The sequence below is a fragment of the Chiroxiphia lanceolata genome, chromosome 3 (assembly GCF_009829145.1).
Source record: "Chiroxiphia lanceolata isolate bChiLan1 chromosome 3, bChiLan1.pri, whole genome shotgun sequence".
NCBI classification, from domain to species: Eukaryota; Metazoa; Chordata; class Aves; order Passeriformes; family Pipridae; genus Chiroxiphia; species Chiroxiphia lanceolata.
The window spans coordinates 59754827-59899005 of record NC_045639.1 but is presented as its reverse complement, the minus strand read 5'-3'; the positions used below and the strand labels follow the sequence as shown (position 1 = coordinate 59899005).

General features: G+C 40.2%; 7 protein-coding genes, 1 long non-coding RNA gene and 3 other non-coding genes across 17 annotated transcripts in view; 4 read left to right on the top strand and 7 right to left on the bottom strand.

Annotated features, from left to right (window-relative positions):
* Positions 1-32836, bottom strand: part of STX7 (syntaxin 7) — a 36846-nt gene extending 4010 nt beyond the window's left edge. Inside the window, exons 1-11 of one of the 5 annotated variants that reach the window (XM_032683790.1) lie at positions 32732-32806; positions 28644-28796; positions 24669-24809; positions 12203-12272; positions 10838-10928; positions 9084-9221; positions 8378-8430; positions 7508-7598; positions 6641-6713; positions 5588-5670; positions 1510-2939 (exon numbers count right to left, since the gene is read on the bottom strand). In XM_032683790.1, the coding sequence (XP_032539681.1) occupies positions 2847-2939; positions 5588-5670; positions 6641-6713; positions 7508-7598; positions 8378-8430; positions 9084-9221; positions 10838-10928; positions 12203-12272; positions 24669-24750 (774 nt within the window). In that variant the 5' untranslated portion in view covers positions 24751-24809; positions 28644-28796; positions 32732-32806 and the 3' untranslated portion in view covers positions 1510-2846. Of the gene's footprint in view, positions 1-1509; positions 2940-5587; positions 5671-6640; positions 6714-7507; positions 7599-8377; positions 8431-9083; positions 9222-10837; positions 10929-12202; positions 12273-24668; positions 24810-28643; positions 28797-32238; positions 32466-32731 lie in introns of those variants that run through there. The other 4 variants (XM_032683791.1, XM_032683789.1, XM_032683792.1 and 1 more) reach the window with 4 other exon arrangements.
* On the bottom strand, positions 32439-50303 carry LOC116784046 (trace amine-associated receptor 2-like). The gene is given in 5 exon segments (XM_032682226.1): positions 32439-32977; positions 48234-48268; positions 48906-49319; positions 49736-49805; positions 49808-50303. Coding segments are annotated over 5 exon segments (1554 nt in total).
* Positions 50304-56496: 6193 nt separating this feature from the next.
* LOC116784828 (trace amine-associated receptor 1-like) lies at positions 56497-57513 on the bottom strand. Its single transcript, XM_032683811.1, has one exon. It carries the CDS (start codon positions 57496-57498, stop codon positions 56497-56499), a length of 1002 nt encoding a protein of 333 aa, XP_032539702.1. The 5' UTR covers positions 57499-57513.
* An 11529-nt stretch (positions 57514-69042) lies between these two features.
* On the bottom strand, positions 69043-75253 carry LOC116784887 (vascular non-inflammatory molecule 2-like). Its single transcript, XM_032683911.1, has 7 exons — positions 75034-75253; positions 74799-74929; positions 73524-73716; positions 72221-72512; positions 70970-71343; positions 70646-70816; positions 69043-69637 (listed from the first exon to the last, which is right to left on the bottom strand). Exons 1-7 carry the CDS (start codon positions 75244-75246, stop codon positions 69518-69520), a joined length of 1494 nt encoding a protein of 497 aa, XP_032539802.1. The 5' UTR covers positions 75247-75253; the 3' UTR covers positions 69043-69517.
* Positions 75254-77996: 2743 nt separating this feature from the next.
* LOC116784886 (pantetheinase-like) lies at positions 77997-89615 on the bottom strand. 2 transcript variants are annotated; one of them, XM_032683910.1, is made up of 8 exons: positions 89454-89615; positions 87538-87779; positions 87303-87433; positions 84886-85078; positions 83140-83431; positions 81586-81959; positions 79192-79362; positions 77997-78934 (listed from the first exon to the last, which is right to left on the bottom strand). In XM_032683910.1, exons 2-8 carry the CDS (start codon positions 87748-87750, stop codon positions 78806-78808), a joined length of 1503 nt encoding a protein of 500 aa, XP_032539801.1. In that variant the 5' UTR covers positions 87751-87779; positions 89454-89615; the 3' UTR covers positions 77997-78805. The 2 variants fall into 2 exon arrangements, with proteins under 2 accessions (XP_032539801.1, XP_032539800.1); XM_032683909.1 differs by lacking the exon at positions 89454-89615 and having other exon boundaries at positions 87538-87858.
* A 1165-nt stretch (positions 89616-90780) lies between these two features.
* LOC116784942 lies at positions 90781-93993 on the bottom strand. Its single transcript, XR_004356310.1, has 3 exons — positions 93195-93993; positions 92589-92782; positions 90781-92062 (listed from the first exon to the last, which is right to left on the bottom strand). It is a non-coding gene; the product is annotated as an uncharacterized LOC116784942 (long non-coding RNA).
* A 2493-nt stretch (positions 93994-96486) lies between these two features.
* Positions 96487-114278, bottom strand: SLC18B1 (solute carrier family 18 member B1). Its single transcript, XM_032682225.1, is given in 16 exon segments — positions 96487-96592; positions 97824-97866; positions 97962-98023; positions 98026-98054; positions 99500-99574; positions 101275-101370; positions 102327-102418; positions 103381-103482; positions 105172-105308; positions 106717-106814; positions 106816-106871; positions 109712-109859; positions 110628-110701; positions 112367-112461; positions 113507-113617; positions 114110-114278. Coding segments are annotated over 15 exon segments (1374 nt in total). The 3' UTR covers positions 96487-96592; positions 97824-97836.
* Positions 114279-119779: 5501 nt separating this feature from the next.
* RPS12 (ribosomal protein S12) lies at positions 119780-123647 on the top strand. Of its 2 annotated transcripts, XM_032684025.1 has the most exons (6): positions 119780-119861; positions 120001-120052; positions 120438-120554; positions 122228-122330; positions 122754-122855; positions 123561-123647. In XM_032684025.1, exons 2-6 carry the CDS (start codon positions 120039-120041, stop codon positions 123621-123623), a joined length of 399 nt encoding a protein of 132 aa, XP_032539916.1. In that variant the 5' UTR covers positions 119780-119861; positions 120001-120038; the 3' UTR covers positions 123624-123647. The 2 variants fall into 2 exon arrangements, with proteins under 2 accessions (XP_032539916.1, XP_032539917.1); XM_032684026.1 differs by lacking the exon at positions 120001-120052 and having other exon boundaries at positions 119783-119861.
* LOC116785317 lies at positions 121286-121360 on the top strand. The gene has a single exon (XR_004356477.1). It is a non-coding gene; the product is annotated as a small nucleolar RNA SNORD101 (small nucleolar RNA).
* Positions 122597-122683, top strand: LOC116785326. The gene has a single exon (XR_004356486.1). It is a non-coding gene; the product is annotated as a small nucleolar RNA SNORD100 (small nucleolar RNA).
* Positions 123120-123254, top strand: LOC116785325. Its single transcript, XR_004356485.1, has one exon. It is a non-coding gene; the product is annotated as a small nucleolar RNA SNORA33 (small nucleolar RNA).
* Positions 123648-144179: the final 20532 nt, after the last annotated feature.

Genomic DNA, 144179 nt, shown 5'->3' with positions numbered 1-144179 from the left:
GGAAGAATACTTTCATCTGAGAGCACATGGGAAAGGCACCCCCACACACCAGAAGCTGCTTTTTTTAGTAAATCATGAATGAAAGCAGCAAAGCACACATGCGAGCTCTCAGCAGTGCTCTTCTCCCTGACAGTGCCCCAGCCACTACCACCAGAGAGCAGCTGAACAGGTGCATACTGAAATTAAAGAGCCAATTCCATGTGGGAAATAAAGACATGCAGACATCAGACACAGAAGAACAAGAACAGAGGCAGCAGGTTGCAGTAGAGGTTAGGGTAAAGCAATGTGGCACAACTCGCAGAATTTCCAAGTCATTTGGTGTTGTTGCCCAAGCCTGATTCTCACCGGCTCCTAATGGATGAAGTTTTATATACTGGCTATTCTGCTTTGCAGCCACTATGGGACAAACTCAGTAAAGACTATATTCATCCCTTTATAAGGTAAACAGGCCATGAGTAAATACACCATTCTTCCCAAGATGAGCAATATTCTTCAAGTAGTGTTTTAGTAGAGAATCCTCCTAGTAGAAAACAAGCAGACAAATAACAATGCTTATGCAACATGACAAATATCAAGCATAGACAAAATTTCTGATCTGTCAGGAAGGAGTCAGCTGCTGCCAAAGCATTGCTTTTCTTTACTCAGCATGTCAGTGGAATCAGTCAGTCACTGACAGAGGTATTGCAGCAGCAAAAAGGATCTCCTGGGCAAGCAGAATCAGGCCATGTCTCTGTGACTGTTTGCAATAGTATAAAGAGTTTGTTAAATATTAAAGTCAGGAAATTTCAAAAGTCAGTTTTAGACAGTTCACTGGTGAGAAAGCTACTCAGCCACAATGCTGATTGCTGTTCTATTTTAGACTATTGTAGTCTGAAAACAAAAAACCCAAGGCATTAGCATCACTAGTGCCAGCCTTAACATAGCTGGTAGTGGCTCAAAGTGTACTTGATGGCTACTTAAAAATGGACTCCCATCCTCGTGCTCAGCACAAAGTCAGCCACAGGAACACAGGAGCTGGGATCTCAACACACAAAAGAGTCCATACTGCAATTAGAATTCCCTTTTCAGTCTCAGAGATGTTACATAAAACAAAATCATGCAGTTTCACAGGACTTATTTTTACTCCATTGCTTTTGAAATCCAAACACAGAAGCACAAGCCTCTTTCCCAAACCCTGGATGCCAATTCCTCAACAGTTATATGCTATGCTGAAGGTGAGCTAGTAAACATCTACCCTTAGCACCCATTGTCAGCAGCCACCCAGAGAAAGCAGCCTCTCCTCCCATGGCTGGGCTCACACAGGTGGGAATGCAAGATCCAGGAGCGTTTTCATTAACCCTGTGAAATGCAGCACAGGAACAGAAGTTCCCCCGGGCTGCCCCACCAGCAGAGCTGAAATCCTCTGGAATTGTTCAGAGAAGTTTCAATCATTTACATAAAGGCAAAGGCAACAGCTGTGCTCTTAAAGATGGATTAAAAAAAAAAACCAAACCAACTATTAGAAAAATGTACTCTTTAAAAGACCTTTATTTTGGTTGCACAGTTACAATTTTAATGTCCACTTATGCTTACAGTTAGATTGTTCCCAAATAATATTTCATAGGTCATCATGTAAACAGTGCATTATCTATCAGTCTGGTGTATAAGAACGTTATAAAATACAGATGAAATTACTTTTTCATCTATAGACTTTCAAATTAGTTCACCATGATCAATTAAAAAGGCAAATAGATTAATTGGCAAAAAAGTGTTGTTATATTTTTAATATATTAGTACAAAGTGGCACAAAAGGAAGAAGGTCATTTTAAAGGCCATAAGCATCAAACGCCTTAAAGAGTTTCAATCAGTTCAACCGATTTTAACTTAATTTCAAATTCCAGTATTGAACTTGGAATTGAAATTGTAATCGTAATCTTCTTCTCTTCAGCTGTATGAAAGACCTTACATACGAGGTTGGACCTGTTCATGGAAACTAAATCACAGCAGTTTCAGAACAGTGACATTCAAGTGCAGCTAGGAAGTTGGGAATTTCTGTTTTTCCCAGTAACTCTAAGAATTCACAGACTAGACCTTATTTTCCTTTAGCCAAACTCATTGATCCACACTTCAGATGCAAAGATACCAGATGTGTGCACATAAAACACAGTATTTCTTATTGCAAGAACTGAAACAAAAAATTGACGTAATTACATCATCCACCCTACCTACCTTTGCAGGAGGCTCCAGACATAACCATATCCAATGCCAGATACAGAGAAACAAGAGCATCTAAAATATTTCAATAAAACTTAGAAGGCTTAATTCACAGGCTTCAAGTATAAAAGAGAGATCACACCAACTTCAGCAACCTAAGTTTTATTTTTGAACCACCCATATCAAACGGGCAGGTGAGTTGGATGGAAGGGAAACAGACAAGAAATACATTTCTAACTTAAAAATAAATTCTGAGATGTGAATTTGTTGCCTCAAGCAACAATTCAGCAGTTTGTTTGGCAGCAACATTTAGCAATATCCCAAAAGATAATTACCCACTCTGTCGAAACAAATTATCATGACTTTGATTAGCTCCCTAAACCTTCAGAGGTTTTTATGTTTAAGTTAACAAAACAGTTTATGACCTTGACTGCTTTTTTCTTGTAAGACAGCACCCACACCCAAGAGGGCAGGCAGTTATACTGATGGTAGTACTGAGAACATTGTTTCTCAGGTCAAAACAAAAAGTCTTATAAAAAAAAAATGAGATGAAGTACAGAATTAATATTTTACTCAGCTTCACAATGAGCAAACCATGACTAGGAATTTCCTTTCCTAATTTAAATACCAATTACAAAGCTTTCTCCAGAGACTTATTTGTTAGATAACCATATGATGAGTCCAAGAAGCAATAATCCAACAACAAGTATAACAATGAGTATGCACATCTTCTTTCGGGATCTTTGCTGCCAAGAGAGAAAAAAACAAGTTGATTGAAAACTGTACCACCACAACAGAGGACTACTCAGATGCTTTTATGGTCCTACTGCTTGTGCAATCTAACCAAATTGTGTCCTTACTAATAAGTCATATAAAGATGTTCAAGGAAAAAAAAAAAGCAAAGTTAACCACATTATTATTCAATGGAAAGATTTTAGTGGTATTTTCTGGCATACCTAATAAACTAATGAAAGAGAATGCAGTAATGTAATGAATGAAGGTAATTACAACACTTGGAGAAGTAAATGTGAGAGTGCAAATGACAGCTTATAGAGGAAAATGGACGATCAGTCTGCACAGTAGAGGAGATAGAAACGGTCTGCTAGGATAAAAACATTCAAAGACTATTAATGGATATACAGAAGGGCAAAACAGACTACAATTTTAGACTTCTGTGCATCCATTCACAGAGTTATTTTAAAGCTGGTTCTGTCAACTTTCTTAGGTACAACTTGCTCTTAAAGAAAACAAAAAACAACAACAACAAAAAAACCCCCCAAATCAAACAAAAAAGACCTGACTAGAGACCCAGATATACAGACATTACTACAGTAAAGTGTAAATATAAGCATGTTCAGAACTTCTGCATTTCCCATACAGATCTGTAACTTGAGATACCAGAGCACTCAAGACTAGAAGCCATCTGTCATCCTTTATCTGAAAGATATGGAATCAGAAGGTTTCCTTCACAGGAGAAAAGAAAATTAGCAATGCATTTCTCAGGCTTTTGCTGATAGCCAAGGAATAATAACACTCAAATCTTGGAATTCTAGGCCACAGCCCCAGAAGTAAAGCCAGGCTGTGCTCTACTTGGCAGAAGTTCTTCTGCCTGGGTGGTTTTGTTGTGGTTTTTTCTTTCTTTTCCCCTCTGAAGAACAACATCTGTGTCAGTTCTTCATTGGAGCTGTCAGTTCTCTGCCGAGTACCACCCAGACTACCAAGTTTCCTAACAATTCTCCCCTCCTAGTTTTACTGTCTCATTGCCACTTCTCCCACTGTCGGCTAATATTTGATTTCACCATTTTACTTGCTAGAACTCAATCTGTTTGCTAGCATATCTTCCTTTTTTAGACCCTGCAGCCAGTTCTCTCTTTACACACAAGTCTCTTCCTTCTGCATCCTGCAGACCACCTCTCGACAGCAATGCATTCAAGTTAAACATTTCCACTGTAATACTACTTAAGCAAGTAGACTGAAGACTGAAGACACGGCAATCTAATTTTCTCATGCAATTCATCATCATTTATACAAGTGCTGAAGCAGCACTGGGAAAGGGGGAAAGAAAGGAGAGAAGCCTGGCTTTGCCCAAACTGCTCTGCTGTGTGAATGCACCCCATACAGCAAATGAGTGATGCAGACCTCATCCAACCACAAAGAAGATGCTGTGAGGGTACCAACAGCCCTGTCCCTACCAGCACAGCCAGGCCTCTAACACTTCCTTGAGCAGGTCAGACCATACAGATATAATAGTTGCTGAAATTAAAATAAGTTTGCTGAAACTGGAAATGATTTTTCAGTGCCTTAGAACAGGGACGAGTGCAAGCAAAGGAAAGTTTAAGTCCAAAGCAAACTACACAATGCTTTCAAACAAACACAGGACAACTCTGCACAGCGTTTGGTCTCTGCGGCAAGACCCACTGAACAGAAGCATGTCAAAAGTATTGATAACCTCCCTTTGAGATCAGAAGATATTCATCCCTTCCTCCTCAAAATAAAACATGGAAGTTTTTAATTTTAAATTTCAACTAGAAAACTAACACCTTCCACCGAAAATTTTGGCTGCTACTACTTTTTTTTTCCCTGAACTTTGTCATTATCAAAATAGGAGCCATCAACTATAGTTAATGTGCCAGTTAGTGCCACCCATAATACAATTCAAGGATGCACCCTCTCCCACTTTTGAAATCAGTAAGCAATGCTTCAGACATTCCATCATTCATTTACTGTCCTGGTTACTACTAACACACATAAGAGGATTAAAAAAAAAAATCTAAGGACTAACTCTAACTTAAAAGAGCAGATTAATCACTAATACGATTATTTCTAATAAGTTCCAAAAACGTTATAAAGAAGTGGCATTTAAAGGTACTTAAAAGGCTTTTCAAAAAAGTTTGACAGTTTCAAATATGAGCTTTGAGAATATTGTAGACAGAAAAAATTGGTGCTAACTGGTAATGTCTTCAGAAGACTTTCCTGCCTATCTTCCCTACTCCTTCAGTGATCTTTAGAGGCTTGCTCTCCATTTAAAGCAACCTTTTACTTCTTGAAATATAAAATAAGGGGTTGGTTTGTTTGCAATTTTTTGTTAGTTTGGAGGGTTTTGTTTGGTTGGTTTTAAATAAGGATGTAACCCCAGGTGCTCTCATAGAATTATAGAAGGCTCTGCAACAGCCTATCTGGAAACAGGTTCACAGGAAACCCAAAGCTTTCAGAGGTCACTGACTTTTGGTTTATAGTGACCTAGAAACACCATGGAAGTCTAACATAAACCTATAACTAAGTCTTCAAGCCTTGAGGAACTTGCTATGCAAAATCTGAACTGCCTAAAAAAGTGGAAGTCAGGACTACTGAGAAAAGACAGTTACACACAACTGGCAGTAGGCATTGGCATTACCTGGTAGTTTGCTGCTCTTGCCAGCTGCTGGTTTGCTTGCTGCACATGTACATCTGCATTTTCCACGTTGGCTTCTATGCTGTCTTTATTTTAAAAATAAAAGATTTCAAATTTTTATTAATTATAACTTGGAAAAAGGTTTGGCATGCTGAAATACTCTTGAGAGCATATGTAATAGCTGCCCCCAATTGCTGGTGTCTTCATCAATATCCAAAGTTTTATACCTTGTATTATGAAAGCTTGACTCACCCTATACTTATGCCAGAGCTCATTTTAGAAGTGCCCAGGCAATGAGTGGCTGAATTCATGTCAGGTAACAACTCCGCTGTTCTAGATGCAGGATTGAAACTTTGATACTAACTAGAGTAAAAACTTTCAATACTTCTACTTTTTTTTTTTTTTAATAACCTTTTACTTGCACTCCAACTTGCTACTGACTACTCTCTGCTCAGACTAAAAAATTCCTAAGGCTTGTGAAAACAGAGGAAACAGACACCAAAAAAAAATCCCAAAAGCTAGTTTGGTATTCTATCATATTGACAAAGATTTATTTTTTCCCCTGGAAAAATATTAACAGATTATGGGCTAAGGTGACAGAAAAAGCCCTGAAAATATATGCTGGACATAGACAACAGCATGACATGGCAACAGACTCAGAAAATGTATTCTCTAATCACATTTTATTAAAACATTAAACCTATTTGTAAGGAAGGCAAAGCATGAGCCTTTGCTGAATCTGCACACATATCATTAGCAAATACAGTAAAACTTCCCACATAAATTCCAATTTTATGTATAAACAGTTCAAAAAACTACTTTTAAAGACATTTTATACACATGAAAAACTACATAATGTTTTAAACTACATTTTTAAACACAGTTTCTGTATTCCCAGTCACCTCAACCAGTCTACTCATTATTAGGCTGCACCACATTTGCTTTAGCATTGTTATTCTCATTAGAGGAATTCTTCCAGCAAAAGGAAGTTCTACGTTGCAGCTCTCCAGCGAAACCGAATAAACATTTTTCAGATAGTATATGAATTGGACTTACCTATCACATCACCTTGTTCATGAATCATCATTCCTAGATCTTTGAAAATTTCATTGATGTCCATAATATCAGCCTGTAAAGAACCAGTCATAGCATCAATTGACATCACATATTGAAGAATCTCTGCACATTTAGATATAAATAGTGTTCCTTCTCCTCCCGAGTGCATATCCCTGACTCTTTATACTACAAGATAAAAAACCCCAACTTGATGTACTTATTTGGAAGGGGTTTTTTGGTACTATGAGACCAAGTTTATCATAATCAAGTTAACCATCAAATAAACTGAGGATAAGCATGTGCACAAAGTACACTTCCCAACCCATCACAAACAGGATCTCTCATTGCTGAGGGCTCATCTAGACACATGCTTGTATTATAAGTTTAACTGCAGAGAAAAATTCATGACAACATTGCTTAAAATGTATCTAAGCCAAATTAATAAAAGCCGGTGTAGGACATATTTTGCATTAGTTTTAGCACTAGGGAGGTTCAGATTAGATATCAGAAAATTTTTTTTCACTGTTAGGTGGTCAGGCATTGGAATAGATTGCCTGAGGAGGTGGTGGAGTTACCAGACCTGGAAGTGTTTAAGAGGCATCTGGATCTGGCCCTGGGTGATTTGGTTTAGGGGTTACAGTGGTAATGCTGGGTTGACAGTTGGACTTGCTGATTATAAAGGTCTCTTCCAACCTTGATGATTCTATTATTTCAAAAGCACATTTTACATCTAAAGGCAGTATTTTCAGTTTTAAAGGAAAAAAAACACACCAACAAACAAATCTCCTCAAGATTCACTTCTGCAATTAATGCTCATACCATGGAAACATCAAAAGCATATTCTGCTGTAAAACTACTTGTACTTACTTCAAGCTGCCTAATGGAAGATTCCCTCTCCTCGATAAGACGGAGATCATCCTCTGTAATTTCTTCATCTTGCACTTGTGCTTGTGGTTGACTATCAAACAAAAAAACCCTCAAAACTCACAGAGAATTGAACAGGCACAATGAGAAATAATAAAATGACAGTTAACTACATAGCACATTTTACATTACTGGTTAACAAAATGCATGTTTTTACCTTTGCCTGTTTAGCTAACAGGGACAGCATAACCGTCACACCTTAGGTGTAGGAAGCTGCTGCTGTAGCAAAGCTAGTAGCTAGCTAGAAGATAGCTGACTGGAAATTCCAAGTATGAATACAAGGGCAAAGTTCCTTCTGAATTATAAACTGCAGAGTTGATATCTATCTGAGGCAAAAGCAAGCTACCCAACAAAAAATAATCTGAGACGAAGAAGCAGTTCTTGGAGCATATGGAAGCAATGAGACACCCCAGTAAACACTGTGCCCTTATCACAACAGATTTACTCTATTCACAGGTTGGACTCTTCTTCCCTAAGTCTGGGTCTCAGAAAACCCAAAGGCAGATTATGGGAGCTTAAGGTGATGGCTACAGCTGAAGCATCAGGAGAACTCTTCCTTTTTTCTTCCCATCTATGCCATCAAAATCTCTTCTCTGTGCTAGCATTATAGAAGAAAGCCTAACTAAATAACCTATCCCAAATCCCTCCAGAAAAAGGCAATTGATCAGAAAAAAAGCAAAGCAAAACAAAAAAAAAACAAACAAGTGAAAACAAAAGAAAAAACCCAATCCAAAAAACCATGGGCAGCTGTCTTCCCTGCAGGTCATTTATTATTCTGAGCTTGGTTAAGGTTTGTGAACTAAGTCAACCTACCTGTCCCAAGACACGAGTGTTCCTTCTTTGTAGCTATCTTCTGGAGCACCACCCTACATGATCGGAGATTAAAAATACAAATATAACATTATGGCCCTGAAAGGAGCACTGTCAGCATTTCTATAACGAGTCAATATTAGAAGGTTTTTAGAGAGTCAATTTCAAACTGAAACATGATTTAACATGTTCTCATTCTGATTTTGCTTTATGCATGCACAAAGATGAAACACAAGCAAAAGCATTCAGCTCAGTAACTGCCTGCTAAAATTTGTAAGTACAGTAACAGGTATTTGGCAGAGTGAAAAGGCAAAATTGATATATTAACACAAAAAAGCTCAACATCTGAAGCTCCTTAGCACTTCTTCACTTTAATACTCTACAGAAATCTGGCAAGTCATTTTTCCCCATAGGAAAAAATCTGTTGATATCTTAAAGCTACAGCAAAAGCATTTCCAAATCTACTATAAGTTGTTTTTGCAAGACTACAGCAAGAACATGGAGGCAGTTTGTGACAAAAGTAAGGGAAAAGTAACTGTTCTCTTGGGAGATTACTACAGCTTAATGCAGCCTCTACTATAAAGTCATATAACACACGATCTGCAGTATTTAGGGTCAGATATGAGCTTTTTTAAGTAGCATTATGGAAGCCAGTTTGACATCAAACACCACTGTAAAGAGTATAATGGCACATTTTTCTGATACTTACAGACACCCTTGAGCTGGCTCTTACTCTGGCTACAAAGTCTTTTTCTTTCTCAGCAGCTTGCCTTTGGAGTCTTTGGAAATTTGTAAGTGCTGTGGTGAACTCCCCCACAAGACGGTCTTTCTGTATTTTTCTTTGACGCTATAGGAGAAAAAGTTTTACCAAGTCAAATGAGCTCAGGCTTTTCAAGGCTTTGCTATTTCCAGTCTGCTCAATGCTAAGGTATATATTCTTTTTCTTCAAAATAAGTATAAGGGAAGACTGTCTACAAAACCATCTGCAATTGCATGGACAAACCTTCTTTCCTTCTGGAATAATAAAACTGCACAAATTAATGCATTTAAAGAGGAAGCTGATGTATTTATTTTCATTTAACAGCTGGAAATGAGAAATGGGCAGGGACAAGAAAGCTTTTACCTTCCTTATCATCTACTGATTATAAAACCTACTGTTACAGTGTAAAATATTTTGATAGCAAGAATGCTAAAATATGCAAAGGTAACTGAATAGAGAGGAAAGGTGCAGAAAAGAAAGAACATGGCACTTCTTATGTATTTTACATAAATGTTGGAAATACATATTGAGCTGCATCCAGAAGTAGGTTCACATACTCACTTAAGTGCTCTAGAACTGGTACTAAAATACATATTCTACCCTTTAAGGCTTTTTTGTTTGTTTGTTTTCCTTAAGATGTAGTGAAAAGGAATATTGGACACTCAGGAAAGCCTCTACCAGACTTCCCTAAATATATACAATATATCAACCTTCCTTCCAAATGTCTAAAAGGCTGTAATTTGCCATTCATGAATCTGTTATTTATGCCTTTTGTTGAGATGTAGCTTTGATAAAAGGAGTAAAATTAAACAGTAAAATGTTTCATTGCCAACTTTTCAGCTCCAAGATAAGGAAACAGAGAAACCATAAAAAAGACAACAACCTAAATATACTTTGCCTGAACTAGAGTTATGTATTAAGACGAAGTTTTAACATTGCTATTAGAAGTTTACAGCTTGACAGGATGAGCACACATGGATCATGGCCTGCCATTTGAATTCAGCGTTTCAAGACCGTTCAGTTTCCCAAGGGCTCCTCAGTAACCTATACCGACCAGGCAAGTTGAGTGACAATAACCCAAATCCATGTTTTCTGGGATCCTGTTGTTTTTCTCTTATATAAGTGACAGATTTTGCTAGGACAAGAAACTATAGGATGGCAGGCAGGAGTGTGCTAATCACAACAGCCACTTCACATGTTATGTCCTGACAAGATTTTACACAGACCTGGGAAAGAAGCAGTTTAAAGACTGCACAAGTTGTTTTAGTAACAGCTCCTGTCTACTCCTCTTAAGAAAGAAAAGCCTGTGGACAAGATATAGCACATATGATGATCTGAGTGATGTGGGACAAACACACTGTACATGATACGTTGACCTTGGAAACAGTCAGAGCGCCAGTGGAGTCAGATTTAGTATCACTGCAATGGATTACAAAGTGTCCAGCTACCTGAAATCAGAGGCAGGCACAGCGCACTGCCTTGCTTCCCACCATTTCAGTTAAACTACCTCATTCCTGATACATAAAAGCAACTTTGGGACAAGTCTGGACTGCAACAAAATATTCTTATAAGTTTCCCCGCTGTGCAAATGTGTTGACTAACTAAACAGTGCTTTGAAAATAGGAAAGAAGAACTGAAGTGACTCAAATACTCTACATGAGCCAACATGATAGTCAAACAAGCCATGCTCTTTGGTTTTATACCTGTTCACTTGTTGCAGCCAAAGATCCAAACTCCTTAATGTATTTGTCAGTTTCTTTGGCAAGCTGGTTGGTGTATTGCTGCTTCTGTTGCCTAAAATCAAATGCAAATTTTCATTAGAGACCATTGGGTTACTTTGCTGAATTTTACTGATTCTCAGAAAAGCAGCAGCACGAAATGCTTCTTTAAAGCACACAAAGCCATCTTTACTCTGTTCTTTATTCTGCAAAGCTATTATCAAACCATCAGCATCAATATTTAAAATAATCAAATAACTCTTGAAAAGGCCAAATGTTCAGACAAGTGAAAAATGGACAGACGAAAGCTCAAGGAAACTTGATATATATATTGCATCCATAAAGGGACTGGAACATGTCCTTCACAACAGTTTCTATCCTGTTTAGTTGTGAATTTTTGCCTAGATATGTCAGGTTATTGCATAAACTATATCTTCACCTATTCCCAGTCACCAGCAGAATATCCACTGTGGATTGTACCTGGCTAATCTTATGGGCCCTGAACTCAGGGTATTATAAAGCAATCTGGCTGTTCACACAAAGTGAACACGATGACTTTGGTTCAATGCACACATCCTCCTACTACTCAACGGCCACAGCGCAGCATTAACCGCACCGGAAATGCCGACTTTCTCACCTACAGGGTGAGCACAACACGTCGCTTACGTGCATTTGTGATGCTGAGATTAATGCGGTAAAGGAGTTTAACGAAAAAAATCATACTGGTTCATTAGACCACACAGAGAAGTGGAAAGCAGCTGACTGTCTCTGCTAGAGGCACATTAATGAAAGACAACCTTTAGGTGACTGAACTACAGCAGAGCATCTGCCCTGGAGTCTGATTTCACTGCTGTTATATTACTATTTCTGGTACATATTTATCCTATAATGCCATCCCTTACTGCAGCTTTCATCACTAAAAACGACATTCCCCTTTCTCTCCCAGCACCCCATCTCACAAAAAACCCACCCCAATATATTCATTACCTAGTGAAACTTATACAGACAGATTAGAAGTGTTGACTGGAGTGGAGGGGTACAGGTGTATGTTTTTAAACAGTGCTATTGCTTTGTGGTTGTGCCACTTTCCCTTCCCTGACATAGAGCACAGGTTTTACAGAATGCTGATACTTCAGGCAACATGCATGGGCAAACCAGATGACCCTAGTTTACAGATTATCCAAAACTAATTTTAGAAAGCACATCTCAACATTTAAGTTTCAAATACTTCCCTATATTCACCTTTCTCAGTGAAATCAAGAACTCTATCTAACAAAAAACGACCTCATCACCTACCAGGAGATTGTTTACAATGCGACAAAACTAAACATTTTTGTGTGAAGTACTCACAGCTGTTGCCTCAACTCAGGCGTGTCTTGTGGTGTTCCAAGCTGATGTAGTATTCTTTGTATTTCAGCAGCTGTTTGAGAAGAAGAAGAGAAATGTTAATGGGGCAAAGACAATTTCTGCATAGTTTTATGCATTTTTGCTTGATAATTCTAAAGCAATATAAGCTGACAGAAACTGAAACTCAAGACTTTTTCAACCTCCTACAAAGACTCTACTTTTAAGTCCCAGAACAACTACTAAATGGTTTTTGCCAAGGACAAAGCTCAGGGTTTCTTACAAAGGATGAGAATGTATACAAGTCTTTAGGTAGAAACAGGCAATTAAAGATTAGTTAATAGTTTCATTATAATAAGTCTAAATCAGGACTTCTAATATTTTGATAGTCTTATGTTTTTAAATGTGGGATACAAACTGCCAGTGATTTTTAAATGTATTTCATAAAATACATTAGTTTTGAACAGCAAAAAGTCATATATCATCTGAGCCTTATTTTCAACCTGGTATATATTACTGTCACATGAGAAAGCAAGGAGAAAAACACACAGAAACTTCAAGGATATGTAGTTTTTCACACTGCAAGACTTATATCCTCAAGATGTTTTATCTCAGCTTAACATCCTCATGTTCTAAAACAAAATATATATCCAGGATAATTTATTTTGCTTGACCCTCAGCTGGGCATAGACTTGTCTTCCCTGTATTTCTGTGGCCTTCCCCAGGCAGACTGGTATACTGCATAGTCAGTAGAAAATACGTCGGTATCATACTTTGTGGGATCCTCACTTTACTAGCACACTATCTTTTTTTTTATCCCTAAACACAGTTAAAAATGCAGTAAGTGACAACTCTATGCAATGAAGAAAACCATACTAAAAAAAAAAAAAAGGAGTACTTTTCCATATGCCATAAAGAGACCTGTAAGAGACAGAATAATATTAATTCTAATCTTTGTTTCATAGCAAGTCTCCAGTGAATTAGTGATACTGGATTTTCTACACTGCTTTACATATCATCCAGTGCCAATAACTGCTATAGCCAATTCTTTCTGTGCACACTCATGTAATGAAAATATCAAAACAGGGGAAAGTTAGTACCTAGTTTTGCACAAGGTAAAAAAATAAAATACTTCAAGGCAGACGTTTGAGGAGCATAAACTACTTACAGGATTTCTGAGGGAGAATAGCACTGTAAGATGGGTTTCATCATGGGTTTCAGCTTGTATTTTAATTGAGCTGAAAAGCAGCAAAACCGAAGTGAAAATCTTTGAATTTTGCCTACAGTTTGACTACCAGCCACTGAGAGCCAGCCCTTTTCTGTCCAGTGGGCCTCCTGACTGCTGGGCTGGGCACTGTCCAGCTGCCCATGCTTCTCCTGGGCATCTGCAGCTGGTCACACGTACTGATAAACACAGGTTCAGGTCAATTAAGCTTCTTTTTTGTGGTCACGGTAATGCATTATATAAAACAAACAAACAAACTAAAGGATAACTGGCTGGTGTTATCTTCAATAGCATAGAGTTTTAATATCTATAAAACTGAACATTAGCTATCCTTTATTTGTTCCAAGGCACTCTCCCTTCTGATTCAAGAGCCAAGGAGCTCAGCGATTCCGTATGTACTTTTAAAAGGGAGAGTAAAAGGAAAACCAAAACAGAGGCAGAAAAAGTTCCGGTGTGTCCTACCGCCACCTAGAGGTGCGTTATTTAACCGCAAGTACAGAAAATGCAGGTTTGCGTTTTAAATAAAAATTCCCTGAAACAAGGCCTATACTTAAAATATTTGCATCCCAAGTTAATTACATATCTATCCTACTTCTAAAGCTGAACACTAGTAGATAATTGAGGGAAAATTAAAAGCCAGCCCTGCGTAACTGGTCAGCTGTACAATTCCAGATGCAGAGGGAAGTTCACCTCAGCGCAAGTCTTACAACTCAGGAATTCAGCATAAAATTAAAATACATTTTACCAGGAAGTCTGTAGCATGCATCAAAATAGCAAAGTGCTAACGGGCTTTCAAGTCATGAGGGAAAAAAATAAAATAAAGAAAAAAACCCCCAAGGACTGAACCAACACCATTTTTCTGTGCTTCCTGTAATTTAGCATTTTCCACCTTAACCTTTCATAATCAGAATACTATTCAGAAAAAAACCAGCATTTCTAGTATCAATTTTTTTTCATATGAGTATATTGCATAGAAAAGTGAAACATTGCTTATTCAAGTAAGCAAGCAGAAAAAAAGGCAGAGCATTAAAAGTAAATTTTGGGCAAAAGTCTTCAGCACTATTCCCAAAGCTACTTCATAAAAAAGCCAAAAGCAAGTTGATAGGACCAGTATAATATGGGTAGTAGAGAAGGTGACCTTCCTGAAATCTTGATTTACAGTGTATGCCTGCGGGTTGATGAGTTAAAGAAATCCATCCTTTGTACTCCTTCATGTTTATATAAACACACTGGAGTGTATAGAGACTAAAACATATATTTCTTTATAGTCTTATAATTCTTTTGGTTTGGATTGTTTACTGATTTCTTACTGTAGCTACTTCTCATTCAAATATTTGATATTATAATATACATATAACCACAAAAACACCTAAACTATAGACATTTGTTCAGACTCATGCACTCATACAGCTTTATGGATAAAAGCAAGATTTAAAACAGGTTTTAAGACATTACCATCTGAATCACACAGAGAAGGTGTCTTGTTCCCTCACAGGTACACACAGAGATCTCACAGAATTTGATTCAAAGCAAGAACTACCTTTGAAACTTCTTAGATCAAGTTAGTATCCCTTCCTTTCCTCAAGGGAAAAGCAGGGCAGCCTTAGCCTCTCTTCCTAAAGGTCAGCAACCTCTAGTTGCTCCTTCTACTGCCCCACTTGTGAAATAAGCAGGGAGAATGTCTTGGCACTGAAGAGCTCAACTGCTGGAAGCCTGGGATTACTCTTCATAAAACAGAGGTCCCTAAAGTCCTGGCCTCACAGGTGATGGTGGTATTTACAAGGGTACTGCGCCACTCATTTAACCAGCTTTTCGGCCCTGTGCAGGGAGTTCAGGCTGTCACATCAAGGCTCATGGCATCTGCTCTGGTACCTCTCAAATCACCAGTAACACTCAAATGTCCCGGAGAGCCAAAGGCTTACGCCCAGCTTACAAAGGCCTAGCTCTGCACTGTAAACGTACTGGTAACAGTCAGGGGCCAAAGATCAGAGCACGGTTTTGAAAGGTTCCCAGGTTACCTCACCCTTTATGGGTTTCCCTTCCCCAGTTCCCAATCCTTCAAACTTTCCAAGGAGTTCTGAAAGACAGGAGTAATCTGACTACATTACCAATCCTGTAACAGAGACTGACTGGATCTTCTACATTATTTTAATCCATTTCAGTGCAAAGTCTGACACTTTGGCTCACTTTAGCACTTAGGCTCCTTGGATGTATACAGCTGGCTGCTGGACTTTGCTCAGGAGCTGCACAAGGGCACACACCACGTGCACACAGGCGTTCTTCACCAAAGTCACCAGGACATGGGAACAGTTTGCATCAGAAGTGTGCGAACTCCTGAGACCACTTCACACTGAAGATCAGGGTACACGTTTGCATATAACGAAAATCAACAGCTCTTTTAGGGCTCAGACTACAATCCTGCAGGAGCAGCATCTTGCCAGCTGTGGCTGGCAATAAACCACTGCAGAAAGAAAGTCCCCTTTGGGAACTGGGCAGCACAGAAAGCAGGGTACACAATACCATGCAAGCAAAATGCATGTTTTTCCAAGCAACTGCTGTCTTGAATGCAAAAGAATCTTTTTTCATCCCAAAATTAGTCTTGTCTTAGAAAGAAGAAATACTATATTAGTAAGAAGACTTTTCACTTGCAATTACAGCATTCCTGATCTAGATCTCATAATGCACAACTATTAGCTGATGAAAGCTGCTTAGCTACTCTCAGGCTGGTCACATGCTCAGGAACAGGTCAGACATGGTTAATGATGAGCCAGAGAAACAATTAAGACCTAACCTGAATTCCTAAGGAGAAAATTATTCCAGAGTTAGCTTACGTTTTCTTTTACTAAGCCAAACAGTGCTTCCATTTCTAGTTAGTGGAAGCTCTCCCTCTATTTAAATATAAAAAAAAAAAAAAAAAAAAAAAAAAAAGGCACAGGAAAGAAAAAGTAACAGTGTCTCAGATAAAAGGTTTCCTTTTCTCCACAAGAGTTACAGAAGTAGTCATAGTTACAAGGGAAATATTTACATTTTTTAACAGGTAGGAGTATTTGAGAAGCATGTTCCTGACAGATCTGTAATACATATTTTTTTTCATAGACAAAACCATATTTGACATACTGGATCACACACTACCCTTGCTTAACAGCTGGCTAGGAAAGAAGAAAGTTTCATCTCCTTCCTCCTCATCTTGCCCTGTTTTTAAGCCAGCTCTGGAAAGCTATTTCATTACCACAAGTAAATCCCTGTTGATGTAACTGCTGGTTCTGGTCCTTGAACATGAGAATGTTTAAGATCACGCAGGAAGTTTTAAACTTAAAATAAAGACACAAATAATTTAATACAACGAAGATCAAAATATAAATAACTTCTTGCCTCTAAGATCATAAGTGCAAATAATGTTATCCCCATCTGAGAAAAAGTAATCATTGTACAGGGTGTAACACCACAGCACTGCTACAGAAGAAAAGGTGAAAAAACCCCACCAAAATCCTTCAGTAAAATCCTAATGTTTGAAAGGCAATGAACCAACTAAGAGGATGGAAACAAAGAGCAGATTGCAGGTCATCCACCTTCTCTGGCAGGGCTGAGAAGTGTCCAGCTGAACAAGTGAGTCAACAAATAGCACATCCAGTTATAGATTAAGTTGTATGGAATCTAATAAACTGCACAGTCTCTTCAGAGTAGGTTATTGGAACAAAATAATTACTTGTTAAAATTACAGCAGTTCAAGCTGCTTCTGCCTGGGGACAACAGACTTCCTCAATTTATTCAAATCCAATTCAATGTGTTTTCCTTCTGCACTTCAATTGAGGGTACTTGACTTAAGACGAACAGATGCTGCAGAAAACATTCCTGGATCAATCTTTTATAAAAGCTATTACACATAGCAACCTAATGGTTACACCTGCCTGGAGGATGGTGATGAGAGGTGTTTCAGGGCTCTGTCTTGGGACCGGTGCTCTTTAATATCTTTATCAATGACACAGTGAGACCAAGTGCACCCTCAGCAGTTTGCAGATACACAAAGCTGAGCAGTGCAGTTGACACAAGAGAAGAAAGAGATGCCATCCATCTGGACAAGCTTGAGAAGTGGGCCCATTAGAACTTCATAAAGTTCAAGAAGTCCAAGAGCAAGGTGCTGCACCAGGCTTGGGACAATCCCAGACATGAGCACAAACTGGGTGATTAACTCATTGAGAACAGCCCTGCCAAGATGGACTTTGGGGTTCTTGAGGATAAAAAGCTGGACATGAGCCTACAAAGTATGCTAGCAACCCAGAAGGCCAACCGCATCCTGGGTTGTATCAATGGAAGTGTGGCCAGCAGTTCGATGGAGGTGATTCTGCCCCTCTACTCTGCCTCTGTGAGACCCCACCTAGAGTCCTGCGTCTGATTCTGGGGTCCTCAGCACAGGAAAGACATGGACCTGTTAGAGCAAGTCCAGAGGAGATCCACAAAGATGATCAGAGAGCTGAAGCACCTCTCTTATGGATACAGAGAGTTGGGGTTGTTTAGCCTGGAGAAGAGAAGGCCCCAGGGAGATCTCATCGTGGCCTTCCAGTACTTAAAGGGGGCTTATAAAAAAAGAGAAAGGGTAACTTTTTATATGGGCAGAGTGTGATAGGACAAAGGGGAATAGTTTTAAACTAAAAGAGGGTAGGTTTAGATTAGATGTTAGGAAGAAATTCTTTACTGTGACAGTGGTAAGGCACTGGAACAGATTGCCCAGAGGAGCTGTGGATGTCCCATCTCCAGAAATGTTCACAACCGGGTTGGATAGGCCTTTGAACAACCTGATATAGTGGGTGCTACCCCTGTCCATGGCAAGGAGGTTGAAACTAGATGTAGTTGCAATAAATTCATCAGATGAAAGTCTTCTGTGTGAGTGTGTTTCTTTAATGCTATTAGTGTAGTTCACGCTCACTAAAATTTAACATAAACCACAATGCCCCAGTGCTGTCTGCACACCTCGCTAGCCCTACTTTAACCAAGAGTGACAGTTTATTAGAGGAATCAAGTACCAGACCGGCCAAATGATACCAGCTTACTAAAAAGCATTCCCATGTCCAAGAGCTCACCTAATTGGAATCAAATATCTAAAAACATCAGTAATTTGGTTTTAAGTAATTTGCTTTATTCTGTCTTAATGTATAACACTGATTATTCTAAAGCAGGATAATACATTAGCAGAGAAAAACAGTAATTGAAGTACTGTGGGAAGGAGAAAACAAAATGAGGATGGGGGGTGAAGATTGTCCTCAGAGCTCTAAAGACTAAAGACTCTTTAAGCATAGAAGAGCAGTAAAACATCCAGTCTTGTAACCTTTTCTCTAGATTTTATTACAGCTTCTAGCATTTCTAAATAGAATTATGCCCCAAAGTGACCAGGAACATCAGCAACAATGTCTGGACTTCAGGATCTGCCTTCATTTTTTTCAGTGCTTTTGTAATTATTTCATGCTAATGTACTCCCATCTAAAATGGTCTTTCAAGAACATTGTGAAGAGGAACTGAAGTAATGCCTGTTCTTCTAATGTGGGCATAGAATACACTAAATACACATTGGTTAAGTGCACAATAACTGATCATGTGATCAAGCATTACAGCTCAGCCAAGGCGAAGTCATTAAATCAAGCTACAATCACTTTATATTTATATCCTAAAGTGTCCCTGGTAACTCCCTGAAACCCCAAAGGTTGAATGTTTCTCTAAAGAATACCAGTCAGTTATTAAGTTATGAAAATGAGGCACAGTTCTGCAGTAAACTGCAGCTACACAAACACCATAAACCCAACCCACTTACATGAAGAAAGTTTGGTTTTTTTAAGAGGACAGGTCATTACTACAGGAAGCTAACTCAGAAGCTAACATGGAAGCAATGCACACAACACATCACTGACTAGTCAACACAAACAAGTCGCTGATACTCCGGGGGTTACTCACAATCAACCACTGACCTGGGTTTATTCTGAGCCCTAACTGGAGTGCAGCTTCCAGCACAGCAGTTTTATAGATTTGATAGAGGGCTCTCTGTATTATCAGACTGCTATGCAATCTCCTCCTCTCCTGTCCGCAAGGAGGAAAGATTCAACAGAACTGAGCAGGAACAGGTACTTTAAGTACCCTAGAGAGACTCTGAAATATAACTCTCTAGAGATAGGAAGGAGCATGAGGACCCTGGCCATATCCCTTCTCCCCTGCTGAAAAATGCAGGCTGTTTTGCAAAAGTCATCTTGTCAAGGTGAGTCCATTTATACTTGCTCCATCAGCAAAAGCAAGAGTTGCAGTAAAAATTGTGGATGTCTTCCCTGGACACCTTGTTATTTGTAAATTGTGGTTTTACAATTGTTATTTAAACTGCTTCCAAACTAAGATGGCTTAATTTACAAAGGTCTTTCTTCCCCACCCTGCCCAGACTAGTTACCTAAGGTAATGTAATACAGTGTAGGTCAAGGAAAAAAATCTACCTTTTCTGCACATAATAACACAAGCAGTGTGCTGGGGTGTACAAGGAAGATCCATTTTTCACTCTATTTTCCTGCTAGCATAAATAAATCCCTGTCCCTCTTGTTGAATATCATCCAAATCAGACACTGTTTCATATGTAATTTTCCATAGAACCAAAATATTTTAACAAACAGGACAAAACAGAAAAATATTAACAAACTCCAGATTCATAAACAAATCTGTGAGGCAAACTACCTTAAATATATATATGTGCTACTTTACATAGAAGAAAGCCTTTAGTAACTGCATGCAAATGGTTCAGGCTTGAAGTTTTCAGAAATTTTTTATTTCTAAAAGAACTATGGACTTCATAACTTCACCTCATTGCAGAAAGACAAGCATTTACAAAGACCCAAAATAGATGAATTTCTCCTCAATTCCTCTGCCTTGAAAAAGTCCACAAAATGGAGGACCATAATGGGAGCTTAAAATCCCTAAATAACCAGACTTTTCCAGGTTTTACAGAAACTTCATTTCAAATCCAAGAAACCTTTCTGACAAAAGCAACAATAATACAAAATTTGTTCCATAAAGTTAAATCTGATTAACTGCAGCGAGTTGGAAATTTCTAACAATATCATCATTAGAAGTCTCAACCAGCTCTACTTCAAGCCTATTTGCTTTAAAACCACACCTGTACAAAACCACACTTTATATAACAGGATTCTGTTTTCATACAGGCTCTGACTTTAACACCTCAGCGATTTCATTTATTTTCCATGTGCCCCTCTGTGTTCTTTAGCTAAGAGTAATCATGAGAACCTGTTGGTGACATAGTTTTTAATTAACGTTTCAGCTTGTTTTAGATGAACATTTCAGCTACTTACTGGGCTTAAACGACAGCAAAAAGGCATCTCTCAATATTCTTAATTTTTTTCCAGGGTTTAATCTATGTTTAGGATTTTCTACAGTTATATAAAGTTAATGGGAAAGTCATATGATTGATCTAATTCTCCTTCAATTTTAACAACACTCAGTGAAAACACTGGCTTATACAAAACTTGAGATGCAACAGAAATTGAACAAAATTGTTGTCACAGGACAAGTATCACATGACAGAGGGATGTCTGCTGGCTTAAGCTGGCCTTCTGGGAATGTGCTCTATATGAATTGGTGTTTGTGCTACCTCAACAAATAGCAAAGAAAGTCAGCAGAAAGCAAAAGTTCTTATAAGAAAGAATCTCTCAAAGTCAGACTCCCTCTGGCCATATGTGGATCGTGGTTATTGAATTTTATTTAATTTTTATTATCTTGCAGTATTCAGAATATGTTTCTCCAGCTGGACTTATTTTCAGTGTGCATGAACAAGCCAAATATTCTATCACTGACCTTGCCAATACTGAGCAAGGGTAGATTATGCCATTCTTACTTGCTTTGCAACTACCTCTGCACAAAATCCTGACACGACCTGGAAGAGCTGAGAAGTGAAGCGAAGGAATATGAATGCATCACTTCAGCTAGCATAGCTTCTCCAACTGTTTGATTACTGTTTGCAAACCAGAAATGTTTTAGAACTCAAAGACTGAGTGTATTTTACCAATGTTAGTCTTTGTTCTGTGTTCCCAAGCAAAAGGCAGCATTCTAAACTGCTTCTAAAGCAACAGCTCCCAAAGACCAGCTTAAGATGCCAGTGAAGACTTGACAGTTATATATCTAGGCTGCATCCTTCTTGCTTTTCTTTGGGGGTTGCTCTGAGTGACATATTTGGTAGGTACAAATAAAATATCAGAAGCTAAGCAAACCAAAGGCATACTAATCTGCTTCCTCAATGACCCACACATGGGAGAATGATTTAAGAATTATGTGGGGGGAGGAAAAAGCATGTCTGGCTACTTCTTGCACAGTTCCTGTCAGAGACATGAGTCAAATCTTTCCAGCTGAGCAGAAGAGGCACCTATTCCTCTAACTATATCCTTCCTACATTTATAACTGTGGAGTTCTTCTCCCTGTAGAGGAATGCAACTCCCATTTTGCTCCCTCTTGGGAACATCTTTTTAAATAAAATGCCTTCCCTCTTTTTGCCACACACAGAGAATCAATTTTTTAAAATGCAGAAAACAGTCAATTTCAAGGAAATGCTCCCCTTCATCTTCAGTTGTAAGAAGTCTGAAAGCAACATATTTTAAAGACTTTAAATTATACTTTTTGTTTGTTTTGCTTAATCCACTTTCACCTTTCCACTTGTTGAAAGAGATCACATTTATGCAATTGTATGCCCTTCAAGAGGAGGAGGTAAAAAAAAAAAAGAAAAAACCCCAGTCACATATGTATTCAATGCTCTCATTCTCCTAGGCATATCCCAGTACGCCTGGTAGAAATACAGATTTGTAAGCAGGCAGGACTTGTTTTGTCACAAAGAAATATATTTTACTAGCTCACCTTGTATCTGTGCATCACACTTATTCCTTGTCTATCCAGTTGCTGTAAATGAGTGAGCAACACGAAATATTTCAAGGAAATACTGAAAGAAGGCATTGAGATTTATCTCAAGAGCAGCTGCCATTAAACTGCCACATAAGTGAGACTGGAATCTATGAAACCCAGTTCTAGAACTACTGCTCCTTCAGTAAACACTGATTAAACCACCTTGATAATAGGTTCTCCATCTTCAAAGCCCAGACACATTGGAGCTTTACACCCCATAGGTATTCTTCCATATATTCTCTTCTCCATACTCCTGTTCTTCACATCCAGAAAGTTAGGGAAAAACCTCAACCACCTTTAAATGCACTGGACTTCTGAAATATGAAATGTAGGTCATCTAGATTTTATAATCAGATATAAGATAGGCCTGGAATGAGACTTACAGTTACTTTGGACTCAATTCCAGACAGACAGACCTTGAAACCTTAATTATCAGTTGTGTTCTCTAAGACAAATTTAGCAGCTGCCCAAGTCTAGCTCATTATATGCTTCTTTGGTTTTATTATTTAAATCTGAAATTTCCCTAGCTGTTTGTAGATCTGTTTCTCATCACTGTTAACACGAACCTGAAACCAAACCAGTGAGACATGGCTTGCAGGCATTGCTGACCTCTCCGAGGTTCAGCACACAATGCTGCAGCTCATTCAAGCACATGTGATTCAGGCTCCCCATGTGTTACAGCACTTCTCAGAGTCACAGGTCCCTAAGCCTGCAGGTTTCTTCCCATTTGACCTGGAACTTCCTGTAGCTCAAACTTTCCAACAGAAAGCTGGACAGGTATTGCACATGGGAACAAAAAAGCTAGAAAAGTGTACATAAGCCCTTAGAGAACTCAGTCCAGGAAACATGTTCTCAATGTTCATAGGATCCAGATCCTCATAAAATCTAACAGAGAATGGACTAAAAGAGTAACTGAGTGGTTACAGTTCAATCAGATCTGCAGAAAAGTAAGGGATGGAATCCAGCTGTGTAGCTACCAGAACCATAAAAGTGCTTGGCTATAGCTTTTGAAGGCAAATCTCCTGTTTCTGAAGCCAGGTAGCAGTGGGGCTAAGAGACATTTGGACTTGGGTCTTGGAATGGCAGATGCACCTGCCTATTGCTCAGACTTCAGGTGTCTAAATTTCAAAATGCAAAAGACAGCAGGATTGCATGTCTTTCTGGCATTTCTCCTTCTATCTAAGCCTGAGCAGCTTGCTTTTAGTATGCCTTGTTTGTCACAAAGGGGAGAAGACACACAGTAGAAGGAAGAGAAGAGATGGAAAAGAAAGGATGAGATTAAGGAATTGCTGCGTCCAGTATACAATGGTTAATTATGTTCAGCAACTGTCTTCACAATGCTCCAGTTTCAATCACTGATCTGACTTTATGTTTTCACCTGACAAACAAAAATTTTTTGCATCTTGGAGCCTCAGTGTCTGTCACAGGTCGGCAGTTGCCTCTGGAGGACCAACTTAGATGCCAAGAGACTGAAAGAATTCACTGAGCAGACTTTAAGAAATCAAGCATAAGGACTTTTAGAGAGCCAACTTCTTAATCTTGTATTGAGGAAATACAACCCTGATCTACAGAAACTTTTCAATAAAGCAAAATTGTAATTTTTGTTCCTGTCTATTGAGATCTTAAGAAATTCTACCTGGAAGTATACAAAAAATGTAGCTGAAAAAATGGGCAAAACCCTAATCTGTGCTAAACTAACTGTGCCACTAACTTGTGCTAAAAATACCAACTCCTTGAACTTGTCTTGCAAAACAAAGATCAATATTTTAATAGAAACTGACATGCCCAACTGATCATTATTCATTTGAAGTTTTAATAATAAAACACTTCTTTCTGAATGCACTCTGCATCCCAAACAACATAAAACACATGCGTGCCAAAACTAGGCACATACTGTTCATGGATACCTCCCTTCTGATGAACAGTATACTTTGCATAATTTGTGAATCAAGTTGTATTTGCCACACACACACACACACACACACAAGAGGAAGCTGCAAGGCCACAGCTTCTGTCCCTGCTAAACAATTAAAGCTTCAGCAAATACTTGATGCAGTCCTTGCTCAGCAAACATGTCAGCCAATCTTTAGGTGCCATATAACTGGCCAGGACAAAACTGGTGAATATAAAGTGACGCTATACTTCCCCATGGCAGATCACACATATACGAAGGACTGAACATGCTGCGCAGGGTGCCACAAATGTGCTAAATGAGTGGGTAGAGTCAGAGTGAACTCCCATGAATGAATCTGAGAAACTCACCTTGAATGGGGGCACTACTAAAGTTTTATAAAAAAATGCATAAATGCAACTTACAGCACTGCGTGATCTTCTGGATGTTAGAAGTTATGCGTTGGGCTAGTTGATTAGGATCCCCAAAACCCGGTCCGTACGACATGGCTGAGTAGAGTTGCTGTAAAGATCATCCACAATGGGAAACAGTCAGACAGTCTCTACCTATAAAAAACAACAGTTTTGATCATGGGCTTATAAAGGTCTTCACCATCTTAAAGAAGAATACATAGGAAAAGATTAAAGAAAACTCCATATACTAATGCTTACTGTCTCCAAAAACACAGTACTTCAAGGACACAATTTAAGGGAACACTTTCTTTAAAAAGTATCAAATAGGAATATGACGTCCTTTTTGAATTTCCTACAATAGCTCTTACTATTGAGATTCTTAGTAATACACACAGCTTAAGATCTGCAATTACTCTACAAGAGCCACATCATAGAAACTACATCCTTTGTCAGACTTCTTACGTATTTTCCCCACTGTAATCAAAGAAAGAGTATACATTTTCATTTGTTGCTATTCCAGAAGAAAATTGATGTTTAACCTGAGAATGCCAAATCCTCTAAAGAATTATGTCCCAAACTAATCATATTGTTATTTCCATACCCTGCGTCACCCATCCCGGCCACGCCAGGCAGGCTCCCGGTGGCCACCTCGGAGGAGGGGAGTAGAGAGGAGGAACTTTGGAGCACACAGAGGTTTGCCAGACCAATTTAGGGGAGGCGGAGGGGGTCTAGCAGGCCGTGGGGTCTCAGTGGGGTGGAAGCCTGTGTACCCCTATGAGGTTGTGAGCTATGCTGGTGATGGTACATGCCTTTGGTAGGGTCTCCCATGCCACACAGGTCAAAACCAAAGGGTCAGATATAATATGGCCATGGGCAGGATGAGCTCGTTAGCCTTCTGGCAACCCTCCTAGGAGAAGGACAACTCTAATTTCCAAACCCGGGCAGATGGAGTTCGCTTAGCCCTGTAAGGCCATCCATCTAAGAGGTCACTCTAATCAAACCTACATCCTGAGGACGTCGCTGCCACCGTCCAAGCTCACTCGGCCCTGGCAGATGAACCTTAGGATTAAAGGGTGGGTTCAGTTCCGCGCATACTGCGTCTCACCTAAAAAATCCATTGCGCAGGCTTGAAGGCTTTACCCACATTTGCAAAGCCCTGCAGCGATGGGTGAGGGTTGAAATGGCAGGTGAAAGGTGCACTGGAAGCCGCAGACCCAACCCTGCATGCAGGCGGTTCAGGACATTGGTCGCTAGAGACTGACCCCGGAGATGACAGTCTCTTGGGGCAGCACCCTGAATGACCAAGCAGCCTTTTCAAGGACAGCACTGATTGGTCCACTCGGAGAGGGGCCTAGAAAAGGTGGCCTAAAGAAAGCTCATCTCCCCCTTCACCCGGTTGGTTAACCGCGGCCAACGGGCATCTTCTACAAATGTGGTCGCACAAAGAACAAAAGACAAAGGCACACACCTGCCTCCAAAGGTGTACCCAAATTAACTCTAGCATGTTGGAATATCAGAACCATGCTTGATTCTGCGGATAGCGGACGTCCTGAGCATCGTTCTGCCCTAATTGTCCATGAACTGTCATGTCTCCACATTGATACTGCTGCTCTCAGTGAAGTTTGCCTTCACAAGGAAGGTAGCCTCAGAGAACAGGGTGCCGGTTACACCCTCTTTTGGTCAGGTAAGCCCAGAACCAAAAGGCATCTCTCAGGAGTTGGCTTCATGATCAAAAACTCTATTGTTCCTAAACTCGAAAATCTGCCGACAGGTCATTCTGACCGCATTATCTCCCTACGCCTTCCACTCCACATTGTAACAAACATGGGTAGTGCCCTTCCCAAATCTTCGTTCACGAAGCCTAGCCATGATGATGATGATCACCTATCCCACCAATACAATCCAGCCTATATAACCACTGGGAAAAAAATCCATCAGATATCACACAAGATATCAGAATGAAGAAGGCACTTTATTTCTTCTAAAGATCAATAATTTGTATCAACTTCAGCTTTAGTTGTAACCCAGTGTCACCTAAATCCTACAAATTACCACTTTATCCTGTTTCATCTGGTGTGTTTCTCAATACGAATTCATTTTTCAACAACTTGGGTATTCAAATGCATTTTAGAGGTGCTTTTTCCTCCATACAGACCAAAGTTCAGCACAAGCTCATATGCTCGTATCCTAAATCTTAATTAACAATACATGGATTACAATACCCATGCAAATCAAAACTGGCAGTTTATCTGTTCTGCAGTGAGAATGCAGACTAATCAAGCATAAATGCATCCAACACAATCCCACAATTTCATCCAGGCTGTGCTCTCCTGCACATCACCTTTGTGGGTTCAACATTTTAACTTCACCACTTTCCCACATTTCCAGTGTTCAACCCAAACCATGTGCCTTCCAAGCAATGTCCTGTTCTCCTGGCCTATCAGCTTCTGGTTAACAGACACTGCTAAAACTCAGTTTCAAGGAGAGAGAAAAAGAAAGTACATTAAATATGTAAAAAGAAGGAAATGAAAAGGCCAGCTGATTTGTCAAGTATGATAACAGTTGTGCTACAATTTGTGAACCCAAGTCCTTACAAACCTTTTTTTTAGTACAAACAATTAACACTCCCTGTTGCCAAATATTATTTCCTTTCACCTTCGGAAATGCATGTATTAATACAGGCAGCAACGCCCTGGTTGTTTTTGTGTCTCTATGATATGAAATGACCTTTAGTGGAGCCAAGACACTGTATGGGTCCTGTCATTGTATATGCCCAAAACTTCACCAGGGATGTAACTACAAAGGTCAGGCCCACCCCTGCTGCCCTGCAGGAGACACCACCTATGCCAGATGAACAAGTTGCTGCTACTCTGGAGACAAACCCTGCATGACTTTGAAATGAATGCTCCACTAGGGTCCCAAACCCTGCCTGGAGTCTTTAGGCCCTGAGGTATTCCCTAGAAATGAACAACCTGATTGCAGATGAGGTGACAGGGAGTGTATTTGCACTCTTCTACTTACTTGCTGCACAATTGCCCTCTAGTCATGCCAGCTCTCTGCAGTATCGTTTCCTGACTTTGTTTGTACGACATGCAGATTCAAGTTATTTTGACTGAAGTCAGTCAGCCAGACAGCCTAAATACCGCTTATCTGGACCAAGGCTGGCATAACAACCCTTGATCTTTTTGAAAACCCTAGGCAACACTGCATTGAATTTGGATTGTAAGGCCAAAGCCATGCAAACTTTAAAGTGAATAAAACAGCTCCATACCCTGCTGTATTGACTAAGTAAGCAAATCTACCAATTTAGTGGAAAATACAATCACAGGCATAACATCCAAAGAAACTTCCTAAACACTTAGTTTGAAAAAGATTTCTCAGAACTGCTGACAGATTGGTTTTTTTTAAAGTTATGACTATTCCTAGACACCTTAGTAGCATGCTAGCTACAAGGCTAGCACTGACTAAAAATACTTTTAAGTTAAATATTACAGTTAATGTCAAAAGTCAATGTTAAAAGTTAAACATATGTTTGAAGTTAAAATGCCGCAAAAGACCAAATTACCTTCTGTAGAACTAACATAGTCTTTCATGATTGTTTTTTCTTCTTTCATATTTGTATTCACGAACAGCTCCTGTAACACTGTTCTCAGGAGCATCATTACAATCAAGAGATATATACTGACTATTTCATCCAATTCTTGACAAAAGCAGTGACTGCTTTTCATTGTCTTGCAAACTTCTACGGCTATCCAAAAGTATCTTTAAATAAGTTACATTGCACTATACTGACAAATGTACAGATTGTACAATACATAAGACCTTGAATTTTTCAACTTTCTAGCTACATAGGCAGCCAAACACAACACATAATGAGAGGATGTTCAGATGATAGATTGCAAAGTCCACAGGACACAGTTCAGCTTTTCATCTGCAAATGTAGATCTCTCTGATTGTTGATACAATTCTTTGTATCAGCTCACATACCTGAATTGAGATTTATAGTAAATTTGTAAGATAGCAATGTAAATTCACAGCTGGTTTACTCCATGCAGATTCTTCCACTAGCAATGCTATTGATGAGTATTCTAATAACACAGGTTGGTGACACACAGGTTGGTGACAGAGTAAGCTACTGGCCTGGGGAACAGACAGAAAGAGATGTAAGGGGTCAGCCATTAGCTCTCATCATCTCTCAGTCTTCACCACACTTTAGCCTTGTAGTTTTCACAGCAACATGGGCATCTGAACTGAACAAACATCCTATTTCAACCCACACACCCTTCACCTGTTAGTGTTAAGTTACTCAAACTCCTCTGAAAATACAGGTAGATGGGCCCTTGGGAAGTCAACTGGTGTTTTTGCTAATGTCTTTGACCCAGACAAAGTCAGGGTTTCAACCACCAGGAAACAAACCAGGCATGCACCAAGCATTTCCTTCCATCCAAGGGGATAGAAGCATTCATCAAGATTCTGAATTTCCACAGAAATTACTCCTTTTCACTTCCACAGCATTTAACTACCCTGTTGTGATATATTTTGGCATTACTGGCTGCATAACTTATAAATTGGGGAAGTTAAAAATCTGCTGCAGTAGAGGAAATTACAGTTTGTGTTCAAACTGGAACAGAGCTCCAACTATGGTAGTCTTTAGTTCCCCTAAAAGTTTCAGTCAGGTGTGAGCTTCTGATTGTACCATTTATGTTCCGCTCAGTATCTCTGTCTTTGGGAGTATACCTAGTGGCAACTCAGCTTGCCAAGCTACTGAAGAAAGTCAAAGGAACTGAGTCCTCTATCACAAATGAAATGAAAAATCAGGACATTTCATCAACACTCCCTGAAGCAGGACCTCACTGTACATATTTGAGGTTTAAAGAATTCAAAGGACTTCTACATATTTTTCATAATTTCTGCATTAACTGGTTCCTCCACTGTCACTCTATACCAGAGCAAAAATGAACCATATTTTCTAGAAAGGCGTTTGTCAGGCATGGGAAAAGATCCATTTTTCCATAGGTTATGAATGTAGAGACAAGAAACTGGGAACTCCAAAACCAAGCAGCTCCCCAGTGTCATTCTTGAAAGCTTCATCAGGACAAAAGGATATGATGTGTCAGATCTCACAGCAGTTACCTAAATATCTTCAAGGTTCCAGTCAGCTACAGTTAAGTACCTATTTTGTATTTTCTCATTTAGATATTCTAAAAGTCTTCCTTCTCCCATAAATCTAGACCATACACATTAGTATAAGAACCCTTAAGCAATAGCTTTACTGTTTGAGGAATGTTTCAGCATCAGGACCTAGAAATGATTACATGGAACCTTAACTTTCAGAAAGCAAAAAAAAAAATACATGCTACATTCCATAGAACACTTGGAAATTTAAATCTGATCTGAATTTACATCTGATTTTATGCCCTTAATTATCCAGAGACAAGTCATGGGGCTTTCTTTATGTGATTTTTTTTTCCTAAATAAAGGTCACAGTAACAAAGCTTCTCACCAACAATAAGACTTCCCTTGTAAACTGCTTCCCCCACAAAAAAAAAAATCAGTGCAAAATCCTTCAAGCAGAGTGAAAACACAAGTAAAAGTGATGAACTGCTGAAAGACTTCAGCAAAAATTTCAGCCAGTCACAATGTTAGCTACAGAAAAGATAAGAATGTCCTGCTACAGCACCTCAGAGATTCTCATAACTGACTCATAGCAACTGACTTAGTGAGATGCAGGTGAGCATTAACTCTGTCACTATTTTCTCTAGTGGGGATGAGGGAGGTCGGAGTTTTTTTCTGGACTTATCTCTTTTTTCCTTTATACTTAAGCTAAAATATTTACGAGGCAGATATCATATTTTCCACTATGTGTTTTTACAGCTCTTAATGTACTGAAATCCTGGTCCACAAAGGCAGGCTGTAGGCCCCCATAATAAAAAAACCAACTGTGGAGCATAATAAACATGCAAACAAAATTAAATCCTTCTGATCTTCTTAAAAGAAAAGTTTTCAGATTTTTTTTTTTTTGTGATCTAGTTTCAGGTGAAGTCAAACTTAAATCCATATAGGGAAGGAAAAAGTTAATTTAAAACTTTATTTCTCCTGAAGCAACACTAACATAAAAGACGTCAAAAGATAATTTTCTATCCACTCTGCCCAATTCCCTCAGCCTTGCAACACTAGTGATGCTGGAACCTAACAAAACCAAGTTTACATTGTCTAACAGCTATAAGTACTTCTTTTTTTTCTTTTTTTTTCTTTCTTTTTTTTTTTCCTGGAAAGAATTATTAAATTGTGCCACTGGTCAGTGTTTTAGTCATTTTTCCTAGAAAAGATTTCATTGAACAAAGCTGCAATTTAAAGCAGTAGTGTTTAAACTGCCCAGAAGCCTAAAATACTACTAGGCCTAATGCATCACCAATGCTTAGCATATACAGATAAAAAAAATAAAATGTTTGTAATTGTCTGATTCATCCACACTGATATTTATAATGAAGTAGGTAAGAATCACATGCTTTCACAAGCCTAAAAGAACATTTTAGTTCTTGGTAAAATGCCTTAAGAGAATTATGTTTCCTAGGAGTGCACAAAGTGTTTAAAGGCCTGATGATGAAGCAGGAATAGGAAAATGAACACTACGGACTGGAACTATTGGGGAAGATAGGGAACAGGAGGTCTGAAAATGGACCTGAAATGACTGTTTCAAAGTGCATAGTTTCTTGTGCTACTGACAGACAAACATCATTTCATGGGAAAATGAAGATGGATTAGAAGCACAGCACACTTGGCATGCTAGATAGTCTAACCCAAATCTCCCTAATGGTAGTTTGTTCACATTGAACCAAGTGCTCAGATCAAGCGCACCAAGGGAGAAGTTACCTTTGCACAAAATCTCACTGCAATGGATGTCGAGTCTCTCTGAGGCCCACCAGGATGCTAATAACTACATATAGCTCATGGTCTCTTTCTTTCTCCTCCCCCAAGAGTTTCACTTCAGTGCAAGTCACCAAGAAGAGTGCCACTTAATATTCTGCCATAAGACTACAAAAGACATCTTCATGAAGGGAACACAAACACAGTTTATAACAACGCCACCACTTAGCATCACTTTCTTCTAATTTTAAGATATTTTAACTTTTTTTTTGTCCCCTTTCGTTTCTGTTAACAGTATTTGCACAAACTCCAAGCTCTGAGCAGAAGGGCTGCATTGCCGGCAAAGCACAAGACCGAATAATGACGCGTCAGGAGCGCTCCTCTCGCCCCGTGGCACAGCCCTCTTTTGCAAGGCTTGTTCGTCAGTGGAGGGGGTCACAACACATGAGCACATTGCTTCTGGCAAAGTATTCCTGCGATTGTATCACTGGGTTTCTTCAATTTAAGATGCAGTGCCTTGCACTGCACGAAAAGTGGAGCGAAACCTTCCATTTAATTGCAGAGTTTGCAGAAGTGCCCATCCCTGATGCAGTGGAGAGTGATTCACCAGGAAAGTAGCGATAACATCGGCCCAGGGGCCCGGCGTGCCAGGCCCGGGGTCGGTATTTACATCGGTGACTTTTATAATCTCCCTTCCTCCCGCTGACATGCTCACCTCGGACCTGGAACAGCACGGGGAGCGCTTCCACACGGCGGAGGCGCGCGTCCTACCCTACAGTTCCACAGAAGCTGCTGTAAAACACCCGCTGTAGGCCCCGACTCGCTTCTCAGAGCACCGCGGCCAGCGCCCAGTCCAAAGCCTCGGTACCGGGGGTGTCCCGGGAGGGGTGCAGGGGAAAGGGGCTGGTGCTGTCACTACCCACCGCGTTCCAACACCGCCCCCGCCGAGGCCCCGGCCCCGCCACCCCCGTCACCCCAGTCCCGCCCGCAGCCACCCCGCTCGCCCCAGGGCCGGGCACAGGGGGGCGGCCCGAACCCAGCGAGGGCCCTCGGGGCGCTGCGGCCCTTCCCGCCGCCCTCTGACGGGCTTCCCGTGCCTGGCAGCCCCTTCCCGGTTGGCTGGACACCGCCCTGGTCACCCCTTTCCCCGGCGGGCGGGGGGACAGCGAACACCCCCCGCACCCCTGAGGGGCTCCGGCTGCTCTTACCCGGCCCCGGCGAATCCGCTCGCAGGGGCGCGGCGGGGGCGGCGGCGGCTGCAGGGCGTGGAGGGGCGGGTAGGACCCGGCCCGGCCCGCCCCGCCGTGACGGCGGCGACGAAGGGAGGTACAGCCCTGCCCGGCCGGTACCAGAGCAGGGCGGGCCGGGGCAGGGGCGGGCGTGGCGCCGCTTGGGCCTCCGGGAGGACCCCGCTGCTGGAGGGCCCGGGGGCGTCCGGGGGGAGAGGGGCAACCCTGTGCGAGTGGAAAAAATGGGGATAGGGAGTGGGGAGACTGTAATTTAGGGAATAGATGCTGTTGCATCCGGAAGTAAGGGGTAAACATGAACAAGGAAACGATATTGCAGAGAAAAATACGAAGTTGCTACGTTAAGACCCTGCTTTGCAGCTCCGCCTTCAGCTTGGGTCATTTCTTCTCCGAATGGGAATGGACACTTCAAAGAAAGTGAGTGGGAAACTGTAGATCTATTTAAAGGTGCCTTTAAAGCAGAGGTACATGACATACAGCTGAGAGAGGGGGCAAGTGATGCCAGGAACAGGAGGAAAGACGGGTGCGTTCACATGGCTGCCAGGACTGGGCTCGGGAGGAGGAAGAGGAGGAGGAGGAGGAGGAGGACGCCGCGCGTGGCTGCGAGGGCAGTAGCCCCGGCACCAGGGCTCCTCCTGACCCAGCCACCTGAGCAGGAGAGACAGGTGAGCCCCGAGGCTCGCCTCAACCTGCACGGCAGCTGAGGCGCTTCCTCATGCTCCCACTTCTTCAAAGCGAAAATGTCAGGAGCAAATGCTCCCTAGAGCCCCGGGGCTGGGCTGCTTCATCTGGAGGATATCCCCGTGCACATTAAATACAGAGCAAACATCCCACAGCACCCGGTTGCTGGGAATGCTGCCGCCTCTGCAGAGCCTAGCCTCACCTAGGGAAGAGCTGCAGAATTTGAGAAGTGCAAGTTTGTTTCTGCTTCATCATAGATCTTGGTGATTGCTAAGATTTAGAAATAGCTGGAGCAGTGAAAACTTAATAAGCATCCTAATCAAATAATAATAGAAAAGTCCATTAAACTACCAACACAATGGAGCGAAGCTAAAGATCTGAAAAAACAAGACTACCCTTTACATGGTTCTCAATGGGTCTGCAAGCATGCTGAAAGGGGAGGCAACCTAACCTGCAAGACTTGGACGCCTACAAATAGTTCTTATGTTAACTGATGCTTGGAAATGTCATTTTCTCACTTTCATGAATTAAAGTTACTAGGGAAAAAAACATTCTGATATGCCCTTTTGTTAAAGGAATGCTGTATACATGGTCAATCTACTTTTAATAGGTTATTAGCAATGATTTTAGTATTACTATCTGGACAGGTGTTTTCCCCATGCTGTTGACATAACGAAGCTGATCCAAGATGATCCCACTAGATGGTGCACTAATGAGAGTATAATGCAAGTCCCTTCCAAATTAAGGCCTCATCTTGATTATTATCCTAAATGTTTGTCATATAGACTTCATTGATTGAGCCCAATCACTCTTGTTTTATAAAACTTTAGCTGAGATCACTGTCAACTTTTTTCCAGAGAATAGTACATCTTTTATATATGATTTCAAAAATGTATTTCCTATTCTAGAAGTGACCCCTCATCAGTGAGAATACTTTATCTACAGATCACCACTTGGGTACTTTTTTTTAGGCTGGAAAGTAATACACAATCATTACTGATCAATGTTCATTCTCATTCTATAGAAAGGAGGTATCCAAATGCTTTCCTAGGAATGCTGGGTGTTTTATGAAGAAAAAGCTGGTCCTCACCTGCAGTTAGGTCACTTATCATCAGCATCCACCTTTTATTATTAAATAAGTAAAAATCTTTGTGATATGATTATTTAAAGCAACAGTTACAGCAACGATGTTACAACCTGGGAGGGAAATATGGATTATAAAAAAAACTTTACATTGAAATGTTATTTGTACTGTAAAAATACTTAAATAGCTTTTTAATATAATCATAAAATAATTATGAAAGTTACTAGACCATTGATCTGATACTGCCAAGAGCATGGTATGCCCTCAGAAGATTTTTGTTAACTCCTATAGGAAAGCCATTGACTGGGAGAACATGCCCTGTTTCACACTTCTAAATAAAACAGGAAAATTCCTTCAATTTCCTCTGCTAGCAATAGTGTATTGACAGGCCTTGTGAAGAAGCCATCTCTAAGTGTTATCATCAGAGTTCCTGAAAGGGAGTGCTGCTACACCATTTTGCCTCTAAATGCATTTCATTGGCTTCTCTCTAGACTTCCCACACAAGCATTAACTCGGGATTGAGTTCAGAATCATGTATTCATTTATGTTTCCTGTTTCTTATGGAGCCTGATCAGATTTCAAACGATTAAATTAAATGGGGAAAGCTCTGGGGAAAAAAAGGGGGAAATGTTGAGACCCTGCTATGCATAGTCACAGTGTACCATGGAGGATGCTCTGGATATTTATTGACTGAAGGGCAGAGTATCTGCCAATTATATTCTAGTAATTGTGTGTAAAACTGAAAAGAAAGGGATGTCACTTCAACCACATGCTGTTTGAGAATCCATGCACAGTATGGTATATAATGTCTGAAAGAACTGGAAGTTAAGCCACACCAGCATGGTGTGATTTTGAAAGAGCACACCTTCCTCCTAGCCCAGTATCCAGATCTGCCCCACCTTCCTGACTGTATTCCTGCCTCCCACCTCCTTCTCCTGCCCTGGCCCCAAACCAGCAGACACACAGGCCCAGCAGCGTGGGTGGCACAAGCATTGGGGCCACCAGTGACGCAGAAATAAGGCACTCATTTCCGTGCAGCTCCCCATGCCTGCATGATGCATGATGAAATGAAGTGGAAGCAGCCCAACCCTGGCCTCTTATTCCTAATGAGTGTCCTCTTTTCAAGGTGTGACCAAGTGCGCAAGTCATTTGTAATTTACCTTATGGGCCAATTTCATTCTCTGCCATCACATTTCACTTGCACACTTTTAGCTTTAGATAGGAAAAGCAATGTTGCCAGTATTTGGTACTGATGTCAAACTGTCTGGCAGAGCTTCCCAGGTGGCTGTTACTGATGCGTTCCACCATCAGCAACAATTCCTCTTATTGTCATCATCTCTGTTTGGTAATTTAATAAAAGCATCCACTCCAGACTCTGAAATGAGATTAGGTTCCTAATACACCTAGTGCTGAATATAATTATGATGGATGATGGTTTTCTAGCCTGAACAATTTTTTGGGTTCATTATATTGCAGAATAGCCTGTAAAACCTACTTGTTAAAAAAAAAAAAAAAAAAAAAAAAAGGAATGACAATTTGCATGTTATTTAGACTGGTACTTGCTCTTCAGTAGCAGTAATTAACATAGTAGCATGTTTTAAATAAACAGAGTAACATTCTGTTCCTGATATCAATAATGTTTCCCCCCTCAAAAAAAAAAAGTTTACTAGCAACTTATTTTCAAATATTTCTTTGCTTTTCTGTTTCATTTTCAAAGACATATTATACTTTTATAGGCATTAGTGAAATGAGCTGACATTATTATTTCAAAGCCCAGTCTTTAAGTAGTATCTGCAAATGCATAATCCCTCTAACTTCAGCCAGATCATTTTGAAATAATAAACATTTATAAAGGGTATAAAATTAAAAGGCAATATTTTATGCAGATAAAGAAATACTAATCTGGACAAGAAAAAATATTGAAAATAAGAGAATATATGGACTTTAAGGTCAGCACCTAGCTCTGTTAGAATCCAATAGATCTTCATTTGGAAAGTGAGGTCATTGTTGAGCAATTAATATTTTTCACTTTACAGCTCCTCATAATCTTCCTCCTACCCCTAATTTTCAACTCATAATTACCTTCATTGCTTTTTGAAACAATGTGGAATAAAAAAAAAAAAAAACACACAAAGGGATCTTGACAGAATTTGGCTAGGTAAATGAAACAGACATCAAAGATAAGGGGACAAGGGGAGTTACAAAGATGAGGTAAATGTTGTTTAAGGATATTTGCAAAATGTAGTATCAGAAAATTAGGAAAGCAAACTTGGCTACTCCCAGAATTTTAGCAGCTTTTCCTGCTCACTTGTATGCTCTGCCATTGTGACTGTACACATCAGTACTCTGGGTTCTGCTTTTCCCTCTCTCCATTATTTACCCTGTTATTTAGCCAAAAAGGAGATCTAGAAACAGTCACAAGATGTTATGGCATAGTATTTATATAGCAGCATAGACAGTGGTCACCCATTGAGGGAACAAGGTTCATCCACCTCCATTGAAGACAAGAAAACAGTAAAGACAGATTATGCAGTGGGACTCAAAAAAAAAAGAGGACCAATTGAATGCGTTCATGGCATATACCCTCTGTGATCAGTTGAGGACTGGTAGAAAATATCTCAAAAAACAACTAGAACCTCAGTGGATGTTCCCTTTCTCTATGGATTTGGCTGCAGTGAGTTCAGAGCAGAAGGTGCCAACGGAAGATGTTAAGATGTCGCTAGGATAGACTCAGTTTGAGACTTGCAGATTTCTACATGGCTAAATGTCAAAAATTCTGTTAGGTACCCCACAGATAAGCATCTAGTACCGTTTAAGATGCCCAGATGGGTCCCACCTTGCTCTCAGCTACTGCTTCATTGGTGCTCTCTGTGTAGATATCTCAAGTTCCCTACGATACCTTAGGTGGTATTAGGCAAGTGATTCATATCCTCTGAATACCCATTGACTACAACCTGAGCTTAAACAGCCATTCCAGCTGTAGTTGTAATCAGGACTTAGACAATTACCATAATTATAAACACCTACCTGTACATATTAAATTTAAGAGTCTTAATCTCAAAACTCATCCTGCAGTCTAGGTATTCCAGCATGTACCACAGCTTTGGTGCCATATGTTTCTGTGGTAATTTGGCACCTGAACTTTTATAAGAATCCTATTCTGCTGTTCAGTCCTTAGCCTGATGCCTTGGGTTTGGTACCCTTATTACAGAAAATCTACAGCTGCATGCAGTAGGGTATCAGGTTTTTACCTTCATGCTACAGCATGAGTAGACAGAGGAACAGTAGAAGCAGCTTTGGCTTATGTTCAAAGAAACAATGAATATAGCAAACTGGGGGTACATCAGACAGTGGGAGAATGAAGTGAGATTGAATTACACTCCAACTCCAGGTATAAGACTTCATAAATGTCACAGTTTAAGGTGACCAATATTTTATGATCACTATGTATTCAGGACATCCCCAAAAATATCATTTAAGCTCTCCTTCTCTTCTCCTTCTTCCAGTTATATGTTCTAGCTTTAATTATTTTGAATGCCAATATTTTCTCTGCCCAGGGTCTTAACATTAAGGACAAAATTACAAAGGATTTGAAATAAGCACATATTTGAACAAGTTACAATGTCCCACAGATGTAGCTAATTTTGTACTAGCAAAAGAAACTGTTCTTGCTGTACGAAAACATAATAATAAGATAAAACAGAGGAAAAAGAGTTTTACCATTAGTTTATTGCATACGTTAAAATATATAGCTTCTACAACAATCACTGTATTGCACTGATTTCCTACAGAATATCTACTGTGCAATTGCTTTGTCTGCTTCTTACACATGTAGGGCCTGATCCAATTGCCTGCTGCATGTAGTGAAAAACTGACCACTCTTTTTAGTAAGCTGTAGGGCATCTGCTAGTCTCTTGCTCTTAGCTGCATGCTTCCTATAGCTGTTTGTTTTTCTAGTGTTTGTCATTCAGAAAATATACAGATGACTATGCAACGGAATTACTTTTTTTAAGAGGCATTAAAGATTTTAACAGCTTTCAAACTGTTGCCTAAAAAGAAAATTCAGGGAGAAAAAAACTCTGAGACAATTTAGTTTTTAAGGTAAAATAAGGAAAGGATTTAATTTGTGCCTAGGCATAAAGTTACAAGACGCACACCCCACGCTGTTACAGATGTTACAATTTATAATACTGCCTGTCCAATCTGAGATTTTTCCACCCTCTGGCTTTTGCCCTGGACCACCCTTGATCTGCCTCTAGAGAATTGGGGCTGGAGTCTTTTGAGACCACCTCTTCATCAATCTTCATCTTCTTCAGAGCACAAAGGGTACACGGTTACCCAGTTTTTGACTGTGTTCTGCGGTTTAGGCTAAAATACAAGCATTCTCCAAACAGAACAGGCCTATCTTAGAGTGAGACTAAACATGTCCTAATGGAATTCAGGGGTAGAATTGATATGGGGAGCATAGAATGGGATTAGAGGGTTGGTAATCTATGTAGCTTCTGTGTTAAGGGGAAAGGAATGAAATGCTGCTGCTTCTAAATCTACTTGTACTACATAACTACTTATAAAACTTATAAAAATTAGAAAAATCAAAAAACTAAAAGGACCTTAAGGCATCAAAACCTAATGATAGGTTTGCACAACATTAACAGAAAAAAAAGATCTAATTATTAGAATTTTATTTGTATGCTTGTTAATTTTGTATAGAGTTACTACAATTTATTTTTTTCCTAATAAAATGCTCGTAATAGTGAGGTAGAAAATAACTCCCTTATAAATAGTACAAAATTTTACCATGCAGCTTGCTGCTGAACAAAGATTTAAAGAAAGATCCAACAAGTTAAGACAAATTTCACAGCTTTCCTGAACCAGTGGTAGGAAAATACATAAATGCACAATATGCAGGATTGCAGACCAAACTGAAGTAAGCAAACCAAATTAGGACCAAACAGAGCTGGAGGGGTAATGAAATCCAGAAGTCTGTCTGCAATGGTGTCAATAGAAAAGGGCAACCAACACAAAAGATGGACTCTTACACCTACCCAAAGAGTCTTTGCTGCTTTCCTTTCATTCTTGGATGCCTCTATGTGTAGCTGAGATGCAATACTCCTACTCATGTTGTTTATCATCCTGACTTGCTGATGCCAGCCTGCCCAGATCCCACTGCCTCCCTTCCCCCAACCCCAGACTCCAGCTCTGCACACATTATTTGTTGGATTCACTTTGTATTTTTTTCCCCTCTCTTCTCATCTGGTCATGAAAAAAGAGATCAGTTCATGATTAAGAAAAGGCTCAATTAAGGACAATTTACATCCATATGCTTTGGAACAAAAAGAGCTTTTTAACAAGTATTAACTTATAAAGTTAAGAATGCAACCACAAAATTAAAAAATGCTCATCATACTCAAGATGTTCCTTGTCTTTACCTTCCCTTCTTCAGACAAAACTGGTGGATACAGTCTCAAACTGAAGTTTCATTGAATGTACTATGCAGCCCAGTAATCCACAGGAAAGCACACAGAAAAACAGGATAAGTGTGCTATCTGATATAGTTCAATCTGCAGTGAAGTCATGCATAGCCAATGTCTTTTTTTATTAAAACTCCTGCACATAACTTCTAAGATCTAAATATCTCTAAGTAACCTCTGAGTCTGAGTTCCTTAAAATAGAACAAGGCAGTTTCAAAGGATTATTGATTTTCTAAAAGGGCCATCATCAGTGCCCCTTTGCTGTGCCTTTTTTCCTCACAGCTTGCAAAAGAGTCAGACTGGGATCTTTAAATAGAATATAATAGTACAAGAAGGCTGTAGGTTTACTAAAATGACCTACACAGAGCTAGCGTGCCCAAATCCCAAATCTTCTGTCACATGTATTACAGCCATATAGCCCATAGGGCAGGCTTTTGCCCTCTCTTATAGTAGTGAGAAGTGATCATCTCTGAAGAAGTTACTGTGTTGTATATGGGTGTTTTATCATTACTGTAGAGTGGTGGGAATGTTTGGAGAGTAAATATTCACTCTGTTATGTTTAAAATTCTGCTAAGTGTAGCACACCCCACCTCTGAGACAGGGGGTCTCCATAGTGTGTGGTATGTATTTTTTCTTCATATTTCTTGCACAAAAAGCAATATTTGACCCTAAGCCTTGTAACTTATGGAAAATTCTAGTCCAAAGCACTCACAAGAAATTCTTCTACCTACTACATCCCACTTTTATTTAACTTCCACTTTTATGTTTCCCTGCTTTTAATTGCATTGGTCTGTGTTCTGTCCATTCAACTATTTATATGGGACACATCTATAAGATCAGTTTTAGAAGCAATACCTCTGTAAGTTAGCTGTGGCAACTTAAACCATGTTAAAAGTGGAAGTAAATATGGAGCAAAAAGGACTCACTGGCATCCCTATCTGTAGCATCTTTGTCCAAATTACTCAGCTGAAGGATTAGAGAAGAATTAAAAAAGGATAATTTAGTTCAGAAAATTGATAAAAAAAATAAATTCAGATATTTTTTCTGTTATCTTTGAAATTAACAATTCATATGTTTATTTCAATCTAGGATTGTCCTAATACAAAATGAAATGTTTTTCTTTCAGTTTATTGATCTTATTATCCTTTTATTGTCTCATTTTTTTCTATTATGACAAATTTGCAATTATTAATCTCATAATAAAGTGAAAAATCCCAATAGTTCCTCATCTTCAGAACATTCTCTCTCATCACTTTTTTCTGTGCAAAATTTTTTCTGATGAAGCACTTTGGCCCCAAAGTGCAGTTTGTAGTGAACTTAGTGTTTAGTGATGAAGCAGAGGAATTGCAAAAGATGTGACAGAAAACATCAAAATACACACAGAAAAAAAATTGAATATCGAATGTGACATCCTCTGGTTCAATAGTTCCCTGCAGAAGAATTAATTAATAACAGGTGTTAAAAGTAATCCCAAGACTGCGAAAGAGTTCTGCAATGACAACCAATACAGTCCTTCCCCAGAGCTCCCAATCCACTTTGCTGTTGTTTGCAGTGAGGAAAACAAAGTCAGCTGGGAATAATCTAACCAAAACAAGCAATGTGTTAATAGGACTGGTTAATTCCTATCTTAGAAGAAAATTAGAAACTTAAGTTATTTAAGCTGGTAGAAAAGAAGAGGGGGGGAGATGTAATGTGTTGTGCTTCACAGCCTGACAGACCAAAATGAATGAAGAAATAATACCCAAATACAAGCCACCGAGTAGTTCAACCTGTGGAAAGCATCAAATGGCCCATGCAAAGCTGCTTTTTTACACTGAGCGATTATTTAGCGGCACAAAGAGGGCAGAAGTGGCTGAACTACCCTAGGCAAGGGGCAAGGAGAGCGCATGGCAGGTTGAAGCAGATCTCCTCAACACTACATTTAAACATCTTCTGCTTGTTCCAGGCACCTGTGGCATCACTGACCTGCAGACAGATCCCAGGCCTGCGCAGATACTACTCAGTCCCTGCTATTTCCACCAAAGTAAGCAGAAATGGCCAATATAATTGCCCACAATTCCTTTCTTTCTTGTCCATTGTGGGGTCTGCAAGATTAGAGATGATGCTCTGGTCCACAGCTGCTCCATGGACATCAAACATCACTTTCAAACTCTGTAGAAAACACATTTTCTTCCTCCCTGACTGGACAGTGTTTCACTACTGGTACTGTTACTTGAATGAGATATTGATTTCTGCTAAATTGTCACAAAAAGAAATAAAAATCACTATCACTATTATTATGGGCTGATAAAAAAAATTATCAAAATATTAGAAAAGCCAGATGCACTGAAATGTCCTACATCACCAAATAGGATCATCTTCCGTCTGTACTCACACACTAGAGGAGCTGCCTGGCAGCACTCAACTATCACTTTGGTGTCCTACCAGCGGGAAAGTAACCACTTTCCTAACTGTGCAGTAACCACTGGGAAGACAGAATTGAAGTTTTGACCATGCAACCTCTGACAAACATGATAGGGCTTTTAATTTATATTTGATTTACTATCTTTTTAAATATCTAACTTTTAGTTCCTCTGAGGGAATGTACCCACCTCCCTAGATGATAACTAATTTTCATAAGTGCAGTGCAGCACATGGAGAAACAGGCAGTTGTTGAGAGACCACACCATCATACTCTAAACCAACCCACATTTAAAAAATTTTTCATCTACAGAATGAAAAATTACCTTTATAACAGCAGGCTGAGGTTAGTTTCCCCGTGCCATGTCTGGAGCCCCGTGAGTAGATAAAGATGATGGAATATTTTCAGCTGGAAAAATTTTTGGCTCCATTCTGATCTCCTGGTTCATTTGGAAAGTTTGGTTAATAGATTGGGGTGATGAGGATGCTAATTTTCAGATAATGATATCTAAATAATTACCTCATGCAACTTAAACATGAGCATTTCCACTGGCTGTTGGGCGCAATGGTTCTTCAGTGTCATGGCCATGTAGCTTGTGACTGTACACACAGCAGAGAATCTGGATAATGTATCCTGTATGTGTTGTCAGTTGTCATTTCCTAGAATATGGCACATTTCTTGGGATATTGTAGTATTTTGCTGTATGTAAGTACACTCATAGGTTATCTGTTAATGTATGTGACAGTATATGTAAATATTGAAAAGATAAAAGGACCTATATAAGTATTCACAAAGTTTTCTGAAAGTAATTCCAGGAGTTGCTAATTAATGTATAATGAATATGACTACGTAACCAAGTTTTTACAGGAAGGCAGTAGAGTACCCTGAAAATAGCAGTCTGAATATTGAACCTGCAATGACCATTTTCAAAGGTTTTCTTGAATCAAATGATAAAACAAAGCATAAATTATAGGTCTGCAGACAGAGCTGAAATAATCCATCCTGAAGGCAGCCTTGCACAAGTCCTTAGGTGCTGAGAAGCTGGTAAAAATATCAACTATTGGAGAAAAGCAGTCAAGAACAACAAAACCAACCTAAGAACCACCAACAACAACAAAAAAAGCAAACCAAAATTAAACAAACCAGTTAGTATTTAACACTGAGAAAACCATGTTAAATGCGAACAAGAATAAAATTCATGAGCCATCTAAGAAAATTAGTTCTTTCATAGGGATGTAATTTTGGTCAAAGATAGTATAATTACACTCAAGAGAGAAAACTCCTACAGGAAGGTGAGATACTACACAGAACTGCATGACAAGATGTGTGGGGTTTGAAGGAGAGCCCCAAGCTACCAGCATGATTTCATGGAGCTGGCTGTGACGTGGGCCATAGCATAACACTGAGGAAAAGTCAGTTTTGACTACGAAGTAGACCAGAAACTTGGTGAGAGAGTGGATATCTGGAGATGATGGATGAAACCACTCACAGACATATTTCCCCCCATTTTGGACAGAATGGTTCTACCCATGCACATAGCACAGGGGCAAAGCCCAAGCCTTGCATTTCTAGGCACTGAAATCTCAACAAAGTCAAGCCAATATTACACCGGCTGTGAGCTCCAGAGCTGCGTGAAGTCATGTTTTGGCAACTTGAGATATTCACGAAAGTATTGCAACACAGTCAGTCCTGGGGAAGAAAATCAGATAAAACAAAATTACTTAAACATAGAAGAACAAGAACTGTTGGGGAGAGTTTTCTTGGGAAAAAGATGTCTTTCAGTACACAATACTTCCTTTGAGTCAAACCTTGCCTCTTCTGATTTGTTTAAAGCATATCTTTATGTCTTCAGAAGTGCTTTTGAACCATCATGATTACAGTGTTACATCAGGTCTAGAGACAAATGTGACAGTCACAAGTGCTGTGACAGTCACTTCTGTCACTCAACATCTGATCTGAAGGATGAGGGAACAAAATCTGGCTCTTAGCTCTGCTGATGTCAGGTACCTGAAGTGTCAGTGCACTTCAGTCACAGAACAGGCTCTGAAATTAAAGTAGGGGACAATTCTGATGGGGACTGGTGACTGAGGCCAGCAGCCTCCCTCCCAACTGGCATTGTCTGCAACCTACTGCAGTGACAGCCTCCGTTTGCTGGCACGGAGCAAGAGAAGGTTGTGCCAAATCAGAGTGAAAAAAATAATATTCACCTGCTTTTATATCCCTTCTTTCCTCAGAAGGCTCCCTTCCTCTGCCTCTTCATCTTGGTCTAGTCTGCACCCCAAAGCACTACCAGATTGCTTTTTTTTCTGTGTGTTTAGGTATCCTTTCTTTATTAAAATCCAAAACTGCTTTGGGTGGTCTTTTTTCTCCATTCTGCATTTTGGTGGAAACGTGGAATTCAAAATTAAAGTGAAAACATTCCTCCTTTCTTACAAGAAGAACTAGAATGTTCTTGATTTATATATAGATAAAAAGATTCATGGCTGTCTTTTGAGACACTGCACGTCCTTTTCTATGTCAGTGTTCTCTGTAATGCTTCATTGATGCTTGTTGCTGCTGCAGCCATGAAGGCAGACATGCAGCTCATCCAGAGGGAAAATAATTTGATTACTTTAATATATTACTGTTACTACTTAGAGCCTGTACAGTATAGCCTTTTGTCAGGAGTTTCTTGTAACAATTACTTTCATTTACTTAATTTTAATTGAAGATGATTAAAATGTTGTCTCTTTTGTCAAAAAACATTATAATTGTAAAATGTATGATGGCTATTGAGCATTAATTTGCCTGAACTTATCTGAGTTCTTTGACATATTTTAATTTTGAATAGAAAAATTAATGCCTTTAAACCAAAAATTTTTAATTTAAATCTTGAAGGACTAATTTTGGAACTTCATGCTAAATATTTTTAAGTCCTCCACAGTATTAAGGTGTAAAATAAAAATCAACAGAGAACTTGCAAAATTAAAAAAATCTGTTTCTCAAAGTTTTCGGCTGTTGTTTCTGCAACCCAAACTTTTTTTTTTTTTTTACCCTGTCTTAATTTAAGATATTGTTGACTTTTTTGTTAAAGCTGCTTTTGCCTGTGGACTCCACAAGAGGGTAGGAAATCCTTTCTCAATGTTTAGGCTGTGGCAGAAAAGATTAAAAGAAAAAATAGTGAATTTAACTATTCTGACCACAAGCAGGCACTGCAGATATACCTGCAAGTTCCTGAGTTGCAAATCATTTAAAAGTAAAAATATAACACTTCTTAAAATAAAAATCACTGGCTTTGAAGACAGCTCTGAATGTAGGTATTCAAGGTGCTGCAAGAGAGAGGCTGAGTGTGGATTTCCCAGCTGGAATGCTCTAAAGCATATTTTGCTGTCCTACATGTTCAATCTGGGATGTTTCAGAAAGGAAAAGGGCCGTGGAGGTGCTCTCAGACTGAGGGGTTTGCCTGGATGTGGAAGCTTGAGCTCCCTCCTGAAGCCAGAATTGGAAATATATCCTCCAAGAGCAACATTAGCTCTTGCTAGAATAATTCACAGCAATAGAAGATACAAGAGATCCTAAGCCTTCTGGCTGCTTCCCTGAGGAATAAGAACACCATCTGGATTTGACATAGACCAGAATTCCTGTCAAAACATTTCACTGTGTAGGGTGGAAAAATAGATTAATGCATAGGCACGTGTTTCAGAAAAAAAACCCCAGCACAAACTTACCTTGATATAGAGGAGAGGAAGAAATTAAGAGATCTGTAGTACTTGCAACTGAACATAAGTGGTGTACCCCCTTGAACTGAATGTCAGGTACTCCTGACACCAGCATGTGTGGTCCACAAAAAAATTCCCTTTTATTCTGATTCCCTAGGTTTTGTGCCAAGCAGTGTTTTTTTTTAGAACCAGGTTTAGCACCAGCATCGAGTTTAACAGCAGGTAGAACAGCATGGCATGCCACTAAGTCGCTCAATAGCCAAATGACACCATCTGACACATCTGCAAGACCCTTTGGCTGGAAGAACTACTGAAGACCTACTAGTAAGCTGCAAGTTTGGTAGGAAGACTGACTAGATACTCATTTAACATCCAAGAGCACACACTGAACACACAGAAGGACATGACACACTGAGGCCTCACAGATAGCTCAAAATTGTTCCCTGAAGATGTGCTGTCTGAGAGAAATGTTGTTCTTATAGGAGAATGTAATGTATTGGGTTGACTTTGAATGATTTATGCTGCACGTTAATGAAGTAATTTAGTTATTACTTAAGATATCTCCAGTTGCATTGTGCGTCACCAGCTAGACATCTAATACTTAGAAGAGTTTTCAGAAATACCTGAATGTGTATTTAGAGACTCAGACACCTAACATTAACACAACATGTTCTTGTGTAACTAACAGAAGAGATTTAAACTCTGCAAAATAGTTGAGAACTGTGGCAAATATTGCTGGCAGCAAACTTTGTGAAGACACTTAAAAAGGATCTATACTTATCTCTAAGACTAGTGCTCTATATAATTTTTTGTGATCCATCATTTGACTCATGGTTTCACTGCTGGAAGGATGTCAGGGACATATATCATTTGTTAGCTTTCAAGAAAAACCCCTCATGGACCAGTTTTAACTAGATCTAGATTAAACTAGATCTAATTCTAATCAAGTTTCTTTGAAGAAGCCGCATTGAGCTTCATGCAGACATGATCTGGCACAGCTGGCAGGAACACCATCTCTGCTACATAAATGGGATCATGGAGCTCCCCTCTCCCTACCGTTGCTGACATACTGTAGGCTCTCTGTACTGTCCCCAAACACTCTGTATTTCATATGGCTCAGCTCCAAAAGGAGAACCAAGAGTTCCTGGTGACATCCCAGATGGTAGCCTGGCCACTAAGTTGTCACGTAAAATGTATGCAAAAAGTCGCTCTTCTGCTTCACCAGTGTCCAAAGAACTGGTCCTCAGGAAAGCACTGCAGATTAAGTCTAGAAAAACCTGAGGCAACTGTACAGGCTCTAAAAGTCAAGGCTAGGCTGTGTTACAGGTCCAACTGAGTCACTGGCTGCAAGCAACCTGCTGCTCAGTTTTCTTACTCTCCCTGAGCACTGCTCCTGCTGCCCTCCTGTTTAATCCAGGGGTCTCCCTTGGCATGCATTTAGCAATGGTATGGGACAGTATATTATCCAAATTCTAGGTACCTAAAGACTTTGTTGCATCCAGCCCTGATCTGTCTGTTCAGCTAATGATATTCGTGCACAGAGAAAGTACTTGTATCAACTTAAAGTCTTTGGGTTTATGTTTCTATTGTGAAAAGTGAGAGCCTTACACAACACCTCAGATAAGTCTGTGACTTTCCAGCTCCTTGCCATCTTAAGTGTTTCAGAGTTGGTGTGCAATTGGAATTCTCCAGATCCAAAATAGTATGTGTTACAGATCCACAAAAAAGTTCTCAGCAAAGAAAACAAGCTGCTATCACTGGCATGGCATCCTAGTATAGATGTGATAAGTCAAGAAGTGGATAAACACGGATATCTTTGTGGTAATCACTGTTTGATAAGGGTAGAGTATACACTGTATGCATACCACAAAAGGTAAGTCAGAGGTACAATTCACAATAAAAGATTGCAGTGGCTGCATTCAGTAATGACAACTCAGCCAAACTCATTTTAAGCAGGTAACTAACGTGAATGCTAACAATGCCTCTTTCTGACTTCAGAGGGAGCTCAGCATGGCAAGGACCTCAATCACATGTTCCATTTCAGTGTGACAGTGTGGTTGGATGTCAGCAAGTGTATTTTATAACATCTGGAGCCTGACATCTAAGCAAAGACAGGACAAGAACATACCTGAGTAAGAGCCATACTCTTGTTCCTGCGTACTCCTTCCCAAGTATGAAGCACACAAGAAATAAGGGCTGAAAACTTGATTCTATTATTTTCAGGAAAAGGTCAACTTCGAGCCAAAATTACACTCCCATTCTATTTGCTTGGGAATAACAGTAAACTCTATACTGTCACAAGGAGTGACAAAGACCAATATGAGCCTGGATGTATTCAATTTAGGATTACTAATGGTGAACCCTAAAAAGGTTAGCTGCACACATGCAAGATGAAATGAAATACTGACTTTATGGGCTGCATGTAAATAATTTCTGAAATTAAAAAAACCCAAATCAATGCATTAAGGGTTTCTAGAAAGACTCATACTTTCAAAACACTATCAAGGCATTAAGAGTGAAAACAAGTGATAAATAAATATCATATAAAATTAGTCTGATTTATTAGAGAAAATTCAACAGAAATGATAGGTTAGAGGTAATAAATGATTTATTAGAGAGAATTTTACAGAACTGACTCATAAAATTCATGTTATACATTTCAGGCTTTTACTGAACCATGAATATCCAGTAAGACACTGTTTCTTCATTTCTAGAGCTACTGTCACTAATAGAATCTGTTACTGTGACTGATCTTCAGATAAAAGTTTTATTGTACAAAAATGTTGGTTAAATATTTTACCTTTTGAGAAATGTTTCCCAAAACCATGGATAGAAAAATCCATATATTAATGGATTGCAGAAAGAATTTAAATACCCAAGCCAGTTTACAGAATTGAACAGAGGTACAGGAACAGAGAAATTTAAAAATGGATCAATTAAGATTATAAAAAAATGAGGAAATCAACATATTAGGAAGCCCAGCATAACAATACTCAAAGTCTTAGCAGCTTTCCTATCTTTATTCTTAGAAAGCTCATGTTTCTTATCAATTTTTGACTGCCTGTGTGCCTGGCTCAACTCCCATGTGTGCCTTTGGGAGACTGTAAAAATTTTAACATAAATTCCTATCATAATGCAAGCAGGAGCAAAGAAACCAACTGTAAATAAAAAAGCCCCCGACAGTTTGTTGAACACAATCATCATCATGACCAGTCTTTGCGAACGAAGATTTGGGAAAGGTCTTCACCCACATTTGTTACAAGCGCGTTGGTGATACAGGGCTTTGCAAATGCAGGTAAGGCCTTCGAGCCTGCGCAATGGATTTTTTAGGTGAGACACAGTGTGTGCTGAACTGAGCCCACTCTTTAATCCTAAGGTTCATCTGCCGGGGCCGAGCAAGCTTGGACGGTGGCAGCGAGGTCCTCAGGACGTAGGTTTGTTTAGAGTGACCTTCTCTTAGATGGATGGCCTTACAGGGCTGATGAGCTCCATCTGTCCTGGTTTAGAGTTGTCCTTCTCTTCTGTGAGTTCCGGGGCTCCCCTCTCAACTCCCACGATGGTACTGTCCGCACAGGCAAAGCTCCCATTCTCTCGCTCCTTTCCGTGCCCAGGGCCGCCGGGCCCCTGAACACAATAGGGCACAAGCATTTAACTGGCTTTTCATAGCCCTCAATTTCAGAAGCATAAAATTCCTAGAAACCACACCAAAAGCAAAAGCAGCAGGCACTGACCAGCAGACTGCTACAATTTGTTTTATGGTTGTGACAGTCATGGTGCTGGTGTTATGCAGAGGATGGCGGATTGCATAAAACCGATCCATGGCAATGGAACAAAGATGGAAAATGGAAGCCAAACAGAGCATCAAGTCAAAACTGTAATGAACTTTGCAGAGTATAATCCCAAAACACCAGCATTCCTCTATAGACCTCACCATGCTGTAGGGCATAATGGCAAAGCCCAGCAGGAAATCTGTACTGGCCATGGATAAGATGAGGAAACTGGTTGGAAAATGAAGCTGCTTAAAATATGAGATGGAAATGATTATGGCCAAATTCCCTAAGACGGTGAGAATGAAGACTGCAGTTATGAATAGATATAGTGCCTCTCATACTCCTGCTGACCTAAAGCTCTCCGGACAAGATCTGTTTCCAAACTCGAAGCAATCAGTCAAATCCCTCGAGATATTCGGAGAAAGCATAATCAATTCTTTATTAGACTTTTCTTTTAGAGATGCAGTTCCATCGGTAGATTTAATTCTCACGAGTTTCCAAAAGATTCCAAATCCTAACATGAGAATACAAGATAAAGTAAGTCAATACTATGAGCTCAATTACTATGTGAAATGCAGTAATTCAGAGGGGAATTTTCTCTCACCTTAAACATAGGGACAATTATTCTTCTGAAATGGTACCTGAAATCTAGTAACTGGAAGTCATTATAAAATTAATTGCAAGTAATATTTAAAACAAAGCAGTTGAAAGTAAACTTAATTACCTCTTAAATCAATAAATTATATGATAATACAAATCTTATTTTGTATTTGGAGCATTTTGTAAAATATCGTTCTTGTATTTTATATAAATTGTAATATTAGTAAATTTAAATTGATAGAAGAAAAACATGCATGGACAAAGAAACCTCTCAAGTCACTTCAATCTGAAAATATTATGTAACATTTTTGTGTCTCCTTAATCTTAGAATATTGATATTTTTTTCTATAGGAGAATGCTATGCAAACTGTCATACTTTAGCTTTCTTGAAGATTTCAGTTAATGAGCTACTAACCTAAATGATCGTCTTAAGAGACACAAATCAGTTGCTAAACCCTCACTTTCCAAGTTATTTATGATGATAAACTCACCTGCTGTGCGTTATAAAGTACTAGCAATGAACATATCTCATGGGAATCAGTTGTAAAACTGGTATGATAAGCAATATTCTTTTCTTTCCCTATATGTTTTCTATCATTATAATTCCACCAGCAAAAAGAGTGTGGAGGCAGGCTGAGGCTTATCTCCTGTACTGCACTGCAGTCCAGGTGCAGTAGTTATAAATGAATACACTAGTGAACAGTTTCAAGGGGCAAAAAATTCTCTTCCTTTATCTGGGAAGAACCAGACTAATTTCTTCCACCTCTTTTCCTGATAATTGGTTTTGGACTAACAGCAAATTTAGAAATAGGAGCAGAAAGAGATACTCTTCTCCACAGCAATTTAATCCACTTAAAAGGAATATGGGAAGCAGCTAAGTCTACTGATCTTTTTTCCAATAGGTATCACCCGACAATGAGGAAAATACAGAGATTGTGCATCGAAAGATTGAAAACAGATCTTGGCAGTCAGTCTTATAGGCTAATCCTTCATGCATCTCTTTTAATTGTACCATAAATAAATTCTCTAAGTAGATATTTTTCTGTTCTGTTATTGTCCTGTAAAATTGCAATCTTGATAACAAGCAGATCCCCTCTGTAACTTGGCTCTGATTCATGAAAGGTGGGAATTTATTTTTCTTTTATGATATTACATTTAATTCCCAGTAGATTTTGAGCTAAACATATGTATGCAATTTAGGGGTTTACATCAACTGAAAATAAACAAAGTCAAGTGCCTGTATTGACAACACCATTATTTTTATTTGTTCTATTAATTATCTACCCTCACATATAGGGGAGCTCTTTTGGTGACTTAGTCATGTGACAAGTCCTGTTGTACCTCATAATTTCCATGTTGGGCTTAAATATTAATTGAAGAGAACTATTTGGTTACTTATTACTAACTACTTTTATTACTCTGGGTTTCCTTCGATAAAACAACAATAGAGAACAAAAGACAAACTCAAGCTTTCTCAATGAATTGTTTGATCCCGTTGGTAACTGAGAAAGTCCAAAGGGTATAGGATGCACTCTGTTTTCAGTAATCCCTCTCTAACTGACAGATACCTTTTAGTCAATATGCTATGAGTACTCAGTGTTGGAGGAAAATTACTTTTCCTATACCTATGGGAAATAAGAAGTCAATACATTTAGGAGTGGGCTGTGGAGTTCTCATTGTCTAAGTTATGCTGTGGATCAAGTCTCTTAAGAAATTAATCTGTTTTACAAACGCTGTTGCATAATCATTTCATAGAAACATTTTCAATTACTCATGCAGCTGGTTGGATTTAAGGTGCAGCATGAAGAGGAAAAGAACTTAATGAAAATCCTACAAACTAGGAAATTAAATGTAGCTGGTTATGCAAGACCATATAAAATTATGCAAGACAGTAAATATTAAAGGAATAAAATATCATAGAATCACAGAATCATGGAATGGTTAAAGTTGAAAAGGTACATTCTGCCCCATCATCCGGATCATTAATGAAGGTGTTGAAGAGGATTGGACTGAGTATTGACCTTAGGGCACACCACTAGTTGATGGCCTCCAACCAGACTTTTTGCCAATGATCAGCAGCACCCTAGGGGCCTGGCCAGTTTTCAATCTGCTCCGTTCAGCCTGTTTTCAATCTACTTCATAGTCTTCTCATCCAGCCCCATAATTCATTACCTTCCTTGCGAAAATCTTACCAGAGACAGTGTTATAAAAGCCCTACTGAAGTCTAAGTAGACAATAACCACTGCTCTCCTCTTGTCTATCAGGCCAGTCATTTCATCATAGAAGTTTATAAACTTTATAATTTGTCTAATGGAAACAGATTAGTCAGAAAGTGCTTACAGATAGACATAGTCTTTTTCCAAATCAAGTCTTTCAGTGCAGTAGCATGGAAGTAGTAGATAATGAAGATGAGCAGAAAATCTCCAGAAGACTTTTGTAGAACATTGTGTCATGTTTTATTATGTCCAGTATTTTCCCTCTTGTTGAATGGGTATTAATGCATTGTAGAGGACAGAGAGTGCACAGTGTGCATGACATAGATGAGTTAATGATTTAAAGAAAGCCATACACTTTGCAATATTTATAGATTTTGAGAGCTCAATTTTTCCTTTGAACACTGCACTAATGTATTTTTTTTATCTTGCAGTTTAAAATACTCCCATTTTAGAGTGATGATTTCTCTGTGAGGTTTCTAGAAGGGACTTTCTTGGTGTTCCTCCTCTTTCCCTGTCTTCCTGCATCTGGTACCTGAGAGGCTATGAGATTTGGACACAGGTGGCACCACCATGCATGATGTAGTCCACCAAAACATGAGCTACAGGGACTAAGGCAGGATACAGGCAGCAGTTCAGGACTCTCAAATTTGTTGTCAGTTTTGTACAAAGCATGAGAGGAAGGTGACATTGCAAATGGTGCTCACTGGTGGCAAAATGAACAGACAGAAGTTTACTGGTGAATGAGAGACTTTCATCATGCTGGAGTAATTGCTTTGCACAAGTTTTCAGGGAAGTTAAGACATATGAAATCACCCATGGGGGAATAATTTGTTTTGCAAAAAGTAGCCAGCTGGGAATTGTTTAATAAGATCACTAATTAAATGTGTTGATAAGGAATTTAACAATACCATTTGCGCATCATTTGCATTATGATACTTTGAAATCCCAGTGCGGTGTATTCTGTTTCACCAGACCTAACTCATAATCTGATTGGACAGCAGCAAGAGGCATTTTTCTTGTGCTGTCCTTATTTATCCATGTCTTGGGTCCAAATAGAGTCCTTGTGGCCTCATTAACATATCTCATTTGTCCGTCCCCCTCATAGTGAGAAATAGCTTTGTGGTGTCTGCCATTAGAGCTAATGAGACAAAGTAACCTGGGACTTCATTACAGTCCCTCTGCTAGAGAAGGTTCTCTGTAAATAGAAAGCAAGGAAGCTCTTTGGGAAAGTGCCACCTTTAGGTAATAGGACACTAGAGGAAAAAGTTATTTCTGAAACTTTCTGAGCTGGGCTGTGCACAAAGCTGGCTAATGTTGTAGGTTATTAAGAACAAGGAGTCCTGTCTTCTAGCTATAGATGAAGGTCACCAGCAATCCGTGTGTGGAAACTCCTTCTCAATTCTGCAGAGAATAAATATTGGTTACATCTTGGCTAGACTAGCTTGCCAGAGAGTTGTTGATACACTAAAAATTTCTTCTACTATTTCCATTTACACTCAGTAGATTGTGGTGATCTTGTGCAGCCACAACGTTTGGATGCCTTCTTTACTGGTTTTGGCTGAGATATGGTTAATTTTATTTATAGTAGTTTGTTTGGTGTTATGTTTGGGATTTGTGATGAAAAACAGTGTTGATAAACACACATGCAACTCCCATTTTAGCTAAGACTGAGCACTGCTTACACAGTCCTAAGGTCTTCTCTGTGCGTAGCCTGGGGGTGCACAAGAGGTTGGGACCCCAGCTGACCAAAGAGAAACTCCACACCATATGATGTTATGCTCAGCAATAAAACCTTAGGAGAAGGAGGAACTGGGATGTTGAGAGTTAGAGTGTTTGTCTTCCCAAGTAACCAACCCTGCTTTCCTCGAAATGGCTGAAGTTGTGCTTGCAGATAGGAAGTAGTGATGAATTCCTTAATTTGCTTTGCCTATTAAATTGTCTTTATCTAACCCACAATTTTTATGACTTCAGGAGTGTGGTTCTGGTTTCTATGGTTTTCTAAGTAGCTTTGCACTAGGGTCTAGGCACAGACTGCAGAGACATGCTCTATTTGAACTACCATCTATCTCACAAGCAAGCTGGGATCGCATTCACTCGCAAACTTCTCCTACAACCACAAAAAAATGCCAGAGAGATGCCAGAATAAGTGATAGTGTGATGAGTTGTCAACTCTGGTAGAGCTGGAATTCTCTGGAAACACAGTAATGTTTCCAGATTTTCAGGGAGAAAGACAACGGATGAAGGGAAAGAAACGACTTCATTGACTTCCTGAAGGGACTATGCCAATATGTGCTGAACTTACTAAATATACATTAAAAAGTCTCAGATATGCAACATTTTTCATAGACAATCTATCTTTTCTTCAATCTATAATATCACCAGAAGAAAGGAAATATCAGATGGCAGCACTTCTGAAACTGTTATTTTTAAGTGAGATCAAGGTGTCCAAGTGATCACACATTTTATTTCAGAAGGTAACACTGAGCATGAGAAAATTACTGCATCAGGCCAGACTCACTGGAGATGAACGAAGAAGAGAATTACCCATTATTTATCAGAAAGATAGATTTTTTTTTAATTTCATCTTACTTTATTTTTGTTCCTTTTTATGTCATTTTGGAGAGTACAAACTTTACAAGACGGCAATGAAACAGTAAGAGAGATAATCTCAGATCCTGATATTTCACGCTGCAGAAACGTATCATCTTTCAACTTTTATACTTCACAGCATAGAGTGTTTCAGTGCTCTACAAATTGCAGAAAATAAAGACAACATACACATATGATGTGCACTTAGACAATGAACATAAACGAAGGGCATACAGCTGAATGTAGTTCTTACTTCAGTACAGTCACCAATTTCTCTCCATGGTCGCTTCTCAGATACTAATCCTTTCCTGTCCATTGCCACTACTGGTCCTTCATAATCCAATTGAGTTCAACCACAAGATTTCTTCACAATTCTCTATATACTTTCCTCAAAAGCTGTCACAGCATTGCCATCAGACAAAATAACAATATCTCCAAGCTAAAAAAAGTTCCCTGAGATGTGAATTGGCAAATATTTTACATCTAAACATTAATTAGATAAATATACTTTTCTGGCATTTTCAGGTTCAATGCAGCTTTTTTGCAATTGCTTTTCATTTTGTACATCATATTTTTCCTTGTCTTTGATCTTGTTAAACATGCTTTTGATCTCATTAAGCAGCAAAGCCTTTAAGTGACAAACTCATAAGTGACAAGCACTAGTTGAAATGAAAACAGATAGAACAGCACAATTTTTCTCTGTCTCATCTTCCCTCCATTGAATGTGCTGGTATGGCTGGTTATTGGTCTGTTCAGAACTCTGCACAAATATTGAAGAGGAAGGAAAAAACTTAACGAGCTTTGGGTAATTGCTCAAAGATGTAAAGAAATTCAAAGGAAAAGGTTTTTCTGTTCTTTCTAGAGGACAACAAATGAACACAAATATTGTAATAAAAATCACCTTGTTCAAGAAATTAATCTGTTGTATCAGAATAGCTTTTTAATGATTAAGATCAGGTATGTAAACTGTTATAAGTTTTTTTAAGCATAAATCTTGCTCTTCTGCACATTGAAAATAAATAGATCTAATCAAAACATCACATACAAATCCCAATCTGGAATGAAATAAGATGTAAAGCACAATTGCTTATCTGCTTGAACTGGATTTGGTAAATGGGTAAACAAATAGGTGTTTCCTTCCTTTTCAGAACTTACATCCAGGAATTCAGCCTCCAGGTAAAAGTTCTAAGCCATGAATGCAACCATTTAAAGCATGTTAATCTGAAAACAAATGAGACCTGGAAGAGTCCTGTTGAAAAATTTTTCCAAACAGAATAATTTTTAATGCCCTGCGAAACCACATGTAAAAAAATGCATAAACAATTGGGTTAAGTGTAGAATTTAAATAGCCAAACCAAACCAGAGCATCGATGAGAATAGGAGGTATCACATAATTCATAAATGGATTGGTAGCTGTAAAGAAGAAGAATGGAGTCCAGCAGATGAGAAACACTCCCATTATTATGCCTAATGTCTTAGCAGCTTTCCCTTCTTTGCAGAATGAAATGTGATTCTTCATTTCAAATTGCACCTTTTTTTTGCTAATTGCATCAATGGATTTTGCCTGCTTCTTGGCTACAGAGTATATTTTCCTATAGATGTACAGCATAACAAATCCAGGGATGTAAAAAGATACTACAGAGGCCACAACACCTGAAGTTTCACTAAAAATGAGAAGGCATTCTCCTGCACAATGGACATGATTATAAATCTTTTCTGCCCCTCTCAAGTTCAGGTCTAGAAAGATCATCCCAAAAGCAAAAGCAGCAGGGACTGTCCAACATATGAACACCATGACTACAATAACAAAAGTATTTATCTTGGATTTGTATCTTAAAGGATCACACACAGCATAGTAACGGTCAATGGATATGAAGGAAAGGTGGAAAATAGAAGCTGTGCTCAACATAATGTCCATGCTCATGTGGATCTTGCAGAAGAGCTCCCCAAAATACCAGCAGTTCTCAACAGAGCGCACCATACTGCAAGGCATGATGAAGAATCCCAGCAGGAAGTCTACTGTAGCCATTGAAAGTATCAGGAAATTAGTAGGCGTATGGAGCTGCTTGAAATGTGATATCGAGATGATAACTGTCAAATTTCCAACCACTGTGGCTAGAATAATGCAAACCATGAAGATATACATGGAAACACGGATACTGTTTGACCAGCTGCTCCTTATGCAAGAGCCATTTACAGATTCACAGTACGGTTGCATCCTTACTGGTGTCTCAAATCCACACAGGTATGCAGAACAAGTACTGTTTTTCCTAATGCTGAGGTAAATTTACAACGGTTTTTTCCTCTTCTATATGTGGGGAGAGCTGCAGGGATGGAAAAGAAATTGCAATTTTAAACACCTTCATTTAGTTGAATGTGTAGGAAATTCACATTTCATTATTTATGAAGGATGAACACTGTGCAGCCTGCTGAGACCAAAAAGTTTCCACAAGCCTTGTTTTCTAGGGAAATGGCACTGACTCACCAGATCAAGTTTTCCTGAAAAATTCTTGCAGGCTCTAGCTGTAAATAGAGATGTAAGTAAAAGATCTAAGAGGAGAAAAGAACTTTTCTGCCCTTTTGCTGCCAAAATATAATGGAAGAACCTGACTAATCTGAAGCATTATCTGCTGTATGAGCAAATATCTTTTCTGCTGGGCTGCATTGTTTTCAGTGCTAGTAGTTTAGCACTGTTATGAGTATTTATTACGTTTATACTGTTTTTAGCCGAAGCACAAACATGGAAAGAAACATTCTGAACACAGGTTTAGTTTGCATCTGAGGACACATATATTGCTGTCCTCTTGTGTATGTGGTAGCATGTCCCTTTTGCAACTCTCTTTATGAAATCTTTTAGTGAAAGTACTTAAGCACTTGGCAAGCAATATTCATTGTTGAAGGACCTGGTTTTCTTTTGATTAACAGAAAGATAGTGTTATTGTGAAAAATAAAGATCGATAGAATATGCTACTCAGTAGCACTACATTATAGTATAAAATGATTGTTTAAGTCAGAAAAATACTGACATAGCACTTCAGCCAGGACTAATTTAACCCATATGCTTTGGGACTTTGCTGCCTCTGGTTATTTTAGATAGAATGCAACAAAATACCAAAAAAATTTTCCCATATTGGAACAAATGTTATCACAAGCACACCATGCCACTGGAAGCTAAGTGAATATAGATGATAAATGGTAGCTTGCAAATCCCTGACAGCTACCCTGTGTTATAGAGAGGGATTTTTCAAGTAGGGCCAGGCAGTGACACCTGAGTGCCAGGGACAAGGTGCATCCAAACCTACAGGAAGTGTGAAATCTGAAAATATTTATTTATTTATAAATTAATTTATAAATAAAATTATAAATAAATTTATAAATAAATTATAAATAATGTATAAATAAACTTATAAATAATATAAATAAATAAAACATAAATAAATTTATAAATAAATTTATTTATTTATTTATTTACAGACTGGCATATTGCACTGCAAGGTTCTCCTTGCTATGGGAAGAGAGTGTTCCAATGAAAAAAAGTGCAGAAAAAATGATGGGGCTGAGTGAAAAACCACTTGAGAGAATCGAGAGAGTATGTCGAGAAGAGGAGCCAGGTCCAGTTTCTCAGATTTGATGGAATGTGAAAAAGACATTTTAGGTACCCAAATAAATTTATAAATAAATTTATTTATAAATAAATTTATTTATTTATTTATTTGTATTGGGGTGTTTGGCTTCCCCTTTTTTCTGCCTACTAATGTTTAACACAATCTCAGCTCTTTTTCACCTCACTGTAACTATCACTTCGTATACCTCTTCCTTCACTTTTTGTCAGTCTCTTCATGTTTCTTTTCCTACCTGTCATTCCTTATTTCATCATTTACACCAAGGCGAAGAAAACACAGCCAGATGGATACTTATTGACACAAATTTTCAATTTTCACAGTAGAAAGAATTAAACACCAGTTTAGCTGTATATACTGGGCATCATTAGAAAAGTTTTAAGCCCATTAAGGTTATAAATGTGTTACATAGATTTTGAACTTCATTTGTTCTATATGGTTAATTAATTACACTAATCTGGTAACAAAGTCTATGAAGTCAACTAAAAAGAATTAATGTGTTATCTCTAGTTTTCTTTAAGATTAAAAATTTTAATAGCTTCTCTGCTGTTCTCTGATAGAAGAACTATTTAGCCTAAAGAAATACAATCTCCCCTGAAAATTGTTTTTCTTTTAAAAAAGTAATATTCTCAGGGAAATTTTTATTTTTTTTTAAACAATAAGACAAAACTCCAACCAAAGAATTGAGGAAACTGAGATAGTGAGTGGCTTTGCATGAAATGGAAAACTGTGACAAACTGTTCAAATGAGTTGACCTCTGAAGAAGTTTTCAAAAAGAAAGCAGAATGCTTCCCTTCCGTATATAATTACAAAGGTTAAAATTTAATAAAGTGGAATTATGAAGAAACATACATTTAAAAGCCTGTTCTCCTACCTTTCTCCCTTTATGCTGGGTAGAATTCTGCTCTTGATGCTCATTTGTTTTCTTCTTGTTGAGTGGTATTCCTTCCTTCTAAAGACCATCTCAAAAAGCAGCTGAACCTCTTCACCATCGTAACAGTTCTGGGTAATACAAATTTTGAGAGGACAGGCTTTTAATCCGCAACTGGAGCAGCCTCCAGAAACCCCCCCCCCCATTGCTGGAGGGTGTTGGTGTGATGAATAATATTCTTGGCTGTTTGACTCAGGAGCAGCTGTTGATATGAATACTAACTCAGACTGTTTATTTTGTCACCCACTCAGAGAACAAAACCAAGGCTGTTACACTCATACTTGTTTAATGGGCCTTATTTATAGGTAAATTGAAATCATTTGAAGTAAGTTTACTTGTTTGATTAAACGTTATGGTCACATTGTGAGCAACCTAATATTATCTAAGTAAAGAACAAAAGACACCTTGTAGTCCCCCTTCGCTAAGTAATATACATAAGTATAGGTAGGTTACAGCAGTATGTAAGATTTTCCTGAAAAGGCATATTGTGAACAGAGTGACACGGAGTGTATTTACCAGCCTATTTCTGATTACTGAACAAATAGGCTGAATCTAATAGCCTCATCAATTAACAGCTATTTGCAAGATACAGCTACTGAAAAAGTGTTTTAAGTAAACACCTATTATTGGTTATACCAGACTCACAGACAAGAAGCATCGATTTTTTGCTCCACAAAGGATCATGCAGCCTTTTAAAACAGTGATACTGCTGAGTATCAAAGACTGGTGACCATCAACTAAAACCCAGTTATGCTGGATGACTCAGGGGCATATGGAATATGGTACCTTAGGATACTACTTCTTGCAAACTACTCTGATGACCTGGATTAACTGTGTTATGTTATGTACTCAAAAATCAAAATTAATACAAGCAACTCAGTTCTTTTTTTTTTTTTTTTTTATTTTTTTTTTTTTGAGCCTGCACTCATAGACAGACTGGCATATTGCACTGCAAGGTTCTCCTTGCTATGGGAAGAGAGTGTTCCAATGAAAAAAAGTGCAGAAAAAATGATGGGGCTGAGTGAAAAACCACTTGAGAGAATTGAGAGAGTATGTCGAGAAGAGGAGCCAGGTCCGGTTTCTCAGATTTGATGGAATGTGAAAAAGACATTTTAGGTACCCAAATACTGGACTCTGAAAGAGGCCTTCACCCTTCTGAAATGCACAGCTGTGTGCTTCCTTGCAGCCAGGTACTTCTCTTTGAGGAGTGAAGGTTTAGGGCTTGGTAATTACTGTCTTGACATATACATTTTATAGGAAGGTAAAATTGAGGGGAACAAATCCACGTTGCCTTACTCTGTGCAGAACTCGTCGCTATTAAGAAGTCTGGTGGCCAGCTCATTGTGGGAACTTAGTCAAAGGTCATCCATGCATGCACACACTGCTCTCCCTCCATGCCCTCTCCCTTGAGTGATGCAGTGGCCAAAACTCAAGGGGACAATCTGAAAAGGCAGCTCTGTTTCAAGTGATTGTTTCAGAGGCATCTCCCTGGCAGCAACCAGCAAAACTTTGGGGGTCTTCCTGGGTGGAGGGAGCCTTCTCCTGCCCTGAGCAGGTCTTCCCTGCTGCAGACAGGCAGGCAGCAGCCAGCTATGGAGTGTGGGTTTTGCTCTGCCTCCCCTCAGGGCCAGGCTGGAAGTCTGCTCAAGGAGCGTTTCCCTCCAGTTCCTGGCTTGCAATAAAATTCAATTACAACTTGTTGTTCTTCCTCTGACATGTGACATTTCTCCAGGACACAATCTGCTTCTTTTTAAACCTGCTGAGGACTTTGGAAGTGTTAGGAGTTCTCAGGGAGATGAAATAAAATGAAGAGGAAGAGTCAAAACCTCATGATGCAAAACAACATGTTGCAGGGTTTATCAGACATACTGTCCGTATGACAATTGTATCTTGTCTGCCAGCACTGTGTGCTTGACACTGAAATTTGCTGGTGGCGCTGAAGTTCAAATAAGAAATCTGAGGGCGGCCGGTTTGAGCACAGGTCCCTTGAACAGGCCGTGTTTGCTCTCTTGTTGACTACCAGCATTGCCTATATACTTTGAAATAACTGAATTTATTTTAAAAGTTAAAAATGCAGAGAAAGTGACCCAGTGACATTAAAGGACAATTTTGTCCCTGCTATCAATGCGACTGGGCTCTCATCTTGACTTCACCTCTGAAGAAGAAAAGCCTCATCTGTGGAGCTGGCCAGCCTTCCTGCTCCTACCAAAATCCTCTTGGGGCCAAGGGCTGCAAAACACCTACCATGTACTTTGCAAAACATAGCAGGGGGACTGCTCTGGGGCTAGTTGGTGAGCACAACTTCCCTCAGCAGGGTTGGGAGTGGCATGGGGTCCAGAAGGTGCTCCTCCAGGCAGGAGGCTGCCTGCAGTTGGAACTGCTGGAGATCACATCATGAAGTCTCTGTATAGGCTGTTTTGGGAAATGCCCTTCACTCTTCTACCAAACACAAGCCCACATAGTGTTTGATATTCAGTATCTCAGTACCAGCTTGTACTGCAAGACCCACACCCATTGGAAAGGACTGAACCACAGTTCTAAAGGAAGCTGTGAGCATGGAGAGGGTGGTATTTAAAGGTGTGTTTGTTGGAATAAAAGTAAAGCAGCAGCTTTTAAGATATCAAGATAATTAAGTAGTTAAACAGGTCAAAATGTCTGCTAATTTTTCAGTGGAAACCATCACTTTTCCTTGCCAAATAAAAATAACTGTTTATACAGAGTGATGTAATGTTTGTGCTCTTTCTCAGTGTAATGCTTAGGATGAGGCTATAAATCTAAACCCCAATATAAATACAAATCTCTGAAATGCACAGAGGAAAAGAGATTCCAAGAAAGTAATGTTTTAACAGCAAAGCAAATACATCCATATGAAGCTGAGAAACTGTCTCTGCACAGGGTGCAGATTTGGTAGCCCTGCTAAGTAATACCGTAATGTAGTTCATTGCCTTCACTCAGTAGCAAAACTGGTCTGCCAGAGAGCAGCACCAGGGCTCCAGAGGGCAGAAGCAGCCCCTTGCTTCTCGCCCTGGTAGAGCAGGCAAATCACCCCGGCTGCTCTGTGTGTCCAGAGCAGAGGCACATGCACAGCAGGGCAGGTCTCTTATGCCTCTCCAGTGTTTCTGTGCATCCAAAATCTAGCATGAATTAATTTAAGACTTTGACTGCTTTGTCTATATTTGTTGACCTCTGAACACCACCTCCAACAAGAAGGCAAACACAGAGGAAGGAGGAGGTGAGCAGTAAACAGGTATGATTCTATTCTGTCCTCATGGCCCCAAATAACTTCACAGAAAGTAAAGAGCCTTACTCTGAATTCATAGCTATGCCTGAAAAGTGTTTTGCCCCCTAGCTATGTTTCTCTTTCATCTATTGGGAATGTCTTTTAAAATCATTCTCTCAGCTATCACCAAAATCTCATTGTTGCTGGTGCTATTGCTGTTCATTACAGGAAGAACACAGTGATTTGTGCAGAGTAACAACCTTACCTTCAGTGCTAACTATAGTAGATTCATCTTTGAAACAAAATAATATCCTAGACTAGTATATTAGCAGCTGATTGTATTTCAGACTGCATGACATGGAGGCAGTACCTTCTCAGGAGTTATTTCCTCCTCACAACCCAGCAGAGCCTGTGGACACAGCGCGATAGTGACTCGTCCCACGTGAAACTCCCAGCTGAGTGGCTGCATGCTTGGTCTGACTGGTTTACAGTCTGATGGAAAATCTCATCAACAAGATGACGTAAATCTAAAATATTCAGAAAAGATAAGCATGTAATAAATCTATTCTGACACAAGCCACTAGCGTATGCAAAGATTAATCCTTTTGAAGTAAGTTAAAGCCAGGCTCAGGGAAAGAAGCATGCAAAATAAAGAGAAATGTTCATTGTGGTCAAGGTACAGATGGACTTAGTAGCACTGAACTATTTTTAAGATTCTCCAGTGTTTCACTCCCTCCTTTCAATTTTGTGTAATGTTAACAAACTTTAACAATTTCAGTTATCTTTGAAAATTTGATTTGTCTATCCCAGACTGGACATTTTCAAAAAACTCTAAGCATAACACTTTGACCATATCTGAGAACAAGACTGATTAAAAAGATATTATTTCCTTCAAATGAAAAATTCTGCTAGTCAGTTATTTGTGATGCTCTGATGCTTATATGCTTTGTAGCAGGGATTTAAGAGGTGTTGCTTTCCTATTTATATACCTTTTACCATACTAGAGAACTATACCTGCAGCTCATTGACGGCATCCATCATCTTCAAACAACAAGAGGTTTAGTATTGCTCTGGAACCCAAGAAGGAGCATTCTTCTCTCAAAAAAGTTATCCCAGAGAGGAAGATTGACCCACTTCGGGTCACTTTGTGTGCATCAGTTGGTGGGCTGTACTGGTAGAAAGCCAGGCCTTTCAGCTTCTGCTCCCCTGAGGTTTCTCTGAGCCCTTAGTGGGACTTGTGGGGCTCAGTTTGTAACTTCTCCCTGGGGGTGTGGGGTGGGCTTGGGAGTTAGTAAAGTATGGCACTAGCAAGGTGGCACAAGAGAACATCAGGCTGAACAAGAAGAACAACTCTTGGTGAAATCAAGGTCTTGAAATGTCACATTCTTGTCAGGAAGTGTGACTACTCCACTGGAAGCCACTGAAACCTTAAGTTGCTAAGAAAGGTTTATACGTCAATAAGCAACCTCCTGCAGCCTCCATTCTCATGGACTGTTCTCTGTTGTCTTTCTGATGCTGAATTTGACTCTAACAGACACATGCTGTTTTCCTAGAAATATTGAACAAATTTGACTGCATCTAATAGTCCATTTGCAAGCCCAATACGCTGCAGATTCCAGCGCTACTGTACTGTGGGCCATTTTTAAGGGGGCAACCTGGCAGTGCCATCTTTTGCTTCCACAGTTGTTTCCTGCAGCAGGAAGCAACAATGCTGTGCATGAACATCACTGGTATTGTGTCACTGCAGAAACAGCAACTCAGCTAGTGCAGAAATTTCCAGTGTCAGAGGCTGTACCTTTTCATGCCTACCTTCTGCTGCCCAGTCTCAGGGATTCATGCCTGGGCAGCCTATTTTTTTCACTAGAAAAATTTCATTTATCTTCTCAGTAGGTGCTGTATATCAATTAAATATCAGGTCACCAAAGAAGAGGTAAATCAATTTAAATTTATTACTTTCTATCAAGTTCTTGCTTGCTAGCTATCACCTGTTCAATACCCATGACACTGAGAAGGAACAGATGGCAGCAACAGGACTTTTAGCTGTTTAAATGTGCCTCTACCAGCTTGCATAACTTTTTGTTCATGCGGGTGAGGACTGGTGAAGAGAAAGTATCTCTCTCTTCTCCCCTCCCACCTCCTTTTTTCATCCCCTGTAGTCCATTTTGTTCTTATCTGCAATTGCTGCTGCTTCTCCCTTCCACATTGCAAGTGTTTGTAAGAAATCTAGATATTAGCTAATGATGAGCCTTAGAAAGTCAAGGAGGAATACAGGTCACATCCTTAGTGACAAAAGGGACAATGATCTGTAAGAATAGACTCAGGAGAAAACAAGTAGCATTGTAAGACTCCCTTGGCAAAACGCAAGAGTCATTACACTAAGTGTTGCACAACCCTTGTTTTTTCTTTAGTCTAATACTGAATTTGGAAGAGTTCCTGCAAACAGAGGTTAATGTTACCATGAATAAACAATCTAAAAGGCTTAGTGTAACATTAAAAATTGACTCAGAAACTCTTCAACAAAAAAAATGTTTAAGCCTGTTGTTAGATAATGATGACTGATCAAACTTAAGCTTTTATACAGTGCTTATACATACAGACATCAGATACTCTTGAGTTACAGCTAACTGACACCAGTTATGAAATGCACCACACATATTTTTTTATTCACACCTGCCAAAGGCTTTCTGTCATTCAGCTTAGCTACCAGGAAGTACATCATTATGTATTAATGGCCTGCTTTTCACAGTTTGCTCTTCCTTTTCATATCTCTGTGTCAGATATATTTGATTTCTTCTTAGGCAAGAAAAATTTTTCTTTTTAAAAGTAAGTTCCCAATGAACTACAGTGTATTTTCACTATTTGTGTATTTATAATTTGATTGTTGGTTAATTAGAAATTCTGCAATTCAAACTCAGCTCATGGCCATTCTATTTGTCACTCACTATACCTGCACTAATTCAGTGTACCTGGGAACAGTGTCCCACACTGCCAGTAATTCACCTATGATAACATGAGTTGCTCATTAACATCTAGTTTTGAGTTACTGCGTACAGATGTTTTGAATTACTGGGTATAATAGTTGCACAATCTCTGATTGTACCTCACTGTTCCACATTACTTAATGGATAGCTTGAGGTCATGATGACTTAAATATATGTACAAGGACATGGCTGAAGAGTCCTGCTCTCTTAAAAAAAACCCAGATTGTTTTTTCCTCAAGGCCTGCTTCCTTTAATTCAATATGTACAGTAAAGTACATTAGATTTTAGTCAAAGTTTCTCTAAAATCGTTACCAGTTTTACTTAAATCAGATGCAAGGTTTGGATCATATTTGGTTTAATGGAGTATTTTTCTACCTTCATCTGAAATCTTACATCAATAAAATCTATTATGGACTTGTTTTTCTTTCTGTGGGATCAGAAACACTGTGGACTGGTGAGTCTTGTTTGCTTTGGCCAGCATCAAGGTAGAAGGAAGAAATATTGACGTGTGAAGAGCAGGCTTTTCCAGCTCAGAAAAGGATGGGGTTCATTAAGATACCATCTGTAGTAGCTTTCGAGGTGGGGTCATTTACCTGAATTACTTATAAATTAATTTGATTTTCCTCCTCTGGCACATCTGTCCCAGAGTCAGTAAATATTCCAGTTCTTTCAGAAACTCAAATTCTGTCTCATAAGGAAAGCATAGGACAGGATTCTATTTTTTTTTTTTTTTTACTAAAGACGAGCTAACATTCTGTGTCTTCTAACTCCCACCTAGCAGGTAGGAAAGTAACTACATAGCTGGTTAACCTTCTGTGAATTTAACAGAAACTGTTCCAGATAAATGTGATTTGTTGCATCTGTCATTTATTACCTCTCTGCTTCTGTATCCTGAATATTTCTGTAGTTTGTGTCTGTACTCACTGAGGTGAAGATCTGGTTGGTTTTTGCAATCCCTCCAGGGAATCCTTACCCAAATGCAGGGGTTGTGGTTCTTGTGTGTTAAAATGATGGAGCTATTCTGAGACTGCTGCAACAGTCCATGCAACTTAATTCTCTGCTGATCTAAATTCTTGCTTTGTCATCAGAAATGGGAAAGGGATTAATAAATTCCTCAGAGGTCCATTGTATGTCACTCTTGGAACCCTCTCAGGGAGAGGAAAGCTGTGCAGCACATTGAACTGCAGGTCTGCCATTCTTCACAGTTTTAGTGTAGTTTTCAAAGAATCTTGGACTTCTGCACCCTCAATGGATGAAATCCAAGAGTCCTTTTCTGCTATCCTATAAGCTATTTAACTAGCAGTATTAATTGTATCCTATCTGTGTCCAGCTCTGACAACGTAAGACAGTCAGTAGGTACCTGGGAAGTACTCAAAACTTCAGAAATGCCAGCAAGCAATATGCGAGAGATTTTTATGTTCAATTATCACAGTCTGGGTAGGGATAAGTGAGCAGAACATGGCATAAAATCTGCCGTTAAATTAAAAAAAGAAATTTCTTTAAAAATTAATTTTCTTCCCACGGGCCCAGTTTCATTAACACTAATGAACTCTCACTGATTCCACTGCTACAGATACTTTCGGAATTTTGCATGTGATAGAAAAAAGATAAAACTAGTAATAATAAACTTAATGTCTAGAGTTCCCGAAATACTCAGTATTTAGAGTACTATCAACCTGCAAAGTATTTCACAGAATCACAGAATATTCTGAGTTAGAAGGGACCCACAAGGATCATCAAGTCCAACTCTTGAGTGAATGGCCCATACAGGGATAGAACCCATAACCTTGGTGTTTTTAACACCATGCTCTAACCAGTTGAGCTGGTAAAGCTGCTTTTTACCTACTGCTGACTTTAGTTTATTTGTTCCAAAAGTATCACTGATGATTCCATGAGGCATTTATTTCTAAAATGGTTTCAGATTCTTCTTTTTTTTTTTTGTCGATTGCCAAACAGTGAAAAAAGATTTTAATAAACTGCTTTGATTGTGAAAAAAAAAGACAAATTGCTTTCACATGCTATTCCAGTAGCAGTTCCCCTTTGTCAGTTTTGGTTTTGGTTTTTGTTTTCTTTTCCACTCGAACAATTCTAGGACAGGTAATAACACGTATTTCGCCAGAAGTGCAGCCAAAGGGGAGATGGAGGTGAGCAGCAGGCGCATGAGTAGGAGGAGCTGTGGCTCCAGTTCCGTGCCTGAGTGGGCAGGTCTGGCAGTGCCTGTGAGGTGAGAGGGATGTGGGACGCAGCAGATCCCCCAGATGGACTCCTTCTTTCTTCCAGACCCACCTGCTGGAGACAAGGCCTGAGCTGTCTCAAGGAATCACCAAGCCTAGAACAGAAAGGTACCAGAGGCAGAGAACAAAAAAGCAGGGTGCAGGGGTAGCTGACAGAGTTATGTTTTTGCATCAAAAACTGGTTTAGGAGGCATTTCAGTACCAGAGCTTACAAGTCAGGATAAGTCTTGCCTTTCTCAGGGAGGTTCCTTGAGCTTTTCAAGTGCAGAGGCCTGAGCGAGCAGCACTGAAGACAGGCAGGGAAGCATGACCAAGGGGAGCACCCTCAGGGAGAAGCTCCCAGCTGCTACATGGTGTGTGCCTGACTGTGCTGACCCCAGTGCAAACCTGTAAACAGGATGACACTGCAGACCTTCACAAGCAGCCTGGTCAATCTGGTTTGCCCTTCTCAAGCTGTTGTCCATTATGGACAACACAAGAGGCTCCTGGAGTGTACCAGACTGGCTTGGGAGCAGGGTCAATTCTCACTCTTAGCATGGCCATCTGTGTCTTGTAATTCTGGACCCCAAATGCACTACACACGGAACAGTCATGTGGGATTAGGGTTGTCACAGGTCAGTCATAACCACGTTTGACCAAAACCTCTTCTATTTGATAGAAGACTAGTCTGTGCTACCCCCACAACTCAGGTACCAGCAAGCACAACTTTGAATCCCTGCCTGTTTTGACTGACTGCTCCCAAGTGGTACAGTCCCTCCCCTAAGTACAAGCTCAGCTGTTTTATTTTCAGGATGAAACAATTCCTGGAAAGATCCTCCAAAATTGCATGCTAAGAAGCCACAGCACACGGAAAAACAGAAATCATGGGCTTCTTTGGAGAAAATTTGTTCTTCAGTAAAATGACAAACCACATTTCATATGTTTTGGTAACAGACTTCTTTTTACTCTTGTCCTAGCAATCTATATGATATCTTGGGGGAAATGAAATTTCTACTTAAAAGTTTCGTGTGACAGAGCACTCATACTAACAAATAATTCCTCTGACTCAAGCACTGTTAAAAAGTTACACACAACGGAGTGATCACTTCCCTTTCTCCTAGATAAACCAAACTGCCGCAGTTTGGTTTATTTGGTTTATTGCTGAGCAGAAGTGCAAGATTGCAGAACAGGAATCATACAGGATAACTGCTGCGCTTCATGAGGAAATTCCCCTCCTGTCTGTGGTGATTGTGTAACACCTAAGGAGTCATGTTATTGGGAGGTTCGCAGAGGATGTGGCAGGTCCTTCTCATAAAGTCTTCCAAAAAGTGTCGCTGTTATGAGTGGTTTTGATGTGCTATGTTTACTTTTCAAACGTCCGTCACGTAGAACCTAATTGAAAAGAGAAAGAATGACTCTAACAGTCCATTAACAAAGTAGCAATATTGCATAGTACAGAAAGAATAGACCTTAGATGTTGAATATTTTGATGCAACACTTTTAAACAATCATGATAATGAAAGAAACCAGAATTCCCTCTGGCTCTGCCATAGCCTTCCTTTTTTTATTTGTAGACCCCTCAACAATTTTCAGATGGAAGTAGAAAATTTCAAGCTACCGGTCATATGTAGCTTTTCTTAGTTACTTTTTACATATCAATTTGAAATCACTGTTGTTCAGAGACTATGAATACCAGCAACTTTTTAAGAGCCTCTGTGATAAAAAATAAGCATGCGTTTGTTAAGAAAATACAACATATAATTTTTAAGTTAGACTATGATCATAGGATACCAATAAATTCTTTGATGTGTATATTTTTACAGAAGTCCCATTCAAAAAAAAGTATGCAAGGTGAACAGTGCTTTTCAATTCCCTACCTTGTAAAAAAGTCACCCTTGTTTCCCCTAAAATTTTTCAGATCTTTTTCACTGTCTTCATTGTCTCTTCTAAGTTCCAAATAAAAAAATAAACACTACAAAGCCCTAAAAAATTGGTTTTAACATTTTTAACTGAGTAGGATCTCTGTTCTTACACATGATACTCCTAAGCAAATTTTCTCATTTGGACAACTTCTCAAGAGTATTCGATTTCTTTTTCTCCTAAAATGCCCATCAGCAGAAACCTGCAGAAAATAGCTCCTTGAAAGCTGTTGCTTATAGATTTGGGACCTGAAGTGGGAAGGTGTATTTGCTACAGAAAACACTAGAGAGATTCTCAACTTCAGCATTGAGGTTGATATGATGGATATAATTCAATCCACCTGTTTTAATGTGTCCCTTTGAATTACAGTTTGCAAAACCAATGAAAGTGGTTCTTGGGTGGGACTTTGCTGACATGCCAGTTTTCAGCACCACAGCCTGGAAAACTTTGCATCAAACAACTCCAGGGTGCCCCCTCTACCTCAAACTCCCCAGGGGCCAGCTGCACCCCACTGTACAACACTTCTGGAAAGACGTAGTTGGTGCCAAATGTGCCGCTGAGGGAGAACATCTCAAACTTGGTCTGAGCCGTCTCCACTGGCTGCCCACATGTGTCCAGGTCTGTGCTCTTGCACTTGAGTAGTGTGCATATCTGTGGGGAGGAGGATAAAGAAAGGCAAAACACCACTAAACTTTCAAAATCAAGAGCTGGATTTGATATCAAGAAAAGTTCTCAGTATGCAGTAGCGGACAAGTGGTTTGGGGTGGTTGGGGTAGCCACATTCACCCCTAAAAAACCAATTACCTGCCAATGGTATTTTATGAGAGAACCGTGAAGCCCATCAAATGCACCCAGGACATAAACTTCGTTTTTCCTCTTGTTTGACATCTGATAGACCAGATGACAGCAGAGGTCTCCTTGGCAAACGGTGTAATTTCCAGTTTTGCGCCTGAGTTCACTGAAAGTGAATATATCCCGCCGGACAGATCCCGAAAAGGTGTCATTTTCTCCTGGAAATTTCTTGATACTTGTGGCATACAAACTCCAGTTGATGGCAGGAGGGTAAGTGGGGGAAAGACAGGGGTATGCACTCAACTCTGCTAGCAGGAGACATCCCTCCTCAGTTCCAGTGTCATAATGGTAGGCGGCAGGTCCTTCTGGAGTGAACAGCCCACTGCCTGTCAAGGACAACCAGCAGCCCTCTGTTAGCCAGCACCCCAGAGCATGGCTTGGCAGGGGGACCAGTAGCCCCCCATGCCACACTGGTATTGTTTGCCAGTGACAGTATTTTCTGTCAATACCTTATGGAGAGTTTTGGAAGAATTTTAAAACACAGAACTGCTAAAATATCCATCATAGTGTTAAAACTTAGGTTCATGTTAATATAGATCAGGGCTCTAAGAGGGGCATATTTGACAAATAAGGAAACCATGAGGGTAGTTATGTTTAACTGGATGAAACACAGGGTTGTGGCTTAAACTCAATTCAGTTTATTTAGGGCAGGCAAAAATGTTCCTTTGTGGTTTTCACTCAGGCTTCAGAGAAGAGTTACAGATGCAGCTACAACAACATTTTCTCAGTTTACAGGAAAAAAAAGGCAGAAATACCTATTCAGAGGAAAACAAAACATATATATCTCTAATTCCTTAGCAGCCCCAAAATCTGAAAATATTTTATTCAATATACAATAGGAATCCTCCTTTTGGTTTTACATTATTGTTTCAATTGAAACATTTTTTCTCTACTTAACTGTTGATTGAATTTTAAACAAAAAATGCTGCTTCTAAACAAAAGAATGAAAATTTAAGTGAAACTTTGTGCTGTTTTTGAAATAAAATTCCACTTTCAACTTACCAAAATTTAATGTCATGGGCTTTCTAATTTTACCTGTTCCAGTACATTCAACATTTTAATGCCTGAAGGTGTTTATTACATTTAGGACGGTACCATGAAGATCTTTAGTCTGATTAAAACACTATTTTCCTGACACTTCACTATGTCTAAAACATTTCTGCCTGCTTCTGAATCTGAGGACAATTCCTGAATGCAACTCACCTGTCATTGCAAAGTTGATGTTGTGAGTATTTGCTGAAAGTAAATTGACACCCATGCCCATAGCCCAGGCAGAATGAAACTCAACTGCGGTCAGAAATGGCAGGACATTCATCCAAGCCGTCGGGAAGAGCACAGTGTCCACCTGCATCTTGCTCACCAGGACCACTGCAGGCTCACGGAAAAGGATGTCAAAGCAAGTGAAAATGCCGAACTTCCCAAAGGGAGTCTCAAAGGTGACAACTTCTGGCTCTTTTGGGTAATTAAACTGAGTTTCACCTCTAAACAGGTTGTACTGCAAGTGAAAAAAATGGCATATTAGAAACTTAAAAAAAACACCTCAAGATTAGGAACACCTATTTTGCATCTGAGATAGGCTTTAAAGCAAAGCTGGGAGTTGAGGTACCTGAGCCAGCCTGCACAGCTGGTTTAAAACCATCCAGCTGACCCTATCCACCTACAAAATGGGGTAGCTGTGCCCCATCTACCTCCTGGAAGCAAAGCCCAGCCAATATTAGATGCTAAACTCTGCCAAGACTTGGCAGACTAACTTGGCTAAGAATGTATCAAGGATGAGCTAACATTTATGGAGTATGGAAAACTCTGTCACTGTTTCTTTACCATTTACTATCATAAATGTAGCCTTTATGTATTTGGCAGCTGGTAAGCTCTCTGCATCTGTGATGCGCCTGGGAATAATGTCTGATTGGTCAAGCACTTGCTTATTCTTCCTTGCATCAAATCATCCTGAGCTGGTTGACAATTTATAATAATGTTAAATTATTGTAAGTGCAGGATCTCAAGGATGAAGGACCACTGCCTCCCTAAGATCCTGCTCTATGGTGAACTTGCCACTGGCTGCCGCATGAGAGGAGCCCCGAAGAAAAGATTCAAGGACTCCCTGAAACAACATCTCAGCCTTGGCCATATTGATCACCATAACTGGTCTACTCTGGCCTCCAATCGGGAGGCCTGGAGACACACCATCTATAATGCAGCTGTCTCCTTTGAGAACTCACGCAGGATCACTCTCGAGGAAAAAAGGCAACTCAGAAAGAACCGTGTCTTGCAAAATACACCATCTAAGGAGTCTTTCTGCTGCGCCTTTTGCAATCGGATATGTCTGTCACGTATTGGCCTCATAAGCCACCAGCGTGCCTGCAGCAAATGTGGATAGAGCCTTCCCAAATCTTCGTTCGCGAAGCCTAGCCATGAAATTATTGTAAAAACAAGCTGAAATTTGTGATAGAGAGATGAAAAAAATATTGATAATAAATTACAGGGTGATGCTGAAGCACCTCCTTACCTTGTGATAACGAGCCACCAGTTTCCCCTCTGGACCAAAGACAACATCCGTATTGTACTGGTAGCGACCGTCACTGGGGCAGCCGGGATCACTGGAGTTACATGTTTTCTTGTCCCCAATGTTTGCAACCACATAGATGGAGTTATTCCTGGCCATGCAGCTGAGTCGTTCCTGCACTGGTGCTGGACCAAATCTAATGTATTTTCAGTGAAAGAAGAAAAAACTTCTAGAAGTTTAAGTGCATCTGTAGAAGAAATGCATTCAAAATACTTTTATTGACTGCACATCCCCATATGCAAAAGAAATTGATCAAATCATAGTTTCTGTTCATCTTCTTCTCTGTTCATCTTCTTCTCTGTTCATAGCATCATTTTACATTGACAGTGTCTTTTATCTTTAAAAAAAATGGTGTCCCTGTGTTCTTCTTTCCTGTACCCTTAACAATGTTATTTTCTGTGTGGATAGAATTCCCAGCTAACATGCACAAGATATGAAGAGCTTCAAAAAACAAAGGGGAGAATAAATCATATACAGACATAAATTTAAAACAACTTAAAAATAAATTTTCAAGCATCTCTAAGCCTTGATTTCAAAAGACAATTTTAGCATTTTTTAATAATCTTCACTCTGTTTTAGGCAGCTGTCTGTAAGCCTTTAGCAAAAAGTGGACACAGCATTTACAGAGCTGAGGACTCCTGAAATCTAGCTTTGTAAAGTCTCAGAAAAGAATATAAAAGCTTAGCTCAGACACAAACTCGGTCCTCTTGGTGTCCCCTGCTGACACAGATTAAGAGGAGCTCTGTGTAACACAGCAAATTGTGAAAGTGGCTGGATTTCCGAAAGATATTTCTTTCAAATCTAGATAAATATCTTGTGCAATTTGCTTTATAAATAACTCAGCCACATGAGCTGAGGACTCCATCACTTAGTCTGATCTATGCATCTGATATGATAATAAACTAGCTTATACTTACAGGATTTTCACAAGTGATCTTAATTGATAAAATTTTACATGTTTTTAAAATAATTATTTTGCCTAAAATTTCCTCATTTCATCCTTTTGTAAGTTTTAAAGTAAACTGTCTCAATGCTTTTTACTTGGCATATTCCCATTACCATTTAATTAAGACTTCTTTTTGATGTATCTCATGTCTACAGTACTTGTGATTTTTAACAGATTAAAAAATTGGCAATTCCTATGCATTTAGTGGCAGCTGCTCATGACTCCATGAGATACTAGTTTGAAACCACATAAATCACTGCAGAAGGAATCACCTTGAGGGGTCAGTGCAGGGAATCCAGTTCACCACTGGAGCAGGAATATCCTCCAGGTACGGGTAGATGGATTCTCTCGTGAATTGCCAGCCATAGATGCCATCTTCAGGAGTCACAATGATGTGGGCACCCTGTCACAACAAGCTCTGTTAAAAGCTCACCCATCAACATATAACCAGGGGGGTCAGGCAGAGCAGAAAACACTAATTAACAACCCTCACGATACATCTAGTACCTGCTGGGCGGCTTCCTTTATGGCCCCTTCCAAGACATCCATGTTTTTGTTCATCAGGGCCAAAGCATCATCGGGAGAAACAGGCTTGTCAGTGGGATCTGGCAGGATGACCGCGTGCTCGTAGACGGCTGCAATGAAGGTGTCGGAGGCAAGGGCCTGAAGGACTGCAAGTGCGAATACCCCAGCATGCAGGAGAGGCTGGGAAGGGAGCATGGCTGGTGCCTCACAGCTCCTGGATCAGGCATGGGGAATATAAAGCAGATAGAAAGAGGAGGAGGAAAGACTAATAAATTTGCTTTGGAAATAATCTCCTGTTGAGTAATCTGAGAAGGTACGATATAGTTCTGCCAACAATCAGGACATTTATTTACAATAAAAAGTCAAAGGAACATTGCTAGGAATGGGATCTTGTTTCCAATAAGAAATGTTTAAAACAAAAGGAGAACAAAAGGCTAACAGAGCTTGCCAGAAGCAATGCTAATCTACAAGGGGCTCCATTAGAAGGAGCACCTGAACACTCCATTTGCACATCCCTATCCAGGCTTTTAACCCATCTTGGTGCGAGCCCCAGACTCCCTTGGTTAGGGCACACTACTACATATAACCTTACTGCACATGGTGCCATCAGTTAAAGCTTCAGCCAGTGCTGAATGCAGACCACCTGCATGAAGTACAGCTGTCATGTTTCAGAGTGCAGATGATCTATTGGCGCTTATGAGACGTGCGGTCCTGCCATACTTCTTGCTTTGGCCAGTGGCTTACTATAGTTGTAGTGGGTGCCTTGAGAGTGTCCTCCTTGCTGGGCTCACACTGCAAAACTATCCCTTGAACTATGTTGACCTCTCTGCCTAGAACTAAACATACTTGCTTGTTTTGTGAGAAAAGAATTAAACAACACAGATTTTTTTTCTTACTATTGTCCTTTCAAAAGGAAGTTTTTGCACCCAAAACGCAATTTGAATTACCCTATAGAAAGCAGGTTTGTTGTTTTTTTTTTTTTCTCATGGAGGCAATTTTTTAGCACAGTATTTTGTAAATAGAATATTACTACTACAGTTTCAGGTGAGGTCTAGAAAAATCTTAGCTAGAACTCGTGGTATATGTGTGAGGATGAAAAAACATAACCTGGTTTATAATTTACCACTTAGCAGGAAGCCAAAGAAAATATTCTTCATCCTGAAAAAAACTTCCTCTTCACTATGTCGTGTCACCCTAAAGACTGATTTTTCCTCCATCAGTACCAAGGCTTCCTCAGGAGAAACCAACACTTCAGTAATTCTGTGATTCTAAGACTATGTTGTGCTCATAGACAGCTTTGACATAGGTTTGCAGATGACAGGCTTCCCGAGCAGACAGCACCACAAACATGGCAGAGGCACAAGCTTTAGGAAGCCCCATGTCTGGAGCCTGGAAGTCACCCAAGAGGAGGCTGTGGGCAAACAAAGACTGGGCTTTAAAGGAGGAAGTCTTGCACGAAACCTGGTAATTCCCCAGGGTGGCAGAAAGCCAACAGACACTGGGAAATGCAATCACCCTGCCTGGAAAGTCTCACAATATCAAAGGCAAGAGAGCCACCAGCATTGAGCAATTCTGCCTTACACCCCCGGCAGGAAGTCACTGAGAAGTCACCACTGTGCTGCAGCTGAAGAAACATATCACTCGACAGATTTACAAAAAGTTCAGGGATAGCATTGCTGCAGTAACACAGCTCAAGGCAAACCCGAGTCACAATAAGAAAACAAGTTCAGGAAATCTTGGCAGAGACAAGCATGGACACATTCCTGCCCCAACCTGGCAGTGAGGGGTGCCGGCATGGTTGCAGGAGGCAAGTGGCCAGGCCCCAGCATGGGCACTACCTGTGCCACCCCAGCTCAGCACAGCAACAGCTCAGAGCTTCAGGGTCTTTGGGGGCTGCTGCACATCTCAGGGTGGTGCCAGGCAGGCTGATTATCTGAGCAAACCCATTAGCACACCCACCACTCAATATCCGAGCTCTGATGATCTCTGGTGCCCAAAGGTCTCTGTTCGAAGAGTATCATGAATAGGAACCACAATTTCTAAATTTTGCCTATTGCAACCTGCTTTCTTATGCCTACAGATCACTCCAGAAGAAATCTTTAAGCTAAAGTTGCATGTGCACAAAAATCACTTGTATTTGGTTACCCAAGTTTCTTACCTTCTTTGGTTCTGACTCAGCTGTCAGGTACCAAAATGGTTTTTGGCTGCACTGCCCTCGAAGAAGTGTTTATTGCCATCTGTGGCTACACACAGCCTTGTCTTTATACAGAGTAAGTTGGTATGTGGGTGATGGGTGGACTTGTATAAGATTACTTTCTGTATGCTTGACTCATTTTACACAATAACACATTTCACAATAAGCGTTATGCAATCTTTGTAGCAAAAAGAATTTAGTGCCATGATGGCTTATGCCAGTCTTGTACAGGAAAATACTCAACATACAAATATACCTTAACCAAAAAACAATGGCCTGGAACCAAATCCTGGATTCAAGATACTCACCAGATTCAGGGTTAAGCTATATACTACAAGCGCACGCATTCCATTATCCAGAGGACTGGCAAGAGCAGTGAGCAAATCCGAAGAAGCTGCCTCTCAGTTCTGAGAGTGGCCACACAACTCCTGCTAAGATGAGACTTTCCTGGGTGCTTTCCTTAAATCCGGATCCTTTCCCTGGGAGAAAGTTGTGGTATCACCCACTAGGTTCCCAGGGCACAAGTACAGTATCTGCACTGAATCTGTACCCACAGGAAGAGGACCACACTGGATAATCCCTTGCTGGACCACGGTCAGTCTGTGGTCAGATAGTAACTGACTCCAACAGTGAATTAGGTTTTAAGACAGCATGGCTCTAGCAGCAATGATGCTAAGCTTTCATGAGTCAGAGAACATTGTCTGGGGTTTTTGATAAACATGTCATTATGTTTATTAGACATGAGACTATGTTATGTCACATGTGACTATTTATTTACATTTGAAAACAAAAAAGGTCATATGGCACACAGCAGTGGTAATCAGTGCTGGAGTTTGGAAAGTATTTGCACTCCCAGTGTCTCACCAGCTCCATAACAGAAATACATGGGATTGAAGACCTTGAGAGCATCATGGTGAGGCAAGTAATGGTGCCAGTGTGGAGAAAAGGAAGGAGAAATAAGATTAATAGAGGTCTCTGACCCCTCTTACGGACACAGCCACAAATCACGCACATGTTTATAAACTCATGTGCTGAAAGAAGGTCACTAGGGTCCAGCAGCAGCAACAAAACACAGGTCACTGGGGGAGAAGAGGAACCAAAGATGTGAACAGTGTCTTCTCACCAGGAGTAGTTGGTCTGAAGTAGAATTCTAAATCCTCTAATCCCTAGAGCAAATTTATCTACAGGGTAGCACTACTCAGCATTAACAGGAAGGAGCAAAGGATAAGGTTTATTTCAAATATGTTGGTGTTATACACTAGAAAGACACAGAGAAGATGTGAGGGAGGAGCTGCTATGTGATAGCAGGTAACTCAGTGACTTGTTCACTGGATGCAAACAGTTCCATCACTGAATAGCATCCAGTGCAGACAGGAGGTGTTGTCAAGCTGTTTTTCAGAACTGATAAGCAGAATAACTTGAGGTTTCAATTCCAAATTTTGGTTCAACGGAGATTTCCAAGAAATGATTATTCATGTCATGTTCTGACCAAGAAGTGGTGGCAGGTTTTGTTGTAGTAGAGGATGCTGTATCTCATTTGGAAACAGTGTTCAGCTTCAATCACAGAAAGGCTGCTGGCTGTGGGTCTTGTTTCGGATGATCATTTTCATACCACCGTCCAAAAAGCGTCACAGTAATGACTGGTTTTGTCGGTTTTGTCTTATTTATCAAGCGCCCATCATTCAGTACCTGATTGAAAAAGGTAAGAGAAGAATGTGATTACAGAAGTGCCTATATGAACACACTAAGAGCTCAGAAAAATGTGACAAACAGGAAGAAGGAACGTCAGACCCTATCTCTTACTGAAACTAGTGATTTCATTAAAAGGTATTTAATAGATCAATTATTCACTATGAGCAAGTTCACTTTGGCTGCTTTGACACAGTTAATTCCATGACTATCCTGCAGAGGACCTGGCATGACACAGCTCCAGGATACTCCATTACCTTGAACTCCCCAGGGGCCAGTTGCACTCCGCTGTACAACACTTCTGGAAAGACATAGTTGGTGCCAAATGTGCCACTGAGGGAGAACATCTCAAACTCGGTCTGAGCCGTCTCCACTGGCTGCCCACACGTGTCCAGATCTGTGCTCTTGCACTTGAGCAGTGTGCATATCTACAGGGAGGAGAAGACAACAACGTATTTAGCAAGACAGAAACACTCTGATAGGAAAGCCTTGTGTCATCAAAGCTGGTATGTGTCAGAGCAGATGAGAGTCACAGGATCTTTGTCATAATCTTCAGGCAACTCCTTTTTAGTTGTACCTTATTTTTCACCCCTTGATCTGACTGGCACTATTCCAGACCTGCATTGCCTTAGTAGTTACAAATAGACTGTCTCTGATGTAAGTACTGCCAGAGCACCTTATTTCACCTTTGAAGCCCAATCTTGTCACTTCCACTAATTCTTCCTATTGCCAGTTCTCTTATTTGAAGGTTCCTTTCCCATGTGTAAGATAAGTTTGTGAATGGAAATCTTAGGCAAATGAAACAAAGTCCTTCTCATGGGTACATTGTGCAAGTATACACCCAGGTCTGCCTACTAGTATTTGTACATGTTGGTAATGACACCTCATTAGATGGCCTGGTAGTCCATGGGAAACCTGAATTTGATATTCCCTATCCAAATCCTGGTGATGAAGTTAGCATCTTCTGTTAGAATTTAGTGTTAGCAATTGTAGCACACAGAGGAAAGTAGGAATCAGTGTTTCCCTATTGTCCTTAATTATCCAGCTGATAAATATTTATGGTCTTCAAGAGGAAATATGAAATAGGGTGCTAGCACTCCTATTATTCAGCAGTGATTCGAACGATGTTGGCTGCTTTTGCTCATAATCATGGAGTTTTTCTATTTTGTCAGATATTGGGGAACAGAAGCATATTTGCAAAAAATCAGAAGTATTATTCTTCAATGAAAAATTTTTTGTTGAAATGCAAATAAGCAGAGAAATAAAGAATATGTTCTGAAGAAATGAAAAAATACTGAGGGAAAAAGGAAGAGTAGAAATTCCTGTCTTCTCTAGAACTTTCAGTACTCATAGAGACTACCTGGCAGCTTCTACAACCTCTGAAATAAATTTTACAACCAAGCTCACCAAGAACTGAATTTGTTCAAGCTACCTTCATAAATGCATTAGATGAGCTGTTTTCTGTTTAAGACCTTCCCTCATATCCTGGAGTCTGTACCAGCTGATTTGCAGAGGCTGTGTTCACAGACAGAAGTAACTAAAAAAAAAGTATAGTCTGGTGGCACAACAACTTAATTATGAAGGCAAAGAATATTTTCAGATATGGCTTTAAGCAAATTCAGCCAGGACGTAACTCACTGTCTTCCCAAACATTTGATTAAAAGAGAGGAAGACAGGATATTTCCAGTAAAAGTCATATGCCATTTCAGTAAACTTCATTGCTATGATGTGGGTAATGAAAAAAAATTAACATCTCTGTGACTTTAAACTGTCTCATAAAGATAGCTATGATCAACTGATTTTTAACAGCAACTCTTTGAGGAAGATACAGTGAGGTCCCATCTGGAGTGTCCAGTTCTGGGCTCCTCAGTACAAGAAAGACAAGAGGATACTGGAGAGGGTCCAGGGGAGGGTCAAAAAGATGATTAGGGGTCTGGAGCATCTCTTTTACGAGGAGAAACTGCAGGAGCTGGGTCTGTTTAGTCTAGAAAAGACTGAGAGGGGATTTTATCAATGCATATAAATATCTTGAAGTGCCAAGAGGATGGTCCCAGACTTTCTTCAGTGGTGCTCACTGACAGGATGAGGAGCAATGGCCATAAACTAAAACACAAGAAAGTTCACCTCGACATGAGGAAGAAATTCTTTACATTCAGGGTGGCAGAGCACTGGAACAGGCTGCCCAGGATATTCGTGGATTCTCCCTCTCTGGAGACATTCAAAACCCACCCAGATGCATTCCCGTGTAACCTGCTCTGGGTGATCCTGCCTTGGCAGGATGTTGGACTATATGATCTCCAGAGATCTCCATTCAGTCCTAACTATTCTGTGATTCCGTGATGCAGAGGAGATTCAGAATAATTACTGCAGATAGTCACAGAAGAGGACCTAAATTTAGCCAATATTGCACACCCAAAAAAATAGTGAGTGCACTCTGGGAATTTAAAAGAAGCTTAGACACCTCTCCACTGCCTTTGTTGGTTTTAAAGGTAAGTAGGCTTGGGTGTTTTAGCAACTCCTTTCCATTGCTAACAAAAACAACACCAGGACTCCAACATACAAGAGAATCATTGTCTTTTTCCACCACGGAGCTGAAAGTTTCTCCCTGTAAAAAAGCTTCCTAAAGCAAGTAACCCCCTCCAAAGAATTACCTGCAGATAGTACTGTCCTTCAACAACATGAAGCCCATCAAAAGCACCCAGCACGTAAACTTCATCATCTCGTTTCCCTGCCATCTTGTAGCTCAAGTGACAGCAGAGGTCTTTTTGGCAGACAGTGAGATTTCCCCCAGGCTTAGTGAGCTCAGTGAAAGTGAACTGGTCATGAAAGATGATTCCTGTGAAATCATGGTTATCTTGTGACAGTCTTTTGACACTCAAAGCATATGAGCTCCAGCTGATAGCAGGTGGGGAGGCAGGAGAAAGACAAGGGTGTGCATCTAGTTCGGCAATGAGGAGGTGACCATCTTCAGTTTTCATATTGTAGGTGTATGTCCTGGCTCCATCTGGTGCATAAATACCACTCCCTGAGGAGAGCACAACACTCAGTTCAAGAATTAAAAAAATCATATTGTCCTTTTAAGTGTCCCTACTGCTAGCTCATCAACTATTCCATAAAGATTACAGAAATTTTGGTCTCACTAAAGGTGACCATTAACAACTCAGTACATGGAGCTCATGCTTTGGCAAAGAATATCATTTATTCCCCTGGATGAGGTCTGCTCAGTGTAGCCAAAGGCAGAGGATGTTATTTCTGTTCTGTTCTGATTCTATTTATAGCCTCCTCAGTTCTCTTTTCTCCTGTATGCAATTAGTCACTTGGTAATTCCTTTATTCTCAGCTGATTGAAGTGAAAGGACCACCTATGACTGAGACAATCCAAAACACAACATCGTCAAGTATCACAGGCCAGTCCTGGTGAAAACATAAGGAGGGAGCAGTTGCCCAGCCCCCTTTAAACTGGTTGAGAAGTCCTCCCAGTGTGGGGAATTCACATCTGACCAGTACCAAGCAACCGAGGGAAATCAAAGTAGATCTGTCATACCCATTACTGCCGAAGAGCCACATAAAACGGACAACAAGCAGAAGCCTCTCAGGCATGTCAAATGAGAAGCCCAAAGACAATACTGTGGTTTCACAGCTCAGTGAAGATACTGGTCTAACTGAAATATACTATCCCATAAACTAAGCTCTAAAAAATCAGTCCTACATTGTAAAGTGAAAATGTAGACTTCTTAGCAATGTTACTGTAACAGTTCTGAAAGTTTGTTTTTAAAGCTTTTCCATAACCCTGTTAAATACGGCTACAAATAAGTCTTTAATTTGGCCAGAATAAATGTAGCCATGTACAGGGTTTACAAGTATATTTACAGTTTGGCATTCAATCACAGACTTAGAAGTGGAGAGGAAAAGAGCCTAAGTGGCAAAATTTCTATTCAGGTATAAGGAACAGTAAGTAGTAAGTAACTTACTAATTGTTTACAAACATTAGAGAAACAAAGAAAAATCCTAAGAAGCTAGGGCAAAAAAAACACTACAAGTTTTGCTGTGCCTTGTATGGCAACAGTAGGGATGGAGTCTGTCAGGTTTAAAATTTGGTTGACTAGACTTCCAGATAAACACATTATATTCCTCTGCAAAATCACCTTGTAGAACAAGACATATAGATTCACAGTTATAAAGATTTTTCGGACAGAGTGAAATTACCTGTCATTGCCAAACTGGTTTTGTGAGTATTGGCAGCTAACATGTTGACACGCATACCCATAGCCCAGGCAGAGTGAAACTCAACTGCAGTCAGAAATGGCAGAACATTCATCCAAGCTGTCGGGAAGAGCACAGTGTCCACCTGCATCTTGCTCACCAGGACCACTGCAGGCTCATGGAAAAGGATGTCAAAGCAAGTGAAAATGCCGAACTTCCCAAATGGAGTCTCAAAGGTGACAACTTCTGGCTCTTTTGGGTAATTAAACTGAGTTTCTGTTGTAAAAAGATTATACTGTAGGGGAAGGAAAAAAGAGAAATCAGTTAGAGGCACTTACTGTGAGATTCTGGAGTCATTCCCTAAAACTGTTCAGAATGACTTGTGAAAATTTTTGACCTGTGTTGGAATCACTCACATGAAGGAAGTCAGGCTAAAATTGTATGATCGTAGTACCCAAAAGGTGGATATGGGGAGACACATATTGCCCTGGCATCTAGCTAGGAAAGCAGCTGGCTGTCTTCAGGTCTGCTGATGTCATCATAAAAATAATCTCTCCACTCTCCCTACCTGGTTTATACTTCTGGTGACCAAAATGCCCACAGAAGAAGAATAATAATTTAAGAGGAGCAGGGAGGTTCTGGTGCCAAGAGACAGAACTGGTGACCTTGGTGTGGAGATGCCCAGAAGTACTGTAAGTACACAACACCAGCATGAAGCATGAGACAATACTGGAAGACTGTAGAACAGAGAAGAAAACAAAGGCTGGGCTGATGGGGGAAAGGCAGATGATCTCAGCCAACAGAAAAATCCAAGTTTGCAAACATTCTTGGTTTCCAACATTTTCCTTTTTCCTTCACATACATGTTTTTTAACAATTCTTTATTATCGTCCAAGTGACCTGGACAATAAACATGGACACCAAGCCAGAAAAGTGGTCCAAATTTACTGAATTTATAATTCAGCACCTGGGTCATGCTAGGTTGGAATGAGGGGGGGGACCAGACTCGCATTATCAGTGTTCCCTTCACCCAGTTTGCTCACAAATAAATATCTTGGCATCATCTCTGAACAACAAGGTGAAACACTGGGCCCAAAGTGCATTAAATAAACAACTGACTTCACTCTAGCCACATTGGCATGATAGCTGGCACACAATTCATAAACAACTTTGATGGAACTTGCAGGAAAGAACATAATACTGAAAGAACTTTCATTGGGTGCAAATGTTTCAAAGTCCTCATCTCTTTTAACACCCATTTTAGGTCCATGGTTTTGTCCAAATAATTCCCATTGTACAAAAACAGTGCTGAAACAGCATCAGAAAAAAAATTATAGGAAGGGGCCTGTCTTTCTCAAATCAGAGTACTCATCTATAATGAGATACAGATGAATGTTTTCAAATCCTGGAACATGAAGGGGTAGTCTGGTAAAAACCTGGCACTGAAAACTGAAGCTGCTTAAGCAGCAGGATTTCCAGTAGTAGGAATTTAATGATCTGAGGAAGTCAACCAAAATCATATGCCACTAAATTGCACCAGAGCAATCATTTTTCATACCAGTCTGTTTTGAGAAACATGACAGGAAATGCAAATTTGGCATCAATACTTCATAGCAAGAGAGATTCTTTTAAATTATAAACAGAAGCAGAACTCTGACATGGGACAATGACTGGCATCTAATTCTCTTTCCAAATGAGACATTTTGGAAGTAGTGGAAAATTAGTTCCTGCCTTTCCAAGACCACTTTACCTTGTGGTAACGAGCCACCAGTTTCCCCTCTGGATCAAAGACAACATCCGTATTGTACTGGTAGCGACCGTCACTGGGGCAGCCGGGATCACTGGAGTTACATGTTTTCTTGTCCCCAATGTTTGCAACCACATAGATGGAGTTATTCCTGGCCATGCAGCTGAGTCGTTCCTGCACTGGTGCTGGACCAAATCTAATGTAATTTAGGGAAGGAAAAAAAAAACCATTAACAAAACCTGTGCTATCAGTTATGCCTATCACTGGAGTGCTTGAGGGCACACCAGCTGCACCTTCAAACCTGTAGCCATGGCAGGGCAGGCAGATACACAGAGTTGCTGCAGTGCTGCCTCAGATTGCCTCCTGCATCTTGGGGTAGGTCCTGGACCCTTCCCACTGGCATATGCAGGGACATGCCTGTCAGTCACTTTCAGCACCTGGAACGTGCTCTGCAGTAAGCAGATAATTCTCGGGTTGGGAAAGGCTAGGAGAGGACTCTCTTCCAGAGGAAGACACTAACTTGATGTCACACCAGAAAATATTTTAGCATCTGGCATAGTGACACCTGAGGATCGTAGCTCTGGGCCCTTAGCACACTAAGAGTGTTGAGCTGTGGAATAGCGCAAAGGAAAGGGTCAAGGCAATTCATCTTCTCCCATGGGCAGGAGCACTTAGACCTCTAGCCATGGCATGAAGAGCAGTGGGCTATTAATTTAAAGATGTGACAGGCCATGTGCCAGACACTGGTACCACATCTGAAGCACTCACACTAGGCCATAAAGAGAGCAGCCATCCCCCTCTGCAATGTGGCAATGCATATGGCTTTGCAAGGAGTGCATGGGCCACACAAGGAGGACCATCATGCAAGATACACACATAGCAGCAAGGAATGAGGTATGCCAGATGGTGATGGCAGGTGTTATATTACCAAAAGCTGCAAATGAAACCCCTGATTTAGAACAGTGAGATCACCTCTGCAAAAACTGTGTGAAGAACTGGAATAAAGATTTGCTTAGACACACTGCCACCCCACACTCCACAAAGACATTAAGCTTTTGGAAAGCATCTAAAGGAGGACAACAACAATGGTAAAGGGCCTTGAGGGGAAGCTGTATGAGGAGTGGCTGAGCTCACTTGACTTGTTCAGCCCGGAGGAGACTGAGGGGAAACCTCATCGCAGTCTACAACGTCCTCGTGAGGGGAAGAGGAGGGGCAGACACAGATCTCTTCTCTCTGGTGACCAGTGAGAGAACACAAGGGAATGGTCTGCAGTTGTGTCAGAGGAGGTTTAGGTTGCATATCAGAAAAAGGTTCTTCACCGAGAGGGTGGCTGGGTGATGGAACAGCCTCTCCAGGGAAGTGATCACAGCACCAAGCCTGACAGAGTTCAAGAAGCATTTGGACAATACTCTTGGGCACACAGTCTGTCTCTTGGGGATGGTCCTGTGCAGGGCCAGGAATTGAAATTGATGATCTTTGTGGGTCCCTTCCAACTTGGCATATTCTGTGATTCTGTGATTCACTGAAAGGCTGTATATTTTAGTTACTTATATCTCAGTAAAAAGTTGCACATCCTGCACTGTTCCCCATTATGACCCTTCTCAGAACCATTGAAGAACTATATCCTCACAGATGTAACAACAAGCTCCTCCTCATCAAGGAGGTACAGAAACCTGTGGTGAAGAATGCAGACCATGGTTGTAGTTCCACAGCTGAGCACTTACAGTGTAAGCGGTAAGACTCTGAAGTCCAGCACTGAACTACAGGTTAGTTTGTCACTGCTGGAATATGCTGCTTGAATGACAGATCATGTTCTACATCACAGAGACTCTAGCAATTCAGACTTTATCTTACCTTAATTGTGGAAAACTACGATTAGAAGTTTCTGGGTTTGTATCACTCTGAGGTTTGAACTTTGACTACTGATCTCATCACCTCTATTATTAGCTGCTCAGAAACTAGTTCTTAGCTATCCAGAAAAATGGTGTGTGTGTGCATTTTTTGAACATGGCATTTGTAAAAGACAAACAAAAAACGAAGAAAACTCAGTGTTAATAACTTACAGTCAGTTCTATTCAAAATAATGTGAAAAAATTGAAAGTAGAATGAGAAGCAGCATATTCTGGCATCAAAGCTTTTCCAAAAAAAAGACATTTCCTCTACTTTTCATAACTCAAATTCTGTATGTTGTTTGAATTTCTCCTTGAAATGTCTAATTAAAAAAGAAAAGTTTTCAATGTTTCCCTCACCAATTAGTCATTGACACGCTATATATTTTATCATGTAACTTACCTTCAAACTCAAGTTTAATTGAAACTTATGTCAAAAGCATTAGCAGTTCCTATGCATTTAGTGGGAGCTGCTCATGACTCCATGAGATACTAGTTTGAAACCACATAAATCACTGCAGAAGGAATCACCTTGAGGGGTCAGTGCAGGGAATCCAGTTCACCACTGGAGCAGGAATATCCTCCAGGTACAGGTAGATGGATTCTCTCGTGAATTGCCAGCCATAGATGCCATCTTCAGGAGTCACAATGATGTGGGCACCCTGTCACAACAAGCTCTGTTAAAAGCTCACCCATCAACATATAACCAGGGGGGTCAGGCAGAGCAGAAAACACTAATTAACAACCCCCACGATACATCTAGTACCTGCTGGGCGGCTTCCTTTATGGCCCCTTCCAAGACATCCATGTTTTTGTTCATCAGGGCCAAAGCATCATCGGGAGAAACAGGCTTGTCAGTGGGATCTGGCAGGATGACCGCGTGCTCGTAGACGGCTGCAATGAAGGTGTCGGAGGCAAGGGCCTGAAGGACTGCGAGTGCGAATACCCCAGCATGCAGGAGAGGCTGGGAAGGGAGCATGGCTGGTGCCTTGCAGCTCCTGGAGTACTCTGAGTCACGGAGAACAGTGCAAAAGGAACATGCATAGAAAAGAAAAGGGGGACAAAGTTCAACTTTGAAAGAGGGAGGAACTGCTGGTCTGTTAAAACATTATCTTGGAACCAAGCGTGACATACAGGAAGGTATAACAGCACACACTAAGGATGTTGCAACTGAACATAACTAAAATACTGGACAATGCCAAGACTAATTGTGCCAATAAAAAAGTAAGTCATTAGAAACATGTCTAGAACTAACAGTCCAATTTTTTTTGTATACTTTTCTCTGTCACTGATTCAATAGCCTTTTGCTATCTCTGTTGGCTCACTCTTCACCCAGGTGAAAGGTGGATGTGTCACCCACGGAGCTAGTGTTCTGTGAAGTCTGAGTGGCAAAACTGAGGGTCTTAAAAACTGCTTTATGCTAGTATCTTCATATTCCTCAATTCCTATGTTAAGTGTTAGTATGTGCAGTGAGTTTCTTTAGACCAAAGTAATTGCATTAACATCTCACTGTACTTGATGTCATATACTTCAAATGCCAGCAACAGAACTGTCCCTTGAGTTCATCCAAGTTTCTCTCCCAGTCACTTTAGCTGTACATCACTTTCCAACAGCATTCCATCAGAAAATACGAATCTGGAGGGAATGTTTCCTGAAATCAGGCAGGTAAGTAATTCATTGCCTGGCTCTCACTAACCTGAAGCAGAAGAGCAGTAAGCATGCCTGCTCCTCTGCACACCTTTCTTGTCCCCAGGAACATGCTGTGTATTGAGAGGCCTTCACTTTTAATCTTCAACTCAGTTAAAATGCATTTGTTGCTATGACATTTTCAATTTTTTGTCTTTCTAGTAGTTGCAGTATTCTCACTTGAGAAAGGTTGTCTGAACAGTGGAAAGCAGAATAGGCTGTCTGCTTTCAGCTACAACAGACTGCCACTGTAGAGCTGGCTCAGAAATTACAGGTTTGTGGATGAATGTAGATACCACAAAGTTCTCTGCAAGAGTAGTGCTGACTGAGGATTTCAACCATTGGGAACATTGATTTCTATTTGGTAACATTCACCTGTAAGTACTTCTCTACACACATACTAGATACAGAACGCTCATTCAGGAGCCTTTAATACGAGCCTTTTAAAGGTTGCAATAGAGATTTCGGTGATACTTGAACTAATGTAGCTTGGAAGCCTTCCCCTCCTCTCCGCCCCATTTTTCTTACCAAATCAAATACGTGTTGAATCATATCAACCACAATTAGACACCAGCCTAAGGGAGGAAGTAGTAAACGCTCCCTTCTTTAGCAGTAGAGAGGACATCAGCCAGAAAAATGACTGACCTGGCAGGGCTAAACAGAAAAATTTACTGCCCTGCAAAGTTCAAGTCACACTGCCGGGACAAGGGGGTTTCCGTAGTACAGTGGGGCGGAGGCATCCCTGTTTGCCTCTATCTGCCTACTGCCTGCAGGGCTGGGACCTCACCCAGGAACAAGGAACTAACACAAGTTAACAAACAAACACACTGAATAAACTTAACAAAACTGCAGTAGTCCAGGCTATATGTTGCTGTGACAACGTAAGGGGAAACTTATCTAGAGGTCTGTCTGCTTTCCACACCTCTATCCTCCCAATCCACTCTTCCTGTACCGTACCCGCCCCCATCTCTGCTACTGCCTGATGATGACGGTTACCTGAGAACTTCTGTGAAACAGGAGGCAATTTGGTGCTAAATTGGCTTAGCTATAGAAGGAGTCTGCCTTCAGACTGGTCCTGCTTCTTTTCTTGTGCTAAGACAGAGTGTGTGGAAGACTACTGTGCATTCGAAGGGTTAATCTTGCTGTGGAGAAGCCTGTGTGAAACGTCACACCTGCAACCATGCAATCACTACACAGCAGTGAGTACATGTGAGCAGGGATGAGGAAATCAGAAGCAGTTTATTTTTAGCAACAGCACATAGTCATTTTACTTAGCTGTAACAGGACACCATATCCTAGGGCACAGATATAAACTTAAAGATACGGTACTTGCCTTCCACAAACAAGTAGAGTTACATTATTTCTACTATATGAATTGTAGAGGATTCTAATTTGATACTTTTACAGACAAAAATCTTGTTTTTTAAACATTCATTTTGTTAAAAAAAACAATATATCTTGCACCCTGGAAGTCTGGGTTTTTTTATTATGTTGGTCAAAATAAACGTAAACAATGTTTTTAATTCCGAAAAAACCTGCAGAACAAACAACAGAATTAGCCACACACAGAAACCTTAGCAGCACCACACAAGTAATCCAGTTCACTTGCCTAAAAAGTACAGTCTGCAGGGCCTGCACCCTCACACATGCCAGTGCATTCCATCTGTTCAAGCTGTTCACTGCCCCTTACCAACACCTGCTGGCACAGTCTTGACTCACACCAGCATGAGCAACCATTTAATGGGAACACAGATATACTCTTGAAAAATTGCTCATTACATCGTGTGCTGACTTGAATAATTGTTTTCTGAATCAATGGTAATTTGAGGCTTGTTTTCTTTTTCAAATTAAATGAGAACCTTCAGATGTTCTGGTTTAGAACACTGCATGTCCAGAGATGGGACAGAACAGTATTGTGGAAATGGCTTCTGTTACCCTATCAAAAATTTCAAATAATTAAAAATTGTTTTTTGTTGGGCCACAACCCACTCTTATGTGCCTAAATCCTACACCATTAAAGTCAGAGGAATTTATTTTCTATTGTCCCCAGTGCCTATCCCAAGCCCATGACAACCAAAGCGACTACATAAAAACACAAACACAACCATCCAGCAGAGCAATTTTTTTGCTGCAAAATCAAGTCATAAATCAATGTGCAACGACTATACTGTTAGATAAGGGAACTTTAGAAATAGAATGCCATTATAATTATGAGTATTAGTATTATTTAACATTAATTAACATTATGATTAATTAGCATTACAGAAAAAGGAGATTAAATATTTAAGGATCTGTAGTGAAATCACGGTGAAAGCAAGTGCATGGAACAGGTAAGCAGTATTCACTAATTATATTGTGCAAAATTTTATTCTAATGTTTACCAGAATGTTTTGAAACTAAATTAAGCCTTCACAGACTACAATTGTAACCTAATGTTTTTTGCAATCAACGGAAAGTAGACCAACCTCTGATGTTTCAAGTATTGTAAGTGACAAAATTAGTGTGCTGATTATATACAATTTGAGTGGCTGAAGCTATACATTCTTCCTTGAGTTTAATTGCATTAGAAATCACTAATTCTGACTAAAATAAGTGGTAACACTGTCAAATCAAAAAGTTCTGTATATAAAAGATATTACCAAAATTCACATCCTTATTCAAGTGCTTTACATAAATACAGAAATCTTTAATACCCAGAGGAAAACCTATCCATAAGGAATAAGAGTTGTGTGACATTGGGTTATCAACAACAGAACTAACCGAATGGCTCGGATCTGCTTTTATTTGGACGGCAAAGTTTAGAGCTACGTTGTAGCAGGAAGTTTCTCTCAATTCTGCAAGCACACGCACACAAAATTTGTGCTTGACGCCTAGCATCTGCTTAGGAAAAATAATGAAAACAAAGTCTGCAAAGAAAACGTGACACAACGTCTCCAGCCCAGAAGTACTATTTACAGGACTCACAAGAACGTTTCTCAGAGTCAGGTTTCCACCTAGTGGAGGAAACAAAGTTTGGGCTTTCACGTGACCAAAACAATGATAAACACCAGGGTCAGACGATGAAGAACAACACTCATAAACTCTCAGGACTCATTATTTAACAAATAACTAAAAGTGTTATAGTCAACTTAAGCATTTCTGAGTTCTGACATAGCATATTTTTAAATCCTTTATATCTTTACAAGTACTCCTGTCCTAATCCTATTGACATGTGTGTATGCCTGCTGATAGGAATTTCTACTCGGGTCAACTGCACTACACAGATATAAATGTTGCCCATGTGAACAAGACCAATTAAAGCAATATCACATTACCTATCATACCTAAAGTGGAGTTGTGCGTATTCGCTGAAGAAAGTTAATGTTTGTTCCCATGGCCCACGCTGAGTGAAACTGGACTGCTGACAACAGTGGAAGAGTGTTAATCCAAGCAGTTGGGAACAGAATGGTGTCAGCCTGAAAGCTGCTTGCCAAGACCACAGCTGGGTCATGACAGAGTATGCCTGTGCAAGCGAAAATGCCAAAGTAGCCAAAGGATGTATTGAAAGTCACAAATCCTGGATCCTTAGAGTAATTAAACTGTTTCTCTGTCATAAAAAGGTTGTACTGTTCATGGAAAAGAGAATGGAGGAAACAAAATATTAGAAAAGAAATCCAACCATTTAAGTTAAAAAACATTGAATACTCATTCACTTAAATACAGGTAATGGAGAACATGATTTGTGAACATGTTATACCTCAGTTTCAAAGAGGAGAATCATACCACTGAAAGAGAAGTCAAGCACAAATAACTGTGGTTCTGATTTATACCAGTGTAGGGGATTTGTATTTAGTTAGCAAGAGTTTATTTGGACATTAATGTTTAAATATCTTATGTGTCACTTCCTACTGAGATGCAGTAAAAACAGAGGGCTTATTGAGCTCTAAATAATTTCATTTAACTACTTGCTATTATATTCAGAAAAGCAGGAACAAAGACATTGTAAGGCAGTGGCTTCCACCTGCCCTCTGACACTTGCTCTATAATGACACTATGTAGAAATACATTTAAGCCTGGGAAGCAGCTTCTGTTTCTCATCTTCAATCACCTGAGAATCATAATCGCTTCCTGAACTTTGTAAAAGCCTCTCACCTTGTGATAACAAGCCATCAGGTTTCCTTTCTGAGTCAAAGATAATATTGGTATTGTACTGATAGTGGCCATCACTTGGTCACCTCGGATCACTGGAATTGCATGGTTTCCTGTCTCCCATATTTGCAACCACACAGATGGAGTTATTCCTTGCCAGACAGCTCAGTCTTTCCAGCACGGGTGAGGAAGCAAACCTAATCAGCAGGGAAGGAAGAAAAAAGTAAACGATCAAAACTATTCAATCCATAAAAATTCTAACACCAGTTGCCCTCCTCTGGACCTGCTCCAGCACCTCAATGTCCTTCCTGAACTGAGGGGCCCAGAACTGGACACAGTACTCCAGGTGTGGCCTCACCAGCTTGAGTACAGGGGAAGAATCACTTCCTTGGACCTGCTGGCCACACTGTTCCTGATACAGGCCAGGATGACAGTGGCCTTCTTGGCCACCTGGGCACACTGCTGGCTCATGTTCAGCTTCCTGTCAATCCAATTTGACAGAAGGCAGCAGATTTGTGCTTCAAAGTGCAGCATGCTGAAACTCTCACATCACCTCACATTAACTGAGGAACACAAGGGCTTCCTTGCAGTGAAAGCAAATATTTGCACCTTCAAGTCTCCCTTCTGCTGCTGGCATGTGGCACAGCATCGATATTACACCAACACAGAGCTAATCTCAGCCATTCTGCTGCAGCTCTGCATTTGGCTGATGTGCTGAGGTAGCTTCTGATTTGTTTCTTCTATGGTATGTATTGTTACTTGCCCATTGCAGCTTCAAAAAATGGAGCAATTTATTAAGAAAAATAACAGAATAAAAAGGCTACCAAATCATGATTCAAAAATGTAAGTTTGGAATTGTGCAGTATATTCTTTCAGTTGGAGCTGTTATTTTATTCAGAAATATTCCTAATATTCTCATAATGTAAACATTTTCTACAACATGCATAGAATAACTTACTGAAATGTAGATTCCGTTAAGTTTCTTCTTTTAAATAAATCTCAACCATTCTGGTGTACAAATAGAGTTACAGTGAAGAAAAATGACAGGAGAAAAACTACAAAGAAATTTGTCTGAAGCTATTTATGGCAACTACATGATGACTAACCTGGCTTCATTTCACAGCAGTTGCTCCAAGACACTTAAAACTGTCAATCACGGCTCCTAAAGGTAGCCATCTTTCCTGTCACTGTTCCTCCATTTATAACAGGGACAATACCTTCCAGGATCAGCACATGGAATCCCGTCCACCTGTGAGTCTGGGATATCCTCAAGACAAGGGTATATTGTTTCCCTTGTGAAGACCCAGCCACAAATGCCATCTTCAAGAGTCACAATGATATGGGCACCCTGGTACCAACATACAAACCACCAAAAACACTATTAAGATAGGAAAAGACAGTCAGTGTTTACTCAAACAAATGTCTCTAATGAGATCATAGTAACTGTCTGGCTGCTTCTTTGATGGCCACTTCCAAAATTGCCGTATTTTTCCATCAGCATCAAGAGTTCCTCAGGAGAAACCGGCACTTCAGTGTCCTCTGTTGTCACAGACTGCTGCAACACAGGTTCCAGGGCACAGGCCTCAAGAGCAGAGAGCACCAAAAGCCTGGCAAAGGGCTTTAGGAAGCCCCATGTCTGGAGCCTGGAAATCATCCAAGAGGAGGCCACAGGCAGGCAAAAGCAGAGGGCTTTAAAAAGAGGAAGTCTTGCACAATATCTGGAAGTTTCCCAGGGTGACAGAAAGCTGATACCAGGAGATGCAACCACCCTGCCTGGAAAAACTCACAGCATCAAAGGCAAGAGAGCTACCAGCATTGAGCAATTCTGCCTTACACCACCACAGAGAAGTCACCACTGTGCTGCAGCCGAAGAAATATCACCTGCCAGATCTTCGAATGAGTCAGGTGTGGCATTGCTGCAGTAACACAGCTCAAGGCAAGCCTAGGTCACCGCAGGAAAACAGTTTGGGAAATCTCAGTAGAGAGCAGCACGCATACTTTCCTGTAGAAACTGAAGGGTGCAGGGGGCAGGCAGGGCTGCGAGAGGCAAGCAGGTAACTCCAAGCTCAGTGCCACCACATAGGCACTACCTGTGCCACTCCTGCTCAGGGCTGCTGGTCTAGCTGGTTGTAGTTTGGCTATACCTGGCACAGTTCCCGCTCATCACAGCTTCACAGCTTGTACAACTGTGTGGGTAATGACAGGTGGGTATTTAGACCTGCCACTGAATGAGACAAGCACAGCACTAGTCAGAGAGTGGCTTAGCTTCCTATAGAAGACCCAACTGCCCTACTTTAACTATTGTTCCAGGACTTTTGGGTAATCATAGTAAGAGAACATGCTTATGAATTATTTCACAAAGCAAAAAACTTGGAAATCAGGATTCCCTTTCATTTTTCTTTTGTCTCCATTGTGCCCATGAAAGAATGAACAGGGGAGAAGATGTGTTGCCAGGAAGTTAGAGGAGTTAGTTAAGCCTGCCTAGTTTCTACTGGTGGTCTGGTGAAGTTTTCACACGCAGCAGGACAACTCATTATTTTCAATGACATTTGTGCTTTTTCTAGTAATCCTGGGCACCCTGAAGTCCTAACAGTACACACGAGGAAAGTGAACAAGTCATTGCACAAAACAAGCTAATTAAGTCTCATGTCTATAGATCTCCATCTTGTGCCCCTTGTGCCTAACTCTAGTTCTCTCAGCTCCTTCTCACCTGGCTTATCATCAGCACTGGCATGGTCAGCATTTCATAAAAACTTGAGGTGTACACTCCTCATTTCCGTGAAGTCTAACACCTGATACAAAAAGGAAAGAAAGACATTGACAGGATGTTCCTAGGGGAAGCCTGCCCTTTCATACCCTGATGTTTCACAGCTGCTACCACAGCAGTTGTTCTTGCTAGTCCCAAAGAGCGCTGGCAGAGAAAGAATTATTTCTCATGTAAAATCCAGTAACTACTTACAAGAGAAACTGATTGGAAATTGCGAGACCAGACACTTTTCTTATTCCTGGAAAAAGGGTATCACGGAGAATCCCTTCCAGTACCCCTTCCAGTGAGTTATGAGCTCAAGGACGAATTAAAAGACTTTTGCCACAACCAAAGTCAAGAAGTCTAGTGAGAGTTTACCAGGCACGTCCTTGTCTCAGTTCCCCTTGAGTTTCTTTTGCCGAGCATCTGAGGAGGTGAAGATGTTTTTTTTTCCCTTAGTAGCCCTAGACTCTTGATAGATTTGCTGTTGCAGAAGCAATTAGTACAAACATTCCAGGCAGGATTTATTAGCAATAAATCTCACACACACCAAGCTGAGTCTTCATATATAATACAAACATACATATATCTGGCATGTGTGTATACACACATATACAGAGATGCCAAATGTCCCAGATTAAGATCATTGTCGTCTCTTCATTACTTTGCCTCTATCTTCGGCACCTCTCAGAGAATACACATACTGGTAGACAAAAAGTCTTTTGGACTTTAGTTTTCTAAGAAAATTTACAAAACTTAGGAAAAAAAGTTGCTTTATTGAAAATAATATTGTGCTTGTAATGCTGTGTAATTTCAAATTCTGTCTCAATGTTTTATGTTATCGTTACGTATTACAAGATAATGAACTTCCCTTAAAAAGGTACAGAAATCATGGTAGCAAAATAGGACCTTTATCGCGATAATGCACAGCACAACACAAGTATAGAAACCAGACATTTGAAAACATATATTCACATACGTGGTGCACTGTACATGGAACACAATTATAAACGGCTGACAGCTGAGGGTTAATCATCAGTATGAGATTTTCAAAACAGTAATGCAGCTACAAATAAACCACAACTGGTGTTCAATAAGGATCATGTCACAGCTCCAGAATAATGAAGCACTCTTAAGTCCAGTCACCTCATACTAGGTTAACACACAATAGTAAACAGAGAATTAAAAGTTGTATGGTTATGTTTCACTGCCATGAGATGAGTTCGGAGTCCAATTTACCAGGAATTTTGCAGGTGGAACTGGAACGTCTTTGCATAACAAGGAAAAGAACAGAGAGAAACAACAGGTGTGCATATTCTGCTAGACATTTCTATGCCAATATCAGCATGTAGTAAAAGCAAAAAAGCATTACATGCAAAGAGCTATGTGGCTCACTGGATTTGATTCCCTGCTATTGCACCCAACCATGACTATTCATTCATACTATCATATAATGGTTTGTACTGAAAGGGACCTTAAAGGCAGCTAGTCAACCATCCTGCTATGGGTAGTAATATCTTCGACTAGATCAGGTTGCTCAGAGCCATGTCCAACTTGGTCTTGAAGGTTTCAGGGATGAGATATCTACCACCTCTCTGGACAACCTGGTTCAGCGTTTTACTACCTCACTGTAAAAAAATTTTTTCCTCATACCTAGTCTGAAATACTTTCTTTAAGTTTAAAACCATTTGTCCTATCACTACAGGCCCTACTAAAAGTTTGTCCCCATCTTTCTTGTAAGCTCCCTTTAAGTACTGAAAGGCTGCAATATGTTCTCCCCAGAGCTCCTTCTTTTGTAGGCTGAACAACTCCAACTCCAACTCCCTTTCCTCACAGAAGAGATGTTCCAGCCCTTTGATCCTTTTTCTGGCTCTCCTCTGGACCTGCTCCACAGGTCCATGTCTTTCCCATGTGAGGGCCCAGAGCTGGATGCAGTAGTACACTAAGTGGGGTCTCAGAAAAGCGGAGTGGAGGGGAAAATCACCCTTGTGATTGTCCAGGTCCCCTGGATGGCATCCATCCTTCAGGTATGTCAGCTGCAGCACTCAGCTTGGAGTCATCTGAAAATCTGCTAAAGGTGCACTCAATCCTATTATCTACGTTGTTTAAGATACAACAGCACTGGTCCCAAGGCAGACCCCGAGGGACACCACTCTTCACTGATCTCCACCAGGACACTGAGCCACTGACCACTATTCTCTGCACATGACCATCCAACCAATTCCAGCTCACAGACACCCTTCTGGAGGAAACATCAGTAGGGTTTGCTCATTAATATCATGGTCCTGCTGCTTGTATAGAGATAGGCATTGCCCTGTTTTGTGTCTGTTTAGGTCAGCAGGGATTTAGGAAACCATACAGACAAATAATTTAAGCAGTATTTTTTCTCATCATTCATTATCAAGTTGGTAGTGACGAAAAATGGAGCACAGCTTTCAAAGGTTTGCTTTATATGACTGCAAGTAAAATAAAGAATAAATATTCAGCATACCTTTCCTTGTTGCCTCAATGATATAGAAATCCAGTAGCAAGGCCCTTTGAGGAAACAGTCATATTGTAATAATAATAACAACCTTATCCAATAGCTTGTAACTGCATAGATATAAAACAAAAAATGTGTTACTACTTACACTTAACAGTGTCCATCCTCCCTGGATGGCTGCGGCCCATTCAAAACCCAGCTTTTCATTAGAAATCCTCCCAGAATGGGACCTGCAAATGCTCTGTAACAAATAAAAATCAGGTATTTGCATCCCAAACAAAAAATATAAATCTCATATTCTCAGAGAACTGTTTTATTGTGTTTTGTGGCATTTATAGATTCTCTCACTTTTGTCAACAAAGAAATTGTCTTCCACAGACCTAACTTCCCTATTACCCACAGTAAGTATTAATTCTTTGTTTTCCAAGGCCCCAGTAAATCTGTCTAGTCACCTCCTCAGCCGGAAATAGGATCCGCATCAGAAAGCTGAATGCAGTCTCTTCAGTAGAGAAAACCATTGAAGACCATGTTCTAACAGAACATCTAAACTGATCAATTCTATCATAGGAGAAATTAAAAGTCTGATCCCTCAAAACACAAAGCTTCCAAACTTCAAGACAAAGGACTAGTGAATACAGTGAATATAGGTGGGGAAGCACATTGTGACAGACATGGTCACTGCAAGGCTGAGCTGTATCTTAACTGCCCTGCACCTTAAATGCCTGTCTAAAAATGCCATGAAAGGTTATGCAGCTGCTGTCCTTTTATGAAAGGTCTTAAGTGATATGGTCTCTCACTACAAAAGGGACAAAACTGTGTAAAACTGGAGAGATTTCCCGGAAGAAAGTTACATTATAAAACTGGGCTTGATAACAGCATAAAACTGAGGTTTTGTAACTTTATAGTACCTATGTCTGTACTGAATCCTATGCCAAATAAACATGACATCTGGACAGCTAGAGCTTGTAAAAAATGGTGTAAATTTGTGCCACTGAAACAAACCTGCAGCCACAGAGGACTACCAGGACAGGACAGATGAAATATCCTGGAAGTGGCTGTCAATAGGGGCACTCTATCACTTCCCACTGAGTGACAACTCTGAAGGGTCACTCAGCCAGTAGCACCTTTCATTCATTTCTGTGTCAATGACCACTGACTAATAAATACAGACACATTCTGCTAAGTTACAAACATAGACCTTAAATAATTGCTGAGGCTGAAAAAAAAAGAGAAGATTCTACCCTATCACATACAAAGGAGGAAATGTGGAAAATGGAAAGCAGAATTAGTCAGGAGCAGGGACCTTCTAGCTCACCTCATGTGGGTGGACATAGCTTTGTGAAAAAATAGGGTCCAGATCTCTCTGTACTGAGCATAAAATATTTTAGTGACAAGAAAAATGACCACATAGAAGTGCAAGCAAACATCCACTTAATCACTGCAGTTTTTTGATATGCAGGACAATACATTTCAAGGAAGACAAGTTCAGGATCTTGTCAAAACCAGTTTTACCCTTTGTTGGGTAAAAAGCTTTGTTTTAACATGCCCACTAGGCACCTGTCTAGCAAGAAACTTTTGAATCAAGGTCAACATAATGGCTGCAAGGCAAGACTTCCGGTTATAATGTAGCCAGGTTTTGTGTGGCAATAGGTAGAACAACCAAACTCTCCTAGGTTGTATACATACCCAAGGGACCACATGGCATTGAAGAGTCCAGACACCAGTCCCAGCAGACTAAGACCTTCTTCAAATCCATTCTCACTGCAGAAAGACAGACCAGTTAAGAGTAGTACAACACATTATTGTGTCTCAGTCTATAGCCTTTCCTTATGGAGTTTTTCCCCTCCTTTTAATTTGCACACTACATAACTAGTTAACAATCCAAAGTGCATAGTAGAATATGTTTACCCAGTACTTTCTTCCTTGCTGCCTCTCTGAAGGATTGCAGTGCTACTCCTCTCTCTAATTTCTTCTGAGTAAGATCACTAACATCACAACATCACACTCATTCCCCATGTTTCATACAGCAAGTGTAAAACAGTGACAGCTGGCTTTTAAGAAGAAAATACCTTGTTCCAAAAGGAACATAGTAATAAGAGTAAATCAAGACCCTTCTAGGTCATTACTGCCAAGCCACACACAGACCTTGTACTTTGAGCACGTATGACTCTTGTAGGTGCAGCTGTAAGAGCCAATCAGTCTGAAAATCCAGTGAAAGCTGATTGCTATTAGTAGTCCTCGAAGATGAAATAATCTAATGTATATGAAATCACACACAGGTTCACCAGATGCTATAAGACCCAAAGTCTGATAGACTTCAGTGTGTTCATAGTACTGAGGTACACATTTACAAAGCTATATTGGGAGTATAATGACTGGGATATTCAGAAAAAACTAAGATAAGGGAGTAGTGGAAGCATTTAAGTGTTACTAGCTGCCTCTGTCTCAAAGAGGGGTAAAAAAGCCACACTTCATATTCACCCCTTGTGAGATACGGGATCCAAATCTCACTGAATTATTGACACGGGTCAGAACCACCTCACCGTGTGTGTGTGCATGCCTGTGGGAAGGGCTGGGCCTAGACTTGCAGGTACAATGTAAGGCCTGCCTTATCACATAAAGCCTGCTGAGAGCACATGGTCTGCAGCTAAGAGGGCCAGGTCCCTGAGAGCACACGGCAGAGCCAGAAGGCTGCAGCCAACATGGCTGAGCCTATGCAGAGCACACGGCATCACTGAAGGCCCTGTAGCTGGGCTGTCAGTCAAGGCAGACCTGCCTGGTAGCCCATTGACACCATGCCCCTGGAGCCTGTGACTGGCTATAGCACACCTCACTCTGGCCTGGAAGGCACTGACTGGATATCCTGCCTGGGAGAGAAAACTGAACTCTATAAATACATGAGACTCCTTGTGAGCTCGCTCTCTCTCTTCTCTCCTGCTGCCTGCACCATGTGAACCGTCGAATCTTGTTGGTAACCACTTTTCCTTTCCTCTCTCTCCTTCCTTCTTTCTTCTCTCTTTCTTTATGCTTTTCATCGGTCTTCTTCTTTTACTCTTTTTCTTCTCTTGTCGGTAACTTAAAACAAATGAATTGTGGTTTACTAAAGCTGGTATATTGCTTATTTATAGGGAGTGTTTTCTGTTGAATGGGTCTGCATGATGGGTGTTTCAGTAAAATGCTTTTATTCAGTTATATGTTACCCATTATATGTAAAACCCTTTGCCAAAATGTCTTATTTTTCTCGCCAAATTAAAAAAAATTTCTCTTAGACAAGTGTGCGCGGCTCTTTCTCCAGACACAAATTCAAGGTTATAACGAACCAAAAGGCTTAAAAAGTATTAAATAATATGTAACCGCTCTGGGCAGCTTATGGCTTAAAATCCAGAGTGTAAAACTCCTGAAAAATAGTTGCAGTTTCCTACTGCCAGCAGCATGAAAGATGGTTGGACCAAGTTACTTACTATGCACATTGCAGTATCTCTGGAAACACTGGAATAGCACTCATGCCAATGGAAAAGCCAATCAAAACCAGCACTAGCACAAACATCCACAGCTGACTGAAAAAGAGGCATTTAAAAGAAGTTAGCTGCTTAAAACTCTTTTCAAAGGACTCCATTTGACTAAAGGCTGTTATGTCAGCACTCCACGATTGATCAGCAAACTCTGTTTCTTGAAGCCAATACTAAGACTTGAAAAATACAGTTCTTTGCTTTAAAAAAGGACTTTTTAAAAGAATGTGAAGAACCTGTGCTCAAATTACATATTTTCTTATCAAATGGAGTTTTGTTGATAAGTTAAAAATCTTAAGTTGATTTAACGAGGAGCACATAGAGAAGAGGTGGACAGATGAGCTTAACTCAATAATGTATCTGTCCAAGCTCCAGACTTGGTTTGTTGCAGAAGTGAAGGATTTTGAAGCTAAAATTTTGTAGCCTATATTATAAGCAAATAGACTTAGCTAAAGATATTGAAGACATCACTAATTTCTTTTTCTCACCAGCTCAAACATGTCACCTCACCAGTTTCAATATATAATCTTTAAAAATTAGAAACCTAGGAGGAATTCTACACATTAACAAGCCTATCATCTTTAACACAGTATCTGACCTAGGACAAAAAGACTGTACAGTTGTTTTGTAAATGTAGCAGAGTGTTTTGTTGTGAATTAACTCAGAGAGATATGGCAATACAGCATTCAGGTGCAATGGAAATTGTCTTTACTTAGCTAGCTGAAGACAAAACTATAATCTGGCACTTTCCTCAGTAAGCTATACATACAGAGAAAAAATCATTATGAGCACAGTAACAGTAAAAAACAAAGGAAAAGGATCTTTTTATGAAGCTGTAAAATCTCCATTTTCAGATGCTTTCACTGCTTTACACTCAGTCTCATGTTAGACATTAAAATAAAACTGTTTCATGGTCAGAGGTGCTAATTATAAACTTGAGGACGTACATGACATGGCTGAAAACATCACATAAGGGGGCAGGCTCGAGAAGAGGCAGTCATTACCTTTCAATGTGCAACACTGGAGCAGGTCCTAACATGAAAAAGGACAGTGCTGTCAGTAAGCCTCCAGCTATCAGCAGCCACTTCCTGATGTACTGTGAAAGACGAGGTATGCAATTTTAAATTTGTGAATTTCTAATGTAGCTATTTTGTCTTTCCTAATATTCCTGCTCTAAATCTTCATCTGAAAAGTACAAACCCTGTAGAGACCATCATTACAGACAAAATGGGAATTCAAGTTTCTCTGCCAATTCCGAACACCATTAAGAAATAGTGAATCCATGTTTCCTCACCACCAATGCAATCACTGGCAGCAGCTGCTTAATACAGAGATTTCTTTATGATACTGACCAATAGTGCTTCTCTGTTAGCAAAGTATTTTAGGTCTCACTTTACTTTAATACAAGAAATATCATGTAGCATTGCTCCTAAAGGTTCCTTCCAACCCAGGCCATTCTATGATTCTGTGTAATTCTCATGTAGAAAGGCCATTATTACTTTGTGTCAGGAAAACACAGTGTCGGAAAACACAGTGTCAGAAAACTGTCACTGTGCTTCACACACAGCATTCAAAGTGTAGGTTTTCTTGATCCATTTGTGGTGCCTCTCAACTAGGCAGTTTTAGGCATATCACTGTCAAAGTCTCTTTCTATGGTGCTGTCAAGAGCTAAAGGACTATAGCCAGCCAGTGTGCTGATCTAATTTGGGTATTAAACTTTTTAAGAGATAAAATCGATACAGATAACCAGAACACCTTTAATCCTCCTCTCAAAAGCTAATACAATTAGATGTGGTCAAAAGCAGGGGTAACTGCAACATATTTTCCCAGTCTCTATTCCATATTGTGTGGAAACAGTTTATGCTCAGTCCACCAGAAAAGCTCAGCACACTTCAACTGCTTGTCCAATGTCCTTTACTGCATTGGACATTCCTAAATTACCTGGGCCTTGCAAAAGAGACCTTCCACTTGGCAGTAATGGGTCCATGTGCAAGATCTTGAAAGGCAGATCCCTTCACAGGACCAGACCTACATCCATTGCTTCAATACAGTACTCACTGGCAGTTTGTCGCTTACAAGTCCAAGGAGAGGAGAAGACAAGGAGTATGAGAGTGCCAAACCAAGGAACACCAAGCCCACATAACCAGCTGGGAGCTTGAACTATGGAAAGGAATAAATAAAACAAAAAAACAAAACAAACCATATATGCCACATTCATCAGAGGACAATTCAAGAATTATATTTTAGTTCGAAATACTGAAATGCATGATTTTAAGCATTTTACTGATACCATACAGTTTTTCAAATATTTGAAGTCATCAACAGAGCTTCAGTTTCATTGCTTTCAGCAACACTTTTAAGCATGAAGTGGTAGAAACACCTGACACAACTGTACTCATATAAAGCCTAAATAATGTCAGGAGGAAACACTGTGCTATGCCCCCTACAACAGTATGCTGTTTCTAACATTACTATCTGACACATTTGAAACAGACACTTCAGACACTGAAATTTAGATGGATTTAGTCTTCTCCAATCTTCAGTTTGATTTGCATTTAGAAAAGCATAATACTGTAGCCATCTCCACTGTTAATCAGTGCATCTTAAAAGTAAATAGTGCTATAAAACTCAACTCCAACTTTTCCACCAGAGGATGATTTTTATGAGAATGAATAGGAGTTCTTTTGCAAACACCCTGAGGTTTACATTTTCCTAATGCAGAGACACATTTCTGTACCGAAACAAAATGCGTAATGAAGCAAAAGCATGCCAGCCTCTCAAATGAGTGCCTTGACTAACAGTTAGAAAGTATTCCAAGATGTTTCATGTGGCATTGACTAAACAAATATTCATTATTTCCTTGCCATATGCAAGCACATGATAATAACTCTAATTTAGTGGTTAGAACATCTGCCAAGAAGGCTATAGCCCTTTCACAGCAAGTATCTGTTAGCACAGTAGAGAAGGAAAGCAGAAGAGCCACAGAAGCACACAGTATTCTACAGTGGGATAATTACAGACCCCTCCTGAGTAATGGAAGATGTACATTCACATCTCCACTGATGAAAGCAATTAGCATCAAGTCCCCTTCACCCCAGATGAGTGCTCTAAGTACAGTACTAGACAGAAAAAAAGTAGGAGCACAACCACCTGTGAAACACTATCCCTTAGAAAAACAATAAATAAAGCACTCAAAGAGCATTGCTTAATTTCACAGAGGAACTACTCATTTCAAATCCATTACCTTAAACGCCACAGGGAAAAAAAAATCAAGTAGGAAACAAATAAGTATTAAAATAAATAATAAATAAATAAATAAAATGTCATTTGCCTTTTTAATGAATGATTGAAGTCAGCTGGCAACTACATAGTTGTAAACAGTTTAATTTTAGGATTGCTGTAAGAGAATGCAGAGCTGCAACACCACTTTGTGGAAAACAAGTGGTTCACATCAAGAGATGTAACACTGTCAGTGACTGTGGCAATTTTCAAGAATTTTATTTCAGGAAGGAAGAAAAAGTCTCTTGCTTACAAAACCAGCTGCTGTGCCCTATTCAGAGAAGGTACTTTGCTGTTGAAAGCCAATTATGTGGAAAAAGCACATTTTTAAAGGCCTTATATTTCCTTGTTCTCAAAGTTACCAAGATCCAGCAGGATGAGATAGTGTCAATGGAAATTGACTTGTCAGTACTGTGGAAATCAAGTTATTTGGAAATCATACTATTAACAGTTAATTAAAGCAGTGTAATTGGATAAAGCTCAATTTTGTTTTGGATATTTAAGCCACATGTATAACAGTTACTTACTGTTTAGCAACTCAAGAGTTCACTACATGTTAGCAGGACTTACCTTCTTTAGAATAAACAGAGACATTGTGGGATCCAAAAAGCCCAAACATGCACTTAGAGAAAATATAGTGAGACAGAGTACTAAGACTTTTGGTAGACGTATAAGCTTCCAGAAGGATTCCTTGCTAGGGATTGAATCTGTTTCAATAGAAAAGGGGGGAAAATTGCATTATCATAAGCTCATGACTGATCTTCTTGCTATAGAAAAGAAATCAGTATTTCTCTTTTTCTAGTCCTATTACTCCTGCTACATAACAAATGAAAGTCAATAGTAGATTACTATGCACTATACTATTTTTATAGTAAAAAAACTAATTTTGTAGATGAAGAAGAAAAGTGCACAATTTAGATTCCAACACTGCAAATCCCCAACTTGAAAAGAACAAAAGCATGTACTATGCCAATTATATGTAAAAACAGTTACTTCTCTGCTAGTACTTACACAGTGAAATTCTTACAGGTATGTCTCAACATGCACACATACATGAACAATTCATATCCAAACAAAGAAACATGGTTTAAAAGTAAGATAAAAAGATTGTTATTTATCAGTTGAGATCTGCCAGATTTTTTAAGCAACTAGGTGTTTGGGTCTCCTATATTCAATTTGTACTCCAGGAAACTTCTTTCAGATGTCATCGTTACATGGTACTTCTACGTCAGGCTTCTTTCCTGATGCTGTTTCTCCTTTAACAGTTGAATGGGGTCTCAAAATATACATTAGAACTAAAAGTTCAATCACTGGCATCCACCACCTCAGAGCTAACATTTATTTAACATCGTTTCAAATTGGCCAGTAATATCATGACTCCAGACAACTTCAGAGCTCGGGGAGGTCAGGGGGAAAGCAGCAGTAGCAGCATATGGTTTATCACTAAAAGCCAATATACGCAATTTTTTAAAGAAGCATTTTAAAGTTACATTTTCTTTTCTCTAGAAAAGAATAATGGAACTGTGACCTTGCAATTACTTGTATGAAGACATCTTTAAGTTAGTTTTCTGTCCAAGCAGGACCATATAAAATTTAGTCAAATTTATATGACCTCCAGCACTTCATTAAACATCTCATTTATTAACTTTAATAGTCTTTCATGTTAATCAGATCCTGTATAATTCGGTACAAATAACATCTTTTTTTCTCCCTGTAATTAGCTTCCCCACACACACTGTCAAGTTTCTTGTTTTAGGCAAAATCTATCTCCAGCTTTTCTTCAACTAGCTGCAAAGACAAACCTATATGAAAGATGCAAATGGCCCTTTATGAGCCCTGAAGCTAAGAAGTCAAAAGAAAACAAAAGTATATCTCAGTTCACTCCATAGAGTTCTTAGTGTTTGCAGAAATGGGGATGGGGAGTTGCATTTCAGGCCATCTGTACACATGCATTTAGGTAGCATTAAAACATGGGCCTGATGAAGATGATCAGCTAATTCAACTGGAGCTTCACCCTCTGACTTGGATCAGACTCCAGAAGCTGATACGCTTTAAAGATACTTAAATACGTGAAAAATAAAGGTGAGTGAAGGAGGCAGGTAGAAGGATGCTTACCGTATTTTGGTAATATGCACATATTCATAGGCACGAAAACCAACACTATACATCCCAGAATAATGAAAGGGACCTCATAACCAAATGATTGATAAAAAACCACCTAAAGGTGGGCCCAGCACCAGTCCGAGTCCTGAAAAAATTTCAAGGCTGCCCTAAAGGATGAAAAGGCAAGCAAAAAGGAAGTCAGTATGTGGAGCAAATATGATGCAATGATAAAAAGCAAGCCATCTGTCTGAGGGGCAGCACAACCTAGGCAGGCTAGTGAAAAGTAAAACGACACTACATCACTAAGGACAACAGCTAGTAGTGACCTTCACAAGGTGGAACAGTGAAAGGGATTTCACAGTTATCTGTGTGACAGCCATGACCTCTTTTGGTTCACTACAGAGAACCACTGAACTGCAGCATTCACCACTCTGCTGTTACCTAACAGATCCCAGTCCTGAGGCAAGGTAAACGCTCTAGTGGCAGAGAGCATCTGCAGGAAAACTTAAGCTAAATGACATACCTCTCCCACCTGCCATTACACTCCAGTGTGAAGGGAAGGATCCAAACAAACCTATTCAGATGGGTCATTATCTCATGGGATGAAGTACATGTGCCAAGTTAAAGCTTTCTCTTCATAACTGTTTTGATTCACTCCTTAGGGGTAGGAAATAATAATGAAATTGCAATGGGGAATTTCAGATTTGTTTTGGCTATAATTTAATAATCTGATACCTTTTATTAAGATACTAATTTGTAAAAGGACAATAATACAATTATACTTACCTCATGTTACAAGTCACCGTTAACATCTGCCTCAACACTTGATTAACCAACACTCAGAGCACCAGTAACAGCTGGTGGTAATAACTGCTTACAGCTAAAGCTTTGACAACCTCTAGAACCCAGAAAGATAGTATAGGCATTCACCCTCATCTTTAATTTTACTGATACAAGTCAGAGTGGTTAAATGGCCCAAAACCAGTCACAGTCAGCAACAGCCAAGTTCTTTACCCTAGGTCAGCCTAGGGTTGCAGCCTTTTGTTTTCCTAGCAAAGGAAATAACTAGTAACAACCTACCACTAGTAAGTTTCAAAATTTCCAGATAGATTTGAGACAGTTTGGTAAATTCTGACATGTGGAATAGCTGTTGAGTTAACACAACTGTAACCAAATAATGCTTTCACTTGTGTTGCTCATCAACCATAAAAAATGGTTGATTTGATTTTTGAGATTTTAGTTCTTATCAGGATGTACACCATTTAGACATTCTAAATTAATGAGGCAGGGATGGAGGGGAAGCTGAGACATTGCATTAGTACAATGCAAGATTAGAGGACAAGATAAACCTGATTCCATAAGAAAAGTGAGACTGCTTATGTTCTGAAGCCCATACCTCCTCCAACAGAGGGATCATGTTGACACATGCTCAACTTCCCACTTCAACAAGGCTGATGTGCCTACATTTAATAACTTCCCCATACATTCTCTAGGGTACCAAAGGAGTAAAGGTAGGCTGAAAACTGATACCAAAATGGTAAGGAGAGGAAGTGCTTTTCAGTATCTACCACTATCAAGAAGGGCAATGAAAAGCAAGGCTAAAAATATCTCATCCGCTCCCCCAGGCTTTACAATTTTACTCTAAGATGTGTCTTGCTTCAAACCATCAGCTCTTTCTTCTGCCTCCTGCCTCAGAGTTCAGAGTTACAAGAATTCTCCATCATGTCCATTTAAGGACAGTATGTCTAAACAAATGAATTTGAAGATATTTCATTCTCATGCAGAACAAGACATTGGACCACAAAATATGGTAAACAGACCAACATTTAGAAGTCATCTGTCTTCTTACAGAACTCTCCCTAGATTTTAAACAAAGGTAGCTGTCAAGCCAGGGCTGTGTAGCATTTCTGATTGGGGTCTTGAGATGACCTTCATCATCACATACCGTTTTCAGCCACATATCACAGTTATTGTGCTGCCACAACAGAATTTCATTACTTTTTAATTCTGATTATAAGATGAATAGCTAAGTCCCTTTAAGTCAACATTACTTACCTATTTAAATTACATCTTAAAATTTGCAAACAGGAAACCTTAACCTTATTAACTGAATAAATCCAAAACATGATTACAATATAAACTGCTTTCCAAAGAAAATGCTAGCTGATCACTGCTGATACAATTTAGTAGGGTTTTTTTAGTTAGGAGGACATATTCTTATAGATATTTATTTATAAAAGTAATTATACAGCTTAACAACAGTTTTAATAAAAGCATCAACTTTTCCAACTTTATTTAATGCTCTTAAGTAAGTTCTCAACATTTGTTTACTCATTAAAATTTAATCTAGTTATTTCTGTCAGTCTATATTTGAACTGAAACCAGAATTTATTGAAAAAGAGAAAGCAGCATTTTATTAAATACAAAATTTTTCTTCCTAACACCATAAAAACCTAACTAAATAAGGGTAATATCTCAGGTTGAAATGAATCATTGATGAGCAGAAATACTCTCCTCCGGATTTCAAGAAGTTCTAGCTCTCATCTTCTCATACATAACTTTTATCAATAGACTAGAAAAATGAAGCCAAAATTGTTTCCAGTTTTGCATCTTTCAGGCATTTAAATCAACACTATTTGAATGAGTTTATCAATTTTTGTAATCAATCCACATGGATCCTTACTATCCATGTAGAAGTAGTCACTAAAAGCTGTATTAGCATTTTATTAGTCTGATTTCAACTGAAGAGGTAAATACTGACATCAGTGGTCAGCTGTCTCCAAAGCACAAGCAACTAATATATACCGCCTAATTTACATCTAACTGGAGTTATGCTAAAGTCTATACTTGTTCTAGGATTGTGATTCTAGATTGCAAACAAAGTACGTGGTGACTTCAAATAAACCTGCACGTGAGACAACAGATTTTCTCCTCCTGGTTTTAGGCTGCCCACTGGCAATTTATCATATTGCAGGTACTCAGCTCTAACACTGCTTTTTGCACTTACCAGGACAGTAGCTATGTTAGTGGGAAACGCCTTTGCAAGGATTGAAAACGATGCTGTCATTGCTGCTGCAAAACTTATTGCATCAATTGCTCTTACTAAAAAGCAAAAACCAATGAACATTGGTCCACTCGGCACCTTGTCCAGCATTCTGAAAAAAAAAAAAAAATTCCCAACAGTAAATGGAGCTCTCTCGGGATGCAAGGAGTCATCTACTAAGGGCCCTGGAGCATCATTTCTTACTCATTAAAGGACACAGCTACAAGACAGTTAATGCTTTCTATTGCGACATATTTTTGAATCGCATGCTGAAGTCATTGAAACTTTACCAACCTCTTTCTGGCAGCTTTCTCCTTTTCCCTTGGTTTGGCAGTATAAAAACATGGAAAACCTAACTTGTGAAAAACTTCAATGCCGTCTTCTGTTGTATTTCACAGCTTTTCCAATCACCTGTGCAAGGAGTCTGATGCAATGTGTTACAGCTACCTAAGAAAAGGCTCTTACCTTGCTAATAAAACATTTATTTTGCTAAAATGAGTGACTTAGCCTCTTCACCTGCCAGGTAAAGCTTCCCATTGCACTCAATATTTTCAGGAAAAAAAAAATAAAACATTATGTAGAAATAGTTCCCTTTTTGCTGCATTTTGACAGGCTTCTCATTATTCGTGAACTACAGTAGTTATTTAAATATATGAACCTTCCTCCTCTGTTTTCAAAGTAGTAAACAGACTTTGAAATCTACTGAAAGGGAGAAGTGTTCATTCTGCTTTACAAGGGGAAGATAAAAACTAAAGATGTAAAAAGTTAGGTGACCTAACCAACACACAAAAGATGCCCAAGATTTTCTAGTTTTGTTTTGTGTTCATCTTTTCATATGGATGAAAATGATCAGAAGACAAATGCAACAAAAATTACTCACCCAAACAGAATGGTCACACATCCTGAAACAAATATCCCTGCCACAAACATGAATTTTGCTCCAATGTGTGTAAGCTGTAAATTAAGTACCATTTTTTACATATTAGTATTTCAAGGAAAGATCAAAAATCTTCCAACATAAGTTACTATTAAGAAATCAAACACTATGGGCACTTTATAGCACATGTAACTAAAAGATCTGGAGATACTGCTTCTGCTGGTGTACCTTTATGCAATACTGAACCTAAAAGTACTCTGAACAGTTAAGTGACTTAATCCAGTTTTCAGAATGGTAAGACAATGCTGCAATTAACTATGTTGCAGCAGCATGCTGCAGCTTCTGCAGAGCAGCAGGTTACAGCAGCAGTCCTCACTATAAACAAACACAAAGTAATACATTCCTGCTTCAGCACCATCACTGAGGGAAGGCCAGCAATACCCGTCACGTATACGGCTGAGGAGTCAATGGAAGCTGATTTTAAAGCAAATTTATCACTACTTTTAATACCACAAAGCTTTGGCATGGGAAGCACAGTAGCTTCAGGCCTCCCTATTCACTACCAGGGAAAGGACCCCACCTTCCTTCATTTCACACTCTATCCAGTAGAGTGAAGGACGATGGGAGGTATGCCATAAAGCTAACTCACTTCCATAACAAAGTACATCTGAACTTCTAATTACATGCTGCAACTTCCCCTAAGGGCAGCAGGTACTTCAGACTCCTTTTTTTTCCAGACCTGGACAAAGTCCCTGCCTTTCAGCCATTATTACTAAAGCCCATATTTTGCTGAGTTTCATTATACCCCTCAGGATGTCTGATTGCTCCACTGTCCATGTCTATTGATGCTCACTTCAGTTGTCTGCAGTGAGGATGGCACGCTCGCTCTCTCCCCTGTAAAGTACTTAGTGAGGGGTTGTGCCATAGCTGAATGCCGTCACAGGCACCAAAACTTGGGCTTACAAATGGCACTTGGATGACACTTTGATGAGCCACCTCACCACCAGGGAAAAGCACTCACCATAGGGTCAGTAAAGAGGCTGCCCAGCCAAAGACAGAAAAGATTTTGACTCTGCAGCAGCCCCAGCTTAGGGTATGATCCTGAGCAGCCCTAGCCAATAGGGCTGCCATAGACAGCAGTGCTCCAGCACATAAACAAACAGTTATATAATTTATTTGTAATTTCTCCAACATGAGAAAAATCCTGAATCTGTGGGAAAACTCAAGTTGCAAGAACTGGAGACATTTATCTCGTATTACTACATAATGAAGTTGAAGGGGAAACTGAGTTAAGCAGCAGAAAAAAAAAAGACAACATACCAGAAAAGAAGAAGGGGTGTAGTTAACTAAAGAAAAAAAAACAAACCCAAAACATCTTAAGAATGTTGGCAAAGGCAAACAGAATATACAAGTGCAACAAATAAAATGGGGGATAGGGGAAAGGAAGTAACAGAAAGCAGAACTGACCATCAAATTACTCAGATTACAAAGCAAACAGAACAGTTAACCAGAGAAACAAAACAGCTACATGTCCATTGCCTTGTGCTACCTCAAGAACTACAGAAGAAGCACTGACAAGACTTAGATCAGATTGAGACTAACTGGCCAGACTCCAATTAGTGCATATATAAGCCTGCAGGAACGCTACTGAAGAGACATCTTTTTCCTCAGCCTTAAAGAACTGTCTTCATGTATCAACCTGTGTCAGAATAGAAATAAGTTACAGCTCCAATTATACTTACATAATTTCCCAAGATTAAAGAAGACAAGAAATTGAACAAAGCAAAACATCCAAAAATCAGGCCAACAATGGTGTTACTGGCACCTTTTTTTCTGCCTGCAAAAGATCACAACCACATAAAGATATAGTCAAATTCTTGAGGTGAAAAACATTCATGCTTTGTACATTTAATTTTTTAATTGTCTATTAATGCAGTTAGAAAGCAATTTCCTTTTTCAAAGGCAGCAAGGTTCATAAGGTAAAACAGCACAGCAATTTGAATACATATTGCACTTCTAATATGTAATTAGGAGAAAAACCATGTTCATTCCTCAGTGAATGGAAAAAGGTGTTTGCTGAACAAGCGGAGAGACTTTACACAGGTGGTTTCAACTGGTGTGCAGTGGTGCTGGCTACAAAACTTTGATCCTTTGCATGGTGAGAGGACAGTAAACGGAGGTATCTGTTACCTTCACTGTAACATGCCTCCTTATAACAAGTACCACCTACTTTACTTACTTCGGTTGGCAAAGTATATTTACTTGGGCATAAGCAGTACATAGGAATATTTAAAGCAAAAAAACATTTTGTTGTAAATACGTGGGAACAATTTGGTAATGAGAGAAATGGACTTCTGCTGCGAAGGCACCATGACCAGTTTTTTCATCCTATACTTAAACATTGTATTCACTCCACATAAGTAGAGATTTTTTATTTTTTTTTTTCCCTAGAGTTGCTAGATCAGGAAGTTAACACAGTTAAAGATGGCCCAGCCTGAGTTAACAGAGTATATATAAATAAAGTCATTGAGTGGTTAGAGCACTGAAATGCAAGTCAGGACATTGGCAGAATTTAATCTCAGCTCTACGCAACACTGAGCAAAGAACTATTTCAAGTTCTCCAAGAATCCACCTTCTATCTCACATCATTACTTTGCTGTCACCTCTGTAGCCACAGGGAAGATCAGTCCATGGACAGGATCCAGGTCACTATCATACACACAAACTATGCCAGTATCAGGCTATCACTGAGTTCCCAGAATTGAAAAGTCTTAACTCAGATCTTACAGTCAACCGTAAAGGTCTGGAGTTCAAGATAGTTCTAAAAGTGTCGACAAGAAAAAAAGTAGTGTAAAGAGTAGCTGACTAAGTTGTTTGTTTACCTCTGAAGGGAAAAAGGGTCCCAGGATTGAGTAGGATATCATTGAACTGAAGTTTAAAGAAGCTGTCGCAGCCAGCGTAAATAGCTGTTCTCTGGTAAACCTTCTTGATTCCTCACCAAGTGCTTCTGACACACCACCATCTAGAAATACAAAATAAAACAACAACAAAGTATCATCTCCCTGACAGAGGGGAACAAATTACGAATCGGGCTGGAAAATTAAACGCCGCACAAAAAAACTTCTACCCTTCCTGTTCTGAGAGTTAAATCAAGCCGTGCTGCTTAATTCCCTCGTGCAGGAGCGCGGACTTCGCCGTGCGGGCGAGACCCTCCCGCTGCGGTGCGATCCCGTGCGGTGCGGGCCGGCCCCCGCCCGTCAGCCCACCCCGGACGCGCCCGGCCCCACGCGGTCCGCGCTCTGCCCACCGGGACAGCCGCGGAGCGCGGCACCGCGGCGTTCAGCCCCTGCAGGGACCTGCCCCGCTCCCCTGCGCTCCCGTTCCCTTTCCCGTCCCGGCCGCAGCGTGCGGAGCCCGCGGGGCAGCAGCTGCCCCCCCGGCCCGGCCGTGCGGGGGGACAAGCGCGGGGCGCCCCCGCCTCCCACCTGGGGGCCGCTCGCTGCCCGCGCCGTCCGCCGCCCGGCTGCCCATGGGGACGGAGCGCCCGCCTGCCACAGCCACACCGTGCGGCACCTCCCGCCTCCCCGCCTGACAGCGGCCGCGGGCTGGTCGAGCACCCGAGCCAGCGGCGGCCCGGCCGCCGGCACTGAGCATGCCCGGCCCGCGGGAGCGGCCCGCCCAGAGCGCGGCCGCAGTGGCGTGCGCCCGGCGGGGAGTGCTCGCCCGGGCCGGGACAGCACCGGGCTTTGGGCACAGCGAGAGTAACGTGCCGGCTGGCGGGGTACGCTGCACATCTGGCTCAGGGAAGTCACGATACGTTCTTAAGACTGGTAGACCCAAGAAAGATCGCCGATCTAGAGACGAGACGTACACGGCCTCTAGCAAGTTACAGGATCCGTAAAAGAGAAGTGCGGGAGCATAACGACAACGTTGTCACAAGAATTAATAGCTATAACTGGCCAGGAGTAATTCAAGCTAGAGATGAGGGAGAGGTGGTATAATCAATGCACTTGACCCGAGGGAGAGGTGGTATAATCATGCACTTGACCCGAGTTTCTATCCACAGGCAGGAAAGTGAGGAGAGAGATGGGGTGTGAGCTCAGGATCTCTTCCAAATGTGTAAAAGACAGACCACCTGTTGCTTGAAGAGAAAAAACCAGTAATTACATCTTAAACCCGCTATTTTAACTATGCCAGTACTCCATCTAGTCACCAGTTATAATATTAAGATGCATAAAAAAAGGACATTTCAGAGCAAGTGTTGCCATGTACCATACTTTAGGAATCCCACAGCCCACATGACAGGAAAAAGCAGACTACTTCTTATCACAAGATTAGGAAACCTAAAAGCTATTTAGCAGCCTGAAAGAACAACGCAACAGGTTCCTTTGCTGAAGCCTATTTGGACAATATATTTTGTGTGGCATGTGTTAATGGCTGTGAAGCTGAAAAATCCGTAGAACTACCTCATCTTTCTGTCTACCTCCAGAAAACAAATAAACGTAATAGCTCTCATGTATATTACCTCTTGAGCAGCCTTACCACCTCTCTCAAAAAATAAAAAAAAGGAAGAGCTTGCGAGTCATCCTGAGTTCACGAAAGGACAATAATACAAGCATGATATATGCAAGCATGGCTACAAATAAGCAAATAATAGAAAATTGGAGAGAGATATTAAATCATGGCAAGGCAATAAGCCTTAATTTTTGTGGCCAGAGATCAACAGTCAGTTCTGTTCAGGAGGTGAAAGAGTTTTCACTCCAACTACTTGCTCTTTCCAGTCTAGCCTCTCACTCCACAGATTCCAACTATTTCAAAACTCAGTCCTCTCATTAATAATTATGTAGAGTAATCCAACAAAGCCTAATAGAGTCGATTTCCACAAAGTCAGGTGTACAGTAGAAGACTACTGTGATGTACTGTGATCAGCATGGCTCCAATAATGAAACAGGGCTCTAGAACTTGCCATGTGTGCATGGAGTTTGCTTATGCACTGCTCATTATTGCCACAAGAAACCGGTTGAGTCACATCTGCAGCAACTTTAATGAAATGTATCTTTTCTTTCAGATCCCAAATCATATGTAGACTTCAAGGCTTGGAGTACTAGCTTTCTAAAATACTAGACATGCTTGTGTCCACAACATAAAAACATATTAAGAACAATTGCTTTAAGGGTAGCTTCCTTCATGGACATCCAGGACATTCTGAAATGCTTAGCACATGTGGGAATACATATTCCTTGTACATACTCCTTGAAGAGATCTTAGATTAGAGATCTTTTGCATTGCAATCAAGAAAATACTTAGTGCGTATTTGCATCATGCTAATTTTTTTTTTTCAGAAGTCATAGCAGCTGCACACTGCTATTTGGAAGTAGTTTAAAATTACTCTAATGTGATGACATGATAACCACTAGTGCAAAATCTGGCAATGGAACCAACAAATTGTTTTGTTCAGTTATCATGAATTTTTCTTGATTTCAAATTGGTATTGAAATACCATAGCTTGTCCTCTCTCTGAGACTCCAGGACAGTCTCTCCATAATTTCTCTAAGTGCTTGAAACTTGACACAGAACCACAGACATCTTTTGTGCTCCTCGTAACAGCATATGGTTGCCTGTTCTTTCTATGTGTGGAGGCACTTGAAACCTCTGGCTGGTTAGCAAGACTTCTGTGGATATAGGGCAAAGAATTTGGTAAAAATAGCCTGGCCTCCCAGCTTTATAATGCAGAACCTTTTGTTGTTGTTGTTGATGTGTGACCAGAAATAACAGGAAATAAGTAAGATCATTGTTTAGGAAGAGTAAGGTGAATACGTACTGGTGTTATTTGCAAGAAGGCTTCTAGATTGATGTTCACAAGAAATGAGAAAGTGCATCTTGTTCTGCAAGGAAAATGAATAATTCTGTCCCGTGACATTGGCAATTTAATTTAAGCACATGCCTGTGCTTTGTATTCTAGAAAAGATGTCAGCAGGGGAGTAAGTTTCACAAGGTTTGTTCTGAACTGAAATTCAGAATGTTTAGAGTTTAGCAGGGTCATAGACTTCTCTTGGGAGTCTGCAATACCTGAAACTTTCATCTGCCTCCCCGGCTGCCTCACTGCACTGTGCTGCTGTCTGTATGGCTCGGTACTCAGTCCTGAGTCTCCACAGTTTACAATAGGGGACTTAAATTATCACTGAAGTCTGACATTTTGAAGAAAATATGGGTTGTGGTTGTCAGGAGAAGGTTACCAGCAAGAGACAAGGAGAGAAATGGAGGAAGGAAAAAGGAGCAGGAAGAGGATGACTGAGACAGAGTGAACCATTATATCCTCACTTCAGTACTGGTCTTCCAAAAAAGTCCCAAAGTTCAGTTCCTATTTTGATCATAGTGGAAAAAAAGAGGAAGGCTGCCAGCCTGGATAGGGGGGATAGTCAGAGGGAGTCAAGTAATTGAACGGAGAACACAAAGGGCAGTAGCAATAACCAAAGAATTTTTAAATATATATGGAAAGATGGTGAGTCCAAATGGATCACTCAGAACAGCAGGCTGGAGAGAATCCAAATTCTTGAATGTCATGTGACAGCAGCTTGTCTTCCTCTCCCCAAATCCAAGTTTATAGACAGCATGTTACGCTGTTTATAATGAGGGGACTGAGTTCCTGTGCTGGGGCTGGCTGCTCAGTGAAACAGGCAGATCAACGTCTGCACCAACACCACCTCAGCCCTCTAGAACCTAGACAGGCTCTTGCACTGCATCTGCAGCTCCTCATTTTCTAGCACTGCTTGTTACCTCACTCACCCTCAAGTGCACTAAAAGTACTTTTAACACAGGACTGCAATCCTTGGCTTAAACATGTCATTCCCTCCTGTGGCTGTATGCCAGCATTTCAACTACAGGGTGATCAATGGACATAACTCTAAGGGAAATGCAGAGCTTAAGGAACTAGCTATTCCTTGTAGGAATATGGACTGAAAGGTGGAGCAGGTGGAGTAGTGCCAATAGTGGTCAGAGCACCAACATGATGCTGAGCTCACATAACACACTGTGCAGCAGAGTGGACTTTTTCCATCAAGATCCCACACTTCCATTAATTATTACACAGAATATACACTCCTACTATGCTATAACCAACATTTCCACACAGAGTTCAGTGCCAGTGCAGACCTCCTCTCTACACTTTTAAACTGTCTAACTTTTATCTCAGCACAGCTTTGTTTTCTTGCAACTGTGTTAGGAAAACTGTTTTTGAATATGCTGCTTCTAGAATATTAGATTATACTTTGTTATTATCACTTTTGCTGTAACATAAAATTTTCATATGTGCATCATTCCATCTCCTGGACTGAATGTATATTGCACTTTCTGGCAATCTGATGTGTCTTATGGCTGGATATGGACTTCTTGTATCCTTTGAAGACTCTTAGGGAGATAATGGTCTATTGTTCCACTCAGTACAAAAACTACTCTGTAGATTAGCTGTCTTTGGGGATTTTCAAGGGCACAAGAAGATTAAGTGATAGGTGGATATAGGGAAAATGGTCTGAGCACTATAAATGAAACTACATGTTCCCGAATTTCTTGTGAGGAAGGAGGGAAGTAAGTCATGGACAAATGTCCCACGGAGCTGCTAAATTAGAATACCTGTGTGTGAACTCCCGTGGTTACAAACGCACTGGTGTGTTGCAACCGGGATGCAGTTCAGAGTTTCAAAACAACATCTAGCAGTAGTTGGAGGTGCCAATCGCACCTCAGAGGCTTCAGTGTGAGAAGTGGGCAGTGCCGTTCTGCTCAGTAGCTCAGAGTGCAGGGAGATAGGAGCCCCCACACTACACCTTCTGTCTCCCTTACTTTTTCAGAGGTTTAGCCTCTGCCCTTCCAGATCTCAGTAATACAAAAGGTACGTAGGTACCTGCCTCAGAGTTGACATTAGCTGTGTCTCACAGCTGGAGCCTGTGAGTGCTGCAGCTACAACCCCCAGCAAGGCCTTTCCCCTGGGCAGGCTACAAAAGGTGGTGCTGCCTGAGCTGGGGGCATGTGGGGAAGGTATGAGCCAGCTGAGGAGTTTCCATTTTCCATCTCTGTCCTCCCCTGCCCTGCCCTGCTCCAGTGGGTTGCTTTGTGTACACTGTTTCTTCCCTGCCTGGATTTTAGCCTACATCCTGCTGCTTGGCAACACCAGGAATATCAAAGAAGAACATATTGTGGAAAGGTGAACTGACAACGATAGTGACAAATGTGTTTGATTGCTTTAGGCCACAAATCATGGCTGTCAATATTTGTTATCTATTTCTCTTATATTTTGCCACTATGTATTTTTTACAAAGGTAGAGCAACCAACAGTAATGTTGTCTGGTCAGAAGCAGCTGGTATGGACAAAGCCCCGTGTCAGACTGACAGCACCCGAGCAGGGAACACGTTTGCAATGCAGTGGCTGTGCTGCGCTTGCCATCAGCTGGATCACCCGGGCGTGTGTGAGCCCCTGACAGGAATGGGATTCACAGTCACATTTGTGAGGTTTCTGAGCTGCAGCTCAGTGCTGTGCCCCGCTGACAGAGAATTAAGGCTGTTCCCCCGTGCTCCCCATCTCTTGGCTGCCAGCGATAGACGGACAGTGCCACGTTGAGGCCAGACCGCTATGGCAGCACCAGAAGCACTTGCTGCCCCAAGGCAGCCGATGTGACCCAGCCCAGGCGCCCCTGTCCGGCTGCTGCAATTGGCTTTGCCCTAGAAGCTGCTTCCCCAATCAAATGGATACTTTAAGCGCCGAGTGTTTTTTTCCATTAAAGAACAATTTTCCTTCTTAAGGAACCCGTTGGGTGATAATATTCCTTCAGAGACTCAATTTGCACTATTCTTTCCCTAGAAAATAACCAACTTCTTGTGAAACTTTATTTAATCCTCATTGAAGAGGTGCCTCTGCTGCGGCTGCAGGCTGGGGTTAGTTATTGATAACAGTACAGATATCGCCATAAAATATATTGACAAAGCCAATTTGCAGCTGTTTCCTATAGCTGTTTACGTCATCCTTTAATTCCTGTTTCAAACCATGTCCCCAGTCCCTGGTTTCAACCTCCCCATGTCTCCATGTGGATGGGTACGGGGGTGGGGGGTGTGCGCGGCCGATCAGGCACCGCGGCGGACAGCCCCGGCGCGCACGCGTGCGCGCGCGGGCCGGGGTCCTGTGGCGCTATAAGAGCGCGCTGCGGCAACGTCTCTCTCTTTTCGTGCGGCGGCGCGCGGCGGTGCCGGGTGAGTGTTCGCGGTGGCGCCGGGGCCCGTCCGGGCGGGATCCCTCCGGCCCGCGGGGCATCGCGGCGGGAGCGGGCGGGGCGGGGGCCCCGGGGCGGCCGGCGCCGCTCACCGGGGCGGCCTGTGTCTGTATTTGCAGCAGGAACCCGGGCGGGGACCACACCCACCGAGAGCGCCATGGCCGAGGAAGGGTGAGCGGGGCCGGGGGCGGCGGGCGGAGGGGCCACGTCTCGCCGGGTCTCGCTCTGCGGCGCGTCGGGGCTGCGCGGGCCCCGGCGCGGGGCTGCGGCGAGTTCCCTGCAGGCTGGGGCCGGGCGATGGACGCGGAGCCGCCCGACAGGGCCCGTAACGCATGGCGGCCCTGCTGCGGGAGGGAGCGCGGCCCGCTGCTCGCCAGGAGTTAGCGCCTTGGTCTCTTTCAAGCTCATCGTTTCTCAGTACCCTTTTGACTTCCTTCTTCGACTTGTGTTTCTTCTGTGTTTTTTTAATTGTGGGATGCTTGCTGGTGAACGGGAAGTTTTCGCTTATAGCTGTAAGAGGTTGGCACAATCAGAACATTGTCTGTCTTCTCTTTAGCATTACTGCTGGAGGTGTAATGGATGTTAACACCGCCCTGCAAGAAGTGCTGAAGACCGCACTTATCCATGATGGCCTTGCTCGCGGTATCCGTGAAGCAGCCAAAGCCTTGGACAAGTAAGTGTTGTGTCACCAGTTTATTTCTGTGATGAATAGCAAAACTGGGTGAAGTACGTTGTGATGAGGTACATTGAACACATACAATGGTCACTTTGTCCAGGTGTTCAGTCTAAAACTTTACAAGACCACAGTTTTCTGCCAGTAATCTTTGTCTTTTGTAATCTCTGTTTTGAGGTCTTTAACTGTGGTCTTGAATCATCGAGTTTAGCATCTGTATTTCGAGAATAGCATCATCTGGTGTATTAGGTTCTGTCTGTGACCCCAGTGCCATCAAGTGTTCATGTGGGTGTATGGGTTTTGTGAAGAAAATGGAATGGTGCTTGCAGCATGTAGCTGTTAAAACCTGGGGCTCAAGAACCCTGTGTTTTCAGAAGTGATAAAGTTTTCTCAAAACTTTCTGAGATTTTAATTGGGTTAAATATGTGTCAGACTTAACCTGGAAGAGTTGGTTTAGCATTTGAAAAAAACTTAAATCATAACTTGTTTGTTTTTTTTTTTCTGTCTTCATTTTTTGTCTGTGTGTTGCAGCTGTAGATAACTGCTTGGTACAGTATTAAAGCAATGATAAACTTGTCTCATGTGCGAACCGTGGTAATCAGTTATGGTCTTTGTAGGGTGAAGCACTATTATATATATGCATATATATACACATACATACACACCTATGTGTGTTTATATGCAGAAGCACACTTCTAAGAACAGAAGGTGCTTTAGGGTAATGCTACAGTGTTTGGGTGATGACTTCACAGTTTGTCGGATACCCCTTCACTCGTTTTATGAGTGATAACTACTGTCTGACAAACCTGTATGCAAAAACCTCTAAGACAAGGTGCTAAATAATGGAAGAAAAATACAATTTAGGTGACTGACAACTAGTTTGTAAGAATTCTTATGAGTTCACCTGCAGCTTCATATGCTGTGTGTTCAAAGGATAATGTTTATACACGTTTGGGTGTGATGGTTCTTACTTTGAAACGTTTCTGACATTCTGGTGACACTCATAATGCAGAAAGTCACAGAGAAAACCAGTGTTGTCTGTAGAGGTCACATTGCACTAGGTTAAGCATAGAAGACCTACTCAGCTCTCTCTGTTGTCAGGTATCCCTTTGGTGTCTTAACATTGTACCACAGTATACAAAGATCCTAATTAGAATTGGGCCCTGTCATAACAGCTTCTTTGAACGTAAGTAAAAAGATTGTTCTGAAGAGCTTATAACACCTTGATGTGGAAATTCAAGCTTTTAGTTATTACAATTCTAATGCTAAATTACTGTAATCTGTGGTAAACAAGAAAAAGCAACTTGTAACTTGGTTGCTTTCTGACAGTGACACCAGTTCTTTATGGGACCTCATGTTTATCCGTCATTAGACATTTTTCCAATGGCTGAGAATTTATTTAGTGGGATTTTGAAAGTTTTCAAAACTGGAATAGAATCTGATCATAAAGCTAACTATGAATAGCCTGTTATGTATATTAAAAACAGAAGTGATACATGATGTCAAAAGTATATTTAGTATTTCAAAAGCATATGGTGTCTCATAGCCAAAAATGAAGCTTAGGAAGTGATCTCCAGAAATGCATGTGCTGAATTCTTTCACTTATGATTTTTATTATAAAGAATTTTCAAGTATTGTCTGAAGTACATGTGTCAGTTTTCATTCTTTTCTAGACGCCAAGCCCATCTCTGTGTTCTGGCTTCAAATTGTGATGAACCCACATATGTAAAATTAGTTGAAGCACTCTGTGCAGAACATCAGATCAACTTAATAAAGGTAAGTGTCAACTTAAGACACAAGTCTATAACAGTTATGCTGCTTGTTTCAACATTTAGAGAACTGAATCTTTAAAACACTGTGCTGTAATTCTGTGTATGGCTTATCTAAGCAAAATTTCTTTTAGCAGAGGTTGTTTGGTTCTGTGCGATTGGCATACAAGCAGTACACAGTTAAAAGTGAGTTCTTGTGTCCTGTATAACAAGGCATAGAATTATTCCTGCGAGTGGGTGGAGCACAGGAGGAGTCCTGCCATGAGAGCACAAGCTGTACGATGATGATACTTTGGCTCCCTCTGCTGATGCCTGTGAGGAAATCAGCCATCCGTTACCCAAAGCTTCTGACAGTACAGCAGCTTTTGGGCTGAACCCAGTTATGTTAGAAATGGCAAGTTCTAATGTGATGCAATGCTCTGCACCTCAGGTTGATGACAACAAGAAGCTGGGCGAATGGGTAGGTCTCTGCAAGATCGACAGAGAAGGAAAACCTCGCAAAGTAGTGGGCTGCAGTTGTGTGGTTGTCAAAGTAAGATTATGTTAATTATAGATTATTTCTTGACTTGTGAAAATAGACAGTAAACACAAGGTTGCTTTAGATAAGGAACTGTTAAATGGAACTTAGTGAACATAAGCTGCTCCCATGTTTTATATTCCCTTTTATGTTTATTTAAAACACTCATACATTTTGTGACTTAATGGTTGTGTCCTTAAAGTCTTTATGCCCACTTGCCAGTAAGCATTGAAAGGAAAGACCTGACTAGAAGATAGGAAGCTTCGCTTAAGAAAAAAGATGCCAGTTCAATGTGTCCACTCAACTTAAAAATGTTTTGTGGAGCATATTTTACAATGACACTGGTAAAGTAAAGCCACAGTACGAGCCTTGAAGACTTTGTTGTCTCTGAGGTCCCATGAGATGGCTACAGCTTCACAATAAGGACTAATGTCTTCTGTATGTTTTCGTACTTTTGCAACTGTTTCACACATTTTACATGACTTCTTTTAAGCAGATGACTTCTTAGTTCCCTATCAATGGTTGTTACATTTGAATGAAATAGAATAGTCTTTTTATTAGAGAAAAAAGGAAAAACAGCTGACAGATTGCTTCAGGTTACTTATGTGGAATTTTCGGAATGCCTTGAGAAAAAGTGTCAGAATCCCATTTGTCCTTTTGAAAATAGCTTGTAAATTTGAATGGGTCTGTATGTTAATAATGGGTTATCTTGTGTTACAGGACTATGGCAAGGAATCTCAGGCCAAAGATGTCATTGAAGAGTACTTCAAGTGCAAGAAATGAATGAAAAATAAATTTTAAACCTGACTAGTGTATGTGTGATTAATGGTTGGGTGTCTGTGGAATAGTTCTTTGAGTTACAAAGGATAACATCAGAAGATGAAAGCGCTTTGCAAGTGTTGGTGTAGTTTACTAGTATGTTAACTCTCAGTTGGCTAAAAAGATCATGGTGAGCCCTTCTATTCCTATTCTCTGGTGCTTCTATTTCCTCTTCCTACCCCAGAGATTACCAGCTGGGAGAACTTTGCACAGCTTTAGTTGCAAAAATGCAGGCAGCTAATTACTAGCTTTGCATTGGTAGTGCTTAGGTCTGTACTTCTGCAGAGATTCTGATTAATTTGTTAAGGAAAACCTGAAGTATAGCTGCATCTGTGATGAAAATGTGGCTCCCTCTGCTAAAACATGAGGAGAGCGGCCTTAGCCGTTACCCAGGTCTTCTGCGATGTTGCAGGAATTTCGTAAATGCTGTCTTAATTTATTCAGGTATCTCGGTTGCCACAAGATGTTTTACTGGTTCCCCTGCCTCAATGGAGGCAGATTGAGGGTTTTGGCATCTTATAACAAGTACTGTCATGTACTTCTTGTTCTGATTCTGTAGTTCTTGGTAGGCAAGGTAGCCACGTAGAGCTCTCATTTGCTCAGATGAGGCAATGTTGCACTCCCAATTTGCCCAGTGTCTCGGTTTCCTTAGTAGTTCAGTGATGTACAGAACTTGTGGTGTTGCCAGTTTGTTTGTTTGTTTGTTTGTTTTAGATGTGTGGGATTGAGACTGGAATGTAATTGCTTTTATCTCTCCTGCGAGTTGTTTTATGTGTCTCACCTTTCCTGCAGAAGAGGTCTAAGTGGAGTCGTAAGGAATTGCTCCATTATGCTGATAAACTGTAAGACATGAATGAATATGCGGGGTTGGCACCAGCAGGCTGAGGAGATAGGAATGTTTATCTGTTCTCAGGCTCTTCAATTTTTGTTATGGTTTGTAACTCCACTTTTGTTATCCCCAGTTGTTCGTGTAGTGTGGAGGCAAGCATCTTCTCCAGCTCTGTTCAGATGGACTTGTTGCTCTCATTTAAGCTCTTGATGTGTCCCTTAGTTTTGGCCCTATCACAGCTTTATAGTAGCTAGATCAGGGTGACTTTTGATTGTTTGAGAGGTTTCTGTAGTAATAGTTTCAGGTGTACTTGATGATGGAGTCATCTGTTCAAGGCTGCTTCATGGCAAAGTCTATATCCTTTTGCTGAACTTGATGTACGTTCAGTCTTCTCTGTGAAATTGTCCATGAAGGAGATGAAGTGGTTTTTAAGTTAATATCAAGCTAGTATTGCAAATTGAGGGAAGTTAACGCAAATATACAACTGTTAAATTTTTCGCTTGGATTTGTTCAATATGTAGTTGAAATTACAGAGGTCATCGGTAGATAGGAGCCTTAGCTGCAGATCTCATTTCATTAAATTACTTTATTTCTCAATATTGAGAATGAGGGAGTATTTCTTGAATGGAGTTGAGAGTCTTAAATATTGACAAACTTTGTCAGTTGAGTTTGGCTAATAATTTTGAGTATGTGACTTGTATACAGAAGCACACTAAAACATGCTTCATCTTTTGTCCTATCTTAAGGTGCATCTTCCAAGAGTTTTGGATAAAATAGTTATGCAATTTGTTCTAATTTTTATAACATTTGTAGCTACATTATAGAGAAAAGAATTGTTTGCAACTGGTGATGGTGGCAGTCTAACGGGCTTTGTGGTTTGCCTTTCCTTGGCTGGCTGTTTATCAGGGTTAAATTGACAAAGGGAATTGGGATCCAAAGGTGGATTTCAGTACTTGGGTTCAATGGCCTCTGTGTTGCAGATGTTGAAAGTTGTTTAACTGAATATGCCACTGAACTAGAACTTTTTTTTTATCAGTTGGGAGTAGTCTGAATTCCTTGTGTCTCTGGATGCAGTGTAACAAATGTGCAATTCAGGAAGCCTCTCCAGGGTAGTGGGTGAAGATTTTTAAAAAGATGAAATTCATAGACATTTAAATTTGAGGAGGTAACTTAGCAAACAGCTTTTCCAGATGTTTAGCTTTTTCGTTAAAACACAGCTTTTCATTTTGTTACTTTTTGACACAAAATGACCTAGGAGAATGGAGAAGACACCTACTTCCACATCTAGTAATGATGTCTTGTGATGTAAAGCACTAATACCAACACATATTAACATTTCAGAGGAGACTATTTTATGATTTGCTATTGGAAAAATAGGAGGGATATTGATGGAAGAAGGAAAAAATGTTTGTCTAGATGTAGTTCTGAGATTATGATCTTGGAGTGAAAGGAGAAGGAACTATCACTGAAAAGGGTAAGTAAAAAAAGTTGATAACCTTGAGTAAAATTCTGAAAGTGTCTGGCTGGTAGTACCTGGAGGATGTGGAAGGCTGTAAATACAGTGTATTTAATACCTGAAGTAGTTTCCCTTTGCATGTCCCCCAATATTTATGGGGAAAGTTGTTTAAAAATATTGTATCATCACTAGATTTCCTGTCCAACTATAACACTAGAGGAAATAGGGTATGCTGGGTAAATGAAATGGTGTTCTGTGAGCATTCACAACCTACTAAGGTTCAGTTTGTGGGCCCTCACAAGGAAGACATTGAGGTATTTGAGTGTGTCAGAAGGAGGACGGCAAAATCTGGTGAAAGGTCTGTAGCACAAGTCTTAGGAAGAACCACTAAGGGAGCTGGCACCCTTAAGCCTGGAGAAAAGGAGGCTGAAGAGATTTTTAGAACATCAAGAGATTGGGTATTAGGAAAATGTTCAGGCATTGAAACAGTGCCCAGAGAAGTGGAATCACCAGTCCTGGAGATAGCTAAAAGACACATGATGTGATACTTAGATATGGTCTAGTGGTGGGCTTGGCAGTGTTTGGTTTGCAGTTGAACTCTGATCTTTTTCAACCTAAATTATTCCATGATTGAATTCATACATGTCAAACCTGCAAGCAGGTTGAGAAGAGTCCAGCACTCTATTTAAGTTTACAAAATAATTAATGGATTTTAACTTGTGGTGTGAGAAAAATAACATCTTTATCAAAATGGTTTTTGTGCTTGATTTATATAATGCCTTTATAGTGTTGGAATTGGCAGCTTTAGCAGTAACTGGGTTATGCATTTGCTCTGAATTACTGTGAACTATGACCAGTTAGCCCTTAGGAAAAGGGATTAAAGTAAGGAGAGCTGTAGTCACGAGCAAGTTTCTTAGGCAGCATTTCTTTTGCTACAGTGGAATGATACTTTAATAAAAGTTCAGGAATATGTTTCTTTATGTGTTGGTTGGTTTTTAATGTCATGATTTTACATAGCAATGAATATTAATACTAGGGAATGACAGCTTTTCATGGCAAAGCTTTTGGAATTCAGTTGGAATAGAATCAACACTTCCTAAATATTTTTTGCTGTGTTGAGATCCAAATTTTCTAATCAAAGTGCTTAGGTATCAAGCTAAGAGTTTTTCGTGTAGTGATTTGTTTCCTGCAAGTGACCTTGGAACCTATGCAGAGTCAGCACTGGAGAACTGATTAAGACTCAGTTGACTTTATTAATGCATTGGTATGTCCTGCAGGATTTTTTGAGGAGTAGGCTTTGGATTACACTTGAAGTTACAGCCATCTGTAGTCATCATCCTAAAGGTACCCATCACCCATCCCCTGAAGGGACCTGATTAGACAGTATTAAACATGTGACTGGAAATTAGAGACTTTGGAGTTAAGAGTTCCAAGACTGGCCCTGACTTTTTCTTTAGCTGATCATATTTAACGTCACTTGCAGGTTTTCCTTGTGAAACAGGGGAAATACAAAATGGTTTGATGAATAATGGATGTTTCATGGCTTTTGGTTGGCAAAAGCAGCAGAATTAACTGAATTTTTTGTGGACTAAAATACCAGGTTTTGGTGGTTTTGCATGGAATGGTTGTTGTGTTCAGGCATAAATTATTATATTTCAGCTTGAAGTAGAAAGCTAATGAAGTGCTTTGAAGAAATGCTGGTAAGTCATTGTGAAGGTGGCAAGTACAGACTTCTAGAGAGCATTGGAAGAACACACCATGTGATGTTTAAAAAAAATAGATTTTGAAAACAAGCTCCACTTGAAGGCAATTGCTTACTAGGACAGCTCATTCATATCCGGGTCCCATTGTAATGCTGATACGTTTTGCAGTTGCACAAACATCAGGGAATCGGGGCTTGTCAGCAGCAAATAGCTGCACTGCACAGGCACTTCTGTGGGCTCCAACCATTCCTATGGAGAGCACTGTTTATTTTGTCTGCTTTACCAAGAGTATTATCTTCATGTCTTATTTAACACATTTAGTATCTTATGGAGGGTGAGAACTAATACCACATGAAGAAAAAATATATTTAATAATGTTTCATATTTAGAATTGCCTCTACCTGTCTGGTTTTGTTCCTTGTTTGTTTTGGAAAACCTGGATATCCTACCTGTGAGCCACTGCTCCTCATGTGTCTGTGTTACTGAAGTTGATGCAAACATTTTTGCTGAAATTTGCTTCCTTCCCTGGAGATCTCGCAAAGGTATCTCAGCTAGTAATGTGAAGGAACTCTGAACACACATCCGGTTGTCAGCCTTGTCTCCTTTGGAGATCATGTGTTTGTGATGTGAAGCCTCACTAGGATTTGTATGTTGTGTCAGGCCGTTGAACCGGATAGTGGATGTTAGGTGAGCACAGATGTGACTGGCTTGTTTTTTTAGCCTTAAGGAAAACGGAAGTAATGGCAAATTATTTTTTCAGGGATTTTAGAGAGTTAAGTAAATACACAGAAAATTTTTCAGCCATTGGTCAGCAAGCAAATGCTTGTTTTGAGTCTGTAATAAATTGAGTAGATGGAGTGGTTGCTATGCTGTTGTGTATAATGATCCCCCATGCCTGAATAATTTTTGATGCATTGGCATTGATTTTGAATGCAAGTTCACCTAGAAGAAGCCGTAAACACACATCAGTTGCTGCATGTATTCTGATCTGTTCTAAATTATGATATAATCTCTTATGGAAGAAAATTACTATACAGATATCTGAACTTTCAGCCATTGGTTATCATACTTCCTCCTCATCATTCTGAAAGTGTCATTATAATATATGACACTTATAATATAATATATGAACTAACAGAAACTAATTTGAAAATCACTGTCGTTAGGAGCTTTTTTCCCTTCCTCTTCCAATTCAAAAGCAATTGGGGACTTTTTATAGTATGTGTGCAAAAGTATTTAAAATATTTTCACTGAGAACTCTGAGCAACACAGCATTACATGAAATGTGGGTGCTTTCTGGAAGTAACAACTATTCTTTCTGAAAAAAATTTACAAACTGATACAATTTTGTTTATACCTGATTTGTTTTTAAAAAATCTTTTTATTGATATTTAATATTTCATATTGCTGACAGATTATTAGGCAGAGTTATGTACAAAGTTATTACAAAGCAGAGTTACGTAGAAAAATATATCTACAAGGGGTAAAATGTTTATGTACAAATCAACCTAGCTATTATTTTGCTTATCTGATTACTTGTTTACCTTCAAGTAGTCCTTTAACTCAGCCAGTGTCAGGAATCCATTCATCTTTGCTGTAGTCTGACTAAGGCGAGTGTCTGTAAGGTAAGTTTTAGTCTTTGGAGTAGATAGCTAGAGTTTCTATGTCAATGTTCTAAAAAAAAAATTAGCCAGATATTATTTGTCAAAAGTGATGAAATAATAGGCATTTAGCTTAGTGCCTGGCCTGCCAAGTTCCTGCCCTGTAAAACCTTACCACCGAGTTACGAAGCTGAAAAAACTTATTTTATACGGATGCACAAAGTATGTTTATTAAAGCAATTTCCTATTTTCTTATTCAAAAAAAAATGTAATTCTGGTATGCTTTTTTTTCTTCTCACCTGAATGGTTCTGAGACATTTTCCACAGTGAAAGAGTTCAAGTCCCTGTTAAAATAAGCTTTATATTTTGAGGACAGAAAAAAGCCATGACCCCTAAGTAACCTTTTATATTGATTGTATTGTTAGCAGCCAGTGTGTTGAATAACATAATACAGATGCTTGGGACAGGTTTAGGAAGGCAAATGGGTGGGGAAAAAACCAAATGTTTCTAGTTTTAAAAGTATGTGTTTAAGGGGATGGAGGTCATATTCTATAGAACCCCTCCACAAAAAAATGAAACACCCTCAGATATCCATATATATAAAAGTGTTTGTATGTCAGTACGAGCTATGGTATATATTCTCTTTTTCATCCATTTATTTGAATGGACAAAATTCAAGTAACACCCTTCAGCTTTGCTTTTTTCAGAGCAGCAAAATACACTGTCAGTACATGTACAAGAAATGCCTTTAAATGCATGGAATTTAGCAAGCTACTGTATTTTAAATATCATATAAACTCAACTCCTGTTTCTGCAAGAGGCTGACCCCTCCAAATAAAATCTCAACTGGTTCTGAGTCTTCCCTCATGGCTGTCTAACCAGTTGTTTTACAATCAGCATGACAGCTTTTAACATTTTCTCTTAAAACCATCATGTCTTGATCTTTTTTTGATCCCTGTGAACAGGAACATCATTCTGTCTGACCCTCAAGCCCATTTACATGTCCTTTTCAAATGAAAGTTAATTGAAATATACATGCCTCTTCTACTTGGAATTGTGTGAAAACACCCCTAAACCTGCTGTTTGGTCATGAGATATGAGTGCTTATAATGAGAAGAGAAGAAAAACTTCTAGTCAAAGTGACCTGCAACCAAGAAACAGGGATGGAATTGCAGTGCCCCTTGTAGGTCTATCTCCATAATGTTATGATAAAATCCATCATACCATTATTGACTGAGCTAGTGTGGTTGTGAATGTAGGTAATATTAGCTAGACCTTCTCATAATACCCTAATTACATTGTTGAGAATTTTGATAAGCTTACTTGCTGTGACCTGAAATTGTTTCTTATAGAAGGTCTCAAATTTTTTTTTTTTTAACTTTAGTTAAAGCAACATAGTTATTTCTAAAACTCTTGTTGAATGTAAGGTGTTTGATAGGGGACGTTTGAGTACTTCCATTCATGGACTTGAGATGTAATAGGAAGGTGGTGGGAGAGAAGAAGCACTTGAAGATGATGGGTGAAGGGAGAGGACTGGATGTGTGGGAAAGAAAAGACAGACTGATCAGCATAGTTAATAGTATGTGGAGACAGACCAAAATTAGCAAGGAATAGCAAGAAGCTGAGTCAGTGAAACACAGGAGAATCTGGTAGTGAGCCTGGAGATGACACTGGCTCACCATTGATTTCTTGCCAGTAATGACCCATAAAATGAGCGGCAAACTATAAGGAGAACTGTCAAGAGACAGAATTGAGTGGAAGAATGAAGATGCATGCATGCATGTGCCATTTTAAGGCAGATTACAAAGCTCAAGGTAATATTAGCCTGGAAAAAAAGGCTGCATATGCCATCCTGTTCAAGTCTCTTGGCATATAAATATTCTTTAAGCATGCAGTCATGTGCTGTTATTTCTACAGTTTTCTTATGACATTCAAAGGCAAACCAGCAGACCCCAAGAAAGTTCTAGGGCTCTACTGGGACGAAGGCTGCAATGTATTAAAAAAGAAAAAGGCAATAAACTCACCAAAAAAGATGACTGGTTTTGCGGTTAAAAATGTTGATGAAGCTTTGTCTCTGCCACCAAGTTGCCAGGTGAAGGTTGGTATGGAAATGTTCACATGGGAGGTGATGGTGTGTTTTCATTTCCTGAATGCACCAACTTGCTGATGCTTTGTGTTTTTAGGGATGATGAATGCTCATACCTATGGACATTTTGGTTTAAGCATAGACAGCTGCCATGCATTCTTTATTCATGAAAAATAGAGTTTAGCAGGGTCTCAGGTTTGCATGTTCACGTGGACAGGTGCCTGTAGCTTGTGAATTATAATTTCGCAAACTGGGGAAATGGTGCCCTATGGAAGGACGGGGAACACAAGCCCCCTTCTGCTTGTCGTTCGCTCACTCCCCGGGCATCCGTGCTGGGGCTGCCTGGCGTGCTAGTTTCGGGCACATTCCCAGGGCCCCGTGCTGGGGTTGGCTCCCGCCGGCGCTTCCCCGGCGAGGCAGGAGATGGCAGCCGAGCCCCGGCCAAGGCACCAGGATGGCGGCTGGAGCAGGTGCCGCGGTGATCCCGACGGGCCGGCAGCGCAGGAAACAAAGTGGAATGTGACTCTTCGGTGCCTTTGAATGTTGTCGGTTTCTATGCCCACTTTCCAGTGCTGCAGCCTTGTAAAACGCCAGCACGTCAGATGTTGGAGCTTTTACGGTGTGTAGGAAATGTGTTTGCATAGACCCATAGACTTTGTTGTACAGCTGCAATGCCTTTAATCTGTCTTTCTGGTAGCTGTACTACACGGGGCAAGTACTCTTGTCTGCTTTCCTTCGCCGATATAATGAAAGAGTGAACAGTTAGGGGGGTGTGGTCAAGGAGCCAGTTGTTTGGAAGTTCTCTTCATATGCTGTAAGTAGCACCATCCATGAGACCAGAGAACACCAGCGTCAAACATATGAAGGACAGCACAGACCAGATAAGAGCCAAGATAGGCGAAGGCTCTTTTTTTTCCTTTTTTTTTTCCTTTTTCTCGCTACCTCAAGTGTCTGATGTATTACAGTGTTCAAAGGATTTCGATATGCTTATATTCTATTCACACATATGCAACATATTTGAAACATTCCTACCAAGGAGATTGTGGTAAAAACTGTAATGTGCAGCTTGCTGGGTTTCATTGTAAAGTAATATAATCTCCACATGTGCGAAGGCCAATGCAATATTTTATTTTTTGCTTACCCCAGGGAATGTGATATTAAATTTATCAGCTGAAGTATTTGAATGAGAACTCATAAATATTTTCTGAGGTGCATCAGTGGTGTACTTCAGGAGGCAGAAGACATGCAGCACTAGGTGAAGAGGAAGTAGTTCATACTTTCCATCCTCTGCTGTCACATAACAGCTATACCTTGCCCTTCAGATGGCGTACTGATAAATTTTCTCAGTGAATGAAAACAAGTTTTAAATTGTAGTGAATTTGTTAGTCACTGATTTTTTTCTGATAATTATTAACTCTATAGTAGATGGACTGCAGATGCTGTTCACATCGGATACAGAGCTCCACATGCCTTGGGGAGAGAGGAAAGGGCTCCCCAAGAGAGTTATTGTTCTGAAGACATTTCAAATGCACAGGAGGACTGTTGTCCTGCCTGCCTTTACCCAATACACTGTCACTGAAAGCATCCTAGACGGACAAGCTCCTGCCAAATCTAGGACAAGTTTACATACTGCCTTCATAAATCTTCTAGGGCTTAAGCAAGCATCTCTACATGGTATTATCTGGCTGTTGTGTGATCTAGTCTCTCATCCAGAGTTAATTTAAGCATCTCCAAAACAACTCGGTGGTGCTTTAGAATAGTCCAAGCTGTACTGAGTTGGTAGTTCTTTGTCATCATTGACTCAGGGTGCAGCTGCAGCCAAAATTGCCTATATCAGGAATGGTACTGAGAACATGACCAAAACTGACATTTTGACACTGTAGAAAATCTTCATGCCTCCACATCTTGAGTATTGCATCAATTGAACTCCACATCTCAAGAAAAGCATATTTTTTTTTTTCTTAAAAAAAAAAATTATGGAAAAGGACATTAAATTTGTTACAAGGAAGTAATAGCAGCTTAGGATTTTACTTCAGTTTAGAGGGAAAGCTGAGGAGGGATGAAAAAGCTGGCAGCCTATGGCTTGGACAGGGACAGTGTGCTGGGTTAGGAACTGGCTGGAGGGCCGGGCCCAGAGAGTGGTGGTGAACGGTGCTGCATCCAGTTGGCTGCTGGTCACTAGCGGTGTCCTCCAGGGATCAGTGTTGGGTCTAGTTCTGTTTAATATCTTTATTGATGATCTGGATGAGGGGATTGAGTCCACCATCAGCAAACTTGCAGATGACACTAAGTTAGGAGGGAGTGTCGATCAACTGGAAGGCAGGAGGGCTCTGCAGAGGGACCTGGACAGGCTGGAGAGTTGGGATGATTCCAATGAGATGAGGTTCAATAAGACCAGGTGCTGGGTTCTCCACTTTGGCCACAACAACCCCATGTAGCGCTACAGACTGGGGACAGAGTGGCTGGAGAGCAGCCAGGCAGAGAGGGAACTGGGAGTTTGGATTGACAGGAAGCTGAACATGAGCCAGCAGTGTGCCCAGGTGGCCAAGAAGGCCAATGGCATCCTGGCCTGTATCAGGAACAGTGTGGCCAGCAGGACCAGGAAAGTGATTCTTCCCCTGTGCTGAGCGCTGGTGAGGCCACACCTGGACTACTGTATCCAGTTCTGGGCCCCTCAGTTCAGGAAGGATACTGAGGTGCTGGAGCAGGTCCAGAGAAGAGCAATGAGGTGAAGGAACTCGAGCACAAGTCCTATGAGGAGAGGCTGAGGGAGCTGTGGTTGTTTAGCCTGGAAAGAGGAGGCTCAGGGGAGACCTCATCACTCTCTACAACTACCTGAAAGGAGGTTGTAGCTGGGTGGGAGTTGGTCTCTTCTCCCGGGCAGCTGTCAGTAAGACAAGAGGGCATGGCCTTAAACTCTACCGTGGGAGGTTTTGGTTAGATATTAGGAAGAAATTCTTTACAGAGAGGGTAATTAAGCATTGAAATGGGCTGCCCAGGGAGGTGGTGGATTCTCTGTCCCCGGAGGTTTTTAAGATGAGACTGGATGTGGCACTTAGTGCCATAGTCTAGTAACCATGGTGGTAGTGGGTCAAGGTTGGACTTGATGATCTCAGAGGTCCCTTCCAAGCCGGCTGATTCTATGATTCTATGAAGCTGATTTCCAGCATCAAGAAGGCCTAAGATGAGTGTTAAACTTGTTTACTGAATCCTACAGTACTAGATCAGAGTACATGTATTGAAACTGATAGGATTTAATTAAAAACAGGTTTTTAAAAGTACCTTTCTTTAAAGCCTGTAATAAACTTCTACATCTGGCTGTTGCAAGAAAGTGTGAAGTCAGAACACATCAAGAATTTCAAAATGGATTAGACAAATTAATGGATAAAAAGCGCAAATCGGATCCTACTGGGAAGGCAGTGATATTCTGACATCTGAAATCTAATAGCAGGATGCAGAAGGAGCCTGAGGATTGGATTTTATGTAGTGGCTTGTTTCACATGCTCTCCCTAATGCCACAGTGTGGGGTGTTTCTGATAGGAAAAGATGGGCATACTCTCAAGAGTGCTAAGAGAGCTCAGATGGCTGCCTAATCCAGTTAGTTTTCTAGGTACTCATAGGAAATTTTATCTAAAAGCTCTTGAGTTTTTTCTTTTTGAGGTTGCTCTGGTTTTGCAGTGAACATAGCTTCTGTGCCATTGTCATCTTGGGAATTACATTACTGTGAACCTCTTCACTTGGATCTACTTTCCAAGCCAGCTTAGAAACTGAAGTCAGTCCAGAGCTGAAGCTGGCACATGCTCTCTATTGCCCTGCAAGCATATTGCCTTTGTGCACTAAGATGGACTGTTTCCAAAAGGAGTTGAAAGTTGTATTTGTCCAGTACATAATGTCTTTAATGACCAAGGTCTGCCCTTATTAGACACCTTCTCTCTCCATAATATTTGATCCAGCAGAAAAGGTGAGTTGGCACTTTTCTGGTATAACAGCATGGAAGCTTTTGGCATTTCAGAAGGCATTTCTCCCTTTGGTCTAAAATAGCCCATGTATACTGGCTTCTCTGGCACACTGCAATGTTCACCAGTCCTCTTATGTTTTTCTGAGACTAACGGAATCATGAAGGTGGTGAAAGGGTGAACCAGGGCAAGGATTTGTTTGGTTTTTTCTTTCTTTTAGCTGTTGTTGGCCTGGGCTCTGAGGAATGAAGTTAAATTTGTAGTTTCTAAGGACCATATTTTAAAATATTTGCCACTTGTTCCAGATAATAAAATAGGGATTTTTGTCGAGAGGATAAGAAATTAAAATAAATAAACATGGATCCTTTTTGCCAAATTTATGATCTGCAAATATGGTTCCTCCTCAGCCTGCATGATTAACTCTCTCCAGCCAAAACTGACCATTTGGATTACATCTTCTATCAATAAAAACTCGTGAAAACTTTTTTTCATAAATGAAATCCAACAGTATCAAATAACTGCAGTGTAGATTGCTTCACCATTTCTACCAAGAATTTAACCATGTTACAAGCAATATATAAATTATAGTCCCTCACCTTTAACACCACTGATAGATTTAGTTGAAAGACATTACCTTTATCCAAACTGCTTGTTCCAATGACTGCTGATTATGATACAGTTTTGTTTTCTGACCACGTAGATGCGTCAAGAGGATTAAGAAGATTTGTTTAAAATGTTGCATTTGATTAACATTTTTTGAGCCCAGTTTTCTTCTTTTAGAAATACTTTGTGGTGTGAGTGCTTATAGAAGACAGTTGCTTCCCAAAGGAAAAGGTGCAGCAGTTCTGTGTTAAGGTCTCTGTTCAAGCTTATTATCCCAGCCTCAGAAATGTGTTTTCACTAACCTAAGAGTATGATAAGTTGAAGGAGAGGGTGCACAGCTTAGGCACTTGGCAGTGCTTCCACTGGAGCTGCTGTGTGAGGGTAGTGGTAGAAGATCACGAAGTGAGGTGTTCTTTCAAGTCTTATCACATCTCAACTACTTTACAATCTCTGGAGAGTCTCAGGTGGAGTTTCTATGAGCTGCGCCTTGGTGTTCACACAGTACATGTGCTGCAGATGTTTTAGGCTATCACCTGAAGTTTGTGATGACTGCAACACATGCTGTTTTGGATGATCTCAATAGGGCATTTAGTATCTTATTTCTGAGGCATTTTTGCTGCAAGAAGCAATAAATTCAATTCTGTCATCATTAGGCAGGTGTTTATATGTACTGCAAGACTTTAATCTCTCTCTAGGGAGCAAAATACTCCAGAAGCCCATTCTACAACTTGGCATTTGCTTTGCATCTCCGGCGTGTTCCCATTTCTCTCTATGCCAGGAGAATAAGCGTGGTTTTATGGTTAGGACACAGGTCTTGAGTAATTTTTCAGCTTTGCCAGTGATTGCTGTGAAATCTAGAGCAAATCTGTCCCTCAATTCACCAGCTGCAAAGAGTGAGGGTAGTGTGGCTTTTTATTTCTGCTGTGTGTTTCTTCTACGTAGCTTAGGACATAGACTACATTGTGTTCGATATATGTATCTTGGATCTTAAACTTACTACACAAAGTCACAGTCTACTAGTAATAATAGAGCAGAAGTTTATTCTACATAATATTTGATAAAGAGTCCCCAAAATACATCATCTGTACTTGATAGTCATTATGATGTGCCAACAAGTGATTCATGGTTGTGATGTGACTACTGCAATGTTTGGGTTTGGGAGAGTGTCAGTGTGTACCAACTCTGGTTTCCGAAAACAGATTTATGTAGGTGGTGAGCTGGTTTATAACTGGATCATGAATTATTTTACTTCAGACATACCAAGTTTATCCATGTAATGTCTCCTTGGTTCCTGTAGGAAACCCTCGTGGTTGCTCACATTCTCCATCTCTGAGGAGTTAGCTTTTTCTGGCTGCAGCGGTTCCTGGGTCTGAAGGCAGTCTGCAGCATCTGAATGGCCTGGAAAACCTGGAGTCCACTCACTGATAGTTGTTGAGCAGTCATTAGTGAAACTTTGTGCTGTAACTTGCTGAAAATTATTTGGGTAGCCATGAAAAAAAGTCATAAAACCAAGAACACAATGAAAATAAAATGCCTTAAAGAAGCTTTGAATAGATTGCTTATAAGCCCAGTAGCTCTTTTTTGTTGGAAAATGACCTCAGGGAAGAAAAGAATAGCATTTTTAAAGTTCTGAGTCCTGAGAGAAGAATCACAAAGAAATTCAACTGGTTGACTCAAGATAATTTTGGTGTTCCACATTGACTTGAAACAGCCCAGCCATAAAGGCACTGTTAAAACAGTTATCTCAAGGAATTGTGGTCAACTGAAAATAATAAATAAACGTTTCCAAGTAAACTTCCCATGCTTAGAAGATAGTATGGTAGGATAACAGTAAGGCAAACAGGAAAACTATAAGAAGCCCAAACAAATCCTTAAAGCTTTAAACATGAGCTAATTTGCTGTATGCTTAAAGTCAAGACAGCAGCTACCATTTGCATCAAGCAGTTAATGTTTTCTTTCAGGTGTGTTTTAAAAGGTTATTCCATTAGATTAAGATAATATGCTTTGTTTTACTCGTTAAACATTTACAAATTCATCATGTTATAAAGTATATCATAGTCTATTACTTCAGAAATCTGTGCTGATACAATGAAGGAATTTCTACATTGTTAATTTGCAAGCTTTAATTTGTTTATTTAAGGAAAAGTACACCATAATCTATATTTCTTTTTTGCTAGTGACTCTAGGAAAATAAAATTGTTTCTCTTCCTGAGTCCCTCACTGCATGATGTTTGCACACATACAAGTGCACATGTGCATACATGTTTCCCTCCCTAAAGGAGGTAACATGACTATCTCCAAGTATATTATCTCTACCCATCTCTTTCTTGACTTTAATAATAATGATGTCAGTTTCACATTCATTTGTGCTTAAAAATATGAGGTCCTTAAGAATTTTTAAATGTACAATATTTTAATTTGGTGTATTTTTATTCTAGAAAACAAATGTCCATTTTATTATCTGTATACTGTGTTAGGAAGTTTCTGTAATAGCAATTTTTACTGGTTTATCTTCTGAACTAATCCAGCTTTCTCAGTCTGCCTGTGTAGGTAGTGTCTCTCCTACCCTGCCAAAGCTGGACCTGTGCAGCGTAAATGCTAAAGTCTTGGAGCAAGAAGGAGAAGAATCAGGAGAGAGCCTGATCTGTAGTTCAGTGTCACAGTCCTGAACTGGGAACGGGGAGAAAGAAGTCGGGTCCTTTATGTCCAAGTAATTTCTTGGGATTTTGTTCTCTTTTTTTCTTCAAGAACTCTCTAAAGTAAAATGCAAAAACAGTCCATTGGACAAAACAGCAGGAAGGCTATTGAGTTTCTTCTGGTAAGGTCCCTCATCTCTGCCTTGGTGTCTCCATTTATGACTTCAAGACTGGTTTATCAAACCTTTGAATCTACAAGGTACAGTTAGCACCCCTGACTCTCCTTATGATCAATGGAAAACACCAATGGGGGTCACTTAACCTTATCTCAAAGCAGACATTTAAAATTATGAGTGAAATGAAGCACCTACTCCTGCAGAACTGCAAAAGAGCAGATCCAGATGCCTGCATACCTCAGATGCATGGGCTCCTGTGGTACTGTGAGCAAAGACAACTCAGACCAGTGCTGGGTCATTGAAGTAGGGCTGACTCAATATGTTACAGAAAAAGCCTGAGTTGAACAACCTTTATTTACCTTATTCCATGTTTTTTTTCTACTGGAGCCTGACTAGCAGCCACTAGTATTTGTCTGTTCTCCAAATTTGTTAAGAGCAAGGAGAATCTCCCTCCTTAAAAAGCCCCACAAAACAACAAACCAACAACAAAACCTCAGGAACTGCCATAGAGAAAGAAGTAGATTGTGCTGGGTTAGTGAGCTGTATGTGGGGGAAGGCATGAGAAAGCGATCAAAGGCAAGGTCAGCACTTAAAAATAGTGTGTACATGGTACCAAGTGGCTACTTTACCCTAACCACAAGCACCTAAAAGCTGTACAAAGTTGCAGTTTTGGTCTCAGTGTGCAAGCTAGATATATCCCAAAGCTCAAATTGCAATCCATGAGACTGCAAATCCACATGGCCAGTCAGCTCTGCTGAAAATCAGTTAAATAAATCTCAGTAAATGTAAGCACGCTGCAACTAGCAAGTAGATGTACGCAGTTGGGGACTTTGTTCTCACTGGCTTCAGTGGAGGGTGATATGGACACTCTTAAATCAGTCTGGAGATTATTTAGTCCTAGAAATAAAATTATTTGGGATGAAAACATCTAATGCAACATTAAATCCTTGCTGCATTACCATGATGCTGTCAATAAAGATTGGAACATTCCTGGTTCAGCTATGGTAGAGACACTCGGGCTCCCTCATCCTTGGATAAAACTAAAGCTTCAAAAGCAAACACCAGAAATCTTCTCTATGACCTTTTCTCTCACCTACCTATAATACCAAAACTATGTAATGTCTCTTGGTTTTGACAGAGCAGAGGTGCTGTACCTCCTTTTACATCATCACACACAAGGTAACTACTAAGAGCATGTGTATGCATAGGAACAATCCCTGAGTGCAACCCAGAGATATTAACTTCAGGGATGTGTTTCCCCTTGGAGCAGGAAATCACTCACCTAACAGTATTATAAAACATTACATAGTTAATAAGTGTTTTTCCAGGAATTTTTCAATACTCATCAGAAAACATTATCATAGCTTATATACGCTAATCTTCTCATTTCTGTGTGTATGTCCTGTAACTTTCATTACAATGTGTTGTGGTTTAACCCCAGCCAGCAACTAAGTACCACGCAGCTGCTCACTGTCAGAGCGTGGAAAACTGAAAAGCCCTTGACTTAGAGTGAGCACTGCACAGCAACAACTAAAATATCAGTGCATTATCAATATTGTTCTCATCCTAAATCCAAAACACAGCACTGTACCAGATACTCAGAAGAAAATTAACTCTATCCCAGACTAACTCAGGACAAAGTGCCATTACATTTACAAAAAGGATTCTGTAAAAATGACCCAGTGGTCTTCCAAATTTATTCTTTCAACTATTCAGATCAAATTTGCCTACTGTAAACATTATTTTTAAAACCTAGTGGTGTTGCCCACTGATCCCACCTTGAATGAAGCCTTGATCTTTTTGTGTTGCATTTAAAATGAGGATGATTGCATTATTTAGCTAGTAATATTATTAATGTTGTGCAAGAGAGTTTAGAGCCTGGTCCTCCAAGCCTTTCTATCTTGCCCTCCCAGGAATTCTGGTAATTGTAGGGTGTTAAGAGAAGAAAAAATTGTGTATTGTTTGGTCAAATGAGGAGTATATCTGGATGAGAAAGGCATAGTCTGGTGGGAAGGTGCAATACTGAAGGTTTTCTGATCATTGCAATATTTTAAGGCTAATGAGAGTTTAGTATGCATGTTGAGTGAAAGGATTTAGGCATCTTAAATCACTGCAAAACTAGCTTCATTGGTGGTTGTCTTCTATTTCCTTCCACCTTGACTCCAAAGAACTTCTGTAGGAGCAACCTGCAACCCTAAATCCCACCCCAGATTTTTGTGTTTTACTGTTGGATGTTGCCCAGGATCCATGAGAAGTCTGCTTCACTGCGTGTCATGGCTGTATTGCTTCAGCCCCCTCCACTCCCTCATCAATGCTGGAATCACTGGCTGGCCATTGTGCAGCTTCCCCAGAAGTAGTAGGTCTGTCTGCATTCAAGACATTTTGCATATACAGCTTTGTCAGCTAAGAGCATCAGAAGAGAAGAAGAGAAACATACCACTAATTATACTGTCAGTTCTGGTAAATGTTCTTATACCAGCAAAAAGTTCTATTTAGAGGTATAACTTATGTCATGTGGGTAGCTGGTATAAACACTGCTAGCAAAAATCTCTTGCCAGTATACACCATATCTCCACTCAGAGATTTTGTTGTGAAAACTATGTCTGCAAAGATTTTGTACTGCAGAGAAGGTCCTAGCCACAGGGTGGAAGTGCCATTACGTTGAAAGAGAAATTTCAGTTTTTCTAGTGTAAAGTGGAATCTGAAACTGCATGAAACTGAGATAAACAGGGAAATATACCCCAGTATCTCCTAAAACTTTAAACAGTAGCTTGGCCTTTAAAGCAGATGCCTTAAAGTGTCATTTGTGAACGTTGCCTCTGTCTGGAGCTTCTCATCTGGAGCCTCCAACCAGTGATCCAGGGCATGTAGGCTTCAGCAGTGTAGCTTCCACTGACTCTTTGGGCAGTCTTTCCCTCTAGTTTATTTCCCTAATTTTGCTGATTGAAGGTGATGTGACTACCTCTGCTCTCTTGCAGCATTCAAGAGTTCCTGTGTTTGAACTGAGCAAATATCTTGAAGCAGTGGCAAGGCACCTGAGACTGGTATGTGGGTGCTGGGTGAGCAGCAGCTTGGTAAAGCCATCAGAGGGAAGCAGAAGAATCATAGAATACTTTGTGTTGGAAGGGACCTTTAAGTTTATCTAGTCCAATAAATGTAGGTTCATTCTGTCCCATGTGCCCTGTGCCTGTGGGCTACTGTGAGCCATCCCAGTGATTTTCCTGCCAGTGGTGCTTGATGCAAAAAGTGAAATCTGGAACTCTAGTACAGGGAGTGTTACAGGTAATAATCTTTCCACAGAGCACAATGGGCAGAGCCAAACAGCAGGACATCAGACTTAGTGCCTCCAGTCATCTGTCAGGCAGTGTTGGCCATTTCCAGTAGTTTGTATAAGTAGAAAAGTTCACATCTGGGCTTTGCTGAAGTCCCTAGTGCAGTTATTTCACTGTGAACTAAATGGCAATTAGCAGAGTGAGGCCATGCTAGAAACAAGCTGCATGACTGAAATTTTTAAAAATTATGGTTATCCAGACAAACTGGGAGTGAAGTGCAGAAGAATGAAAACTCTTGTTCACACAGATTTCACACCTTTACTTGCAGACAAGAGAGAAAGGTGTTTTACAAAAACTTCATTTTGAGGGAAATGCAAATGGATTGGCTGATGTATTAATTATAATTGAATTAAAGGAAAATGTTACTGTAGATTTTAAACCATTCCTAGCAGTTCCACTGCTATCACTGTTAGTGACTGGAAATTAAAGAAAAAAAATAAAACCACGGTTTTCACTGTTTGTATCTGTTTCACTCAGTTTAGACTATGAAATTACTAGACTTGTCTGTTTCACTTTCCTTCATGGGCAGTACAATGTTCTGGTTTTCATATCCTATAAAAGTAGTGATGCCACAAAATTACAAGGGAAACGCTTTGGCCCCTCAACATAGATATAATTAAATCCAACTAAAGTATATTCATTGCCCGAGATGAGGAACCTTAAATAAACTAAACAAGCCACTCAGGTAATAACATAAAGATAATTGTTAATGCTATGCTATCAGACCATTGATGGGAATTTTCAATTACATTTTTAAATATTTTCTTTAATAAAACATGCAATCATTATCATATGGTATAACGCCAACAACCAGCTATACCTAACAGAATTGTAATCCTGTTGAGCTGCTGTAATGGCATGAACCACAAAAGCAAAACCCAAGTGGTTTATCAATGTCAACAAACTCCTAGATGGAATTACAATCTTGTACGCACCATTAGGTTGTATGCTATTCATTATAACATATGACAAAAATTATGCTTCTATTAAAAATGCACAGATGAAAATATGTTGTTGAAGGGGACTTGTTTAAAAGACCAGAAGGCATCTTTTGCTACAATGAAGCCTCATTTTCTGTGTAATACTTTTTCAGGCATATTTGCAGGATGATGGGGACTTTAGGTTCAAACTCTAAAAGAAATATAATGCTTCAGGCTCAATAGAATATTTCTAGTTTTGTCTTTTCAGATGCATTTTTCTTGTTCTGTCTGCCTTTGGTGAAATCTGACCACCTCTGGAGAAAGCATGAGCTGGACCATGGCACTGAGAATCTTTGGGAAATAAACCATGAGGTGCTGGCCTTGGAAGTCCTTTGGGATCCATTGGAACTTCATAACAGAGTGGGGCAGTCCTTGGATGTTTTAAGGATCATTATTTTGAAAAATTTCAAAAGTAGTAAAACAGCACAGATTCTGAAGTTCAGTGTGCTATTGTGCAATCATATTTGTCATCTTTTTAGAAAAGTCCCGGTATAAAAAAAAAAATATTTTTCCCAATTGAAATGGAATTGCAACTCAAAAGTAGTGCAATGAGGCCAACATGTACCAAGTAAAAGTGTTTTCTGACTTGGAACCCCCAAAGTATTTCAAGGTATCTTCAGTGCTTCAAACACAAGGGTCACTCACCTATATTTGAAATAGAGGGACTCTCCAGTATTTACCAGCATAATGGCTGCACGGGCAAAGAGAAGAGTAAAAGCAGAAAAGGCTAAACCTGTGGAAGTGGTTTGCTATCCCCCAAGACTCTCAGGAAAGATGTTAGCTCTGTGGATGACCACTCCCAAAGAGAGATGGCAGCTCTGGGCGTGACCAGAGGAATTCAGGAAAGCATTATGCTCAGGAAAGCATTAAGGCAGGCTCTGCAGTGAGAATAGTGTGCTGTTGTAGGTTTAATTCCCTGGTGCAATATTAGAAGTAGGGTGATGGCACTGTAGGATGGTGCTTTCTGTAGCTCTCACAGTTATTTAATTTCCGCACCCAAGGGAAGTGATGCCCACAAATGCAAGGAGCTGCCATCATTAGCAAGGGCAGCTTCTTTGAATTGTTAACGCGGCATCAGTCTCTTAATTTGCTTTTCTTCTGAGTTGAGTATGCCTGCAGGTGTCTTTCAAACATACTGACCCTGGCTTAGCAGAGGGAAAGC

Coding starts and splice junctions, on each gene's coding strand:
- LOC116784828 (XM_032683811.1), bottom strand. CDS start 57,498: ATGCAACCGTACTGTGAATCTGTAAATGGCTCTTGCATAAGGAGCAGC.
- LOC116784887 (XM_032683911.1), bottom strand. CDS start 75,246: ATGCTCCCTTCCCAGCCTCTCCTGCATGCTGGGGTATTCGCACTTGCA. Junction 71,344..72,220: donor CATCAACTTTGCAATGACAG/GTGAGTTGCATT, acceptor TGTCCTTGACAG/GCAGTGGGCTGTTCACTCCA. Junction 69,638..70,645: donor TGGCCCCTGGGGAGTTTGAG/GTAGAGGGGGCA, acceptor CTTTTCAATTAG/GTTCTACGTGACGGACGTTT.
- LOC116784886 (XM_032683910.1), bottom strand. CDS start 87,750: ATGCTCCCTTCCCAGCCTCTCCTGCATGCTGGGGTATTCGCACTCGCA. Junction 87,434..87,537: donor TAAAGGAAGCCGCCCAGCAG/GTACTAGATGTA, acceptor TTGTTGTGACAG/GGTGCCCACATCATTGTGAC. Junction 78,935..79,191: donor TGGCCCCTGGGGAGTTCAAG/GTAATGGAGTAT, acceptor TTTTTCAATCAG/GTACTGAATGATGGGCGCTT.
- RPS12 (XM_032684025.1), top strand. Junction 120,555..122,227: donor GCAGCCAAAGCCTTGGACAA/GTAAGTGTTGTG, acceptor ATTCTTTTCTAG/ACGCCAAGCCCATCTCTGTG. Junction 122,331..122,753: donor ATCAGATCAACTTAATAAAG/GTAAGTGTCAAC, acceptor TCTGCACCTCAG/GTTGATGACAACAAGAAGCT.